A 144179-nucleotide genomic window follows, 5' to 3' on the forward strand; every position below is an offset into this window, starting at 1 on the left:
CCGCGCTTTGCCATGTCAACGGACATGTCACGACTGAAGTGTCGGCATGACACTGTAAAAAAAAAAAAAAACATTCCCGGCCGTAGACCTGCACTATGCGTTTGCAATCGCCCTTCCCGACCTCAAAGTCCAAAAAAACGCTACCAGAGCATCAAATCTCGTACCACCCGTCTCAGTAACAGTTTCTACCCCCCAGGCAGTCAGGCTGCTGAACAGCTGACCTTGAACTGTATTGCACTGTTTTGTCACTTCACTTGCATTGTATGTAAGACTGAGAGTGCTCTGAGCAAAATAATTGTCATTGTATTTATACTCTGTATCTATACACATGACAAATAAACCTGAAGTCCTCGACATCTTGTTGCGTTTCTTTGTAGTACAGAATCTACAGTAAATCTGCAGTTCAGGCCAGAGATGATGATGCTGTACAGTGTCCATGATCGCAAAAGTATTGCAATGCTGCCCATAAATAATCCCACCCACTCTGCACTAGAATTGCATTGAAATCTGATTTTTTTATTATTATTTTTTTTTTTGATCAAGCTTTTTATTTATTTTTTTGTTAAAAGAAAAGAAAGAAAAACCCCACCCTCCCACCCCACAGGTTGAACAGCAAAAAGGATACAAAATTACAATACATCAAAAATAATCATAATAGTAATAATAATAATAATAATAATAAATAAAGCGAGACAGGTACTTTACCATTGGAAAAATCTAATTAAAAAAGAGAGGTGTTGGCATGATTTAAGTTTTTCTAGTGCTGTGGATAAGACGTCAAGTGTGCTTTCTTGTGCCCCATTGGATGGAGCTATGGAGAGTTACAGAGATCATGTCCGTTAATGAGAGGATCCATTGTGAGATCTCAAGTTTATGGGGAGGTTTCCATCTTAGGACGAGCAGTTGTTTTGCAGCTGTCAGAAATTGACATTGAAATCTGATTTCATAGTTTGAACAGCCCTAACTTTAACACCATCCTATGATCCTACCACACTGGAAATACAACATGATACACACAAACGTGTGTTAAATGTCATTCATCCTTCCATTCCCACGACCATGTACAGAAACAAACATGATGGCATATTTTGGACATATAGTTAGAATGGTGATGAAATGAAACACGATGAATTCACTTTTAAGCTGTGATGATTATTAATCTGATTTAAACAAGTAATAATCGTTTGACAGTGGACTAATTCTAAAGCAGATGTTTGTTGTGGTTTATACGTTCCAGGTGTACGGAGGATGTTCCTAATTCTAAAGCAGATGTTTGTTGTTTGTTTACGTTCCAGGTGTACGGAGGATGTTCCTAATTCTAAAGCAGATGTTTGTTGTTTGTTTACGTTCCAGGTGTACGGAGGATGTTCCTAATTCTAAAGCAGATGTTTGTTGTTGTTTGTTTACGTTCCAGGTGTACGGAGGATGTTCCTAATTCTAAAGCAGATGTTTGTTGTTGTTTGTTTACGTTCCAGGTGTACGGAGGATGTTCCTAATTCTAAAGCAGATGTTTGTTGTTGTTTGTTTACGTTCCAGGTGTACGGAGGATGTTCCTAATTCTAAAGCAGATGTTTGTTGTTTGTTTACGTTCCAGGTGTACGGAGGATGTTCCGAGCCCCTGGGTGACGCAGAGGGACTGAGCTGACGGCATTCTGCCACATGTGGACTTATTGTTGTTATTATGAACGGATGGACCTTTTTATGGAGGTTTCTGCGTCCGGGGGCGTGACCTTCAACAGCTCTAGGCACTAGGTAGCAGCCAGACTAGATCTCCTGGCCCTATAGGCAGCAGCGGTACTAGATCTCTTGGCCCTATATGCAGCAGCCGTACTAGATCTCCTGGCCCTAGAAGATCTCCTGGCCCTAGGCAGCAGCCGTACTAGATCTCCTGGCGCTAGGCAGCCGCCGTACTAGATCTCTTGGCCCTATAGGCAGCAGCCAGACTAGATCTCCTGGCCCTATAGGCAGCAGCCAGACTAGATCTCTTGGCCCTATAGGCAGCAGCCGGACTAGATCTCCTGGCCCCACGTGGGTTATTAATCTATACAATGTCACGTTAAACGTAATTCGCCCACAGTTCATTTGACAGGGCATTCCAAGAGGAAAACGTTTTCCAGATCAGTGTCCCGATACCGTTAGGTGGCGAGAGATAGTTCTGAATTAATCGCCTCATTTCGTGCGACTATAATTAGCCTCCCCGCTCCGCGCAGCGCGGCGGTCCCTACATGACGTAGCGCGACGCAGCGCGCCGGTCATGTGACGACGCACCGACGATGCACGTTGCCGCACGGCCGCGCCGCCGCGTGTCGCGTGCCGTCGTCGTCGTTGTCTGTGTCGTAGTCCCGCCCCTCAGCGGGGGGGGCGTGGCGCCGCCGCCGCCCATCCACCACCACCACCACGCCAGCGCCGCCGCCGCCGCTGTGAGGAGCCAATCATGACGGAGTACTACGAGGAGGGCGGGCTGCTCTACGAGCAGTCGCCGCCCATGCACATCAAGGTGGAGTCGCCCGAGGGAGCGCTGGGAGGAGGGGGGCGCGGGGGGGGCGGGGCCGTGTCGGAGGACGGGTTCCCCCGCGAGGGGGACGAGGACTCCTCGGGCAGCTGTGAGCAGAACGGGGGGGGAGGAGGGGGGGGCATGGTGGGGGGGCTGCCCTTCAACGTGGTGGTGGTCCATCCCAACGTCCTGGGAACGCCGGGAATGTCCTCGGACGACCTGCTGACCCTGGAGCACAGTGAGTCTCTTGAATAGTTTTCACTTCGTTTTAGTCACATTTTAGTCGCCTGTCGAATGTTCTAGTGTTTAGTCTAGTTTTAGTCGACTAAATGTCATGAGATTTAATAGTCGACTAAATCTACAGTTGATTTAGTCGACTAAAATGTGTTTTGACAGGCCTTGATGTCGTTGTAATGACATATTTTACACTTTTGGCTGAAAATAGCAGATATACAATTGTATATCTGCTATTTTCAGCATGCAACCCAGCATAAAACTGGATCTCTTGTCCACTAGTCCCTTCCTAACATTTTAGTCTAGTTTTTATTTGTTGACGAAATTGTCAGTATATTTAGTCTTAGTTTTAGTCATCATAGATTCGTTTTTATTTAGTTTTAGTCAGTGAAAAAAGGTAGTCGACGAACATTTTTCGTCTTAGTTTTAGTCGACGAAAACAACACTGCAACGCACACCATGCACCATGCAAGCTCACGTTGTGAGCTTGTAGATTTAAGCAATAAGCCACGAGAGGTGTCAGGTTACCGGGTATTTTACACTGGCTGGGGGCGTAGGCTGCAGGCAGACCTGACGCGCAGCGGAGCGTCTTCTACCCCCCCAGCCAGTGTAAAATAATAACTGAGGCCTCGAGTGGCTTTTCTAAAACGGTTACAAACATATAGCAATATTAACCTAATAAAACGATTGAATTCACAAAAGTAGCTACGCTTTGCGCCACCAGAGCGAGCAGCCACATCACTTCCTTGTTTTGCTCGGCAAGTATAGCCCCAGTGATTGGGTTATCGGTGGAATTTACACCGGTCACGTGACGGTAACCAGCCAATCAGAATCAAGTATTGGGACAACCCGTTTTAGAACTGCTATTTTCAGCATGCAACCAAAGTGTAAAATGACTTATACTGGATCTCTTGTCCACTAGTTCCCTTTCTAACATTTTAGTCTATATAGTTTTTATTTGTTGACGAAATTGTCAGTATATTTTAGTCTTAGTTTTAGTCACCATAGCTTAGTTTTCATTTAGTCTTAGTTTTAGTCATCATAGCTTAGTTTTCATTTAGTCTTAGTTTTAGTCATCATAGCTTAGTTTTCATTTAGTCTTAGTTTTAGTCATCGTAGCTTAGTTTTCATTTAGTCTTAGTTTTAGTCATCGTAGCTTAGTTTTCATTTAGTCTTAGTTTTAGTCATCATAGCTTAGTTTTCATTTAGTCTTAGTTTTAGTCATCGTAGCTTAGTTTTCATTTAGTCTTAGTTTTAGTCATCATAGCTTAGTTTTCATTTAGTCTTAGTTTTAGTCATCGTAGCTTAGTTTTCATTTAGTCTTAGTTTTAGTCATCATAGCTTAGTTTTCATTTAGTCTTAGTTTTAGTCATCATAGCTTAGTTTTCATTTAGTCTTAGTTTTAGTCATCGTAGCTTAGTTTTCATTTAGTCTTAGTTTTAGTCACCATAGCTTAGTTTTCATTTAGTCTTAGTTTTAGTCACCATAGCTTAGTTTTCATTTAGTTTCCAACTTTCCATTAGGTGACAAAAGGTATAGTCGACGAAAATGTGTTTCGTCTTAGTTTTAGTCGAGGAAATCAACACTGCCCCGCCCCCAGTCCTTTTCTTTTCCGGTATCGGGTATTTTACACTGGCTGGGGGGTAGAAGACCCTCCGCTGCGCGCCTACGCCCCCAGCCAGTGTAAAATACCCGGTAACCTGACAAAAACGGCGTGTAATACCTCCTCCCTGCAGACAGGGGGATGTCTGCAGCGCTGGCCGCCGCCGCCGGCAGCGCGGCGAAGAGGAAGAGTCGTTTCAGCGGGGCGGAGCTGGAGGTTCTGGTGTCGGAGGTCACCCGCTGTGAGGGGGAGCTGTTCGGACCCGCCGGGCGTCTGCGGCGCCGCGAGAGAGAACGCATCTGGGCGGGAATCCTGGAGCGGGTCAACGCCGTGTCCAGGTTGGGAATCAATATTAACCCATTTTGGTGTTATAGCATCATGTTATGCTATAGCTGTTGAAAAATAGCAGATCTACAAGTACAAGCTCATAGCGCTCACAAGCTTGTAGGTCTGCTAAAAAAAATTTATCGAAGAGCGACTGACATAGAAGACATTTTTTAGAATCTGATCTCAGGTCAGAATTAAAACTGTCAGGATGTAGAAGACATTTTTAGAATCTGATCTCAGGTCAGAATGGGTTAACAGTTTCCCTGCAGTGATTAAACACATTCAGACCGTAGGACGTGTACACAGACTGTAGGACATGTACACAGACTGTAGGACATGTACACAGACTGTAGGACATGTACACAGACTGTAGGACATGTACACAGACTGTAGGACATGTACACAGACTGTAGGACGTGTACACAGACTGTAGGACATGTACACAGACTGTAGGACATGTACACAGACTGTAGGACATGTACACAGACTGTAGGACATGTACACAGACTGTAGGACATGTACACAGACTGTAGGACATGTACACAGACTGTAGGACGTGTACACAGACTGTAGGACGTGTACACAGACTGTAGGACGTGTACACAGACTGTAGGACGTGAACACAGACTGTAGGACATGTACACAGACTGTAGGACGTGTACACAGACTGTAGGACGTGTACACAGACCGTAGGACATGTACACAGACTGTAGGACATGTACACAGACTGTAGGACATGTACACAGACTGTAGGACGTGTACACAGACTGTAGGACATGTACACAGACTGTAGGACATGTACACAGACTGTAGGACGTGTACACAGACTGTAGGACATGTACACAGACTGTAGGACATGTACACAGACTGTAGGACATGTACACAGACTGTAGGACGTGTACACAGACCGTAGGACATGTACACAGACTGTAGGACGTGTACACAGACCGTAGGACATGTACACAGACTGTAGGACATGTACACAGACTGTAGGACATGTACACAGACTGTAGGACATGTACACAGACTGTAGGACATGTACACAGACTGTAGGACGTGTACACAGACCGTAGGACATGTACACAGACTGTAGGACGTGTACACAGACTGTAGGACATGTACACAGACTGTAGGACATGTACACAGACTGTAGGACATGTACACAGACTGTAGGACATGTACACAGACTGTAGGACATGTACACAGACTGTAGGACATGTACACAGACTGTAGGACATGTACACAGACTGTAGGGAGTGAACACAGACCGTAGGACGTGTACACAGACTGTAGGATGTGAACACAGACCGTAGGACATGTACACAGACTGTAGGACATGTACACAGACTGTAGGACGTGAACACAGACCGTAGGACATGTACACAGACTGTAGGACGTGTACACAGACTGTAGGACATGTACACAGACTGTAGGACATGTACACAGACTGTAGGACATGTACACAGACTGTAGGACATGTACACAGACTGTAGGACGTGTACACAGACCGTAGGACATGTACACAGACTGTAGGACATGTACACAGACTGTAGGACGTGTACACAGACTGTAGGACATGTACACAGACTGTAGGACATGTACACAGACTGTAGGACATGTACACAGACTGTAGGACGTGTACACAGACCGTAGGACATGTACACAGACTGTAGGACGTGTACACAGACCGTAGGACATGTACACAGACTGTAGGACGTGTACACAGACTGTAGGACGTGTACACAGACTGTAGGACATGTACACAGACTGTAGGACATGTACACAGACTGTAGGACATGTACACAGACTGTAGGACGTGTACACAGACCGTAGGACATGTACACAGACTGTAGGACATGTACACAGACTGTAGGACATGTACACAGACTGTAGGACATGTACACAGACTGTAGGACGTGAACACAGACCGTAGGACGTGTACACAGACTGTAGGACGTGTACACAGACTGTAGGACATGTACACAGACTGTAGGACATGTACACAGACCGTAGGACATGTACACAGACTGTAGGACATGTACACAGACTGTAGGACGTGTACACAGACTGTAGGACATGTACACAGACTGTAGGACATGTACACAGACTGTAGGACATGTACACAGACTGTAGGACATGTACACAGACTGTAGGACATGTACACAGACTGTAGGACATGTACACAGACTGTAGGACATGTACACAGACTGTAGGACATGTACACAGACTGTAGGACATGTACACAGACTGTAGGACATGTACACAGACTGTAGGACATGTACACAGACCGTAGGACATGTACACAGACCGTAGGACATGTACACAGACTGTAGGACATGTACACAGACCGTAGGACATGTACACAGACCGTAGGACATGTACACAGACTGTAGGACATGTACACAGACCGTAGGACATGTACACAGACCGTAGGACATGTACACAGACCGTAGGACATGTACACAGACCGTAGGACATGTACACAGACTGTAGGACATGTACACAGACTGTAGGACATGTACACAGACTGTAGGACATGTACACAGACTGTAGGACATGTACACAGACTGTAGGACATGTACACAGACCGTAGGACATGTACACAGACCGTAGGACATGTACACAGACTGTAGGACGTGAACACAGACCGTAGGACGTGTACACAGACTGTAGGATGTGAACACAGACCGTAGGACGTGTACAACTGTACACGCGTCATATCTAATCCAACCCATGGATCCAGTGGACGTGTACTAGGGCATTCACTTCTAGTCATTTTTACTAGTTTACTAGTTGCCTAGTTTACTAGTTGTTTAACTAGCTACTATGTAAAATAAAATAAAAAGCATTTTATTTAATTTTTTATATTTGTACATTTAAAAACTGTGTACATTGGTGACTATAACTATAATCTACCTGATCTAGAGGCCTACAAAATCGGGGAAAAATAATGTTTTTTTTTCCTTTTCTTCTTATCAACTAGTCAACTAGTACCAACAAAGCTCGACTAGTGGATTTACTAGTCGACTAGTTTAATGCCCTAACGTGTACACACGTCATAGCGCTTTTTATTGATATCAAACGAAAAAATACAAATTCAGATTATTTATTTTCCCCGCGTCTCCCCAGGGTTTCGGGTTGGGGTTAATAATGGTAACATGTCTGTCTCCTGTGGTCCTCCCCAGGGTTAGGGTTAATAATGGTAACATGTCTGTCTCCTGTGGTCCTCCCCAGGGTTAGGGTTAATAATGGTAACATGTCTGTCTCCTGTGGTCCTCCCCAGGGTTAGGGTTAATAATGGTAACATGTCTGTCTCCTGTGGTCCTCCCCAGGGTTAGGGTTAATAATGGTAACATATCTGTCTCCTGTGGTCCTCCCCAGGGTTAGGGTTAATAATGGTAACATATCTGTCTCCTGTGGTCCTCCCCAGGGTTAGGGTTAATAATGGTAACATGTCTGTCTCCTGTGGTCCTCCCCAGGGTTAGGGTTAATAATGGTAACATGTCTGTTTCCCTGCGTCTCCCCAGGGTTAAGGGTTAATAATGGTAACATGTCTGTCTCCTGTGGTCCTCCCCAGGGTTAGGGTTAATAATGGTAACATGTCTGTTTCCCTGCGTCTCCCCAGGGTTAGGGTTAGGGTTAATAATGGTAACATGTCTGTTCCCCTGCGTCTCCCCAGGGTTAGGGTTAAGGGTTAATAACGGTAACATGTCTGTTTCCCCTGCGTCTCCCCAGGGTTAGGGTTAAGGGTGAATAATGGTAACATGTCTGTTTCCCTGCGTCTCCCCAGGGTCAGGGTTAAGGGTTAATAATGGTATCATGTCTGTCTCCTGTGGTCCTCCCCAGGGTTAGGGTTAAGGGTTAATAATGGTAACATGTCTGTTTCCCTGCGTCTCCCCAGGGTTAGGGTTAAGGGTTAATAACGGTAACATGTCTGTTTCCCCTGCGTCTCCCCAGGGTTAGGGTTAAGGGTAAATAATGGTAACATGTCTGTTTCCCTGCGTCTCCCCAGGGTTAGGGTTAAGGGTTAATAACGGTAACATGTCTGTTTCCCTGCGTCTCCCCAGGGTTAGGGTTAAGGGTTAATAACGGTAACATGTCTGTTTCCCTGCGTCTCCCCAGGGTTAGGGTTAAGGGTTAATAATGGTAACATGTCTGTTTCCCTGCGTCTCCCCAGGGTTAAGGGTTAATAACGGTAACATGTCTGTTTCCCTGCGTCTCCCCAGGGTTAGGGTTAAGGGTTAATAATGGTAACATGTCTGTTTCCCTGCGTCTCCCCAGGGTTAGGGTTAAGGGTTAATAATGGTAACATGTCTGTTTCCCTGCGTCTCCCCAGGGTTAGGGTTAGGGTTAATAACGGTAACATGTCTGTCTCCTGTGGTCCTCCCCAGGGTTAGGGTTAATAATGGTAACATGTCTGTCTCCTGTGGTCCTCCCCAGGGTTAGGGTTAATAACGGTATCATGTCTGTCTCCTGTGGTCCTCCCCAGGGTTAGGGTTAATAACGGTATCATGTCTGTTTCCCCTGCGTCTCCCCAGGGTTAGGGTTAATAATGGTAACATGTCTGTCTCCTGTGGTCCTCCCCAGGGTTAGGGTTAATAACGGTAACATGTCTGTCTCCTGTGGTCCTCCCCAGGGTTAGGGTTAATAACGGTATCATGTCTGTCTCCTGTGGTCCTCCCCAGGGTTAGGGTTAATAATGGTAACATGTCTGTCTCCTGTGGTCCTCCCCAGGGTTAGGGTTAATAATGGTAACATGTCTGTTTCCCCTGCGTCTCCCCAGGGTTAAGGTTAAGGGTTAATAACGGTAACATGTCTGTTTCCCTGCGTCTCCCCAGAGTTAAGGGTTAATAATGGTAACATGTCTGTTTCCCTGCGTCTCCCCAGGGTTAGGGTTAAGGGTTAATAAAGGTAACATGTCTGTTTCCCCTGCGTCTCCCCAGGGTTAGGGTTAAGGGTTAATAACGGTAACATGTCTGTTTCCCTGCGTCTCCCCAGGGTTAGGGTTAAGGGTTAATAACGGTAACATGTCTGTTTCCCCTGCGTCTCCCCAGCGTTAGGGTTAAGGGTTAATAACGGTATCATGTCTGTTTCCCTGCGTCTCCCCAGGGTTAGGGTTAAGGGTTAATAACGGTAACATGTCTGTTTCCCCTGCGTCTCCCCAGCGTTAGGGTTAAGGGTTAATAACGGTATCATGTCTGTTTCCCTGCGTCTCCCCAGGGTTAGGGTTAAGGGTTAATAACGGTAACATGTCTGTTTCCCTGCGTCTCCCCAGGGTTAGGGTTAAGGGTTAATAATGGTAACATGTCTGTTTCCCTGCGTCTCCCCAGGGTTAGGGTTAAGGGTTAATAATGGTAACATGTCTGTTTCCCTGCGTCTCCCCAGGGTTAGGGTTAAGGGTTAATAACGGTAACATGTCTGTTTCCCCTGCGTCTCCCCAGGGTTAGGGTTAAGGGTTAATAATGGTAACATGTCTGTTTCCCCGCGTCTCCCCAGGGTTAGGGTTAAGGGTTAATAACGGTAACATGTCTGTTTCCCTGCGTCTCCCCAGGGTTAGGGTTAAGGGTTAATAATGGTAACATGTCTGTTTCCCCTGCGTCTCCCCAGGGTTAGGGTTAAGGGTTAATAATGGTAACATGTCTGTTTCCCTGTGTCTCCCCAGGGTTAGGGTTAAGGGTTAATAATGGTAACATGTCTGTTTCCCCTGCGTCTCCCCAGGGTTAGGGTTAAGGGTTAATAATGGTAACATGTCTGTTTCCCCTGCGTCTCCCCAGGGTTAGGGTTAAGGGTTAATAATGGTAACATGTCTGTTTCCCCTGCGTCTCCCCAGGGTTAGGGTTAAGGGTTAATAATGGTAACATGTCTGTTTCCCTGCGTCTCCCCAGGGTTAGGGTTAAGGGTTAATAATGGTAACATGTCTGTTTCCCCTGCGTCTCCCCAGGGTCAGGGTTAAGGGTTAATAACGGTAACATGTCTGTCTCCTGTGGTCCTCCCCAGGGTTAGGGTTAAGGGTTAATAATGGTAACATGTCTGTTTCCCTGCGTCTCCCCAGGGTTAGGGTTAAGGGTTAATAAAGGTAACATGTCTGTTTCCCCTGCGTCTCCCCAGGGTTAGGGTTAAGGGTTAATAACGGTAACATGTCTGTTTCCCTGCGTCTCCCCAGGGTTAGGGTTAAGGGTTAATAACGGTATCATGTCTGTTTCCCCTGCGTCTCCCCAGGGTTAGGGTTAAGGGTTAATAACGGTAACATGTCTGTTTCCCTGCGTCTCCCCAGGGTTAGGGTTAAGGGTTAATAATGGTAACATGTCTGTTTCCCTGCGTCTCCCCAGGGTTAGGGTTAAGGGTTAATAAAGGTAACATGTCTGTTTCCCTGCGTCTCCCCATGGTTAGGGTTAAGGGTTAATAATGGTAACATGTCTGTTTCCCTGCGTCTCCCCAGGGTTAGGGTTAAGGGTTAATAATGGTAACATGTCTGTTTCCCTGCGTCTCCCCAGGGTTAGGGTTAAGGGTTAATAACGGTAACATGTCCGTTTCCCCGCGTCTCCCCAGGGTTAGGGTTAAGGGTTAATAACGGTATCATGTCTGTTTCCCCTGCGTCTCCCCAGGGTTAGGGTTAAGGGTTAATAACGGTAACATGTCTGTTTCCCTGCGTCTCCCCAGGGTTAGGGTTAAGGGTTAATAATGGTAACATGTCTGTTTCCCCAGGGTTAGGGTTAAGTGTTAATAACGGTAACATGTCTGTTTCCCTGCGTCTCCCCAGGGTTAGGGTTAAGGGTTAATAACGGTAACATGTCTGTTTCCCCAGGGTTAGGGTTAAGGGTTAATAACGGTATCATGTCTGTTTCCCCAGGGTTAGGGTTAAGGGTTAATAACGGTATCATGTCTGTTTCCCTGCGTCTCCCCAGGGTTAGGGTTAAGGGTTAATAATGGTAACATGTCTGTTTCCCCTGCGTCTCCCCAGGGTTAGGGTTAAGGGTTAATAACGGTAACATGTCTGTTTCCCCTGCGTCTCCCCAGGGTTAGGGTTAAGGGTTAATAACGGTAACATGTCTGTTTCCCCGCGTCTCCCCAGGGTTAGGGTTAAGGGTTAATAATGGTAACATGTCTGTTTCCCCTGCGTCTCCCCAGGGTTAGGGTTAAGGGTTAATAACGGTAACATGTCTGTTTCCCTGCGTCTCCCCAGGGTTAGGGTTAAGGGTTAATAACGGTAACATGTCTGTTTCCCCGCGTCTCCCAGGGTTAGGGTTAAGGGTTAATAACGGTAACATGTCTGTTTCCCCTGCGTCTCCCCAGGGTTAGGGTTAAGGGTTAATAACGGTAACATGTCTGTTTCCCCGCGTCTCCCCAGGGTTAGGGTTAAGGGTTAATAACGGTAACATGTCTGTCTCCCTGCCTCTCCCCAGGGTTAGGGTTAAGGGTTAATAATGGTAACATGTCTGTTTCCCTGCGTCTCCCCAGGGTTAGGGTTAAGGGTTAATAACGGTAACATGTCTGTTTCCCCGCGTCTCCCCAGGGTTAGGGTTAAGGGTTAATAACGGTAACATGTCTGTTTCCCCGCGTCTCCCCAGGGTTAGGGTTAAGGGTTAATAACGGTAACATGTCTGTTTCCCCGCGTCTCCCCAGGGTTAGGGTTAAGGGTTAATAACGGTAACATGTCTGTTTCCCTGCGTCTCCCCAGGGTTAGGGTTAAGGGTTAATAACGGTAACATGTCTGTTTCCCCTGCGTCTCCCCAGGGTTAGGGTTAAGGGTTAATAATGGTAACATGTCTGTTTCCCTGCGTCTCCCCAGGGTTAGGGTTAAGGGTTAATAATGGTAACATGTCTGTTTCCCCTGCGTCTCCCCAGGGTTAGGGTTAAGGGTTAATAATGGTATCATGTCTGTTTCCCTGCGTCTCCCCAGGGTTAGGGTTAAGGGTTAATAACGGTAACATGTCTGTTTCCCCGTGTCTCCCCAGGGTTAGGGTTAAGGGTTAATAATGGTAACATGTCTGTTTCCCTGCGTCTCCCCAGGGTTAGGGTTAAGGGTTAATAATGGTAACATGTCTGTTTCCCTGCGTCTCCCCAGGGTTAGGGTTAAGGGTTAATAATGGTAACATGTCTGTTTCCCTGCATCTCCCCAGGGTTAAGGGTTAATAATGGTAACATGTCTGTTTCCCCGCGTCTCCCCAGGGTTAGGGTTAAGGGTTAATAACGGTAACATGTCTGTTTCCCTGCGTCTCCCCAGGGTTAAGGGTTAATAATGGTAACATGTCTGTTTCCCCACGTCTCCCCAGGGTTAGGGTTAAGGGTTAATAACGGTAACATGTCTGTTTCCCCGCGTCTCCCCAGGGTTAGGGTTAAGGGTTAATAACGGTAACATGTCTGTTTCCCTGCATCTCCCCAGGGTTAGGGTTAAGGGTTAATAACGGTAACATGTCTGTTTCCCTGCGTCTCCCCAGGGTTAGGGTTAAGGGTTAATAATGGTAACATGTCTGTTTCCCTGCGTCTCCCCAGGGTTAAGGGTTAATAATGGTAACATGTCTGTTTCCCTGCGTCTCCCCAGGGTTAGGGTTAAGGGTTAATAACGGTAACATGTCTGTTTCCCCTGCGTCTCCCCAGGGTTAGGGTTAAGGGTTAATAACGGTAACATGTCTGTTTCCCTGCGTCTCCCCAGGGTTAGGGTTAAGGGTTAATAACGGTAACATGTCTGTTTCCCCTGCGTCTCCCCAGGGTTAGGGTTAAGGGTTAATAATGGTAACATGTCTGTTTCCCTGCGTCTCCCCAGGGTTAGGGTTAAGGGTTAATAACGGTAACATGTCTGTTTCCCCGCGTCTCCCCAGGGTTAGGGTTAAGGGTTAATAACGGTAACATGTCTGTTTCCCCGCGTCTCCCCAGGGTTAGGGTTAAGGGTTAATAATGGTAACATGTCTGTTTCCCCTGCGTCTCCCCAGGGTTAGGGTTAGGGTTAATAACGGTAACATGTCTGTTTCCCTGCGTCTCCCCAGGGTTAGGGTTAAGGGTTAATAACGGTAACATGTCTGTTAACCCTGCGTCTCCCCAGGGTTAGGGTTAAGGGTTAATAACGGTAACATGTCTGTTTCCCCTGTGTCTCCCCAGGGTTAGTGTTAAGGGTTAATAATGGTAACATGTCTGTTTCCCTGCGTCTCCCCAGGGTTAGGGTAAGGGTTAATAATGGTAACATGTCTGTTTCCCTGCGTCTCCCCAGGGTTAAGGGTTAATAATGGTAACATGTCTGTTTCCCCGCGTCTCCCCAGGGTTAGGGTTAAGGGTTAATAACGGTAACATGTCTGTTTCCCTGCGTCTCCCCAGGGTTAAGGGTTAATAATGGTAACATGTCTGTTTCCCCGCGTCTCCCCAGGGTTAGGGTTAAGGGTTAATAACGGTAACATGTCTGTTTCCCCGCGTCTCCCCAGGGTTAGGGTTAAGGGTTAATAATGGTATCATGTCTGTTTCCCCGCGTCTCCCCAGGGTTAGGGTTAAGGGTTAATAACGGTAACATGTCTGTTTCCCCTGCGTCTCCCCAGGGTTAGGGTTAAGGGTTAATAACGGTAACATGTCTGTTTCCCTGCATCTCCCCAGGGTTAGGGTTAAGGGTTAATAACGGTAACATGTCTGTTTCCCTGCGTCTCCCCAGGGTTAGGGTTAAGGGTTAATAATGGTAACATGTCTGTTTCCCCGCGTCTCCCCAGGGTTAGGGTTAAGGGTTAATAATGGTAACATGTCTGTTTCCCCTGCGTCTCCCCAGGGTTAGGGTTAAGGGTTAATAACGGTAACATGTCTGTTTCCCTGCGTCTCCCCAGGGTAAGGGTTAATAACGGTAACATGTCTGTTTCCCCGCGTCTCCCCAGGGTTCCCCGCACGCTGCGCGAGGTGAAGAAGCGCTGGGACGACCTGAAGAGACGCAACGGCGGCCGTCTGGCGGACGCCCGCCACCGCACCTGTTACCTCCCGGCCAGCAGGGGGAGCTCCTCCATGCTGGGCCGGGCGTCGCAGGCCAGCCCCAGGAGGCTGCAGCAGGCCCACCGGAAGCAGAGCAGCAGAACGGCCAAGAGCAGCTACCCATGCTTCACCGACTCTGACCCAGGTACGACAACTTGGAGATCTGATATTTTTGAAAAATCGTTGAAAGTGTGGCGCAAATCTTTGAATGTATATATTCTTTCAGAAGTCTTTTTTTTTCATTTTGACGTCAGGTCTGAATAGGTTAAGATTCTCAGATTTAAAAAAAAAAAGGAAAAAAAGCCGGTTATCAACTAACTGGTTAATCGATCCATAAGGTTATCAAAACTATCATCAGTTTCCGTGCCGGGAATGGATTACTCCAGGTTATTGTCGCTGCCATATACGGCATACCCGCCTTTTGTTTTATGTGTTTAATCCGCCGTAATGTAATAAATAAATAGAAAATCCGAGTAGATGCATTTGTTTTGATGATGAAACCGGAAATCGTCACATGCTGTGGGCTGCTAGGGCTTCTGGGAAATTGAGGCCAATGCAAACGAATGGGGTTCAACGCCTCATGGAGGAGGCTCCTGTGCTGCGTCTTCCGGGTGTACCAAGATGGCGGGTGGTGCGATCGTTCATAACAAACGGAGGAAGCTTTTTTCGCTCGATTTTCGCGGATTAAAAGCCCAAATAATTCACCGTATGCTCTAAAGGTAATACAACAATCTCGGCAGTGAAGGGGGGTTGATTAAAATGCGGGTTAAGCGTATAAAACAGTCAAACTCAATGAATGCACTAATCGATAATTCCCATCCCTAGTATAAAGTGATCCAACCAGTGTTGTTTTTTACAGCAAATTTTCATTTTAGTTTTAGTCATAGTCTCTTGAATAGTTTTCATTTAGTTTTAGTCACATTTTAGTCACCTGGAATGTATTAGTGTTGGTCTAGTTTTAGTCGACTAAATGACAAGATTTTAGTCGACTAAATCTGCAGTTGATTTAGTCGACTAAAATGCATTTTGGCGGGCCTTGATGCCGTCGTAATGGCTGATTTTACACTTGCTGAAAATAGTCGATCTACAAGCTCACAACTCGTTGCGCTGCAATCAGGGGGGCAGTCAGCCAGATATTTCGTGAAGCCTCATTTGAAATCGGTAGTTCATATAATGGCCTGTTGTGGCGCTGGACTGGACCCAAAAAGCCCCATAGCTCCATAGAGGCCCATGTATTTTGGCCCAACTTCACCTAGACTGTATTACCTTAATAAACATGGTCATGAATACTTTCTTCTTCCAGTCACTAGTTTAAAGTCTCATTTCTAATGTCATAATATTCTTTTTGGAAAATTATGGTCCCATTAATTAAAAAAATGACCATAAAGAAAAAAAACCATCGCGTATGTTCTGAGGGGCGTGGCTACCATTACAGTCTATGATCGGGATTCCCCTCCCACTCGAGTCAAAATAAAAACCAACGGAGAAGAAGGGGGGAAGTCCCGCCTCGTTGTCTGGGCAGCCAATGACCAGCTGGTATACAAAACGGAGCCAGCCAATGGCCAGCTGGTACCAAAGATGGCGACTTACATCAGGAATTAGCATATTATTACAGGCTTCATTTTACGTTCATGTTAGACCCGGGGAACGCTTTGTCCATATTTTTTACAGTCTATGGCTGCAATGCGCTTTTCAGCATGCAACCAAGTGTAAAATGACTTATACTGGATCTCTTGTCCACTAGTCCCTTCCTAACATTTTAGTCTAGTTTATATTTCGTCAACGAAATTGTCAATATGTTTAGTCTTAGTTTTCATTTAGTTTCCATTTAGTTTTCGTGAATCGTCAGTGGAAAACGACGGTAGTCTTATTTTTAGTCGACAAAAACAACACTGGATCCAACAGATCTAAAAGACCAGTTGTTTTATGTTTGGTTGTGTGCAGGTGTGTCGCTCTCCCAAAATAGCCCATCTACAAGCTCACAATGTGTCGCGTTGTGAGCTTGCAGATCTGCTATTTTCGGGCATTTCAACGCCATCACGGCCCCGCCGAAATACATTTTAGTCGACTAAATAAACAGTATAATTAGTCGACTAAATAAACCAGACTAAAAACTAAAACATTTCAGACTAAAACACCACTAAATTGAACTGTATTCCAAAACGTCTACGTACTAAAAATCAACCGTGAAGTAAATCCAAAGCGATGCTTTTCGTTTCCTCTGCTGTCCAGCAGGTGTTAGCATTATGTTATGCTTTAGCTATTGAAAAATATCAGATCTACAAGCTCATAGCGCGCCACCGAGTGGCGTGCTATGAGCTTGTAGGTCTGCTATTTTTTTTTTAATCGAAGAACGACTGACATAGAATTGACATTTTTTTAATCTGATCTCAGGTCAGAATGAAAACTGTCAGGATGTAGAAGACATTTTTAGAATCTGATCACAGGTCAGAATGAAAACTGTCAGGATGTAGAAGAACATTTTTAGAATCTGATCTCAGGTCAGAATGAAAAACTGTCAGGATGTAGAAGAACATTTTTAGAATCTGATCTCAGGTCAGAATGGGTTGATTAAACTTCTCCTACAAAGAGGCCATTGTCTGGGCCTGTATCTCAAATAACTTATTTGATTAATGCATATAATTTTTGTTTAATGTCGTTTCCTCTGCTGTCCAGCAGGGGGAGGCGACGGCTCTGAGCGCGGCGACGCCCTAGAGAAGGACGAGGAGCACCCAGAGAGGGACCCCCACCGGGGGGGCGGGGACATGGGGGACCCCCCCGACTGCGAGGGGGGTCCCGACAGCATGGAGGACAAGCTGGGCCTGGGCCTGGGCCTGGGCCTGGGACCCCCGCCGCCCTCGGAGAGATGGCTGCCCCCCTCGCCCCTCTACAGTGCCCCCTTCTTCAACGGCAGCCCTCCGCCCAGGTCAGTGGGCGTCTCGTTATCGTTGATTGATTGATTGATTGATTGATTGATTGAATACTTTATTAATAATAATAATAATAATAAAACTTTATTTGTATAGCACCTTTCATGACATGAAATGCAGCTCAAAGTGCTTTACAGAACAATGGAGAATAAAAGAAAAGCAAGGCAACGACATAAAAAAACAAGCAGTAATGCAATACAGTGAGGACATGAATAACAAAAAATAAAAGATCAATTAAAGGCAATGTTGTAGAAGCTATTAACCCATTTTGACCTGGGAACGATTCTGCAAATGTCTTTCTAAATCCTGACTGTTTTCTTGAAAAAGCTGTGTTTCTATGTCAGTCTTTCTCAAACACTTTCATGTCACTTTTCACGATTCTTCAAAAATAGCAGACCTACAAGCTCATAGCGCGCCACTCGGTGGCGCGCTATGAGCTTGTAGATCTGCTATTTTTCAATAGCTAAAGCATAACGTAATGCTAACACCGAAAGGGGTTCCCGCCCAAAAGGGGTTAACCCATTTAGGCCTGACGTCGACCTTTTTTTCTGTGAAAAACCTCATATTGCTATATCAGTGGTTCTCAATATTTCATGTCAAGAACCCCAAAAATTATATGTATTTGGCCGCTGACCCCCATCTGAAAATATGTCATGCGATTTGAGCTAAAAACGCTCTGAAAGAATATATGAAGATGCGATTTCTGATCACATCGGATCGGATTGGGCCAACCCTAACGTTGTTCCCTCTCTTTTGCGGCGCCCGTGGCGTCGTCGGCAGCCCCCAGCCCTCTCTGGGGGCGGGGCAGGGCCCCCTGGAGGCTCCTCCCCCCGGAGGGGGGCGGGGCTCGTGGCTGGAGGAGGAGCTTCGGGTGCTGGGCGAGGCGGCGGTGCAGCTGGGCGACCGCGTGGAGAGCAGCCTGAGGGAGTTCGGAGACGGCTTCCGCCGCGACCTCCGCACGCTGGTGGCCTCGCAGGAGTCGCTGGCCGCCAGCCTGCAGCAAAACAACACGCTGCTGCAGAGGTAATGATACTAATACTACTGTTACTACCAGGCTGCAGCAAAACAACATGCTGCTGCAGAGGTAATGATACTAATGCTACTGTTACTACCAGCCTGCAGCAAAACAACGTGCTGCTGCAGAGGTAATGATACTAATACTACTGTTACTACCAGGCTGCAGCAAAACAACGTGCTGCTGCAGAGGTAATGATACTAATACTACTGTTACTACCAGCCTGCAGCACAACAACATGCTGCTGCAGAGGTAAGAATACTAATACTACTGTTACTACCAGGCTGCAGCAAAACAACATGCTGCTGCAGAGGTAATGATACTAATACTACTGTTACTACCAGGCTGCAGCAAAACAACATGCTGCTGCAGAGGTAATGATACTAATACTACTGTTACTACCAGGCTGCAGCACAACAACATGCTGCTGCAGAGGTAATGATACTAATACTACTGTTACTACCAGCCTGCAGCACAACAACATGCTGCTGCAGAGGTAATGATACTAATACTACTGTTACTACCAGGCTGCAGCAAAACAACGTGCTGCTGCAGAGGTAATGATACTAATACTACTGTTACTACCAGCCTGCAGCAAAACAACGTGCTGCTGCAGAGGTAAGGATACTAATACTACTGTTACTACCAGCCTGCAGCACAACAACATGCTGCTGCAGAGGTAATGATACTAATACTACTGTTACTACCAGCCTGCAGCAAAACAACGTGCTGCTGCAGAGGTAATGATACTAATACTACTGTTACTACCAGGCTGCAGCACAACAACATGCTGCTGCAGAGGTAAGGATACTAATACTACTGTTACTACCAGCCTGCAGCAAAACAACGTGCTGCTGCAGAGGTAAGAACAGTGTTGTTTTCGTCGACTAAAACTAAGACGAAAAATGTTCGTCGACTACCTATTTCCACTGACAAAAACAAATGGAAACTAAATTAAAACTAAGCTATGATGACTAAAACTAAGACTAAATATACTGACAATTTCCTCAACAAATAAAAACTAGACTAAAAATGTTAGTAAGGGACTAGTGGACAAGAGATCCAGTTTTATGCTGGGTTGCATGCTGAAAATAGCAGATCTACAATCTCACAACGCGTCGCAGTGAGATTGTAGATCTGCTATTTTCAACATGCAACCAAAGTGTACAATATGTCATTACAACGACATCAAGGCCTGTCAAAACACATTTTAGTCGACTAAATCACCTGTAGATTTAGTCGACTAAAATCTCATGACATTTAGTCAACTAAAACTAGACTAACACTAATACATTCCAGGCGACTAAAATGTGACTAAGACTAAGTGAAAACTATTCAAGAGACTATGACTAAAACTAAAATAGAAATTTGCTGCCAAAAACAACACTGGGTAAGAATAATAGTACTGCTAATACTACTGTTACTACCAGGCTGCAGCAAAACAACATGCTGCTGCAGAGGTAATGATACTAATACTACTGTTACTACCAGCCTGCAGCAAAACAACATGCTGCTGCAGAGGTAATGATACTAATACTACTGTTACTACCAGCCTGCAGCACAACAACATGCTGCTGCAGAGGTAATGATACTAATACTACTGTTACTACCAGCCTGCAGCAAAACAACATGCTGCTGCAGAGGTAATGATACTAATACTACTGTTACTACCAGGCTGCAGCACAACAACATGCTGCTGCAGAGGTAATGATACTAATACTACTGTTACTACCAGCCTGCAGCAAAACAACATGCTGCTGCAGAGGTAATGATACTAATGCTACTGTTACTACCAGGCTGCAGCAAAACAACATGCTGCTGCAGAGGTAATGATACTAATACTACTGTTACTACCAGGCTGCAGCACAACAACATGCTGCTGCAGAGGTAATGATACTAATGCTACTGTTACTACCAGGCTGCAGCACAACAACATGCTGCTGCAGAGGTAATGATACTAATGCTACTGTTACTACCAGCCTGCAGCACAACAACATGCTGCTGCAGAGGTAATGATACTAATGCTACTGTTACTACCAGGCTGCAGCAAAACAACGTGCTGCTGCAGAGGTAATGATACTAATACTACTGTTACTACCAGCCTGCAGCACAACAACATGCTGCTGCAGAGGTAATGATACTAATGCTACTGTTACTACCAGGCTGCAGCAAAACAACATGCTGCTGCAGAGGTAATGATACTAATGCTACTGTTACTACCAGCCTGCAGCAAAACAACATGCTGCTGCAGAGGTAATGATACTAATACTACTGTTACTACCAGCCTGCAGCAAAACAACATGCTGCTGCAGAGGTAATGATACTAATACTACTGTTACTACCAGCCTGCAGCACAACAACATGCTGCTGCAGAGGTAATGATACTAATACTACTGTTACTACCAGCCTGCAGCAAAACAACATGCTGCTGCAGAGGTAATGATACTAATACTACTGTTACTACCAGGCTGCAGCAAAACAACGTGCTGCTGCAGAGGTAAGAATACTAATGCTACTGTTACTACCAGCCTGCAGCACAACAACATGCTGCTGCAGAGGTAATGATACTAATGCTACTGTTACTACCAGCCTGCAGCAAAACAACATGCTGCTGCAGAGGTAATGATACTAATACTACTGTTACTACCAGCCTGCAGCAAAACAACGTGCTGCTGCAGAGGTAATGATACTAATACTACTGTTACTACCAGCCTGCAGCAAAACAACATGCTGCTGCAGAGGTAATGATACTAATACTACTGTTACTACCAGCCTGCAGCAAAACAACATGCTGCTGCAGAGGTAATGATACTAATACTACTGTTACTACCAGCCTGCAGCAAAACAACACGCTGCTGCAGAGGTAATGATACTAATACTACTGTTACTACCAGCCTGCAGCACAACAACATGCTGCTGCAGAGGTAATGATACTAATACTACTGTTACTACCAGCCTGCAGCAAAACAACATGCTGCTGCAGAGGTAATGATACTAATACTACTGTTACTACCAGCCTGCAGCAAAACAACACGCTGCTGCAGAGGTAATGATACTAATACTACTGTTACTACCAGCCTGCAGCACAACAACATGCTGCTGCAGAGGTAATGATACTAATACTACTGTTACTACCAGCCTGCAGCAAAACAACATGCTGCTGCAGAGGTAATGATACTAATACTACTGTTACTACCAGCCTGCAGCACAACAACATGCTGCTGCAGAGGTAATGATACTAATACTACTGTTACTACCAGCCTGCAGCAAAACAACATGCTGCTGCAGAGGTAATGATACTAATGCTACTGTTACTACCAGCCTGCAGCAAAACAACATGCTGCTGCAGAGGTAATGATACTAATACTACTGTTACTACCAGCCTGCAGCAAAACAACGTGCTGCTGCAGAGGTAATGATACTAATGCTACTGTTACTACCAGGCTGCAGCAAAACAACGTGCTGCTGCAGAGGTAAGAACAGTGTTGTTTTCGTCGACTAAAACTAAGACGAGAAATGTTCGTCCACTACCTATTTTCACTGACAAAAACAAATGGAAACTAAATTAAAACTAAGCTATGATGACTAAAACTAAGACTAAATATACTGACAATTTCCTCAACAAATAAAAACTAGACTAAAAATGTTAGTAAGGGACTAGTGGACAAGAGATCCAGTTTTATGCTGGGTTGCATGCTGAAAATAGCAGATCTACAATCTCACAACGCGTCGCAGTGAGATTGTAGATCTGCTATTTTCAACATGCAACCAAAGTGTACAATATGTCATTACAACGACATCAAGGCCTGTCAAAACACATTTTAGTCGACTAAATCACCTGTAGATTTAGTCGACTAAAATCTCATGACATTTAGTCGACTAAAACTAGACTAACACTAATACATTCCAGGTGACTAAAATGTGACTAAGACTAAGTGAAAACTATTCAAGAGACTATGACTAAAACTAAAATAGAAATTTGCTGCCAAAAACAACACTGGGTAAGAATAATAGTACTGCTAATACTACTGTTACTACCAGGCTGCAGCACAACAACATGCTGCTGCAGAGGTAATGATACTAATACTACTGTTACTACCAGGCTGCAGCAAAACAACATGCTGCTGCAGAGGTAATGATACTAATACTACTGTTACTACCAGCCTGCAGCACAACAACATGCTGCTGCAGAGGTAATGATACTAATACTACTGTTACTACCAGGCTGCAGCACAACAACATGCTGCTGCAGAGGTAATGATACTAATGCTACTGTTACTACCAGCCTGCAGCAAAACAACATGCTGCTGCAGAGGTAATGATACTAATACTACTGTTACTACCAGCCTGCAGCAAAACAACATGCTGCTGCAGAGGTAATGATACTAATACTACTGTTACTACCAGCCTGCAGCACAACAACATGCTGCTGCAGAGGTAATGATACTAATACTACTGTTACTACCAGCCTGCAGCAAAACAACATGCTGCTGCAGAGGTAATGATACTAATACTACTGTTACTACCAGCCTGCAGCACAACAACATGCTGCTGCAGAGGTAATGATACTAATACTACTGTTACTACCAGGCTGCAGCACAACAACATGCTGCTGCAGAGGTAATGATACTAATACTACTGTTACTACCAGGCTGCAGCACAACAACATGCTGCTGCAGAGGTAATGATACTAATACTACTGTTACTACCAGGCTGCAGCACAACAACATGCTGCTGCAGAGGTAATGATACTAATGCTACTGTTACTACCAGCCTGCAGCACAACAACATGCTGCTGCAGAGGTAATGATACTAATACTACTGTTACTACCAGGCTGCAGCACAACAACATGCTGCTGCAGAGGTAATGATACTAATACTACTGTTACTACCAGGCTGCAGCAAAACAACATGCTGCTGCAGAGGTAATGATACTAATACTACTGTTACTACCAGCCTGCAGCAAAACAACATGCTGCTGCAGAGGTAATGATACTAATACTACTGTTACTACCAGGCTGCAGCACAACAACATGCTGCTGCAGAGGTAATGATACTAATACTACTGTTACTACCAGGCTGCAGCAAAACAACATGCTTCTGCAGAGGTAATGATACTAATACTACTGTTACTACCAGCCTGCAGCAAAACAACGTGCTGCTGCAGAGGTAATGATACTAATACTACTGTTACTACCAGGCTGCAGCACAACAACATGCTGCTGCAGAGGTAATGATACTAATGCTACTGTTACTACCAGCCTGCAGCAAAACAACATGCTGCTGCAGAGGTAATGATACTAATACTACTGTTACTACCAGCCTGCAGCAAAACAACATGCTGCTGCAGAGGTAATGATACTAATACTACTGTTACTACCAGGCTGCAGCACAACAACATGCTGCTGCAGAGGTAATGATACTAATACTACTGTTACTACCAGGCTGCAGCACAACAACATGCTGCTGCAGAGGTAATGATACTAATGCTACTGTTACTACCAGCCTGCAGCACAACAACATGCTGCTGCAGAGGTAATGATACTAATACTACTGTTACTACCAGGCTGCAGCAAAACAACATGCTGCTGCAGAGGTAATGATACTAATACTACTGTTACTACCAGGCTGCAGCAAAACAACGTGCTGCTGCAGAGGTAATGATACTAATACTACTGTTACTACCAGGCTGCAGCACAACAACATGCTGCTGCAGAGGTAATGATACTAATACTACTGTTACTACCAGCCTGCAGCAAAACAACATGCTGCTGCAGAGGTAATGATACTAATACTACTGTTACTACCAGGCTGCAGCAAAACAACATGCTGCTGCAGAGGTAATGATACTAATACTACTGTTACTACCAGGCTGCAGCAAAACAACATGCTGCTGCAGAGGTAATGATACTAATACTACTGTTACTACCAGGCTGCAGCAAAACAACATGCTGCTGCAGAGGTAATGATACTAATACTACTGTTACTACCAGCCTGCAGCAAAACAACGTGCTGCTGCAGAGGTAATGATACTAATACTACTGTTACTACCAGGCTGCAGCACAACAACATGCTGCTGCAGAGGTAATGATACTAATGCTACTGTTACTACCAGCCTGCAGCAAAACAACATGCTGCTGCAGAGGTAATGATACTAATACTACTGTTACTACCAGCCTGCAGCAAAACAACATGCTGCTGCAGAGGTAATGATACTAATACTACTGTTACTACCAGCCTGCAGCAAAACAACATGCTGCTGCAGAGGTAATGATACTAATACTACTGTTACTACCAGGCTGCAGCACAACAACATGCTGCTGCAGAGGTAATGATACTAATACTACTGTTACTACCAGCCTGCAGCAAAACAACGTGCTGCTGCAGAGGTAATGATACTAATACTACTGTTACTACCAGGCTGCAGCACAACAACATGCTGCTGCAGAGGTAATGATACTAATGCTACTGTTACTACCAGCCTGCAGCAAAACAACATGCTGCTGCAGAGGTAATGATACTAATACTACTGTTACTACCAGCCTGCAGCACAACAACGTGCTGCTGCAGAGGTAATGATACTAATACTACTGTTACTACCAGCCTGCAGCAAAACAACATGCTGCTGCAGAGGTAATGATACTAATACTACTGTTACTACCAGCCTGCAGCACAACAACATGCTGCTGCAGAGGTAATGATACTAATACTACTGTTACTACCAGGCTGCAGCAAAACAACATGCTGCTGCAGAGGTAATGATACTAATACTACTGTTACTACCAGGCTGCAGCACAACAACATGCTGCTGCAGAGGTAATGATACTAATACTACTGTTACTACCAGGCTGCAGCACAACAACATGCTGCTGCAGAGGTAATGGTACTAATACTACTGTTACTACCAGGCTGCAGCAAAACAACATGCTGCTGCAGAGGTAATGATACTAATACTACTGTTACTACCAGCCTGCAGCACAACAACATGCTGCTGCAGAGGTAATGATACTAATACTACTGTTACTACCAGGCTGCAGCAAAACAACATGCTGCTGCAGAGGTAATGATACTAATACTACTGTTACTACCAGGCTGCAGCACAACAACATGCTGCTGCAGAGGTAATGATACTAATACTACTGTTACTACCAGGCTGCAGCACAACAACGTGCTGCTGCAGAGGTAATGATACTAATACTACTGTTACTACCAGCCTGCAGCACAACAACATGCTGCTGCAGAGGTAATGATACTAATACTACTGTTACTACCAGCCTGCAGCAAAACAACGTGCTGCTGCAGAGGTAATGATACTAATACTACTGTTACTACCAGCCTGCAGCACAACAACATGCTGCTGCAGAGGTAATGATACTAATACTACTGTTACTACCAGCCTGCAGCAAAACAACATGCTGCTGCAGAGGTAATGATACTAATACTACTGTTACTACCAGGCTGCAGCAAAACAACATGCTGCTGCAGAGGTAATGATACTAATACTACTGTTACTACCAGGCTGCAGCAAAACAACATGCTGCTGCAGAGGTAATGATACTAATACTACTGTTACTACCAGCCTGCAGCACAACAACATGCTGCTGCAGAGGTAATGATACTAATACTACTGTTACTACCAGGCTGCAGCAAAACAACATGCTGCTGCAGAGGTAATGATACTAATACTACTGTTACTACCAGGCTGCAGCACAACAACATGCTGCTGCAGAGGTAATGATACTAATACTACTGTTACTACCAGGCTGCAGCACAACAACATGCTGCTGCAGAGGTAATGATACTAATGCTACTGTTACTACCAGGCTGCAGCAAAACAACATGCTGCTGCAGAGGTAATGATACTAATGCTACTGTTACTACCAGGCTGCAGCACAACAACATGCTGCTGCAGAGGTAATGATACTAATGCTACTGTTACTACCAGCCTGCAGCACAACAACATGCTGCTGCAGAGGTAATGATACTAATACTACTGTTACTACCAGGCTGCAGCACAACAACATGCTGCTGCAGAGGTAATGATACTAATACTACTGTTACTACCAGCCTGCAGCACAACAACATGCTGCTGCAGAGGTAATGATACTAATACTACTGTTACTACCAGGCTGCAGCACAACAACATGCTGCTGCAGAGGTAATGATACTAATACTACTGTTACTACCAGGCTGCAGCAAAACAACATGCTGCTGCAGAGGTAATGATACTAATACTACTGTTACTACCAGCCTGCAGCAAAACAACATGCTGCTGCAGAGGTAATGATACTAATACTACTGTTACTACCAGCCTGCAGCAAAACAACATGCTGCTGCAGAGGTAATGATACTAATGCTACTGTTACTACCAGCCTGCAGCAAAACAACATGCTGCTGCAGAGGTAATGATACTAATACTACTGTTACTACCAGGCTGCAGCAAAACAACATGCTGCTGCAGAGGTAATGATACTAATACTACTGTTACTACCAGGCTGCAGCAAAACAACATGCTGCTGCAGAGGTAATGATACTAATGCTACTGTTACTACCAGCCTGCAGCAAAACAACATGCTGCTGCAGAGGTAATGATACTAATACTACTGTTACTACCAGGCTGCAGCAAAACAACGTGCTGCTGCAGAGGTAATGATACTAATACTACTGTTACTACCAGCCTGCAGCAAAACAACATGCTGCTGCAGAGGTAATGATACTAATACTACTGTTACTACCAGCCTGCAGCACAACAACATGCTGCTGCAGAGGTAATGATACTAATGCTACTGTTACTACCAGCCTGCAGCACAACAACATGCTGCTGCAGAGGTAATGATACTAATACTACTGTTACTACCAGGCTGCAGCACAACAACATGCTGCTGCAGAGGTAATGATACTAATACTACTGTTACTACCAGCCTGCAGCAAAACAACATGCTGCTGCAGAGGTAATGATACTAATACTACTGTTACTACCAGCCTGCAGCAAAACAACATGCTGCTGCAGAGGTAATGATACTAATGCTACTGTTACTACCAGGCTGCAGCAAAACAACATGCTGCTGCAGAGGTAATGATACTAATACTACTGTTACTACCAGCCTGCAGCAAAACAACATGCTGCTGCAGAGGTAATGATACTAATACTACTGTTACTACCAGCCTGCAGCACAACAACATGCTGCTGCAGAGGTAATGATACTAATGCTACTGTTACTACCAGCCTGCAGCAAAACAACATGCTGCTGCAGAGGTAATGATACTAATGCTACTGTTACTACCAGCCTGCAGCAAAACAACATGCTGCTGCAGAGGTAATGATACTAATACTACTGTTACTACCAGGCTGCAGCAAAACAACATGCTGCTGCAGAGGTAATGATACTAATACTACTGTTACTACCAGGCTGCAGCAAAACAACATGCTGCTGCAGAGGTAATGATACTAATGCTACTGTTACTACCAGCCTGCAGCAAAACAACATGCTGCTGCAGAGGTAATGATACTAATACTACTGTTACTACCAGGCTGCAGCAAAACAACGTGCTGCTGCAGAGGTAATGATACTAATACTACTGTTACTACCAGCCTGCAGCAAAACAACATGCTGCTGCAGAGGTAATGATACTAATACTACTGTTACTACCAGCCTGCAGCACAACAACATGCTGCTGCAGAGGTAATGATACTAATGCTACTGTTACTACCAGCCTGCAGCACAACAACATGCTGCTGCAGAGGTAATGATACTAATACTACTGTTACTACCAGGCTGCAGCACAACAACATGCTGCTGCAGAGGTAATGATACTAATACTACTGTTACTACCAGCCTGCAGCAAAACAACATGCTGCTGCAGAGGTAATGATACTAATACTACTGTTACTACCAGCCTGCAGCAAAACAACATGCTGCTGCAGAGGTAATGATACTAATGCTACTGTTACTACCAGGCTGCAGCAAAACAACATGCTGCTGCAGAGGTAATGATACTAATACTACTGTTACTACCAGGCTGCAGCAAAACAACATGCTGCTGCAGAGGTAATGATACTAATACTACTGTTACTACCAGGCTGCAGCACAACAACATGCTGCTGCAGAGGTAATGATACTAATACTACTGTTACTACCAGCCTGCAGCAAAACAACATGCTGCTGCAGAGGTAATGATACTAATGCTACTGTTACTACCAGGCTGCAGCAAAACAACATGCTGCTGCAGAGGTAATGATACTAATACTACTGTTACTACCAGCCTGCAGCAAAACAACATGCTGCTGCAGAGGTAATGATACTAATACTACTGTTACTACCAGACTGCAGCACAACAACATGCTGCTGCAGAGGTAATGATACTAATACTAATGTTACTACCAGCCTGCAGCACAACAACATGCTGCTGCAGAGGTAATGATACTAATACTACTGTTACTTAGCCTGACACTCAGCCTGAATTTTCATTTCGTTTCACTCCATTATTCAGTCTGAACGCCCTCCCTACTACAACCGTTTCTGGGATGGGCGTTGCCAAAGAGGCAGTCTTCGGTGATTGGTTCATACCAACCAATCAGAATAGTAGGAAAGCAGATGGCATTGTGTCAATCATGTGGCTATGGCTAACCCGTTTGCTAACCAAACAAACACAGCCAACGAGCGCTACTAGTATGTAAACAAAAGCGGTAAAATATGTCGGATGATGATGTTTATAAAACCTCTTCAAAGAAACTATTTATCATACGTCGATTTAATAGCCAGATTGATACGGCTGTGAGTTACCGCAGTGGGGGCAGCCATGTTTGTTTGTGTCTGGATGGCACTGTTGTTTGACGTCATCGAGTTGAAACGACGCTGATTCGTCGGTTGGATTTCCAACCGAGTCTGAGACCTCCTTCGGGAGCGTCACCAGACCCTAAATCGCCTGAACATCATTTTTTATTGTGGCTAGCGATTCAGGGGCTGGAGCCAGGCTAACTGTTACTACCAGCCTGCAGCAAAACAACGCGCTGCTGCAGAGGTAATGATACTACAGCGTTGGGCAACTTTGACGATGGAGAGGGGCCACTATATTTCCATGCTCACTCCAGAGGGGCCACAGTGCATGCATGCCGATCTGCAAGTTCAAAACGCGTCGCAATGCGACGCGTTTTGAACTTGTAGATCGGCTACTTTTTTAAATACATTTGAATTGAAATCCTAAATATTTTTTTTTGCTATTTTTAATTGGGATCCTGAAAAGTAATTTGAACTAAATACAAATATATTGGACATTAAAAAAAGACAATAACATTATTTGTAATACTACTCAGCAAGCTACTAATTTAGACCTCCAGACCTCCCAAAACAAACTGGTCAGGCTCCTCAGGCTCCTCACCCCCCCGAACCCAACTCACCCCTGCCCACTTTGACAGGCTGGAATGGCTTAGGGTCGACGACAGAGTACAGCATCTTGCAATGGGTCTGGTCCACAAGATTCGATACACCACCAAGATACCCATGTACCTGTCTAAATACTTCCTTAATGTAAACGAAGTCCACACCCACAACACCAGAGGGAGTGCAACAAACCATGTACAACCCAGATTCGGCACAAACAAGGGACTAAATTATTTTCGCTCCTATGCCACCAAAATGTGGAACGCCCTACCAACAGTCATTAAGACATGTGAATCCCTTGACTCCTTCAAAACCGCTCTCAAAGGGCACCTACGGATGGCTGCAATTCGAAACTGGCCTCTGTAAAATCTGAATCCCCCCACCCCCCCCCCCCATTTTCCCTCACTGTATATTGTATCTTTTCCCTTTTTTGCTTCCCATATGATGAATTCCTGTTCTGTACTTTAGCTACATAGAAATGTCTATTTGTATGTCTCTAAATGTCTGTATGTCTTTAAATGTTTTGATGAATTGAACAATGTGGACCCTGTTGTAAACAAGTGTAATGCTTAATTGGGTCGTCCACTCACAGTTGACAGTCTTTGTATTGAGTTTGTGCTTAAAATGTACTGTAAATTCTACAAACTGTTAATAAATATTTCAATCAATCAATCAATAGACTGTAAGTAATTAAAGCGGGTCATGTTTGGATGTTTGGAATTGTAAACAGCTGAAACCAATAACATATCAGTGTTCCGAAATTAATCTGAGGGCCACATTATGTGAAGGTGGGGGCCGCATGTGGCCCCCGGGGGCCGCCAGTTGCCCATGTATGGATATTCCTACAACCAGACTCAAAACCAAGGGTGACCGACCGTGCATTTGAAGTTTTCTGACCTGAGATCAGAGGTTTCCACTGGACACACACTGGTCTGATTAACCCATTCTGACCTGAGATCGGATTCATACGAGGTTTCCACTGGACACACACTGGTCTGATTAACCCATTCTGACCTGAGATCAGATTCTAAAGATGTCAGTCGTTCTTCGATTCTTCAAAAATAGCAGACCTACAAGCTCATATGAGCTTGTAGGTCTGCTATTTTTGAGTGGTGCAACCACTCCTACAACCAGCTTGCAATGTCCTCGTACGTGTTTGTGTGTCTGTGTGTGTGTCTGTGTGTGTGTCTGTCTCGTACTTGTTTGTGTGTGTGAGCATGAGTATGTGACTTAATAATAGCAGTAGGGGGCGCCAGAAACAGTGAGAGGGGTAGTGACTCTAATGAGAGAGAGTGAGAGAGGTAGTGACTCTAATGAGAGAGAGAGATAGAGAGAGAGAGAGAGAGGGGGGGGGGGGGGGGGGGGGGGAATTGCACCACTCAGTTCACACGTGTGTGATTTTTCAATAGCTAAAGCATAACATGATGCCGACACCAAAATGGGTTCCCGTTCAGAATGGGTTTTAAGAAATTGTTAAAAACGTATTTATTTTTCGTCAGCACTTTATTTTATGATTTATTTTTTACTTGATTTATTTGCATCTCAATGTTTTACCTTTTATTGTTTTTTTTGTTTCATGCCCTTGTTTTAAAGGAGAATTCCATGTTAGAATGCTTTCTTATCTTTCTTACCTTTCTTTGTAGTTGTTACGTCCCCACCAAAGAGGTCCAGGTGTTATTTTGTGCAAAAACTCCTTATTGGCTATTTTCCCTACCATAAGCCCTCAATGAATTGCATTGCATTGAATGGGAATTGAATGGGGCTATGGGGTGTTATGCTAGTTCGCTTATTTCCATCGAAAGAAGTAGTAAAGTGTGCCGCTTGGGTTATTATTTACATTATGAAGAGAGGATACATACAAAGAAATTATAATTTTGAGCGATGGAAATAAGCGAATTAGCACAACACCCCATAGCCCCATTCAATTCCCATTCAATTCAATGCAATTCATTTAGGGCTTATGGTAGGGGAAATAGCCAATAAGGAGCTTTTGCACAAAATAACACCTGGACCTCTTTGGTGGGGACGTAACGACTACAAAGAAAGGTAAGAAAGCCTTCTAGTGTGGAATTCTCCTTTAACATGATTGTTTTTACCTTGTTGTACAGCACTTTGTAACATTGTTTCGAAAGGTGCTCTATACATAAAATGTACTTACTTACTTACTTACTTACTACTACTAGTACTAGTAATACTAATACTACTGCTACTTCCAGCCTGCAGCAAAACAACGTGCTGCTGCAGAGGTAACTAGAACTGCACTCTGTCGAGTGCGTACTTGCTTCTTGCGCACTAGTAGGCCATGGCCTACTAGTGCGCAAGCAGAGCGCGCAAGTACTTTCGACCGTTACAAACTGTCAAATCTCAGTTTCTCTGTGAAGGAACGTTTGAAATGTTGAATTACTAGGTTTAACTATTTGCTACCTACCTACTTTATGCATGTACAAAAAGTAGTATTATTAAGTATGGTACAAGTTTCTATCTATAAAAGAAATACAGTTTTATCGATTTAGAACTATTCTGGATCCCTTTTTATTGTCTCAAAGAAAAATAAGTCATCGATATCCGATGAAAATATTAAGTGCCAGATTACATTACATGTACTGTATACACAGGAGCATTACCTTTGATCCTCCCGACACTAAAACATGTCATTATGTCACCATCGAAAACCAATTACACCCTGGCATTGGTTCCTTTAATCCACATCTTTATTACGTCATCATTGAGAGCTAGTTATACCAGTTAGTTCTACCAGTGCCGGGTGGATTAACCCATTCTGACCTGAGATCAGATTCTAAAAATGTCTTCTACATCCTGACAGTTTTCCATTCTGACCTGAGATCAGATTCTAAAAAATGTCTTCTACATCCTGACAGTTTTCCATTCTGACCCGAGATCAGATTAAAAAAAATGTCTTCTACATCCTGACAGTTTTCCATTCTGACCTGAGATCAGATTCTAAAAAGTGTCTTCTACGTCAGTCGCTCTTCGATTTTTCAAAAACAGCGGACCTACAAGCTTGTAGATCTGCTATTTTTCAATATCTAAAGCATAACACAATGCTAACAACCAAAAGGGGTTCCCGCCCAGAATGGGTTAAAGGAACTGCCTCTATGTATACAGTATGTAATTTGTAAGTTGATTAGCGGTATACTGTAGTTATACTTTGCGCCGTATGCACCGTCCCAACATATTCGATAAAAACAACACCGTGTGAATTAATGTTATTCTCCTCTCTCCCCCCACCCCCCCCCCCCCTCCCAAAGGCTTCTGGGAGTTCTGGAAGCGCAGCAACAACAACAACAACAACAACAACAGCCGCCACCACACCACCGCCAACACGTCCCGCCGCCGCCGCCGCCGCCGCAACAGGCTCCTCCTCCCACCCCGCTGCAGCTCCAGCTCCAGCCCACGGACCTACAACCGACCAATGAGCAGCCGTTGGAGACGCAGCAGCAGGGGGCGCTGCAACAACTCCCGCGGCGCTCCAATAACCCGTCGGTCGGTACCGCCACGTCTTCGCCACCCCCGGAGGAGGAGCCCGCCGAGACGACGCACGATAACGGCACTTCCTCTTTCCGCCCCGATCCTCCTCCTCCTCCTCCTCCGCTCCCCGCCACCCCCGCTGTCCCCCCTGGGGGGGGCGCCGTCGCCACGGCGAACGGACCGCTGCAGCGGCCGCGGAGAGGCAGAACTGTGGACCACAGGAGACGGAGGAGGCGCTGAGGAAGAGGAGGAGGAGGAGGAAGAAGGAGGCCATGATGATGATGATGAAGGCCTCCTCCGCGCGGTCTCTATGACTGTCAGAAGAAGAACCGCCACCACCGTGATATAAAACTATAATAATAAAACAGCTAGACCGACAAGCCCACGACGTGGTGTTCGTGTTCGCCGCGTCGTCCTAAGGGCTTGTATGTCGGGTGTCGTCCTCCTGAGGGCTTGTAGGTCTGGTGTCCTCCTGAGGGCTTGTATGTCTGGTGTCCTCCTGAGGGCTTGTAGGTCTGGTGTCCTCCTGAGGGCTTGTATGTCTGGTGTCCTCCTCCTGAGGGCTTGTAGGTCTGGTGTCCTCCTGAGGGCTTGTATGTCTGGTGTCCTGAGGGCGAGCGCAATGTCGCAAAACAAACAAAAGTACGATTCAGACTTTCCGTGTGAAACGCGGACCCGGTTATACTCGACGCATGCACGCACGCACGCACACACACACAGTCACACACACAGTCACACACTCACGCACGCACACACAGTCACACACAGTCACACACGCACACGCACACACACACGCACGCACACACACAGGGTCGAGCATTGTTGAACTTGCTGTCAAAACGTCTTGCTTGAAATCATGTTCTTCTTTCCTTTGTTTTTTGTTTTTCTATTGACGCTGTTGTAAACGACATGTTGTGAATAACATGTTGTAAATGACATGTTGTAAACGACATGTTGTAAACGACATGTTGTAAATAACATGTTGTAAATAACATGTTGTGAATAACATGTTGTGAATAACATGTTGTAAATGACATGTTGTAAATAACATGTTGTAAATAACATGTTGTAAATAACATGTTGTGAATAACATGTTGTGAATAACATGTTGTGAATAACATGTTGTGAATAACATGTTGTAAACGACATGTAAATAACATGTTGTAAATAACATGTTGTAAATGACATGTTGTAAATAACATGTTGTAAATAACATGTTGTAAATAACATGTTGTGAATAACATGTTGTGAATAACATGTTGTAGATAACATGTTGTAAACGACATGTAAATAACATGTTGTAAATAACATGCTACAAACTGAGATTTAGTCTTAATCTTGCCTTACCCCTTATCCCTAAACGTATAGCCATGTTTTAAGAAACTAACATTGTTAAATAGTTCAAATAGCCGATCTTAACAAAAGCTCACAACATATCCATGTGGATCAGCAAGTTGGAACTATTTCAAAATGTGTTTTAGAATAGTCACATCCTGCTGCCTGGGTGGAACTATTTCTAAATGTGTTATAGAATAGTCACATCCTGCTGCCTGGGTGGAACTATTTCTAAATGTGTTATAGAATAGCCACATCCTGCTGCCTGGGTGGAACTATTTCAAAATGTGTTATAGAATAGTCACATCCTGATGCCTGGGTGGAACTATTTCTAAATGTGTTATAGAATAGTCACATCCTGCTGCCTGGGTGGAACTATTTCTAAATGTGTTATAGAATAGTCACATCCTGCTGCCTGGGTGGAACTATTTCTAAATGTGTTATAGAATAGTCACATCCTGCTGCCTGGGTGGAACTATTTCTAAATGTGTTATAGAATAGTCACATCCTGCTGCCTGGGTGGAACTATTTCTAAATGTGTTATAGAATGGTCACATCCTCCTGCCTGGGTGGAACTATTTCAAAATGTGTTATAGAATGGTCACATCCTCCTGCCTGGGTGGCGTTTGTACGTTTTTTTCCCCCACATTCTGAAATCCCACCCACTTTTCTTCGTTGTATCGCTTATCGTCAAATAAGAACTGTGTTCCAGAAATAAACAAAATGATCATCCCGGCAGCCTCGACTTCATTTGGACATGAAGAATCAACTGACTGTGTGTGAGGCGCCCGTCTGCTGTCTATGCCACCGCCTAGGGCCTAGGGCCTAGGGCCTAGGGCAGGGTTCCCCAATAGGCGGCCCGCGGGCCATTTGCGGCCCACAGAGCGACCCCTTGTGGCCCATGAAAGAATTTAAAAAAAAGGGGTTTTTAAGGGTCCCAGATATAAATGGCATTAAATGGGGGTCAGTAGCCTATGCATGTCAAACTGGGCATCCTTTTCAAATGGGGTCTTGCCCTGAAAATGAATTTTCAGGGCAAGACCTCGACCTCGCGCGTGCCGACTCGGCCCCCAGCCTGGTACGCTAGTCAAAATATGGCCCTTGAGGAAAATTAATTGGGGAACCCTGGCCTAGGGCCTAGGGCCTAGGGCCCAAGGAGAGTTGCTAGAGCCCCCCCCCCCCCCCCTCCAAAAAAAGTCCTCAAAGCCACGCATCCATCAAGCTTTGAACTGAGGAGATTGCACTTTCCGTTCCAGAGATAATGTCCAAAACATCTTGAAAACGGCCACTTTGGCTTTCATTGATTTTGGCCATTATCGCTGTTTTTTCTTTAACCCATTCTGACCTGAGATCAGATTCATACGAGGTTTCCACTGGACACAAACACTGGTCTGATTAATAACACACTAAACACACAGGCTAGGAGGGTTAGTTGGTGACACAGAGTATAAAGTTCACTTTGGCCTGACTGGGAGAAATCACTGATTGTACTATATATATAACAATGTCGGCGGATTTTGTTAATTTTCGCCAGAAAACGGACGATACAGAGACACCTCCCCCACGACAATACCGCCGCCGAGGCAGTTTATTTTTGGACCACGATGCTCATTATGAGACTATTATTCTAAGATGTTGTTCTCCATAGAGGAAGCAGGTGAGAGGAACCCTGGGGATGAGCGAGTGACATCACAGGGGAGAGGAACCCGGCGGATGAGCGAGGGGAGAGGAACCAGGGGAGAAGAACCCTGGGGATGAGCGAGTGACATCACAGGGGAGAGGAACCCGGCGGATGAGCGAGTGACATCACAGGGGAGAGGAACCCGGCGGATGAGCGAGGGGAGAGGAACCAGGGGAGAAGAACCCTGGGGATGAGCGAGTGACATCACAGGGGAGAGGAACCCGGCGGATGAGCGAGGGGAGAGGAACCAGGGGAGAAGAACCCAGGGGATGAGCGAGTGACATCACAGGGGAGAGGAACCCTGGGGATGAGCGAGGGGAGAGGAACCAGGGGAGAAGAACCCGGGGATGAGCGAGTGACATCACAGGGGAGAGGAACCCTGGGGATGAGCGAGGGGAGAGGAACCAGGGGAGAAGAACCCGGGGATGAGCGAGTGACATCAGGACTACCAGAGGACTTTGACCTTTCAACCTTTTGGCTGATCACGCACATCATGAACCGCATCATCAGACTTAGCATGGAATAAAACCACATGAACCTTGTTCTGGGAAGGTCATTAATGAGTCTACAAAGACCTTGTTCTGGGAAGGTCATTAATCACCCCCCCCCCCCCCACACACGCACACACACACACACACACCCACAGTACTTTAAAAACATAAAACAATCAGCTCTTGGACAAGGAAAACTCAAAGTAAAGAAAGAAAATCAACTAAGTGCTCATGGAGGTGCAGAAAGGGGACTAAAATGCAGACGAAAAGTCACACAAAAGAAGTTAAAAGAAATGAGGAGATGGTGGATATAAAATCAAGGTACTTTATTAACCCATTCTGACCTGAGATCAGATTCATACGAGGTTTCCACTGGACACACACTGGTCTGATGAACCCATTCTGACCTGAGATCAGATTCATACGAGGTTTCCACTGGACACACACTGGTCTGATGAACCCATTCTGACCTGAGATCAGATTCATACGAGGTTTCCACTGGACACACACTGGTCTGATGAACCCATTCTGACCTGAGATCAGATTCTAAAAATGTCAGTCGCTCTTCGATTTTTCAAAAAATAGCAGACCTACAAGCTCGTATCGCGCCACTCGGTGGCGCGATATGAGCTTGTAGATCTGCTATTTTTAAATAGCTAAAGCATAACATGATGCTGACACCAAAATGGATGCCCGGTCAGAATGGGTTAAACCTCTACAAATGTCTTTTCTGAAAACCCTATGTTTCTACTTTCTATGTCAGTTGGTGCTCAACCCTTTCCATGTCGAGGAGCCCCAGAATTATCTGTATTTGGCTGCCGACCCCCGTCTGAAAATATGTAGTTCCAGCCAAGCTATGAGCTTGTAGATCTGCTATTTTTCAATAGCTAAATTATACAATAATGCTTAAAACACCAAAAGGGGTTCCCGGCCCAGAATGGGTTAATAAAGTTAAAACCTCGTATGAATCTGATCTCAGGTCAGAATGGGTTAAAATACCAAAAGGGGTTCCCGGCCCAGAATGGGTTAATAAAGTTAAAACGCCAACAACATGTTTCGACTCACAAAGCCGAGTCTTGGTCACAAAGAGAGGAAATGTCCGCCCACGGTGTGACGCTCTCTCCCGTTGCGGGTTTATTCTGGGTTTTAAGCATTATTGTATACTTTAGCTATTGAAAAATAGCAGATCTACAAGCTCAGATCTACAAGCTCATATCGCGCCACTCGGTGGCGCGATATGAGCTTGTAGATCTGCTATTTTTAAATAGCTAAAGCATAATATGATGCTGACACCAAAATGGGTGCCCGGTCAGAATGGGTCAACGCCACAGACCTTATTTTATAGCCCTTCGCTAAGTCCCTCCCCAACCCGTCCTTGTCCAATAGGCACGTTGGACCCGTAGAGATGCATGTTAGACATGACGGGATTTCTCCATTTAAAAGAATCGATCGTTTCAATTAGCAAGAGCATCAAAATGTCCTCTAAATCTAGTCGCCCTGCAGGCCTGCACAGTATAGGCTAAATGCACTCGACAAATTTGCATGACGTTATTTAAATAAACTAGAAATACGAGGGAGAAATCGACTTTTAACGACATGAAAACCACGAGTTTTCATGTTCAACAACACAGCCATGACGTTAAGCTGTGTGTGTTCAACAACACAGACATGACGTTAAGCTGTGTGTGTTCAACAACACAGCCATGACGTTAAGCTGTGTGTGTGTTCAACAACACAGCCATGACGTTTAGCTGTGTGTGTGTGTTCAACAACACAGCCATGACGTTTAGCTGTGTGTGTGTGTTCAACAACACAGCCATGACGTTAAGCCGTGTGTGTTCAACAACACAGCCATGACGTTAAGCTGTGTGTGTGTGTTCAACAACACAGCCATGACGTTAAGCTGTGTGTGTGTTCAACAACACAGCCATGACGTTAAGCTGTGTGTGTGTGTTCAACAACACAGCCATGACGTTAAGCTGTGTGTGTGTTCAACAACACAGCCATGACGTTAAGCTGTGTGTGTGTGTTCAACAACACAGCCATGACGTTAAGCTGTGTGTGTTCAACAACACAGCCATGACGTTAAGCTGTGTGTGTTCAACAACACAGCCATGACGTTAAGCCGTGTGTGTGTGTTCAACAACACAGCCATGACGTTAAGCTGTGTGTGTGTGTGTTCAACAACACAGCCATGACGTTAAGCTGTGTGTGTTCAACAACACAGCCATGACGTTAAGCTGTGTGTGTTCAACAACACAGCCATGACGTTAAGCTGTGTGTGTGTTCAACAACACAGCCATGACGTTAAGCCGTGTATGTGTTCAACAACACAGCCATGACGTTAAGCTGTGTGTGTTCAACAACACAGCCATGACGTTAAGCTGTGTGTGTTCAACAACACAGCCATGACGTTAAGCTGTGTGTGTTCAACAACACAGCCATGACGTTAAGCTGTGTGTGTTCAACAACACAGCCATGACGTTAAGCTGTGTGTGTTCAACAACACAGCCATGACGTTAAGCTGTGTGTGTTCAACAACACAGCCATGACGTTAAGCTGTGTGTGTGTTCAACAACACAGCCATGACGTTAAGCTGTGTGTGTTCAACAACACAGCCATGACGTTAAGCTGTGTGTGTTCAACAACACAGCCATGACGTTAAGCTGTGTGTGTTCAACAACACAGCCATGACGTTAAGCTGTGTGTGTTCAACAACACAGCCATGACGTTAAGCTGTGTGTGTGTTCAACAACACAGCCATGACGTTAAGCTGTGTGTGTTCAACAACACAGCCATGACGTTAAGCTGTGTGTGTTCAACAACACAGCCATGACGTTAAGCTGTGTGTGTTCAACAACACAGCCATGACGTTAAGCTGTGTGTGTGTTCAACAACACAGCCATGACGTTAAGCTGTTTGTGTGTGTTCAACAACACAGCCATGACGTTAAGCTGTGTGTGTTCAACAACACAGCCATGACGTTAAGCTGTGTGTGTGTTCAACAACACAGCCATGACGTTAAGCCGTGTGTGTGTGTTCAACAACACAGCCATGACGTTAAGCTGTGTGTGTGTTCAACAACACAGCCATGACGTTAAGCTGTGTGTGTTCAACAACACATCCATGACGTTAAGCTGTGTGTGTTCAACAACACATCCATGACGTTAAGATGTGTGTGTGTTCAACAACACATCCATGACGTTAAGCCGTGTGTGTGTTCAACAACACAGCCATGACGTTAAGCTGTGTGTGTGTTCAACAACACAGCCATGACGTTAAGCTGTGTGTGTCTTCAACAACACAGCCATGACGTTAAGCTGTGTGTGTGTTCAACAACACAGCCATGACGTTAAGATGTGTGTGTGTTCAACAACACAGCCATGACGTTAAGCTGTGTGTGTGTTCAACAACACAGCCATGACGTTAAGCTGTGTGTGTGTTCAACAACACAGCCATGTCGTTAAGCCATGTGTGTGTTCAACAACACAGCCATGACGTTAAGCCATGTGTGTGTTCAACAACACAGCCATGACATTAAGCTGTGTGTGTGTTCAACAGCACAGCCATGACGTTAAGCCATGTATGTGTTTCAACAGCACAGCCATGCAGCATAACATTGACGGCTATGAGGTGGCGAAAGCTTGACCTGCATAGCAGCAACAGTTGCTAAACTATTTGGATTGGCATTGATTGGACAATCGCTTATAGGGTGGGGTTTAGCGAAGGGCTAATTGGGGGTCCACCGTCCCAAATATACCCCCCCCCCCCCCCCCCCCCCCCTTACAGGTCTGTAACTCTGAGAGTGTACAAATGGAGCCTTACAGGTCTGTAACTCTGAGAGTGTAACAAATGGAGCCTTACAGGTCTGTAACTCTGAGAGTGTACAAATGGACCCTTACAGGTCTGTAGCTCTGAGAGTGTAACAAATGGAACCAGTGGTATTAATTCCATAGCAGAGGTGAAGTCCACATAACAGCTTTCACTGACAAAAAACGACAACAAAGAAATGGGTTCCAGATTCCTCAACGTTGGGTCGGGTTCCTCCGGATCCCGACCACAGTGGAAAGTTCTGAACACTCTGAGTTGTATCTGTGTTGAATAAAGCAGTGGTTTTCAACCCAGTTCAAATCCAGGTCCAATTATTTATTCAGCATTTGAGCATATTTAACCTCTCAGACCCAATTCATGTTTTCTTGTCATTGGATAAAGACTTTGTCCACAATTCCATGCTGTATTGATGTTAATTGGTACCAATAGAAGGTATGCGCACACATCGAGTGGCAAAGCAACATACAAAGTGAGTTTAACGTTGTGTAATGCAATCAGACAGCTCTTCTCTGTGTGGATGCATTGGGCTGTCAAGGCCAGAAAGTAGTTCTTTCGTTGACTAATACTATGACAAAAAATGTTCGTCAACTACCTTTTTTCACTGACGAAAGATCATTGAGCCTTAAGACTACTAAATATATTGACAATTTTGTCAACAAATAAAAACTAGACTAAAATGTTAGGAAGGAACTATAGTGGACAAGAGATCCAGTGATTTTACATTTGGTTGCATGCTGAAAATAGCAGATCTACAAGCTCACAAGGCGCCACGCCGCAACACGTGAGCTATATTCGGCAGGTGTAAAATCAGTTATGACGGCATCGATCCCCGCCAAAATGATATAAATATATATTATATAAATAATGATATGACTGATACCGTTCCATTCAAACTCTAGACGGGCCTGTTAACTGATACCTGTCCATTTAAACTCTAGACAGGCCTTTTGACTGATATACCAGTCCATTCAAACTCTAGACGGGCCTTTTGACTGATACCGGTCCATTTAAACTCTAGACAGGCCTTTTGACTGATATACCGGTCCATTCAAACTCTTGACGGGCCCGCTCCAAAGTTATTAGTGCAGCCCATCAGCCGGCGAAAACTAGAGTTCTCAACAGGCCTGAAAATGAAGGCCCGGCCCTACCTGGGCCCTCATCAAACACTGTACACAACAAGACATTGTTTTATTTTAAAAAACAGTTATAGGCGATCTTTCATTCTGTGAATATATGGTTGGTGTCCTTGAAGGCTGGTATTAACTGCAACTTTTTTTCTTTCTTTTTTCAAAGATACATGTTTTGCTTTTGTGCCTTTTATTGATGGTTACAGTGAAGACGGACGGGAAAGCCTTTTATTGATGGTTACAGTGAAGACGGACAGGAAAGCCTTTTATTGATGGTTACAGTGAAGACGGACAGGAAAGCCTTTTATTGATGGTTACAGTGACGACGGACAGGAAAGCCTTTTTTTTTTTTTTTTAAGATATTTTGTTGCGGCTTACGCCTTTTATTGATTTTTTGAAGGGACAGACAGTAGGCTGACAGGAAACGGGAGAGAGATGGGGGGGATGACATGCAGTAAAGGCCGTGTCAGGCTCGGGAGTCGAACCCGCGGCACACTGCGACTGGATTACCAGTCAGGTGCCCAGACCGTTACGCCACGGCCTGGGCCGACAGGAAAGCCTTTTATTGATGGTTACAGTGAAGACGGACAGGAAAGCCTTTTATTGTTGGTTACAGTGAAGACGGACGGGAAAGCCTTTTATTGATGGTTACAGTGAAGACGGACAGGAAAGCCTTTTATTGATGGTTACAGTGAAGACGGACAGGAAAGCCTTTTATTGATGGTTACAGTGAAGACGGACAGGAAGGCCTTTTATTGATGGTTACAGTGAAGACGGACGGGAAAGCCTTTTATTGATGGTTACAGTGAAGACGGACAGGAAAGCCTTTTATTGATGGTTACAGTGAAGACGGACAGGAAAGCCTTTTATTGATGGTTACAGTGAAGACGGACAGGAAGGCCTTTTATTGATGGTTACAGTGAAGACGGACAGGAAAGCCTTTTATTGATGGTTACAGTGAAGACGGACGGGAAAGCCTTTTATTGATGGTTACAGTGAAGACGGACAGGAAAGCCTTTTATTGTTGGTTACAGTGAAGACGGACAGGAAAGCCTTTTATTGATGGTTACAGTGAAGACGGACAGGAAAGCCTTTTATTGATGGTTACCGTGAAGACGGACAGGAAAGCCTTTTATTGATGGTTACAGGAAGGCCTTTTATTGATGGTTATTACAGTGAAGACGGACAGGAAAGCCTTTTATTGATGGTTACAGTGAAGACAACAGGAAAGCCTTTTATTGATGGTTACAGTGACGACGGACAGGAAAGCCTTTTATTGATGGTTACAGTGAAGACGGACAGGAAAGCCTTTTATTGATGGTTACAGTGAAGACAACAGGAAAGCCTTTTATTGATGGTTACAGTGACGACGGACAGGAAAGCCTTTTATTGATGGTTACAGTGAAGACGGACAGGAAAGCCTTTTATTGATGGTTACAGTGAAGACGGACAGGAAAGCCTTTTATTGATGGTTATTACAGTGAAGACAACAGGAAAGCCTTTTATTGATGGTTACAGTGACGACGGACAGGAAAGCCTTTTATTGATGGTTACAGTGAAGACAACAGGAAAGCCTTTTATTGATGGTTACAGTGAAGACGGACAGGAAAGCCTTTTATTGATGGTTACAGTGAAGACGGACAGGAAAGCCTTTTATTGATGGTTACAGTGAAGACGGACAGGAAAGCCTTTTATTGATGGTTACAGTGAAGACGGACAGGAAAGCCTTTTATTGATGGTTACAGTGAAGACGGACAGGAAAGCCTTTTATTGATGGTTACAGTGAAGACGGACAGGAAAGCCTTTTATTGATGGTTACAGTGAAGACGGACGGGAAAGCGCTAGAGAGAGAGAGAGAGAGAGAGAGAGAGAGAGACATGCATCAATAAAGGTCGTCATGAGCGGGACTCAAACCTATGTGGCATGCTCCTGGACCGCTAGGCCAGCGGGCGCCCCGAAATCTATAAAAAAAAAAACAATTCTCTTACAAAGATCCTGTATTTTCGTCCCTTTTTCTCCACACACGTACGCTCTGCTGTTTGCGTCACGATTCAAATTGTGATTTAACGAATATCGATTTTAATCGATTTCATGATATTTATCTTCGTGAACGAACACTCTACAGTATATAGCAGTGTTTACCATCACAACACAGAGCTTTTAAGTTTTTTATCAAAAAATGATCACTTTTAGTTTGTGCAGTTGATAAAAGAATAATCCATGAAAGGTAGGGTTATTGCGAACGCAGTGAGCCACTTACTATGACAGCAAGGGCTGAATGTCTGTGTGTGTGTGTGTGTGTCACGCTGTTACACCACCCGCCCGCCACCAGAGGGCGCAGCTGTAGCACACACAAACACACAGGGCGCAGCTGTAGCACACACACACACACACAACCACACACACACGAGCTGCGTTCGCTTTCCCGCGTTTGCGCGTCTTACTTGTGTATAATACTAATGTATAAATGCAATGTATAAATGCATGCAGTGCACATGTGTACATACTGTACTATAGAGCAGGGCTGGGAAACGTTGACGATGGCGAGGGCCGATATACAGTATTTCCACACTCACTCCAGAGGGCTACAGTGCAATGAGTGCTTATTACTGTGTAAATGTGTCCAAAATGAAAATCGATTTGTATAATTCAATATTAACGATTAATCGATTCATCGTTTTTTGGGGGGGGGGGGGCCTCATAAAGTCTCCTATGAATTATGTAACTGATTATCATGACGTGATCTCATGAATATACTGCTTGTATCACAAAAGCGGAAACACAACTGTTTGTGAATCAAAGATGCGATTATTTATAATCCATTTCTAAAGGAAGTTCTGGGCTGGAACTGGAAGAGAGGTCATCAGGTGGTCCCCGACCTTCTATACTTAACTTCTTTAAAGCCCTATCGATGTCGATCTGATTATGTTGGGCTTGCACATATGCACACATGGCATCAATGCATGGTGTTGTGTTGTGTGTAAATAAATACATAAATAAATAAATAAATGTTCTGCCAAAGCTTTCTACAAGCTCACAACGCGCGCTGTGAGCTTGTAGATCTGCTGAATATTAATATTTCTACATTTTAAATTGCTCATTAATGTGGAGTGAGTGGCTTCTTCTTTTGGCCTTTTGTTTTCACAGAAGAAAAAGCTGATCGCTTATTTCTCTCACAAAACCTGGCAACACTGGTCACTGGACAGATGGGGGTTGGTTGAAAGCAGCCGCCACTCAGACGTACTGGCCGGGGTTTGACCGTACTGACCAATCACAGCGGGGTTTGACCATATACTGGCCAATCACAGCGGGGTTTGACCCCACATGTTTTCCTCCGATGTGATTGATTGATTGATTGATTGATTGCCTACATCCAAACGAAAGTACAGGTCAATACAAAAACTGTTACTCTGGACACACCATGATTAAGCATTACACTTGTTTATAACAGGGTCCACCATGTTCAATTCATCAGAACATTTAGAGACAGTGTACTTAATAACAGTGCCACTTGGTGGTGAACAAACGCTATAACACTATTTTCGTGCTCGGACGGACACAGCCAGGGACACACATATAGCTGTCTATAGACCGATTCCGTAGCGGTCTCATGGTCGCAGCCTACGTATTTCCTGTAGGCGGACTCGACGTAGCTGCGGGGGTAAAACCCTCACCAGGCGCACCTCTTCCACTACAGTGAACGGCAGAGTGACTGATGTTAGTTTGCCTCAAACTTTACTCCTTTACCTGCTTTTTTACTAACACTAACATTACAAAGATGCCCAGAACATCGAGATGAACCTGTGTAGTTTATGGCTGCTCCAACAGTAGTGGCAACATAAAAATAAAATAAAAACGGAATGTCTAATATCCACCGCGGTGGCGGAGACCAGAGCCATTGAGCAATGGTAGTGGAAGAGGTGCGCCTGGTGAGGGTTTTACCCCCGCAGCTACGTCGAGTCCGCCTACAGGAAATACGTAGGCTGCGACCATGAAACCGGTACGGAATCGGTCTATAGGTTGCACCACTCAAAAACAAGCCTAAAAAACAAGTACAGTCAAAAAATATGCTGTGGACCCCCATACATACATACGTAACATATATACCCGATTTGCGTTGTTAAAATGTTAAAAAAAAGATTCCATATTTGTCACTTTTTTCCGAGATTATTAATTATGATTTCCCCCCAAGATTGCGTTGCCATTTTCTAATAGCCCAGTAGCGATCAGTGGAACGCCCTACCAACAGTCATTAAGACATGTGAATCCCTTGACTCCTTCAAAACCGCTCTCAAAGGGCACTTACGAACGGCTGCAATTCGAAACTGACCCCCGTAAAATCGGAATCCCCCCCCCCCCCTTTTCCCCCCTCACTGTATAAGTTTCTTTTCCCTTTTTGCTTCCTTTATGATGAATTCCTGTTCTGTTCTGTAACTACATAGAAGTGTCTATTTGTACGTCTCTAAATGTTTTGATGAATTGAACATGGTGGACCCTGTTGTAAACAAGTGTAATGCTTAATTGGGTCGTCCACTCACAGTTAACAGTCTTTGTATTGAGTTTGTGCTTGAAATGTACTGTAATTCATTCTGCAAACTGTTAATAAATATTTCAATCAATCAATAAGCCTAAAAAACAAGTACAGTCAAAAAATATGCTGTGGACCCCCATACATACATACCCGATTTGCGTTGTTAAAATGTTAAAAAAAAAAAGATTCCACATTTGTCACTTTTTTCCGAGATTATTAGATTATATTATGATTTCCTGCCAAGATTGCGTTGCCATTTTCTAATAGCCCAGTGGTCGCTTCTTCTGTGCTTGTTTTAACAGACCTGGTTTGCTTGTTTCTGTCACAATGTGGCAACACTAAACTTGACTGAAGGAGCGGGGTGGTTGTCTCTCTGCTCTGTAAACAACATGGCCGCCGCCGCTGCTGTAGAGTGGTCAGAGAGACCGCGACGCTCCCCTCCTCCTGCCCCGGAGGGAGAGCCACCGGGGCCGGGGGACGCAGACCCACCGGGGCCGGGAGACCCAGACCCACCGGGGGAGGAAGACAAAGACCCACCGCCGGGGGAAGGAGCCCCGCCGCGGGGAGCAGCAGAGCCAGGGAACCGCGACATGATGTTCTTTATAGGAGCACCAGAAGCAGCAGCAGAATGCACTGGACCCGGTGGTGGTGGTGGTGGTGGTGCTCCGCCGCCGCCGCGGGGCTCCCTGCCCCAGCAGCCCGGCGCAGGGAGCCTCTCCGCCGGCGTGGAGGAGCCAATGAGCACCGTGGAGCGGGAGGTGGAGGCTGCTGGAGGTGGTGCTCCTGCAGCAGCAGCCCAGCGTGATGCACCGGAGGACGGCGATCGGGACCAGCAGGCCTCACCGCCGCCGACCCCCGGAGGAGGGGCTCCCCGGACCGGGGACCACCACCAGGCCCGTGGCCGGGGACCACCAGACCACCAGGCCGAGCTGTCCTCTCCCTCCTCGGGAGCCGAGGAGGAGGAGGAGCCCGCAGATGGAAGTCCTGCGATGGACACAGGTGTGTGTGTGTGTGTGTGCGAGAGAGAGAGAGAGAGAGAGAGAGACAGAGACTGTGTGTGTGTGTGTGTGTGTGTGTGTGTGAGAGAGAGAGAGTGAGAGAGTGAGTGAGTGAGTGAGTGAGTGAGTGAGTGAGTGAGTGAGTGAGTGAGTGAGTGAGTGAGTGAGTGAGTGAGTGAGAGAGAGAGAGAGAGAGAGAGAGAGAGAGAGAGAGAGGAGAGAGAGAGAGAGAGAGAGAGAGAGAGAGAGAGAGAGAGAGAGAGAGAGAGAGAGAGAGAGAGAGAGAGAGAGAGAGAGAGAGAGAGAGAGAGAGAGAGAGAGAGAGAGAGAGAGAGAGAGAGAGAGAGAGAGAGTGCCCGCGCTAATGTTGGATTGTTGTGATTGCTGCTGCTGGTGGATAGCATTAGAAGCTAATGGTGTGTGTGTGTGTGTGTTGTTTAACTGTGAAAGTGTACAAATGGAGCATGTGTTTCAATGTGTACTCTGAAGTCAAGACTAGAGACACTAACTCAATTCAGTTCAAAGGAAAAGTCATGGGGAAACAACATACATTTACATTGCCAAAGCAAGTGTCAACATAATAAACACAGTTGAAAAGTATACTGTATATATACAGTTGGAAGGGCTACAGCATTGTGTCAACGGAGCTATATGTCACAATCTGTGTGGTTATGATGGTGATATACTTGGTATAAAGCTTTTTTTTTTAAAGAGAGAGAAAATAGCAGCAATTCTTTGCAGTCACTTTGGGACAAATAGCAGCATTTTTCCCTCAAGATTATTTGTTTATTGTTTATTGTTTATAAGGATCCCCATTAGCTTTTGCCTTGACAAAAGCTAGTCTTCCTGGGGTCCGACACAGACAAACATTTAACATTTAACAAAGGCAATACATACAATTGTTTACAAACACTAACTCAAAATAAAACATAGTAAAATAAAATATAAAATAAGAAAATAAAAAAACATAGAAAAACATAGCAAAAAAATCACTTTCAACACATTATACATATGAATTATTATTTCCCCAGGGTTACTGCAGTATGGTTTACATAAGGTGTTCTTTTAACTTGATTTTAAAGATGCATTTTGTATTTGTATTGGTTATACACTTTGGTAGTGCATTCCAACCTATTACTGCTCTGTAGATAATAGAAGATTTAAGAATATTTGTTCTTGGTTTAGGTGCCACCCTTTGAATAGTATACATAAAAGAAAACCCTCAGATTTGACATGTGTTTAAAGATGGCAGCTCTGTTTACATTAGCCCCATATGTGCCCTCTCCCTACGCTCATTCTGTAGCTCCGAGATGAGGTCACAGGATGGGCCCCTCCCACCGCGTTTCAGAAACGGCGCAAGTTTCCGAAAACATAGTCTCTTATCCTTACCAGACCATTAATCCAAAACGTGTACGGCCGATCCTTTTTTACACTAATTCAAACCTAGGATCGGCCCAGAAAATCCAACTCGCCGTTTGAACTGAGCCTTTACGTCCCGTCTTTAGTCAGTCGCTTCCATGTTTATCAAGGAAGTGTGCGTGTGCGCGTGCATGTCGAGTGAACTGAAGTCAGTTGGACATTTTCGACCAGGGGAGGCGCCGGGGAGGCGCTAAAGCTTTTCAACTTCCTTGATAAACATGGAAGCGACTGACAAAAGACGGGACGTAAAGGCTCAGTTCAAATGGCGAGTTGGATTTTCTGTGCCGATCCTAAGTTTGAATTAGTGTAAACCTGGATCGGCACTACACGTTTTGGATTAATGGTGTGGTAAGGATAGGAGACCATGTTTTAGGAAACTTGCGCCGTTTCTGAAACGCGGGTGGGAGGGGCCCATCCTGTGACCTCATCTCGGAGCTACAGAATGAGCGTAGGGAGAGGGCACATATGGGGCTATGTTTACATGTGCAATATGGTTAATAGCACTGCGGTCTACTATTTACTGTACAAATAGTAGTCCTTAGGGTGGTTGTATTCCATTGACTAGCCTTCTTTGATCTCAGCAGTTCACACATCTTGAGCTGCTGTGTTTTGCACATTGTTGTATTTAATTTCTCCCAATAGGTATGGGAGTTATTTTTGTTATTGGTCATAGTTTCAAAAACTCACTTTGGGCGTGTGTGTGTAATCTGTGGGAAGTTTGTGTCTCTGATGTCTTGGTATAGTGGGGCAGGTTGTTAGAAAGCGTAGCTCTGTTTCCACCACATTTTGTGCATAGTCTTGTCTTCAATTCAATTTAGTCGCAATTTGCAACACTAGATTTTTTTAAATAATGGGATGATGATCTAGTTGCAATACCCTTCATTGACAGCCCATTGATCCAAATCGAATTTCCGATCTGCTTGTATTAAAACAACGTTAAACTCCCAAACATTACAGCGCAAGCTTGAATTTGTCCTCTTTCAATCTGCCAAACGTTTCTTTCATAAAAATCCACCGCATACATATTATGAGCTATACTTTCTGCTAAAGACATTCCGTGCTGTGATATTGTTTTTCTGTCAGTGTTGGAATTTGGAAGCACTCTTTATTAACGGGTCACGCTGCTGCCTCCTGCATTATGTGCAAATAAACACGTTGCAGATTGAAGGAGGATAATTCAAGTTTGGAGAAAAGTACTGCCGTAGCAGACAGACACCCCGCAGCACTCCAGGTTCAAACTAAATCCTTCTAGGTGCAACTTAAGGCTCGAAGATATAAGTTGAGGTGAAGAAAATGCCAGCAGACATTGTATGTCCTTTTTTATGAATGAATGAAATATTTATTTTCGTGTCATGCCACTTTGGCCCATCCCATATGGGATTATATAATAATAAAACTTTATTTGTATAGCACCTTTCATGACATGAAATGCAGCTCAAAGTGCTTTACAGAGCAATGGAGAAAAAAAAAAGAAAAGCAAGGCAACGACATTAAAAAACAAGCAGTAATGCAATACAGTGAGGACATGAAAAATAAAAAATACAAGATCAATGAAAAGCAAGAGTGTAGAAGTGGGTCTTGAGCTGAGCCTTAAAAATGTCTACAGAGGCTGCCTGACGAAGGTACAGTGGGAGTTTGTTCCATGCCGTCGGCCCCTAGAAGCAAAAAGCTTCTTCCCCGTATTTTTTTGTTGCAATTTCTTTAGGCAAAGCGAGCAGGCCAGCAGTGGAATATGGAATATGACACATTGAATATGACACATTTCACAGAGTACATTGAATACAACTGACACTACAGTCCTTCCTATTTGTACATTATTCGAACGAAAAAAGAAAAGAAAACGAAAATAAACATAACAAGGCCATTTTACATGTAAATGGCCCTCCTCCTCATTGACCAGCCTTTTCAAGGAATGAGGCAAAATGAAAAGGTGTACTTTTGAAACTGAAACTGAATGAAAAACGTGCGTGTTTCGGCCTGTATGGCCTTCCTCAGCATACAGGAAGGCCATACAGGCCGAAACGCGTACGTTTTTCATTCTCGGAGGTAAATAAAATCATGTAAAAGGACATACAATGAGACAGTGCTGATAATTCAAGCTTGCCCTACAGCTGCAATGTTGGTGAGTTTAACGTTGTTTAATACAAGCAGGTAGGAAATTTGATTTGGATCAAAGGTGGGTGTTGCAACTCTAGATTCATCCCTGATTATACAAAAACCTTCAATTTGTAGTGGGGTCAAGGAGTCTGTACCTAGTCAAGGCTTTCCTAACTCTGTGTGTGTGTGTGTGTGTGTGTGTGTGTGTGTGTGTGTGTGTGTGTGTGTGTGTGTGTGTGTGTGTGTGTGTGTGTGTGTGTGTGTGTGTGTGTGTGTGTGTGTGTGTGTGTGTGTGTGTGTGTGTGTGTGTGTGTGTGTGTGTGTGTGTGTGTGTGTGTGTGTGTGTGTGTGTGTGTGTGTGTGTGTGTGTGTGTGTGTGTGTGTGTGTGTGTGTGTGTGTGTGTGTGTGTGTGTGTGTGTGTGCGCGCGCGCGCGCTAGTGCGTGCGCGCGCGCGAGCGCGTGCGTGCGTGCGTGCGTGCGCGCTGCGCGCGCGTGCGTGCGTGCCTCCAGAAGCAGAACAAACATGCAGTTTCTTTGGGAGACGTTTCCAGAATGAGAAAGAAAGAAAAAACATCTCTCGTAACATACTGATGCTGCTGGGGAAGAAACCTGGTAATTATTAATGTAGTTATTACAGTATGTATTATTAATATGATAACTGGTGTTCCAATGATCCTATCCATCCTTGTTACTCCCAGAGAGAACGAACCTCAACATTTTAGCCTCTGCTATCTCCAGCTCTGCTTCCTTGTCTTTTCCCCAGAATTATATGTAATTGCCCCCCCCCCCCCCATCTGAAAATATGCCCCCCCCCCCCCGGAAGCAAAGATTTGAGTTAAAAACGTTTGCTCTGAAAGAATATCTATTCAAACATTTGAGTTAAAAACGTTCGCTCTGAAAGAATATATATTCAAAGATTTGAGTTAAAAACGTTCGCTCTGAAGGAATATATATTCAAAGATTTGAGTTAAAAACGTTCGCTCTGAAAGAATATATATTCAAAGATTTGAGTTAAAAACGTTCGCTCTGAAAGAATATATATTCAAAGATTTGAGTTAAAAACGTTCGCTCTGAAAGAATATATATTCAAAGATTTGAGTTAAAAACGTTCGCTCTGAAAGAATATATATTCAAACATTTGCACCACATTTTCATGATTTTTCAAAAGTAGCAGACCTACAAGGGAGTGGAGTGGTTGCACCGCTCAAAAATGAACACTGCTCCAGACTGCAGCGGTGATGTGCTTACAACACCATTTTTTTCTTTTTTTTTTATCCCACGATTTTGTAACCCATTTTTCACCCCTGTGTCAATCATCTAATGTGATCCTGGGCTCTACACACCCTCCGCCAACCTAGTCCCCATATATGGGGGACAAGGGGAGAGCAACCTAGTCCCCATATATGGGGGACAAGGGGAGAGCAACCTAGTCCCCATATATGGGGGACATGGGGAGACCAAACTAGTCCCTATATATGGGGGACAAGGGGAGAGCAACCTAGTCCCCATATATGGGGGACAAGGGGAGAGCAACCTAGTCCCCATATATGGGGGACAAGGGGAGAGCAACCTAGTCCCCATATATGGGGGACATGGGGAGACCAAACTAGTCCCCATATATGGGGGACATGGGGAGACCAAACTAGTCCCTATATATGGGGGACAAGGGGAGAGCAACCTAGTCCCCATATATGGGGGACAAGGGGAGACCAACCTAGTCCCCATATATGGGGGACAAGGGGAGAGCAACCTAGTCCCCATATATGGGGGACAAGGGGAGAGCAACGGACTTGAACTCATGCTTCCTTCATGCCTGAGTGTCCAAGTTGCTCCTTTACACCTGACAGGGGGGAGTTTCCCTGGTTGGACGTGTGGAAGGAACACGTTATTCCAACCAGTTCCTTTCCCCTCCATCAGGCGCCCCGGCTGGCCAGGGGGAGGCAGTTTAGAGACCAGTTCCTTTCCCCTCCACCAGGCGCCCCGGCTGGCCAGGGGGAGGCAGTATAGAGACCAGTTCCTTTCCCCTCCACCAGGCGCCCCAGCTGGCCAGGGGGAGGCAGTTTTTACAACACCTTTTTAAATGTTTTAAATTCCCCCAGAATGCAGCAGTGACGTGGGCGAACGAGAAGCGCCACAGACGGACGCACTGATAGAGGATATATCCGATGAAGACGCAGACTCCGCCCACAAACACGACCCCGCCTCTGACGCAGAGAAAGGTGCACCGATGTTCTTATTGACGCAAACATAAACGCACTTATACATGATATCTGTCAAAAGGATACATCATCGCAATACAGTGCATGCATGTGAATTATTTCTGTATTGTTCAAGACGCAGACGAGCGAGGCCATGTTATGTGCATGGTGTTGGTCCACTGACAGTGAAAACGTAATGGTTTCAACACAGACATCTTTTTAGAGTACATAATTGTGTTTCATGTTTTATATAATTACAAAGGACCTGAAAACGTGCCCACACGTCTTCGGCCTCCTACGGGTGTAATTATGTAATTACGTGTCGATTGATCTCGTTGAAACATGTGTCGTTTTTAAAGATGTGTTGGTTGATCTCGTGGTCGTTTTTAAAGATGTGTTGGTTGTTCTCGTGGCCGTTTTTAAAGATGTGTTGGTTGTTCTCGCGGTCGTTCAAAAACAGGTGCCGCTGAGGACGGCGAGGACGACGAGCGGAACGGTGAAGGAGTCGGCGGGAAGCGACCGCCGCCCGAGCCGCCCGGCGGCGCGGAGAAACGCCTCGTTAAAGACGACGACGCCGCCGCCGCCGTCGGCCAACCGGAAGAAGAAGCCGAAGAAGACGACGACGACGTTGGCGAAGAAGCCCCGCCCGCCCCGGCACCGCCGCCGTCCCACGCGGACAAAATGGCCGACGACAACAAAGACAAAGACAAAGACGCGGCCCGCGGCCCGGGAGGCGTGGCGGTCGACGGAGCGCCAGCGACGACGACGACGGAGGAAATGGAAACCGCGGACAACAACAACGGCGGTGACGAGGAAGAAGAGGCGGAAGGCGTCGGAGAGGAGGGGGAGGGGGAGGGGGGGACGGCGGCGGTCGTGAAGCGGCGGCGGCGGAGCCTCCAGTGCGAGGAGTGCGGCCTGATGTTCTCGCGGCGCGAGATGTACAACCTCCACCGCTACTCGCACACGCACCACGACGGCCTGGACCCGCTGACCTGCCGCGAGTGCGGCCAGACCTTCCAGCAGCGCAGCGGGCTGGTCAAGCACCGCAGCCAGCACCGCCAGGAGAGAGAGGTCAGGGTGACTTTTTTGATTGATTGAAATATGTATTAACCCATTGACGCCTGGTGCAACGTATACGTTGTTCTACCCTTGATGCCGGCACGCTCTCTGTGTCTCATCAGCTATTGCTATACATGTAGCAACATAACTATTTAAAAAAATCATCAGAATTTGAAGGTTTTCAGAAACCTTAGGTCAGGCCCTAGAAGGCGTTCCCAGATTCGGCCTCAGGCATCAATGGGCTAACAGTTTGCAGAATTACAGTACATTTCAAGCACAAACTCAATACAAAGACTGTTAACTGTGCAGTGGACGACCCAATTAAGCATTACACTTGTTTACAAGAGGGTCCACCATGTTCAATTCATCAAAACATTTAGAGACGTACAAATAGACACTTCTATATAAAGAACAGAACAGGAATTCATCATAAAGGAAGCAAAAAGGGAAAAGAAACATATACAGTGAGGGGAAAGGGGGGGGGGGGGTCAGATTTTACGGGGGCCAGACCACTAAGGGATAGTTTCATTATAGTTTTAGTATTGGCCCCAGTGCCCCTGCATGGGAACTACTTGATATTCCCCAAAACCAGAGCAGAACTCCCACCATGGGACTCAGTATTTCATACAGCTTTATGTCCAAAAATCACTTCATAATCTCAGTTGGTTTCAGTTAAGTTGTGTTATTGTTAAACACAATAACAGTTTCAGTTAGTTATTGTTTTTTGTCTTTTTATAATAGTTTTTTATTTTGTTCAGTTAACGAAAATGATTTAGTTATTTTTATTAACTCTCGTCACGTTGCAGGAGAGGGAGGAGCAACGCAGTGGCCACGCCCACGCCAAACACCGCAGCGAGCAGCGCGAGGTAGGGCGCCGTCACTGTTACACCATTAACACATTCTGACCTGAGATCAGATTCATACGAGGTTTCCACTGACACACACTGGTCTGCATTAAATGGCTTCCAACACAAAAACTAAACATTGTATCAACTCCGTTGATTTTTTCCCTGGAAGCAGACAAGTCAAGCTTTCTCTGAAGGTCTTTCGTTGTCACACAGTCACAACAGAGAATTTTCAATAAATCATTCAAAAACGCAGTTCTCCCATAGATAATTCTAACAACTATATTGATTTGACTTGAAACACATTCACCACAGCACCCCCTTTTGGTGTTTTAAGCATTTTGTTATACTGTTGAAAAATAGCAGATCCGCTATTTTCTTTTTTTAAATCGTGCAAATCTTTGAATTTATATTTTCTCAGAGCGAATGTTTTTAACTCAAATCTTTGCTTCTGGGGGGGGGGGGGGGGGGGGTCCCTGGAACAACATATTTTCAGATGGGGGTCGGCGGCCAATTACATATATTTTTGGGGGGTCCTTGAAATGAAATAGTTTAAGAACCACTGACATACTGTAGAAACATAGGTTTCTGTTAAGATTTAGAAGCCTTTCAAAGTCACGTCAAAGTCAAAGTCGTACGATTTGTCACACAGGTTTTACCGCAGTGGAATTTGTTCTCCACATTTGACCCATCTGTTGAAGCGGTGAGCTGCAGCCGTGCCGCGCTCGGGAATCATTTGATTAGTAGATTTGACCCCCCCCAAACCAACCCTTTGATGCTGAGTGCCAAGCAGGAAGGCATTGGGTCACATTTTTACAGTCTTTGGGATCGGTCGGGGATCGAACCCCTGACCTCCCAGTTTCAGGGCGGACACTCTAACCACAAGGCCTCTGAGCTGGTGTTTTATCGGTCCTAGGTAGGGATGCCAGAAAGTGACCATCAGCCAAATCGAATAATCGACAGCTCTGCCGATTAATAATCGATGAATTGAACCCCCCTCCCCCCCACCATTATATGTTGAGTGCATGCTTTGATGGTTACAGTTTTATAATCAGTTTTGATGAGTAAACCTTTGTGGAGATCTTCTCAGTTCTCATTGTATGCTAGTTACTGCCATTCAGGATGGAAAATTTGGGATTTGGGGAGAAGTAGTTTCATAAGAGGCTGGTATGAAGTACTTGATATAAAGAGAACATGTTCAGTTCACTAGTCTACACTCTACTCTACAACTGCCTTCATTTCATCTGATTGTCTGTCTGGCAGGCACTTAACAACTGATGAAGGTACATGTTCGATATATCATGCAGCCTTACGATTATGAAATATTATAATCGATTTCGGAGACTCCGACGATTAATCGGAAAATCGATTAATCGGTGGCATCCAGGTCTAAATAGGTTCATTGCGAATAGAGCATTATACGGCGATAATAACTGTGACACCCCCCCCCCCCTCCCCTCCCCCCCCACCAGGAGAGCGAGCCGCAGCAGCATCAGATCCTGACTCCTCCTCCTCCTCCCGGCGGCGGCAGAGAGGCGACCCTCCGACCCTGCCTGACGTTGTCCTTCAAGTGCTCGGCGTGCGAGAAGTTCTTCCCCACGGTGGAGAGGCTGCGCTCACACAGCTGCGGCGCGGCGGCCTGCGGCGCCCGGGAGACGCCCTACCGCTGTCCGCTGTGCCGCCAGGAGTTCGGCGTCCGGAGCTCGTTGACCAAACACATGCAGGTAAGGCCAGGGGTCAGGGTTGATTTCGTCGACTAAAAACTAAGACGAAAAATGTTTTAGTCGACTACCCCTTTTCCACTGACGAAAACTAAATGGAAACTAAGCTATGGTGACTACAACTAAGATTACACATAGGCCTATATCCACTATAAATCATTTTACAATTAGTTGCATGCTGAAAATAGCCAATCTACAAGCCCACAACGCGTCGCAGCGTTGTGTAAAGCGCCTTGGATAAAGGCGCTATATAAACGCACCATTTACCATTTAAGGTTATCAATGAAAGAAGTGATGGATCATTATCCCTGCCCCTCTGCCTCTGCAGGGCCACTCACTGGAGTCTGTGTTGTCGTGCCAGGAATGCCACCAGGCGTTCTCTGACGGCGCCGCGCTGCGGCAGCATCAACGCTGCCACGCCGCGCTCAAGCCCTACGAGTGCCCCGACTGTGGCACCGCCTTCAGGTCAGTTCACTTACAGAGAGACCCTACGAGTGCCCCGACTGTGGCACCGCCTTCAGGTCAGTTCACTTACAGAGAAACCCTACGAGTGCCCCGACTGTGGCACCGCCTTCAGGTGAGTTCACTTACAGAGAAACCCTACGAGTGCCCCGACTGTGGCACCGCCTTCAGGTCAGTTCACTTACAGAGAAACCCTACGAGTGCCCCGACTGTGGCACCGCCTTCAGGTCAGTTCACTTACAGAGAGACCCTACGAGTGCCCCGACTGTGGCACCGCCTTCAGGTCAGTTCACTTACAGAGAAACCCTACGAGTGCCCCGACTGTGGCACCGCCTTCAGGTCAGTTCACTTACAGAGAGAAGCCCTACGAGTGCCCCGACTGTGGCACCGCCTTCAGGTCAGTTCACTTACAGAGAAACCCTACGAGTGCCCCGACTGTGGCACCGCCTTCAGGTCAGTTCACTTACAGAGAGACCCTACGAGTGCCCCGACTGTGGCACCGCCTTCAGGTCAGTTCACTTACAGAGAGCACGTTTCACACCACAAGAGGGCGCTTCAATGTGCTTCAATGAAATACAGCACGGAGTTGCACCACTCACTTCACACGGGTGTGATTTTTTCTCTCAGAGCCAAATATTGTTCTCCTCTACATTTATTTGAAAACGTTTGTTACTAGTTACTAGTTTAAATTTTTTCGATTAGTCCCACTTCAACCCTACATTTGTTACTAGTTACTTAGCCTCGGTACCAGGCTTTCATTTTTGTTGGTGCAAAAATGTAAAGCCTGGAGGAACGCATTGGCCGCTCTGGTCTAAAAGTGGGAGGAGTCAACCCTTTCGGGTGGGCGTCGCTCCAAATGATGTGACGTAGCGCTGCACTATAGGGGGGGAGAGGAGGGGCCGGGGGTGACGGACAGATCGATGAGATCCAATCAGGGCGTGCGCAAATCTGAGCCGTGACCCGCCCCTCTAGACCAGAAACCTATCACGTTAGCTCAGGCTACTAGTTTACTTTGTAGATTTTAATTTGGATTAGACCCACTTCAACCCTATGCCCAATTTCGGCCATTTGCAAATAGGCAGATCAACAAGCTCACAATGTGTCGCAACGCAACACATTGTGAGCTTGTAGATCAGCTATTTTGTACTCATTTTGAACTTGTGAAATGGTTTCATTCCCGCAATACGAGTACACATTGACGCCGATACATTTGTACTTTTACTTGAGAGTACATTTTGGAATACAGGACTTTTACTACATCTACGTTGCAGACAGTATTGATAGAAGTGAAACATTTAGAGTTATTTGTACTTGTTGGGTCAGGTATTACTCTCTCATGGAGGTATTTGTACTCAGGTATTACTCTTTATCTATTGTGTTGCTGTTCTGTACTGTGATATGGATTCCCCTGAGTCTGCAATAAAGAATCAATCAATCTCTCATGGAGGTATTTGTACTCAGGTATTACTCCCTCATGGAGGTATTTGTACTCAGGTATTACTCTCTCATGGAGGTATTTGTACTCAGGTATTACTCTCTCATGGAGGAATTTGTACTCAGGTATTACTCTCTCATGGAGGACCACCGCCGCCGTCAGCACTGGGAGAAGAACGGACGACCTCATCGCTGCACCACGTGTGGAAAGGCCTTCAAGTACCTCAGCCTGCTGCAGCAGCACCAGGTCAGTACAGAACCAACGGGTCAGTACAGAACCACTGACCACCAGGTCAGTACAGAACCACTGACCACCAGGTCAGTACAGAACCACTGACCACCAGGTCAGTACAGAACCACTGACCACCAGGTCAGTACAGAACCTACAGAACCGGGTCAGTACAGAACCTACAGAACCGGGTCAGTACAGAACCACTGACCACCAGGTCAGTACAGAACCACTGACCACCAGGTCAGTACAGAACCACTGACCACCAGGTCAGTACAGAACCACTGACCACCAGGTCAGTACAGAACCACTGACCACCAGGTCAGTACAGAACCACTGACCACCAGGTCAGTACAGAACCACTGACCACCAGGTCAGTACAGAACCACTGACCACCAGGTCAGTACAGAACCACTGACCACCAGGTCAGTACAGAACCACTGACCACCAGGTCAGTACAGAACCACTGACCACCAGGTCAGTACAGAACCACTGACCACCAGGTCAGTACAGAACCTACAGAACCAGGTCAGTACAGAACCACTGACCACCAGGTCAGTACAGAACCAACGGGTCAGTACAGAACCACTGACCACCAGGTCAGTACAGAACCACTGACCACCAGGTCAGTACAGAACCTACAGAACCAGGTCAGTACAGAACCACTGACCACCAGGTCAGTACAGAACCACTGACCACCAGGTCAGTACAGAACCACTGACCACCAGGTCAGTACAGAACCACTGACCACCAGGTCAGTACAGAACCACTGACCACCAGGTCAGTACAGAACCACTGACCACCAGGTCAGTACAGAACCACTGACCACCAGGTCAGTACCAGGGGGGCAGTCAGACAGATATTTAACCAGGGGGGCAGTCAGACAGATATTTAACCAGGGAGGCAGTCAGACAGATATTTAACCAGGGGGGCAGTCAGACAGATATTTAACCAGGGAGGCAGTCAGACAGATATTTAACCAGGGGGGCAGTCAGACAGATATTTAACCAGGGGGGCAGTCAGACAGATATTTAACCAGGGGGGCAGTCAGACAGATATTTAACCAGGGAGGCAGTCAGACAGATATTTAACCAGGGGGGCAGTCAGACAGATATTTAACCAGGGGGGCAGTCAGACAGATATTTAACCAGGGGGGGCAGTCAGACAGATATTTAACCAGGGGGGCAGTCAGACAGATATTTAACCAGGGGGGCAATCAGACAGATATTTAACCAGGGGGGCAGTCAGACAGATATTTAACCAGGGGGGCAGTCAGACAGATATTTAACCAGGGGGGCAGTCAGACAGATATTTAACCAGGGGGGCAGTCAGACAGATATTTAACCAGGGGGGGCAGTCAGACAGATATTTAACCAGGGGGGCAGTCAGACAGATATTTAACCAGGGGGGCAGTCAGACAGATATTTAACCAGGGGGGCAGTCAGACAGATATTTAACCAGGGGGGCAGTCAGACAGATATTTAACCAGGGGGGCAGTCAGACAGATATTTAACCAGGGGGGCAGTCAGACAGATATTTAACCAGGGGGGCAGTCAGACAGATATTTAACCAGGGGGGCAGTCAGACAGATATTTAACCAGGGGGGCAGTCAGACAGATATTTAACCAGGGGGGCAGTCAGACAGATATTTAACCAGGGGGGCAGTCAGACAGATATTTAACCAGGGGGGCAGTCAGACAGATATTTAACCAGGGGGGCAGTCAGACAGATATTTAACCAGGGGGGCAGTCAGACAGATATTTAACCAGGGGGGCAGTCAGACAGATATTTAACCAGGGGGGGCAGTCAGACAGATATTTAACCAGGGGGGCAGTCAGACAGATATTTAACCAGGGGGGGCAGTCAGACAGATATTTAACCAGGGGGGCAGTCAGACAGATATTTAACCAGGGGGGCAGTCAGACAGATATTTAACCAGGGGGGCAGTCAGACAGATATTTAACCAGGGGGGCAGTCAGACAGATATTTAACCAGGGGGGCAGTCAGACAGATATTTAACCAGGGGGGCAGTCAGACAGATATTTAACCAGGGGGGCAGTCAGACAGATATTTAACCAGGGGGGCAGTCAGACAGATATTTAACCAGGGGGGCAGTCAGACAGATATTTAACCAGGGGGGCAGTCAGACAGATATTTAACCAGGGGGGCAGTCAGACAGATATTTAACCAGGGGGGCAGTCAGACAGATATTTAACCAGGGGGGCAGTCAGACAGATATTTAACCAGGGGGGCAGTCAGACAGATATTTAACCAGGGGGGCAGTCAGACAGATATTTAACCAGGGGGGCAGTCAGACAGATATTTAACCAGGGGGGCAGTCAGACAGATATTTAACCAGGGGGGGCAGTCAGACAGATATTTAACCAGGGGGACAGTCAGACAGATATTTAACCAGGGGGGCAGTCAGACAGATATTTAACCAGGGGGGCAGTCAGACAGATATTTAACCAGGGGGGCAGTCAGACAGATATTTAACCAGGGGGGCAGTCAGACAGATATTTAACCAGGGGGGCAGTCAGACAGATATTTAACCAGGGGGGCAGTCAGACAGATATTTAACCAGGGCGGCAGTCAGACAGATATTTCGTGAAGCCACTAAGGAAATCGGGATTTCCTGAAAGTTCATATAATGGTCTGTTGTGGCGCTGTCATTGGGCCCAAAAAAACCCATATCTCCATAGAGATCCATGTATTTGGGCCCAACTTCACCTAGACTGTATTACCTTAATAAACATGGTCATGAATACTTTCTGCTTCCAGTCACTAGTTTAAAGTCTCATTTCTAATGTCATAATATTATTTTTGGAAAATAATTTATTAAAAGAAATGACCATAAAGTCGCGTATGTTCTGAGGGGCGTGACTACCGTTACAGTCTATGATCGGGAGCCACCCCCCCGTTCAGTCAAAATAAAAACCAACGAAGAGTAAGGGGAGGGAAGTCCCGCCTCGTTGTCTGGGCCAGCCAATGGCCAGCTGGGCCCAAACGGAGCCAGCCAATGGGCCAGCTGGGCCCAAACGGATCTAGAAAGATGGCGACTTACAGTGCAAGGAATTACAGGCTTCATTTTACGTCCATGTTAGACCCGGGGAACGCTTTGTCTTTTTACAGTCTATGGTCGGTACAGAACCAGGTCGTTTGTAGACGTTTGTAGAATCTGGTCTCGGGTCTAACGACTGAATCCCCCCCCCTCCCCCCTCTCTCTCTCTCCAGTACCTCCACACGGGTCAGAAGCCCTTCCGCTGCCCCGACTGCGGCAGAACCTTCGCCTTCGCCCAGAACATGAAGGCCCACTGTCGTCAGCACCGTCTGCACGGCCCCGTGCTGCCCCCCTCCTCCTCCTCCTCCAGGAGGCAGCAGGCGGCGGCGCAGACCGTAGCCGCCGCCCACCACCACCACGGCGACGCCCTCTACGCCAGAGGCCCGCCGGGCGGCAAGGAGAACGCCGGCGGCCTGCAGAGCCTCGTCGCCGCCCAGACGCCGCCGGCGCCGCCGCCCAGACGCTCCTACAGCTGCCCCCTCTGTCCCCAGGTGTGAATTGAATATTAACCCATTCTGACCTGAGATCAGATTCATACGAGGTTTTCACTGGACACACATTGGTCTGATTGACCCATTCTGACCTGAGATCAGATTCTAAAAAATGTCAGTCGTTCTTCGATTTTTCTAAAATAGCAGACCTACAAGCTCGTAGCGCGCCACTCGGTGGCGCGCTATGAGCTTGTAGATCTGCTATTTTTAAATAGCTAAAGCATAACATGATGCTAACACCAAAATGGGTTCCCGCTCAGAATGGGTTAAAGGTTTTATGACATTCATTCTCATTTCTTTTTCTTTTTCTTTTTTCTTTTAGGTTTTATGACCTCAATTACACCCAAAAAAACCTGAACTTTGAACATTCAGTGGATTTTCTGTGGTCTAAAGTTTTCTTTGGGGTTTTTTGGGCCTTTTGAGCCACAATGAAAACAGGCAACACAGTGAAAACAGTGACATCTGCTGGCAAATCCCATTGACATATATGGGATTTGCAGTAAGTGATGTCACTTACTGCCGGCAAATCAGAGCACCTGTTTGATCCAGAAAACCCCAGATCACAGAAAATCGACTGAATGTTAAAAGTTTATGTTTTTTGGGTGCAATTGAGATTAGAAAACCTAAAAAAAAACAAGAACAATTCCAAAACCTTTTTTTAAATGTCACAATCCCTTTAAATTGAATACTTTATTGAAAAATATATTTTCAAAAGGTCAGGGCTTGTTTCCATTGTGGTCCTCTTGGGGGAAAGGGGAAGGGGATCAACAGACAATAACGGTACAATACCGCAAAAAAACAAACATAAAACATAAAACACAAAAAAACAGGACAAAATTCATATAAACTGACTTTTTTTTCCCCTTTTTTCATTTGTGCCATTTATCTATTCTACACTATAAAAGTCAGTATACTAAAATAAAAATGAGGACATGTTTTTGGCCAACCATCTTTTTATTGTGGATTTAAGGAACTGATCACCTTGAGGCTGAAAGGCAAGACATTCCACTGAACTGCTGCCGAGTACAGGAATTAGGCCTGTCAAAAAAAATCGATTTGAGTTAGAATCGCGATTCTAATGCCGTCCGATTCAGAATCGATTCTCATTTTCCAAAAATCGTTGTTTTTTTTGTTTGTTTTTTCTTGCACAAATGTACCTGTGCATGCAATGCATTATGGCCTGAGTTTCTGCATAGTGCATTTACTACCAGCTAAGCTAAGCCTGCCAATTGTATTTATTTTACACCTGTTTTAATACTAATGTATTGTTCTGGTATTGAGTGAGAAGAGATTTTGTAACTTTTGTACTGGTTCAAATTTGTGCAAGCTAAATAAATGAGACATGTTCTTACTCTTGGATTGAACCTTTGTGTGTTTAAATCATTCAGTTGATAAAACCTTTACAATTATACAAGCTTTTTACTAAATGTACTCTGCTTTCATGCCAGAAGACTGGAGTAGATCATGCTAAAATTCAATTTAATTGTTTTTAATAAAATAAAATAAAACTGCTTTAGAATCGGAAAAAATCTTTTTTGAATCGAGAATCGGAAAAATCGAAAAGATGGTTTTTGAATCGAATCGTCACCCCAAGAATCGAATGGAATGGAATGGAATCGTGGGACCTAAAGATCCCTAACAGGAATGATGTTTTTTCTCCCATATTTCCATAGGTGTGCCACTCCCCCGCCGACCTCAGGGGTCACATGCAGATCCACGAGGCGGAGTTCGAGACCCTGGACAACGCGGTCCTGGGCAAGGAGACGGCGATGGCGGCGGCGGCCGCGACGACATCCGCGGCGGCGTCCGCGACATCCGCGGCGACGTCCGCGTCCACGCATCCCGACAGCGAGAGCCTGCAGCGGCGTCTGCACTGGGAGGAGGGGCACACCTGCCCGCACTGCCCCAGGTACTTAACAAAGCCCTGTGTATCCGATCTAGCATATAGCATTATTCACCTCTGACAAAATAATGTCTTAAAGGTTTTATGACATTCATTTTCATTTATTTTTCTTTTTCTTTTTTCTTTTAGGTTTTATGACCTCAATTACACCCAAAAAACCTGAACTTTGAACATTCAGTGGATTTTCTGTGGTCTGAAGTTTTCTTTGGGGTTTTTTGGGCCTTTTGAGCTACAATGAAAACAGGCAACACAGTGAAACAGTGACATCTGCTGGCAAATCCCATTGACATATATGGGTTTTGCAGTAAGTGATGTCACTGCCGGCAAATCAGAGCACCTGTTTGAGCCAGAAAACCCCAGATCACAGAAAATCTACTGAATGTTAAAAGTTCATGTTTTTTGGGTGCAATTGAGATTAGAAAACCTAAAAAAAACAAGAACAATTCCAAAACCTTTTTTTTAATGTAACAATCCCTTTAACAAAGCCCTGTGTATCCGATCTGATGCTGCTCAGCCTCTACACGGAGAGTACATCCTTCTCCCATCCGGCCGTCGCTTGCGAGCCTCTTATTGGGCCACAAAAAAACAGGCACAAACATTCCTTTGTCCCTGTCTCTCTATTCACACACTGAATGCTGCCGTGGGTATAGATCGAGGATATAACCTTATGATGAGCACTTTCACTTTTTTTTTTTTTTTTAAGATATTTTTTTGTGGCTTACGCCTTTATTGATTTTTTTTAAGGGATAGAAAGTAGGCTGACAGGAAACGGGAGAGAGATGGGGGGATGACATGCGGTAAAGGCCGTGTCGGGTCCGGGAGTCGAACCCGCGGCACACCGCGACTGGATCACCAGTCCGGTGCCCAGACCGTTACGCTACGGCCTGGGCCAGCACTTTCACTTTTTACTGTATTATCTGGTGCCTAATGTCTATGCACACGCACTTTTATGACCTATCGCATAGCACTTTAAACGCCTGCACTGTAATGGTCGTGTGCACCTTTGTACTCTGGTATCCGCTGTGTGAACTGTTTGTTTGTTTGTACTGTTTCATTCATTGTTTAATTAATTATCAGACCAGTGTGAGTCCAGCGGAAACCTCGTATGAATCTGATCTCAGGTCAGAATGGGTTAATGGTTGTGTGCACCTTTGTACTCTGGTATTTTCTTTGTACTGTTTCATTCATTGTTTAATGTACTGTCTATGCTGCAACCCGATTTGCCCTTCGTCGGGGACACTAAATAAAGTTGAACCTTGAACCTTTGAACCCCCAGCACCTTCCGGGACGAGCCCATGCTGTTCGGCCACCTCCTGAGGGCGCACAACTCGTCGGCGCACTACATGAAGCAGATGCGTCTCCCGGCGCGGTGCGGCAGGCCGGGCCCGGGGGGCGGGGCCGACGGCGGCGCCGGCGCCGCCCCCCTCCCCCTCCTCCCCCACACCAAGCTGGTCACCCTGAGCAGCGCGGCCGGCGCGGTGAAGGGGAAGTGGCGGCCCGACGCCGCCAGCAGCAGAACCTACACGTGTCCCGAGTGCGGAAAGACCTTCCGCCATCGCTCCGTGCTGGAGCTGCACATGCGCATCCACTCCAAGGTAACGAGGCGTGTGTGTGTGTGTGTGTGTGTGTGTGTGTGTGTGTGTGTGTGTGTGTGTGTGTGTGTGTGCTTTCCACAATCACAGTAATCCTTATTCCTTAATCATATTCCATCATATTCAATTGCTTTTTGGAGAGAACGGAGACGGTCTCCAGTCACTTTAGACTCAAGCACTGCAGAGGGGGGGGGAGGCGTCTGTGTGTGTGGGGGGGGGGATGTGTGAGGGGGGGGGGGGGGGGGTGTGGGGAGGGGGGTGCCTGTGTCAAGCTGATGGCAATTTTGTTCCTGCGTTCATTTTTTGGTTTATGACAAGAATTTCCCTTTCATCTGCTTATCAAATAGTCGATCCATAACTCATTCTGACCTGAGATCAGATTCTGAATAGCAGACCTACAAGCTCGTAGCGCGCCACTCGGTGGCGCGCTATGAGCTTGTAGATCTGCTATTTTTCAATAGCTAAAGCATAACATGATGGTAACACCAAAATGGGTTCCCGTTCAGAATGGGATAAGGTTATCATAAACTATCAATGAATGAATGAATGAATGAATGAATGGGCAATTTGCAGGACAAGCTGTACCGCTGCGAAGAGTTAATTTATATAAACCCATTTAGGCCATATTTGGCCGTCTCCATATATGGAGATCACGACACTGACCTCATCAAAACCCTGGATATATAGCCATACATGGAGAGGACTTGGATCTGCATAATATGGAGCCGGCCAGCAACTCTACATCAGACCTCAAACCCTTAGGTCTCCATATATGGAGCTTCTGACCTTCCATCTGACATTCCATATGTTGATCCTTCCCCATCCATCCTTCCTCTTTTGATGTCTCCCTTTTGACTGATACCTGTCCGTTTAACCCATCTTGGGCGGGAACCCCTTTTGCTGTTAGCATTATGCTATGCTTTAGCTATTGAAAAATAGCAGATCTACAAGCTCGTAGAGCTTGTAGGTCTGCTATTTTTGTATAATCGAAGATGCATGCCGTAGTTTGCTACCAAACAGACATTTGCAGCACAAGGGCTGCCAAAGTAGGCTATCTTTTGTTGTTTTTCTTGTTTTATAACCCGCATTTTAATCAAATATTCTACGCTGCCGAGATTGTTTTATTACCTTTTAGAGCATACGCTGAATTATTTGGGCTTTTGATCCGGCGAAAAAAGGTTCCTCGGTTTGTTATGAACCGATCGCACCACCCGCCATCTTGGTGCGCCGCGAGACGGCCCCCACAAGACCCGCCTCCATGAGGCGTTGTACCCCGTCCATTTGCATTGGCCTCAATTTCCCAGAAGCCCTAGCAGCAGCCCACACAGCATGTGTTGATTTCCCGGTTTCGTTGTCATAACATGAAGGTCTCACTACCAGCTCCGCGGCAAAGGCGGAGTTTCTTTTTAATTATTACAATACAGCGGATTAAACACATAAAACAAAAGGCGGGGATGTGTCGTAGTAGGCGCCATCGAACCCTGGATTAAACAATTAATCATGAAAAAATGGCACAAGTTTATTCTACTCAGTCTGTGTCTCATAGGAGGGCTGTGGGCTGTTTAGAAACCGTCTTCCAGTGACATCATCATTAGGCAGATTTTTTTTTTTAACAAGATTCTTTAACAAAAATATTTAGATTTTCATTATCGTGAGAACATTTTCACATTGCAACTTTTCAGGACTAGAAAGCCTGCCGTTTCTATTAGCTTGTATTCCCCATCGATGCTGTCACTGGAAGACGGTTTCTCTGAACCGTGAACCTGAAGCGGTTTCTGAAGGTTGAAAAAGTGGTGAAGTGGTCCTTTAACTGACTGGATCCTTTGCAGGACAAACCGTACCGCTGCAAAGAGTGCGGGAAGAGCTTCCGCTTCAGCAGCTACCTGCAGCAGCACCTCATCATACACACGGGGGAGAAACCCTACAAATGTCCCGACTGCGGCAAGGACTTCGCCTTCCTGCAGAACATGAGGACGCACCAGAAGCTGCACCTGGAGAAACCCTACCGCTGCACCAGCTGCCGCAAGGTTCACCTCAATGCGTCTTAAAGGGGGCGGTTTCTCGTAGGATGGGGCCTGTGGGCAGTTCAGAACCCGCCTGTGGGCAGTACAGAACCCGGTCAGTTCAGAACCCGCCTGTGGGCAGTTCAGAACCCGCCTGTGGGCAGTACAGAACCCGGTCAGTTCAGAACCCGCCTGTGGGCAGTTCAGAACCCGCCTGTGGGCAGTTCAGAACCCGGTCAGTTCAGAACCCGCCTGTGGGCAGTTCAGAACCCGCCTGTGGGCAGTTCAGAACCCGCCTGTGGGCAGTTCAGAACCCGCCTGTGGGCAGTTCAGAACCCGGTCAGTTCAGAACCCACCTGTGGGCAGTTCAGAACCCGCCTGTGGGCAGTTCAGAACCCGCCTGTGGGCAGTTCAGAACCCGCCTGTGGGCAGTACAGAACCCGGTCAGTTCAGAACCCGCCTGTGGGCAGTTCAGAACCCGCCTGTGGGCAGTTCAGAACCCGCCTGTGGGCAGTTCAGAACCCGCCTGTGGGCAGTTCAGAACCCGGTCAGTTCAGAACCCGCCTGTGGGCAGTTCAGAACCCGCCTGTGGGCAGTTCAGAAACCGCCTGTGGGCAGTTCAGAACCCGCCTGTGGGCAGTTCAGAACCCGCCTGTGGGCAGTTCAGAACCCGCCTGTGGTCAGTTCAGAAACCGCCTGTGGGCAGTTCAGAACCCGCCTGTGGGCAGTTCAGAACCCGCCTGTGGGCAGTTCAGAACCCGCCTGTGGGCAGTTCAGAACCCGCCTGTGGGCAGTTCAGAACCCGCCTGTGGGCAGTTCAGAAACCGCCTGTGGGCAGTTCAGAAACCGCCTGTGGGCAGTTCAGAACCCGGTCAGTTCAGAACCCGCCTGTGGGCAGTTCAGAACCCGCCTGTGGGCAGTTCAGAACCCGCCTGTGGTCAGTTCAGAACCCGTTCCCCCACTGACGATCATCGATGGGTTATCCCAGCTAATAGAAGCTGAACGGTTGCAATACGATAATGGACGCCATCGTTCTCACGATAATAAAAAAACTTGTTTTCTTTCTATATACAGCTTTTTGCCTTAACTCGTGTCTCATTTGCCATTGACAATGAAAGGAGAATTTACGTCGTATATTAGGGCATTAAGCAACTAGTCGACTAGTTTACTAGTCCAGTAAATCCACTAGTCTACCTTGTTGGTACTAGTTAATGTTGCGCAACATTGCACTGCTCACTTCACAGGGGTGTGATTTTCATTATTATTACAGTAGAAGTATTTTTCTTATGAAAGCAGAGAGTCTTCTGTTTCATACGGTATATAGTATGTACATTTCGCTATAGGCCTTATTTTGTGAATAATAGTTCTTCTGGTCCATGCATTTTCTGAAATCCTCTCTGGTGGGCGCAAGCTGCATTCAATAGCCAATTACTGACAAACTATACATGGGACCATGTGTATTTGTTTTCCTCCTAAAAGTAGACATTCAGGGCTTTCATTCAGTGTGTAGTATGTATATGATATTATTTGTGTTCATTTTTATATCTGTCTGTCAATGTCTGTCAACTTCAACCTTCCATATCTCTGCTGTTTTTTCAAAAGAGCAGCGTGCAGTGAAAAGCAGGTTTTAGAAAAAGGTCAATATCTCCAGAATGGAAGATGGTAGAATCATAATTTTTTTTTTAAATTGAAGTGGACTAGTTTGGCTTCCTTTTGATTTATGCGGTGTGATTCTCGCTATAAGAGGCCCCTCGCTGTGGGCCCCGAAAAAGTTCAGAAGTCCCAATGTTAATCGCTCAGCACCACCAAGCCTGAGCAAATAGAAAACTCTAGCAATCAATGTGTTAAAAATAGCAGATCTACAAGCTCATATCGCGCCACCGAGTGGCGCGATACGAGCTTGTAGGTCTGCCATTTTTTTTTAATCGAAGAGCGACTGACATTTCTAGAATCTGATCTCAGGTCAGAATGGGTTAATCAGACCAGTGTGTGTCCGGCAGAAAACCTCGTATGAATCTGATCTCAGGTCAGAATGGGTTAAACACCTCCCTAATGATGATGTCACTGGAAGCCGGGTCTCTGAACTGCCCACAGCCCTCCTATGAGACACAGACTGAGTAGAAAATAATTGTGCCATTTTTATAATGAACATTAGTGAGGACCAATTATATGAAGATAGGTTGAAAAATGGTGAAGTGGTCCTTTAACTTGCACCCCCCCCCCCCTACCTCCATGACTTCCTGCAACTGCTGCACAATTCATAAAAAATTTAATATATAAAAAAAAAGATTGCAATCTAGATTCAGACACTTCTACATTTGAGGAAGACTAGTTAGCTGTCCAATTCATTTGAGTTACTCTTATGCTTTTGCTACAAGAGAGAGACTTTTAAGAGAGGTTTAAGTTAAAGGACAACTTTAGTTTTTTCCAAGCAAGGTTCATGTTTTAGGATGTCATTAGAGAAACTAAAAGGTAAGTGTTCATTTTCTTTCATTTGCTGCTTTCTTTTGTTTTGGGTATTTTAGCAGTTTTTGACAGGGGGGGGCGGGGGCATTCGAGCATGGGGCTAAGTATGTATTTCTTTTACAAAGTATTATGGCGATTTATATTTGTATTATTTACTATAGTCCTAATAAACCCCAAGAAATTACATCTGACCACATTAGATAACAGGATCTATTGAATGTGTCAAACTGACATATTGAGCCTATACACACAGTATAAGCCTTCCCCCAGTAGGTAGATCACATTCAGTAGATCCTGTGATCTTCTGTGTCCAGATGTAATTTCCTGGGGTATATTAGGACTATAGTAAATAATACAAAAATAAATCACCATAAAATGCTGTAAAAAAATACATATTTAGCCCCATGCTCGAATGCCCCCGCCCCCCTGTCAAAAACGGCTAAAATCCCTAAAACGAAAGAAAGCATCAAATGAAAGAAAAATGAACACTCATCTTTTACTTTCTCTAATAACAACCTAAAACATGAACCTTGGTTGAAAAAAAACTAAAGTTGTCCTTTAAGCACTTTGATGTTGTCTGTTTAAAGCCACAGTAGTTATGGCTCAAAGGTGCCACATTTTTTAATGTAGTAATTAATGTTCAGCAACTACAGACTATAAAGACAATAAATACTTTTCATGGAGAAAAAGAAAAACGAGAATCGTGATCTCAATTCTTGAGGAGGAAAAAATCGAGATTCACATTTGAGCAGGTATGGTGCAGCACTCCTGCCTGCCCAGATATGTTCCAAACTGCCCCCCCCCCCTCCACTGCTGGCCTGCCAGTGTTGTTTTCGTCGACTAAAACTAAGATGAAAAATGTTCGTCGACTACCTTTTTCCACTGACGAAAACTAAATGGAAACTATGCTATGGTGACTAAAACTAAGACTAAATATATTGACAATTTCGTCAACAAATAAAAACTAGACTAAAATGTTAGGAAGGGACTAGTGGGACAAGATATCCAGTATAAGTAATTTTACACTTAGTTGCATGCTGAAAATAGCCGATCTACAAGCTCACAACGCATCGTAGATCGGCTATTTTCAAGTGTAAAAACAGTCATTACGACGGCATCAAGGCCCGCCAAAATACATTTTAGTCGACTAAATCACCTGTAGATTTAGTCGACTACAATCTCATGACATTTAGTCGACTAAAACTAGACTAACAATAAAACATTCCGGGTGACTAAAATGTGACTAAAACTAAATGAAAACTATTCAAAAGACAAAGACTAAAACTAAAATAGAAATTTGATGCCAAAAACAACACTGCTGGCCTGCTCCATGTGCCTAAAACAAATGGCAACTTAAGACACACGGCGATGCAGCTTTCTGCTTCTAGGGGCTGACGGCGTGGAAGTGGAACAAACTCCCACTGTACCTTCGACAGGCAGCCTGTCTACATTTTTTAACCCATTCTGGGCAGGAAGTGGAACCCCTTTTAGTGGTTTAACCATTATGTTATGTTATGTTGATCTAGAGCAGACGTAGAATACGCACATCGACAGGCTGGGTGCTGGGCTAAAAGAAACTTAAGTGAATTGGATGGAGCCCGCACACCATAGGTACTAGCAAGACGTTCTTTATTTAAATAAAGAACGTCTTGCTAGTACCTATGGTGTGCGGGCTCCATCCAATTCACTTATGTTATGTTGATCTACAAGCTCATAGCGTGGCACAGAGTGCCGCGCTATGAGCTTGTAGATCTGCTATGTTTTTTAAATCGTGAAAATGTGGCACAAATCTTTGAATATACAGTCAGTCCGGAAAGTATTCAGAACGCTTCACTTTTCCCACATTCTTTTATGTTACAGCCCTATTGATAATAGGAATAAATTCATTTTTTCCTCAGAATTCTACACAAAACACCCCATAATGACAACATGAAAGAAGTTTTGATGCGACTTTTGTAAATTTATTAAAAATAAAAATAACAAGAAATCATATGAGCATAAGTATTCATAACGTTTGCTTAATACTTTGTAGAAGCTCCTCTGGCAGCAATTACAGCCTCAAGTCTTTTTGAATAGGTTGCTACAAGTTTGGCACACCTATTCTTGGGCAGTTTGGCCCATTCTTCCTTACAGACCCTCTCAAGCTCCATCAGGTTGGATGGGGAGCGTCGGTGTACAGCCATTTTCAGATCTCTCCAGAGATGTTCGATGGGATTCAGGTCTGGGCTCTGACTGGGCCACTCAAGGACATTGACATGGTTGTTCTGAAACCACTCCTTTGATATTTTGGCTGTGTGCTTTGGGTCGTTGTCCTGCTGAAAGATGAAGCGTCGTCCTAGTCTGAGGTCAACAGCACTCTGGAACAGGTTTTCATCCAAGATGTCTCTGTACATGGCTGCATTCATCTTTCCCTCAATCCTGACTAGTCGCCCAGGTCCTGCTGATGAAAAACACCCCCACAGCATGATGCTGCCACCACCATGCTTCACTGTAGGGATGGTGTTCTCCAGGTGATGAGCGGTGCCTGGTCTCCTCCAAACACGACGCATGGAATTAATGCCAAATAGTTCAATCTTTGTCTCATCAGACCAGAGGATTTTTTTTCTCATGGTCTGAGAGTCCTCCAGGTGCCTTTTGGCAAACTCCAGTCGGGCTGCCATGTGCTTTTTAGTAAGGAGGGGCTTGCGCCTGGCCACTCTACCATACAAGCCTGATTGGTGGATTGCTGCAGAGATGGTTGTCCTTCTTGAAGTTTCTCCTCTCTCCACAGAGGAACGCTGGAGCTCTGACAGAGTGACCGTCGGGTCCTTGGTCACCTCTCTGACTAAGGCCCTTCTCCCCCGATTGCTCAGCTTAGGCGGGCGGCCAGCTCTAGGGAGATTCCTGGTGGTTCCAAACTTCTTCCATTTAAGGATGATGCAGGCCACAGTGCTCACTGGGACCTTCAAAGCAGCAGAAAGTTTTCTGTACCCTTCCCCAGATTTGTGCCTCGAAACAATCCTGTTTCGGAGGTCTGAAGACAATTCTTTTGACTTCATGTTTGGTTTGTGTTGCAACATGCACTGCCAACTGTGAGAGCTTATATAGACAGGTGTGTGTCTTTCCAAATCAAGTCCAATCAACTGAATTCACCAGGTGGACTCCGATTAAGCTGTAGAAACAACTTGAGAGAGATCAGTGGAAACAGAATGAACCAGAGCTCAATTTTGAGCTTCATGGCAAACGTTCTGAATACTTATGCACAGGTGATATTTCTAGTTTTTTATTTTTTATAAATTTACAAAAATCATAACAAAACTTCTTTCATGTTGTCATTATGGGGTATTTTGTGTAGAATTCTGAGAAAAAAAATGAATTTATTCCTATTATCAATAGGGCTGTAACATAAAATAATGTGGGAAAAGTGAAGCGTTCTGAATACTTTCCGGACTGACTGTATACTTTCAGAGCGAAGGTTTTTAACTCAAAGCTTTGCTTCTGGAGGGGGGGTCCCTGGAACAACATATTTTCAGATGGGGGTCGGCGGCCAATCGCATATATTTTTGGGGGTCCTTGACATGAAAATGTTTGATAACGACTGACATACTGTAGAAACGGATTTAGAAGACATTTGTATAATCGTCCTCAGGTCTAAATGGGTTTACCCATTCTGAACGGGAACCCCTTTTGGTGTTAGCATCATGTCATGCTTTAGCTATTGAAAAATAGCAAATCTACAAGCTCATAGCTACGAGCTTGTAGGTCTGCTATTTTTGAAAAATCAAAGAGCGACTGACATAGAAGATTTTTTTTTAGAATCTGATCTCAGGTCAGAATGAAAACTGTCAGGATGTTGAAGACATTTTTAGAATCTGATCTCAGGTCAGAATGGAAAACTGTCAGGATGTAGAAGACATTTTTAGAATCTGATCTCAGGTCAGAATGGAAAACTCAGGATGTAGAAGACATTTTTAGAATCTGATCTCAGGTCAGAATGGAAAACTGTCAGGATGTAGAAGACATTTTTAGAATCTGATCTCAGGTCAGAATGGAAAACTGTCAGGATGTAGAAGACATTTTTAGAATCTGATCTCAGGTCAGAATGGGTTAAACCGTTAAAGTAAAGACCTACGTCTGCTCTTTTAAAATCCTCCGTTATTCATGATGATTCACTGGATTGCCTTTTTCTCTGCTATTATTATTTAGATTTACGCCTTTTGCCTTTTTTCCCTTCATCGCTCTGTAATGCATTTCCTGTCGTAGGGATGCACCGACGTCTCCACGACACATTATCGGGTATTTGACCGATATTTACCGTCGACCGTTAAAGGAGAATTCCATACTGAAAGGTTTTCTTACCTTTCTTTGTAGTCGTTACGTCCCCACCAAAGAGGTCCAGGTGTTATTTTGTGCAAAAGCAGCTCCTTATTGGCTATTTCCCCTACCATAAGCTCTAAATGAATTGAATGGGAATTGAATGGGGCTATGGGGTGTTGTGCTAATTCACTTATTTCCATCGCTCAAAATTGTAAATAATATCCCAAGCGGCACACTTTACTACTTATTTCGATGGAAATAAGCGAATTAGCACAACACCCCATAGCCCCATTCAATTCCCATTCAATTCAATGCAATTCCTTTAGGGCTAATGGTAGGGGAAATAGCCAATAAGGAGCTTTTTCACACAAAAAAACACCTGGACCTCTTTGGTGGGGACGTAACGACTACAAAGAAAGGTAAGAAAGCCTTCTAGCATGGAAATTCTCCTTTAACGGTCAATATCGGTATCGGCAAATGAAACTGACGTTATCCGATATTTATCTGCTGTTGATAAGCATATATATATATATATATATATATTGCGTTGCTGGTGTGTTGGTGATCTGAAGCCTCTACCGAGCTGTCGACGTATTTCTCGTATTGAAGATGTATTTGTTTCCCCGGCAGAAGAGTGGGAAATAAAAACTAACAGAAACTAAACTAAACAGTATCGGTGTAAGATTGTTATTTTAACCCATTTTGGGGCGGGAACCCCTTTTGGTGTTTTAACCCATTCTGACCTGAGATCAGATTCATACGAGGTTTTCCACTGGACACACACTGGTCTGATGAACCCATTCTGACCTGAGATCAGATTCTAGAAATGTCAGTCGCTCTTCGATTTTTCAAAAATAGCAGACCTACAAGCTCGTATCGCGCCACTCGGTGGCGCGATACGAGCTTGTAGATCTGCTATTTTTCAATAGCTAAAGCACGGCATGATGCTAACACCAAAATGGGTGCCCGGTCAGAATGGGTTAAACATTATCTCATAATTTAGCTATTGAAAAATAGCAGATCTACAAGCTCGTAAGCGCGCCACCGAGTGGCGCGCTTACGAGCTTGTAGGTCTGCTGTTATTGAAAAATCGTAAAAACATGTGGTGCAAATCTTTGAATATAATTATATACTTTCAAAGTGAATGTTTTTAACTCGGGTCTAAATGGGTTTTAAACGTCGCTATTGGCCAATAATTCCTATATCGGTGCACCCTCCTACTGCTATACAAAACAATTAAACAAAATGATATTAACCCATTCTGAACGGGAACCCATTTTGGTGTCAGCATCATGTCATGCTTTAGCTATTGAAAAATAGCAGATCTACAAGCTCGTAGCGCGCCACCGAATGGCGCGCCACGAGCTTGTAGGTCTGCTATTTTTTGAAAAAATCGAAGAACGACTGACATTTTTTAGAATCTGATCTCAGGTCAGAATGGGGTTAATCAGACCAGTGTGTGTGTGTCCAGTGGAAACCTCGTATGAATCTGATCTCAGGTCAGAATGGGATAATAATAATAATAAATATATTTATTTTTCCCCATGAAGGGCTACACTGACGAGGAGCAGCTGCGGCAGCACATGCTGTCCCACACGGGGGAGAAGCCCCACCGCTGTCACCTGTGCGACAAGAGCTTCGCGCTGGCCTACCTGCTGCGCGACCACATGAACACGCACACGGGCGAGCGGCCGCACCGCTGCCCCGACTGCCACAAGTCCTTCTCCTGGTTCACCAGCCTGCTCGTGCACCAGAAGATCCACACGCGCAAGCAGCGCCAAGGCTACGGTACGCTAGTTTCTTTTTTTTTTTAGATATTTCTTTTGCGGCTTTAACGCCTTTTATTGGTTTTTTGAAGGGACAGACAGACAGTAGGCTGACGGGAAACGGGAGAGAGAGCTGGGGGGGGGGGGGGATGACATGCAGTAAAGGCCGTGTCGGGCTCGGGAGTCGAACCCGCGGCACACTGCGCCTGGATTACCAGTCGGGTGCCCAGACGGTTATTACGCCACCGCCTGGGTACGGTACGCTGTTATAGGACCACACGCGCAAAAGCAGCGCCAAGGCTACGGTACGCTGTTATAGGAGGAGCGGTACCGTTTCCAGAAACGCTACTTCGGGTCGGGGGCACTTGTTTCCTAAACAAGTGCTGGGTCGGGACACATTTGTGGGTCACAGACCGATTCTTGTGTGTCATGACTCGAGTAAAAATCCCATTAATTTTCCTAGATTAAAAAAATATATATAAATATTTAAAAAAATTAATAAACGTTATCAGAACAGGGATGCTGGGGATTAGACAAAAGTGAATTTTTTTTGTACTTTTAAAGCATGTTTCGATCATCGCGAAATATTTTTTTGCCACGATAATCGTGACTCCGGGGTAGACCAGCCATCATCAGACATCAAGTATTTATTTAAAGACGTTTACAACAAACACAATGTTTTGGGCCGAACAAAGAATTTGAAAAACACAACACAAAAACACAACACAAAAAGCCTTTTTCCTTCTTCTTTCTAATTATTATTACTCGAGTTGTGTCTTTAAAATAAATACTTTTTGAAAAGTCTATGAGGAAAACGGACGGGGAATTCCTTTCCGGGTCTGGAAAGGGGGCGGGACTGAAAGGGGGCGGGACTGAAAGGGGGCGGGACTGCCACGCTCTATAAATGCGGCCGTTAATCCATTTTGTGGCAATCCAGCCCGTCGTGGGCCTTAGGAAATATATATATATATATTCTTTTTTATTAGTTAAAGTACTGGTTTTACCAGTTGTATTGATTTTATTTCTGTTATTGCAGAGATTGTTTTTTATTTGCTCTATTTTCATGTCTTTAACCCATTCTGAACGGGCACCCATTTTGGTGTTAGCATCATGTTATGCTTTAGCTATTGAAAAATAGCAGATCTACAAGCTCGTAGCGCGCCACCGAGTGGCGCGCTACGAGCTTGTAGATCTGCTATTTTTGAAAAATCGAAGAACGACTGACATTTTTTAGAATCTGATCTCAGGTCAGAATGGGTTAATCAGACCAGTGTGTGTCCCAGTGGAAACCTCGTATGAATCTGATCCCAGGTCAGAATGGGTTAATAAGTTTAATACTTCACTTCACCCTACTCCTTTTCGGACATTGTTGGGAGTATTTTCTTTTTGTTTCAGTGTTTTAATGTATTTGATTTCAAATAATTCATTCATTAATTTCTGTGTAATCTTCCCGTGGTCCCGTGGTAGGTCCATACGGGTCGTATTCGTCCGGCCTGCGGATGAGAGGCCGCGGGGGGGGCAGCCCGGGGGGGAGGAGGGGCCCGGGCCGCCCGCCGCTGTCCGAGTGGTCCGGGTCAGCGGGACCCCAAGGCTCCGCGGGAGGAGAGGTCCTCGTCCCACAGCCGCCGCCGCCGTTCCAGCTGCCCTCGCTGAGGGATCATGACGGTAATTCTGACACAATAAGAATAATAATAATAATAATATATATATTTTTTTTTTAAGATATTTTTTTTGCGGCTTACGCCTTTTATTGATTTTTGAAGGGACAGACAGTAGGCTGACAGGAAACGGGAGAGAGATGGGGGGATGACATGCAGTAAAGGCCGTGTCGGGTCCGGGAGTCGAACCCGCGGCACACTGCGACTGGATTACCAGTCCGGTGCCCAGACCGTTACGCTACGGCCTGGGCCTTAATAATAATTCTGAAGGTAGGCCTGGCGCTAATTCTGACACAATAATAATAATAATAATAATTCTGAAGGCGCTAATTCTGACACCAGAATCGTCTAATCGCAATTATGTCGAAACATTTTCAAACTAAAAGCTGAAAATAGAGGGTATGCGTGTGACATCATCATCCTACCAGGACGTTATGCGGGAACGCCTACTGAGTGGCAAAGAACTACTTCCTGGCCTCGACAGCCCAGACATCCACAATAGACTGTAAAGAATATGGACAAAGCGTTCCCCGGGTCTAACATGAACGTAAAATGAAGCCTGTCAGTCCTTGTATTGTGAATCGCCATCTTTCTAGATCCGTTTTTTGGGCCCAGCTGGCCATTGGCTGGCCCAGACAACGAGGCGGGACTTCCCCCCCCTTCTTCTCCGTTGGTTTTTATTTTGACTCGAGTGGGAGGGGAATCCCGATCATAGACTGTAACGGTAGCCACGCCCCTCAGAACATACTCGACTTTATGGTCATTTCTTTTAATAAATTATTTTCCAAAAAGAATATTATGACATTAAAAATGAGACTTTAAACTAGTGACTGGAAGCAGAAAGTATTCATGACCATGTTTATTAAGGTAATACAGTCTAGGTGAAGTTGGGCCCAAATACATGGACTTCTATGGGGCTATGGGTTTTTTGGGCCCAATGACAGCGCCACAACAGGCCATTATATGTGGCTTCACAAAATATCTGTCTGTCTGTCTTGTATCCAATGAGAAAAGTCCTATCTGATTGACAGTCCATACATCCAACAGAAAAGTCCTATCTGATTGACAGTCCATACATCCAACAGAAAAGTCCTATCTGATTGACAGCCCATACATCCACACAGAAAAGTCCTATCTGATTGACAGCCCATACATCCACACAGAAAAGTCCTATCTGATTGACAGCCCATACATCCACACAGAAAAGTCCTATCTGATTGACAGCCCATACATCCACACAGAAAAGTCCTATCTGATTGACAGCCCATACATCCACACAGAAAAGTCCTATCTGATTGACAGCCCCATACATCCACACAGTAAAGTCCTATCTGATTGACAGCCCATACATCCACACAGAAAAGTCCTATCTGATTGACAGCCCATACATCCACACAGAAAAGTCCTATCTGATTGACAGCCCATACATCCACACAGAAAGGTCCTATCTGATTGACTCAGATGCATGCACATACCCTGAGTCCATAGCAGATCTACAAGCTTACAATGCGTGATGCATTGTAAGCTTGTAGATCATCTATTTCCGCTAATTTATAACGTATACAAATAATGAACAAGTCAGTCATTTCTTCGTTATTAGTCAATTATCTGCTCTGCCCTGTGGCTTTTTTGATTACCAGGCAAACGTATGTGTAAATGTATTCTTTATTCATATGATCAACAATAAATTGTTGATGTTTGTGTGACAACTAACCGTCATCTTCACATCTGTAATGGTGACAGGCCGTCACGAGTGGCAGAACCAGCAGCATCCATCCATGTTCCCGCCGGGTCAGGCCGTGTTCTCCCCGGGTCAGATGGAGCCAGCCATGTTCCCCCCGGCGCCGGTCCAGTGGAAGGTGATTTGGTTTGGATTTGATTTGATTTGATTTGATTTGATTTAGCACAGTATATAAATAAATCAATACAAAGGAAAACCGCTAAATATATGAAATGTTCTTCTATAACATATGTGGGCACATGTGGCCCCCACCATCACTTAAAGGAGTGAGAGAGTGTGGAACTATAGTGGCCATCTGGAGTGAGATAGTGTGGAACTATAGTGGTCCTCTGGAGTGAGTGAGTGTGGAACTATAGTGGCCCTCTGGAGTGAGTGAGTGTGGAACTATAGTGGCCCTCTGGAGTGAGTGTGGAACTATAGTGGCCCTCTGGAGTGAGAGAGTGAGTGAGTGTGGAACTATAGTGGCCCTCTGGAGTGAGTGTGGAACTATAGTGGCCCTCTGGAGTGAGAGAGTGAGTGAGTGTGGAACTATAGTGGCCCTCTGGAGTGAGTGAGTGAGTGTGGAACTATAGTGGCCCTCTGGAGTGAGTGAGTGAGTGAGTGTGGAACTATAGTGGCCCTCTGGAGTGAGTGAGTGAGTGAGTGAGTGTGGAACTATAGTGGCCCTCTGGAGTGAGTGAGTGAGTGAGTGAGTGTGGAACTATAGTGGCCCTCTGGAGTGAGTGAGTGAGTGTGGAACTATAGTGGCCCTCTGGAGTGAGTGAGTGAGTGAGTGTGGAACTATAGTGGCCCTCTGGAGTGAGTGAGTGTGGAACTATAGTGGCCCTCTGGAGTGAGTGAGAGAGTGAGTGTGGAACTATAGTGTCCCTCTCCACTCTCAAAGGTGAGGAAGTGATGACAGAACTTTCTCAACAGAGTCAAACCAACGCAGCGGCGCCCTCCGGTGGCCCTCTGGAGCCACCGCAGCATCAGAGGAGAGCAGACTGGATGACCCACCCTGACCACAGTCTGGAGGACACACACACTAAAGACAACGCTACAGGTGTGTAGCAATACCACGCACACACACACACACACACACACACACACACACACACACACACACACACACACACACACACACACACACACACACACACATACACATTCCCCCCCTTTTCCCCCTCACTGTATATGTTTCTTTTCCCTTTTTGCTTCCTTTATGATGAATTCCTGTTCTGTTCTTTAACTACATAGAAGTGTCTATTTGTTCGTCTCTAAATGTTTTGATGAATTGAACATGGTGGACCCTGTTGTAAACAAGTGTAATGCTTAATTGGGTCGTCCACTCACAGTTAACAGTCTTTGTATTGAGTTTGTGCTTGAGATGTGTACTGTAATTCTGTCATTCTTTCAATCAATCAATCAAAAACGCTAAAGACAATGCTACAGGTGTGTAGCAATAACACATACACACACACACACACACACACACACACACACACACACACACACACACACACTCTTTTCGATGGTGTTACTATATTATTATAACGCTCTTAAAGGACCACTTCACCACTTTTCAACCTACACAATTCTTTCATGATTATTAGTGAGTACCTATTATATGAAGATAGGTTGAAAAGTGGTGAAGTGGTCCTTTAAGTACATTTTTAATTCCCTGACTTTCACTCTGTAACCAAGAGTACTTTATTCCCCCCCCCCCCCCCGCCACTAACATGTCCCCGCCCCCTCCAGGTGCGCTGAAGAGACGCAGCCCCTCCCCCCCTCCTCCTCCTCCTCCTCCCCCTCCTCCGGTGAGCGACGCTCCCGCCTCCCCGCCACCGCACGACTTCCCCGCCTCCCCGCCCTACATGGACGGAGGAGGAGGAGGGGGAGGGGGGGCGGCGCTCTGGAGCCTCAGACCCGCCCACATGGCGCCCGGCGGCCAGGACCTTCACCTCCCCAACCGGTCGAGCGCCGCGGCCGCGTCGGCGCCCAAGCAGCCCACAAGCTCCTCCTCCTCCTCCTCCTCGTCCTCCGCTGGCCCTCAGAAGGACGACGGCGGCGGCGGCGGCGGCGCTTTGGGCGACCTGAGGAAGCCTCAGACGGTACCGCCGGCCGACAAGCCGCCGTGGAACGGGTTGGAGCCGCAGAAACCCGACCCGGCCGTCGCCTCGTCCTCGTCTGCTCCGGCAGCGCAGCTAGATCAAAGCGGTTCGGCCGCCGAGCCCCCTCCTCCTCCTCCTCCCCCTCCCCCTCCTCCTCCAGGATTGGTCGCCACCTCCAGCCACCCGCCGGCGTGGGACTTCCGTTCCGTTCCGACGACGCTGGCGGGGCTCGGCGCTCCGGACTTCCGGCCTCCTCCTCCTCCTCCGGGCTGGATCAGCACCGCTCCGACGGTGCCGTTCTCCGTCCAGTACGACCTGCAGCCGCCGCGCTTCCCCGGCGTAGGAGGAGGAGCCGGCGCCGTGTGGGGGTTCCAGGCGGCGGCGCCGAGGCCCCCCCTCCCCCATCAGAGCCTCACGGTGGCGGAGCAGCTTCAGCACCAGCGCCAGGTGCTCCAACCGATGGTAACGGGCGCTCCGATCCTCCTCAACCAGCCGTCTCCCTTCTTCTCGCATTCGCTCGCTCCGCCGCTGCCCCCTCCTCCTCCTCCTCTCGCTGCTTTGCCTGGCTCCTCCTCCTCTTCCTCCTCCTCCTCCTCCTCTTCGCACCCTCTTCATCCTGTGGCGGTCGGCGGCGGCGGGGCTCTGGTGCGACACCCACACGCAAATATATTTTTCGCACCGCAGGCGATCCACATGCACCCCGGCCCCCCCCACCACCTCCACCACCTCCACCACCACCAGACCCTGTCCCTAGGAGGAGGAGGGGGAGGAGGAGGAGGGGGGGTCCGGCTGCCCTTCGCCCCCGAGCGGCTGCTCCAGTGCATGATCTGCGGCGGCTCGCTGCCCAGCGAGCTGGACCTACAGGTCCACTACCTTCACCACGCCCAGGGGAAGATCTGACCTCTACCGTCACCACGCCCAGGGGAAGATCTGACCTCTACCGTCACCACGCCCAGGGGAAGATCTGACCTCTACCGTCACCACGCCCAGGGGAAGATCTGACCTCTTCTGTCACCACGCCCAGGGGAAGATCTGACCTCTACCGTCACCACGCCCAGGGGAAGATCTGACCTCTACTGTCACCACGCCCAGGGGAAGATCTGACCTCTACTGTCACCACGCCCAGGGGAAGATCTGACCTCTTCTGTCACCACGCCCAGGGGAAGATCTGACCTCTTCTGTCACCACGCCCAGGGGAAGATCTGACCTCCCACCTCCAGGCAAGGAAGCTCTGAGAAGTAAGTGAAGTGGTCACGTGACTGGACTGCGCCATGACACTTTCATGGACACTTTCATGGGAGCCAAACTACCCGGAAGTTTGGCAGAATGCATTGGAGTCAATGAGAGCTCAGTAACCAGCTCATGAACAAACATTATTTATGAACAATTGAGACCTTTTGTAAAGTAATCACTTCTGGAAAATAACAGAAGACATGTAACACATTATTGTCTGCTGTGTTGTTATTCGATGTGTACACTGTGTAATTTTTATAGAGGTACGGTATCTCTATAAAATTATAGATACCATAAAGTACAAGTATTAAGGCCGTGCCATATTGAGAGAATAACCATCTATTTTGCACCATTTAGAGTAAAATAGTATCGCGAGACTTCCCACCGTTTCTTGTCTGGCAGCCAAATATCGCGATACTTCGTAGCCAGAAACGATACCTGCTGCTGTTTAGATCCTCAGATAAAATTATATACTGTGCACTCGAAAAGTAAGTGATTAGAAAACAACCTGTGATATGTCTTCTGTTATTTTCCAGAAGTGATTACTTTACAAAAGGTCTCAATTGTTCATGAATGTTTGTTATGAGCTGCTCCAGCCCGGCTCCATTCACTGCCATGTATTCTTTGCACTTCCTGTGTGAGTTTGGCTCCCATGAAAGTGTCCATGAAAGTGTGATGGCGCAGCCCAGGCACGTGACCACTTCCCTTCCTTCTCAGAGCTTCCTTGCCTCCAGGTGCGCCTTCCTCTCCTCTCCTCTCCTCTCCTCTCCTCTCCTCTCCTCTCCTCTCCTCTCCTCTCCTCTCCTCTCCTCTCCTCTCCTCTCCTCTCCTCTCCTCTCCTCTCCTCTCCTCTCCTCTCCTGCCCTCTCCTCTCCTCTCCTGTGTGACCAAGACGAGTTCATCCAAACGGTTCTCTGTTTTCAGCGTCATCTTGTTTGGATGTGTTTTCTCTTCATGTACAGAATCAGTATATTATGTGTTCCTTCCTACAGTTCCCATAGGCTGAATGTGTGCTGTCTCTGTGTTAAAGAGTTTTCTGTTCCCATAGGCTGAATGTGTGCTGTCTCTGTGTTAAAGAGTATTTTGTTCCCATAGGCTGAATGTGACTTTTCTGTTCCCATAGGCTGAATGTGTGCTGTCTCTGTGTTAAAGAGTTTTCTGTTCACATAGGCTGCATGTGTGCTGTCTCTGTGTTCAAGAGTTTTCTGTTCCCATAGGCTGCATGTGTGCTGTCTCTGTGTTAAAGAGTTTTCTGTTCACATAGGCTGCATGTGTGCTGTCTCTGTGTTCAAGAGTTTTCTGTTCCCATAGGCTGCATGTGTGCTGTCTCTGTGTTAAAGACTTTTCTGTTCCCATAGGCTGAATGTGTGCTGTCTCTGTGTTAAAGAGTTTTCTGCGTTTCAAAATGTCGGGTCCTGTTGTCGTATACCACAGAAGACACGCTTGTCAAAAGAATGGATTTTGTAATAAATGACACTTTTATTTAGTTTTTAGTTTTGTCCTTACTCTAGTAATAAACAAACTATTAAGGCCGTGCCATATTGAGAATAACCATCTATTTTGCACCATTTAGAGTAAAATAAACTCATTACCAGCAATGTGTGCCTGCTAGCGAGGTTCATGCACACGTTGCGGGTTTCAAATGGAATCCTTGTGTCGTTATTGTCGTGTTCTGTGTGTGTGTGTGTGTAGGCCTACCGGACAGGTGAAGGGATACAGGGTGTTATTGTCATGTTCTGTGTGCGTGTAGGCCTACCGGGCAGGTGAAGGGATACAGCGTGTTATTGTCATGTTCTGTGTGCGTGTAGGCCTACCGGACAGGTGAAGGGATACAGGGTGTTATTGTCATGTTCTGTGTGCGAGTAGGCCTACCGGGCAGGTGAAGGGATACAGCGTGTTATTGTCATGTTCTGTGTGCGAGTAGGCCTACCGGGCAGGTGAAGGGATACAGCGTGTTATTGTCATGTTCTGTGTGCGTGTAGGCCTACCGGACAGGTGAAGGGATACAGCGTGTTATTGTCATGTTCTGTGTGCGTGTAGGCCTACCGGACAGGTGAAGGGATACAGGGTGTTATTGTCATGTTCTGTGTGCGTGTAGGTCTACCGGGCAGGTGAAGGGATACAGCGTGTTATTGTCATGTTCTGTGTGCGAGTAGGCCTACCGGGCAGGTGAAGGGATACAGCGTGTTATTGTCATGTTCTGTGTGCGTGTAGGCCTACCGGACAGGTGAAGGGATACAGGGTGTTATTGTCATGTTCTGTGTGCGTGTAGGTCTACCGGGCAGGTGAAGGGATACAGCGTGTTATTGTCATGTTCTGTGTGCGAGTAGGCCTACCGGGCAGGTGAAGGGATGATGATATGATATAATACTTTATTGTCAGTTCACACTGTAATTTGTCTTGCGACACAGCAGCCAAGTATGCAGAAACACATATACAAAACACAAAGAACAAGACAATTTACATACATAAAGACATGAGCAATATCCACCGCTTAGATTACCCTGTGGCTACTACAACTCCTGATTAAGCCTCAAGGTCGACTGGTGGACAAAGGACCTCTTTAGTCTGACCTTATTGTATGCTGGTACACCATATCTCCTTCCTGAAGGTAGCAGGATACAGGGGGTTTGGCAATGTTGGCTATAGAGCACCGAAGTCTGACGTCAATATCGGTAGAGGACACAAATCCACAGGTTCATGTACTTTTTATTTGCATTATAATCCCCATAGGGGTGATTTTAGATCGCCTCATAGGAACTGTGTTTGAAAAATGTATCATATATGAGTGACTGACTGTTGCAAACGATACAGAGACACCTCCCTGACAATATAACGATACAGAGACACCTCCCTGACAATATAACGATACAGAGACACCTCCCTGACAATATAACGATACAGAGACACCTCCCTGACAATATAACGATACAGAGACACCTCCCTGACAATAACGCAGAGACAGCTTGTTTATTTTTGGACCACAAGCTTATAGTAGACAATATTAAGATCACCCCATGTTATTCTCCATAGAGAAATTACTTCCGCGAACCAGGGGAATGGTCGGGATGAGCGAGTTACGTCAGGACTTCGGTGCGCTATAGCGGGTATGCACCTGGTATCATCATACCCGGAGGTTATGTGGGAAATGACTACATTCTGGCCTTGACAGCCCCATACTGTACATCCACACAGAAAACTCCTATCTGGTTGCATTAAACGACGTTAAACTAATTTTGCCACTTGTTTTATGCCATTTTCCCAACATTTTGCACAATGCGCTAAAAGTAAATAAAGTATAGATGATTTGAACATCACGAGGCCCACATTCCCTCCTTGTGTCTTGTTTATGACCATAATGGCTGGTCTTTGTAGAAACAGGTTTTATAGAAAAATACTTAACCTACTTTGGACCGTTTTTCAGGCCAAAAGACCCCCTAGCTGAGAGACATGAAGCATCATATATTATACAACATTATATTGAAATTTAACCCAAGCAGGACGGGAACCCCTTTTGGTGTTTTAACCATTATGCTATACTTTAGCTATTAGAAAAATAGCTACCATGAGCTTTGTAGATCTGCTAATTTTGAAAAGTCTTGAAAATGTGGCACAGATCTTTGAATATATATATGCTTTCAGAGCAAACGTTTTTAACTAAAATCTTTGCTTTTGGGGGGGGGGTCCCTGGAACAACATTTTCAGATGGGGGTCGGCGGCCAAATACAGATCATTCTGGGGGTCCTTGACCTGGAAAAGTTTAAGCACCACTGACATAGAAAGTAGAAACATAGGTTTTTCAGAAAACTCAGTCGTACCGAAAATGGGTTAAACTTTTTCATACATGGCTTCATAGACTTGTCAGTGTATGTTGTTGTGTGTTTTCAGGTCAACAAACAGGAGAAGGTGATAAAGGTGATATAAAACATATAGAAGATAAAGAAAAAGTCCACACACTCATAGCCACGATGCAAAGATATGTATTTAAAGAGAGGAAACCAACGTTTTGACCTCATACGGTCGTCTATAGAAGATGGTGGTCACCTTCTCACCTAAAACTGGAGTATGAATAGGCCTGTGTCTCCCTCCCATTTGGTTCCATTTGCAGTAGGGATGCACCGATCCGGCTTTTTGGCATTCGATACCGATTTGGATACATGGGGGTCCAGTATCTGCCGATACAGAGTACCGATCCGATACCCCCCACAAAGAAACGTAATAACCTATTAAGCTGTATGCCTCACTGTGTGGAGTCTGGAATCATTATTTTGTGTAAGGCAACATCAAGGCTTGACTTAAACATTACTTTCCCAACTTTGTAAAACAAAATGTAACAAACACAGATATAAATGCACTGAATTATTTATTAAATAACTGCAACAATTAGACCAGGTTAATGTGTGCGCAGGCTAGCCTGGCTGCATTCCACAGTAATACTACACTGCTGTGTCACAGAGGAGGTAGAGTTGTTTTCATACTGTAATTACACATAATTATCGGATCGGATCGGATAATGTATCGGCCACCGATCCGATACCCGATCTAGAATTTTAGCCTGGATCGGCGCCGATCTCCTATACGAGTATCGGATCGGTGCATCCCTAATTTGCAGTGCACACACTCGGGGTTAAATTAACTCGTTTTCTTTGCTGTAGATTTTGCGTCGCATGGCGTCCGTGGCCTGATGGATATTCTACCACAGGTCGTTTCGAGGAAGCAATCTGATTGGTTGAAACAGCCTTCTAGCCGTGGGTTAAACCAGCACCATTCACCACCCAATCAAAACAAAGAATTCAGCTGCTCTGTTCTCCCAGAGCGCTAGCAAACTCGGTGGCTAGGCTAGCTAGTTTCTTGGGACATTTGTGGTCGCTCTTCAGTGATGCTTGCGGAACTCGACTTCGTCTCGTTCCTGACCGCATCGCTGTCGTGGCAATAATCACGTTAACCCCTTAACACCCTCTCGTGTAATATTGCTTAATTAAACTGCATGGGGGTCTTTGAAATGAAAAGGATTTGAGAATCTTTGTCTTAAATAAATCACTCTTTGGGACAGGCTGCCCACATTTCAAAACGTATCGATCATGTAAATGAAACTCATTTGTGTCATTTGTGTTGTCTTAATTTCTTCCAGAATTGCTAAAGACAGTTTTTGCGTGCAACGTTTCCCTTCTCTGCAATAAATATGTCATCGTGTTCATTTGCGGAGCTCCTTAGGAGGATGTTATTGGGCATTTTGGCTAGAATTATTAGCCCTATTATATATTGGAATATATATTTTACTGTTTATATATGAAAATAAAATAAAAGAAAGACGTGTCCTTCCCTGGTCGGTGTCTTACCATCCAGATGTGTCCTATACCTCTGTCCATTGGTTTAGCACGGAAAAGGATTGTCCAGATGTTTGACTCATTAAAAAGCTGCCATTTGATTATGCGACAGCGTCTCGTTACTTGTACATTTACAGTGCCTACAGTATATGTCTACAGCTTCTTCGCTTGGAAAGTAGCCAGGTGCTTCGTTCGTGCATCTGGTTAGGATGCCTCTCGAGCGTCTCCCTATAGGGAGGTCCTCGTCGATGCACGTCCCACTGAGAGGAGACCCCGGGGCAGACCAAGGACCACGTCCCACTGGGAGGAGACCCCGGGGCAGACCAAAGACCACGTCCCACTGGGAGGAGACCCCCGGGGCAGACCAAGGACCACGTCCCACTGGGAGGAGACCCCGGGGCAGACCAAGGACCACGTCCCACTGGGAGGAGACCCCGGGGCAGACCAAAGACCACGTCCCACTGGGAGGAGACCCCCGGGGAAGACCAAGGACCACGTCCCACTGGGAGGAGACCCCGGGGCAGACCAAGGACCACGTCCCACTGGGAGGAGACCCCCGGGGCAGACCGAGGACCACGTCCCACTGGGAGGAGACCCCGGGGAAGACCAAGGACCACGCCCCACTGGGAGGAGACCCCGGGGCAGACCAGGGATGAGTTGGAGGGTTTATATCTCCAATGTCTGCCGGGGAAGCCTCGGGATCCCCCAGGATGAAGTCACTAATGTGGCTCTGGAGAGGGAAGTCTGGAGCACTCTGGTGGAGCTGTTACCCCCGCGACCCGACTACGGATAAGCGGTTGAAGATGGCTGGATGTCTACTAGTTGTCTACAGCTGTGCTTCTCAAGCCAAGGACCCCCAAATGTATATATATATTTTACAGCGACCCCCATATAAAATGGTTTGTGCCAGGGACCTCCAGAAGAAAAGATTTGAATTACATTTTTCGAAATTATCCAAAATTTTCAAATTCGTTATTAAATATTTTCAAAAGATTGCTGATATACAAGCTCATGCTGTGAGCTTGTACAGTATATCTGCTTAAGTTTGTATTACTTTTCAAAGTGACAAAAACAGAAAACGGACCAACATATAAATGGATAAGATTATTATCCATTTATCCCCAAGGACCGAGAACCCCCAGGGTCCCCACTTTGAGAACCAGCTGGTCTACTACAGACTCCATATTTTAATGTGCATTTGTGTATATATGTACACTACATAATGTGGATGATAGGCTATTCACTTTTATTATTGGACACTGTAAAGTGTACATAATATTACCTGGGTTCCAATTAAGTGCTATTTACTTTGTCATGTTCTGTGCATTTTTTTTGTATTTGGTAAGTTGTACAATAGGCCTACTTATTGAATACTTAGTTAATGGAGTAAATTGTAAATACTTATAGTCAATGGAGTGAAATTTGCTATTCAAGCAAGAAGATAGATTCTTTGCCGGTGTAAAGACAGCAGATACTTTACCTCCAGATGTTTCTGTTATTGCCTATAACAGTCAGTGGCGTGCACAGACATTTAGAGGGGCAGGTGCTCAAGTGAAAAAAAGGGCACCTTGTGCAGCACATTTTGGGGCGGGAACCCATTTTGGTGCTTTAGCTATTGAAAAATAGCAGATCTACAAGCTCGTAGCGCGCCACCGAGTGGCGCGCTACGAGCTTGTAGGTCTGCTATTTATTTATTTTATCGAAGAACCACTGACATAGAAACATAGCTAGATTGTGTGGGGGACTAAATAATATAGTAGAAGCGTTTTTTATCAAGATTTGATCAATGTCACCGCATGGTCCACACTCCACACACTACAAATTAAGAAAAAAAAAATATATATATATATATATTGCCAAAAAGGGCAGGGGGTTCTCTAGCACCCCCTAGTGTCTATCTGTGCACGCCACTGATAACAGTGGTTCTCAAGCGGTTGTCCTAGGCTGGAGGGGGTTCCACGTGGTCCCTAAACTAAATGATGTGGAGAGTTGAGTAATCAAATGGACCCTTATAGATCATACAGGTCCATTTTACACTCAAGAGTTAAAGTATTGTTAAACATAGATCGGGTCTGAGAGGCTAAATATGGGAGCGTACTCAAGTTCCCTCATATATGTTCCCTCACCTCATCCAAAGACGACCCTCAACCTGATTACAATAAGTGTAATAGTGTAATAAGGGCAATAGTGTAGTGTAATAAGTGTTAGCCTACTTGTGAAGTGTAATAGGGTACTAATAGTGTAATAAGTATAATTGTGCAATAAGTGTGGCTCAAATGCTGAATAAATAATGGACCTTGTTATGAAAAAGGTTGAACACCACATGGCTTATGAGTTATGGCTGAATTACTGCATGCAGATGTAATCAGGGGTGAAGGATATGCAGCTAAATATAATATAATTACTGCATGCAGATGGAATCAGGGGTGAAGGATATGCAGCTAAATATAATATAATTACTGCATGCAGATGGAATCAGGGGTGAAGGATATGCAGCTAATATAATGATATAATTACTGCATGCAGATGGAATCAGGGGTGAAGGATATGCAGCTAAATATAATATAATTACTGCATGCAGATGGAATCAGGGGTGAAGGATATGCAGCTAATATAATGATATAATTACTGCATGCAGATGGAATCAGGGGTGAAGGATATGCAGCTAAATATAATATAATTACTGCATGCAGATGGAATCAGGGGTGAAGGATATGCAGCTAAATATAATAATATAATTACTGCATGCAGATGGAATCAGGGGTGAAGGATATGCAGCTAAATATAATAATATAATTACTGCATGAAGATGGAATCAGGGGTGAAGGATATGCAGCTAATATAATATATAATTACTGCATGCAGATGGAATCAGGGGTGAAGGATATGCAGCTAATATAATATATAATTACTGCATGCAGATGGAATCAGGGGTGAAGGATATGCAGCTAATATAATATATAATTACTGCATGAAGATGGAATCAGGGGTGAAGGATATGCAGCTAAATATAATGATATAATTACTGCATGAAGATGGAATCAGGGGTGAAGGATATGCAGCTAATATAATATATAATTACTGCATGAAGATGGAATCAGGGGTGGAAGGATTTGCAGCTAAATATAATATATAATTACTGCATGAAGATGGAATCAGGGGTGAAGGATATGCAGCTAATATAATAATATAATTACTGCATGCAGATGGAATCAGGGGTGAAGGATATGCAGCTAATATGATAATATAATTACTGCATGAAGATGGAATCAGGGGTGAAGGATATGCAGCTAATATAATAATATCATTACTGCATGCAGATGGAATCAGGGGTGAAGGATATGCAGCTAATATAATATATAATTACTGCATGCAGATGGAATCAGGGGTGGAAGGATTTGCAGCTAAATATAATAATATAATTACTGCATGCAGATGGAATCAGGGGTGAAGGATATGCAGCTAATATAATATATAATTACTGCATGAAGATGGAATCAGGGGTGGAAGGATATGCAGCTAATATAATGATACTAGGCTAAAGTAAGAGTATTAGAATGAATATTTGGTTTAATTTTCGTGTAGGCAGACAATGTAATGTATGTAATGTTATATTTTGCAAGGACAAATAAAAACACATGTATATTGAACTAAAACATAATACTCACATTCGACATCTTTCAAAGTGCACATCAATTTAAGTGAATAAAAACATAAGCAGTTGTGTAGGCCAGTATTGTGTTTATTTAAGCTGACTCCCTTTTCCCAAAAACAACAGAACACATCTACAAAAAGCCTGATATCTTTGGGACTTTTTATTTATTTAAATTCCATTTCTGCTAAGCAACAAGCTATATGTGCTTAGCTGGTTTCTATTTATATTATAATACATTTGCGCGACTCTAAAGACGAGTCACTCTGCAGGTTCCTATTCAGCACAACCGGTATAAAGGACGCCCACCGCATCCGGTCATTTACACGTACACAATTTACTGTCATTTTCATATCCGCTCTGCACCTGATATACGCAAAGCACAGCGAATTGGATTCCCCAGTGTAGAGACGGCGCAGGCGCACAAACACCGCCTACAGTTCTGTATGTATTAGTGTTGCCATGTCTGCTTATTATAAGTGACCTTGGGATTCTTTTTTCTATAAAGTTGCTTGTTTCTAAAGTGTAGTCGCTTATTTGGGCTTGTTTCACAATCCAAATAAACCTGTGATTCCATTGTCCAAGGACCCTACAACATATATTATTATTATTAATAATAATAATAATAGTGTATTTTTCCAAGGACCCTACAACATATAATAATATTATTATTATTAATAATAATAATAGTGTATTTTTCCAAGGAACCTACAACATATAATAATAATAATAGTGTATTTTTCTAAGGACCCTACAACATATAATAATAATAATAATAATAATTATTATTATTATTATTATTATTATTAAGAACCCTACAACAAGCCTAACATATTTTGTGCCAGGTACCAGATTTGTGTTGTTAAAAAAATGTCAAAAAGATTCCACATTTGTCACATTTTTCCCCTTCCCCCCTGGGAACACTTTTTATTGTTTATTAAAAATTGTATTAGCAGATCTACAAGCGTCGCAAATATAGCCCCTAGTCTAGTGGGCTTCTTTTCATAGACCTGGTTGCTTGTTTCCCTTCCAAAACCTGGCAACACTGATGTATGTGTGTGAGTGAGCATGCTAGCAGTGTTTAGCTTTTCTTATTAGCCAAACAACGTTGTTGTTTATGTGGAGAAGATAACAACAGTACAGGGTCTATTTTTTTATCTGTTAATAATGACGCCCTGACTGTAGTAGACCAAAATACAGTCAACATTTATCCCTGTTATCATAGGCGAAATAGACAAAGTAACGTTACATTTAGAGTAAATGTAGCAGCATTTAGGTAACGTGCTGTTTTTTTTTACTTTCATGTCAAAGTATAACGCCAGTCAGTCAGAGCCACGCGATGGACGAATTCCACCCCGTGGTGGTCGTTAACATGGTGGGGGAAGACGAAGAAGGAGACGAAAATAACCCCGTTGACGGTGCGTATGTATGCATGGGACTTTTGATGAGAAGCAGACGTTGAATTGATAACAGTGTGCCATCAAACCACACGCATTGGTTTTGTATTTATAAATAAAAGCAGCAATGTGCTCAGAGTAGACTGCTTCCTTCTGTGTTTAGGTTCACTTAGCTTCTTCCCACTTTGCATATCCGGTCAATGGTAGGAGCTTTCAGCGGATACGGAAATGGTTCCTGTGGTGTGTGCGTCTTGAACTGACCGGATACGGTTTAGCAGTAGGCGGGGGTCTAGACCGGATGTCACCGGTTAGGAGTGGAATGGATACCAGGGCTTTAGAACTATTGGTATTTGGTACTGCGGATAAAAGATTAAAAAAATATATATCCTACTCATCCACCCACTTTAATACATATTACAATTTAAAACTCATAATCTAGATTTATGTTGTTTTGGAACTATACTTTCTTAAACTTTTGAGCGAAAATCCAATTAGCAGAAATGTTAATTGGGGATGCGCAATTATAAATTGCATCCATGCATGGATGGATGGATGAGGCTGATTTGGCAGGTCTTGTCTTTTCTTCCAATCATGTCTAGTGATTGATTGATTGAATTTTTTATTTCACAGTATGCACATTATTTGCAAAAGAAACATTGACCAAAAAGGTGTAGGCTGAAGCCTAAGCTTATAGTGTCTACCCTTCTAACAGATAAATGGCTTTCATAGGTAAAATAATACAACAAAACAAACAGAAGGGGAAAAAACAAACAAGAAAACAAAACAAAAACAAACAACATAACATAAAACAAAAACAAAGACAGACAGGACAATACAGTTAACAGGAACAAGACAACAAAAGAACAAAAACAACAAAACAAAACGAGAAAACAAAACATCGTATCAATTGTAAGAGGGGGCTTTCCAGTCGAATTAATCCCATCAATCACTCCAATCTTGAATGATTGATTTGGTATGTCCATATTTTCTTGCAAAGTGCTTCTTTCTTGTTGTTGATGTGTGTATTTTATTTACTTTTTATTGTTGTACCCAATTATTTTATATACCCAATTACTACAAAATACAGACCCCCCAATCTGAAATGGGACAGACTTTCAAAAATGGCAGAACTACATGGGGCTGTCAACCAGATAGGACTTTTCTGTTTGGATGTATTCAATTCAATTCAATAATTTATTTGCCATGTCAACAAGTTGATAGGAATTTGTCTTGGTTCATACTCAACATATACAGACAACCATAGATACACAAACAAGAAGGACAGTACAATACAAAACAAAAACCAGCAGCATAGGAAATTACATTCAGTTTCTTTAAAGTGCTATATGTATATACTATGAGTTCAGATGTCTAATGGCTACGGGGTAAGTGCTATCCCTGAAGCGACATGTTGAGCTCTGGATACTTCTATATCTCCTGCCTGATGGGAGGAGATTAAAGAGGTGATGTGCAGGATGGGAGTTGTCTGCAATTATTTTATTTGCCTTCCTAATTATTCTGGTGGAATAGAGTGAGGAAAGTGTAGGGAGGCTGCATCCTATGTTTTTTGATGCGTGACGTATTACTCTTTCAAGCTTTAATTTGTCTTGAGAGGTTGTGTGACCAAACCAGACCAGCATGGAGAAGGTGAGAACACATTCAATAGTGGCCCTATCCACACTTTTCCTGGGCTGTGTGTGCTCCACTTCCTGTCGATTTCATTGGATATCATTGGTCATCTGACCAGTTTCATTGGATTTCATTGGATCGAATCGACAGGAAGTAGAGCACACACAGCCCAGGAAAAGTGTGGATAGAAGTGAGTCATGGCTGCTTGGCTGACTTTGAACTTCTTAAGCTGCCGCAGGAAATAGAGACGCTGGTGTGATTTGTTTATTATGAGACTGGTGTTAAGATCCCATGATAAGGATTCATGGATGGTGGTCCCTAGGAACCGGAAGGAGGAAACTCTTTCTACCTCTTCCCCATTGATGAAGAGGGGGGGGGGGGGGGGGGACTCGATTTATTTTTCCTAAAATCTATGAACATGTCTTTGGTTTTAGAGATGTTTAGAATCAAGTTGTAACTCTCACACCATCTCACCAGCTCCTCTACTGCTCTGCGGTAGTCGGTTTCAACCTCGTTGGTAATAAGACCTACTAAAGATGTGTCATCAGCAAACTTATACATCATAACTGTACTAAAGTGAGATTGACAGAAATTAGTTGCGAACGCAGTGAGCCACTTACTATGACAGCAAGGGCTGAATGTCTGTGTGTGTGTGTGTCTGTGTGTCTGTGTGTGTGTCTGTGTGTTTGTCCCGCTGTTACACCACCCGCCCGCCACCAGAGGGCGCAGCTGTAGCACACACACACACACACACACACAGGGCGCAGCTGTAGCGCACACACACACACACACACACACACACACACACGAGCTGCGTTCGCTTCCCGCGTTTGCGCGTCTTACTTGTGTATAATGAGTAGAGAAGTGGAGAAAGGACGCACCCCTGTGTTTAGGAGCCTCGACAGCGAGACGAGATCACCTATTTTGACCACCTGTTTCCTGTTACATAGAAAGTTAAAGATCCATTTACATAGATGTGTACTGACACCTAGTATGTATGGGGCTGTCAATCAGATAGGACCTTTCTGTGTGGATGTATGGGGCTGTCAATCAGATAGGACTTTACTGTGTGGATGTATGGGGCTGTCAATCAGATAGGACCTTTCTGTGTGGATGTATGGGGCTGTCAATCAGATAGGACCTTTCTGTGTGGATGTATGGGGCTGTCAATCAGATAAGGACTTTTCTGTGTGGATGTATGGGGCTGTCAATCAGATAGGACTTTACTGTGTGGATGTATGGGGCTGTCAATCAGATAGGACTTTACTGTGTGGATGTATGGGGCTGTCAATCAGATAGGACTTTACTGTGTGGATGTATGGGGCTGTCAATCAGATAGGACTTTTATGTGTGGATGTATGGGGCTGTCAATCAGATAGGACTTTACTGTGTGGATGTATGGGGCTGTCAATCAGATAGGACTTTTCTGTGTGGATGTATGGGGCTGTCAATCAGATAGGACTTTTCTGTGTGGATGTATGGGGCTGTCAATCAGATAGGACTTTTCTGTGTGGATGTATGGGGCTGTCAATCAGATAGGACTTTTCTGTGTGGATGTATGGGGCTGTCAATCAGATAGGACTTTTCTGTGTGGATGTATGGGGCTGTCAATCAGATAGGACTTCTCTGTGTGGATGTATGGGGCTGTCAATCAGATAGGACTTTTCTGTGTGGATGTATGGGGCTGTCAATCAGATAGGACTTTTCTGTGTGGATGTATGGGGCTGTCAATCAGATAGGACTTTACTGTGTGGATGTATGGGGCTGTCAATCAGATAGGACTTTTCTCTGTGTGGATGTATGGGGCTGTCAATCAGATAGGACTTTTATGTGTGGATGTATGGGGCTGTCAATCAGATAGGACTTTTCTGTGTGGATGTATGGGGCTGTCAATCAGATAGGACTTTTCTGTGTGGATGTATGGGGCTGTCAATCAGATAGGACTTTACTGTGTGGATGTATGGGGCTGTCAATCAGATAGGACTTTACTGTGTGGATGTATGGGGCTGTCAATCAGATAGGACTTCTCTGTGTGGATGTATGGGGCTGTCAATCAGATAGGACTTTTCTGTGTGGATGTATGGGGCTGTCAATCAGATAGGACTTTTCTGTGTGGATGTATGGGGCTGTCAATCAGATAGGACTTCTCTGTGTGGATGTATGGGGCTGTCAATCAGATAGGACTTTTCTGTGTGGATGTATGGGGCTGTCAATCAGATAGGACTTTTCTGTGTGGATGTATGGGGCTGTCAATCAGATAGGACTTTACTGTGTGGATGTATGGGGCTGTCAATCAGATAGGACTTTTATGTGTGGATGTATGGGGCTGTCAATCAGATAGGACTTTTCTGTGTGGATGTATGGGGCTGTCAATCAGATAGGACTTTACTGTGTGGATGTATGGGGCTGTCAATCAGATAGGACTTTACTGTGTGGATGTATGGGGCTGTCAATCAGATAGGACTTTTCTGTGTGGATGTATGGGGCTGTCAATCAGATAGGACTTCTCTGTGTGGATGTATGGGGCTGTCAATCAGATAGGACTTTTCTGTGTGGATGTATGGGGCTGTCAATCAGATAGGACTTTTCTGTGTGGATGTATGGGGCTGTCAATCAGATAGGACTTTACTGTGTGGATGTATGGGGCTGTCAATCAGATAGGACTTTTATGTGTGGATGTATGGGGCTGTCAATCAGATAGGACTTTTCTGTGTGGATGTATGGGGCTGTCAATCAGATAGGACTTTACTGTGTGGATGTATGGGGCTGTCAATCAGATAGGACTTTACTGTGTGGATGTATGGGGCTGTCAATCAGATAGGACTTTTATGTGTGGATGTATGGGGCTGTCAATCAGATAGGACTTTACTGTGTGGATGTATGGGGCTGTCAATCAGATAGGACTTTTCTGTGTGGATGTATGGGGCTGTCAATCAGATAGGACTTTTCTGTGTGGATGTATGGGGCTGTCAATCAGATAGGACTTTTCTGTGTGGATGTATGGGGCTGTCAATCAGATAGGACTTTTCTGTGTGGATGTATGGGGCTGTCAATCAGATAGGACTTTTCTGTGTGGATGTATGGGGCTGTCAATCAGATAGGACTTTTCTGTGTGGATGTATGGGGCTGTCAATCAGATAGGACTTTACTGTGTGGATGTATGGGGCTGTCAATCAGATAGGACTTTACTGTGTGGATGTATGGGGCTGTCAATCAGATAGGACTTTACTGTGTGGATGTATGGGGCTGTCAATCAGATAGGACTTTACTGTGTGGATGTATGGGGCTGTCAATCAGATAGGACTTTACTGTGTGGATGTATGGGGCTGTCAATCAGATAGGACTTTACTGTGTGGATGTATGGGGCTGTCAAACAGATAGGACTTTTCTGTGTGGATGTATGGGGCTGTCAATCAGATAGGACTTTTCTGTGTGGATGTATGGGGCTGTCAATCAGATAGGACCTTTCTGTGTGGATGTATGGGGCTGTCAATCAGATAGGACTTTTCTGTGTGGATGTATGTGGCTGTCAATCAGATAGGACCTTTCTGTGTGGATGTATGGGGCTGTCAATCAGATAGGACTTTACTGTGTGGATGTATGGGGCTGTCAATCAGATAGGACTTTTCTGTGTGGATGTATGGGCTGTCAATCAGATAGGACTTTACTGTGTGGATGTATGGGCTGTCAATCAGATAGGACTTTTCTGTGTGGATGTATGGGGCTGTCAATCAGATAGGACTTTTCTGTGTGGATGTATGGGGCTGTCAATCAGATAGGACTTTTCTGTGTGGATGTATGGGGCTGTCAATCAGATAGGACTTTACTGTGTGGATGTATGGGGCTGTCAATCAGATAGGACTTTTCTGTGTGGATGTATGGGGCTGTCAATCAGATAGGACTTTACTGTGTGGATGTATGGGGCTGTCAATCAGATAGGACTTTACTGTGTGGATGTATGGGGCTGTCAATCAGATAGGACTTTTCTGTGTGGATGTATGGGGCTGTCAATCAGATAGGACTTTTCTGTGTGGATGTATGGGGCTGTCAATCAGATAGGACTTTTCTGTGTGGATGTATGGGGCTGTCAATCAGATAGGACTTTTCTGTGTGGATGTATGGGGCTGTCAATCAGATAGGACTTTTCTGTGTGGATGTATGGGGCTGTCAATCAGATAGGACTTTTCTGTGTGGATGTATGGGGCTGTCAATCAGATAGGACCTTTCTGTGTGGATGTATGGGGCTGTCAATCAGATAGGACTTTACTGTGTGGATGTATGGGCTGTCAATCAGATAGGACTTTTCTGTGTGGATGTATGGGGCTGTCAATCAGATAGGACTTTTCTGTGTGGATGTATGGGGCTGTCAATCAGATAGGACTTTTCTGTGTGGATGTATGGGGCTGTCAATCAGATAGGACTTTACTGTGTGGATGTATGGGGCTGTCAATCAGATAGGACTTTACTGTGTGGATGTATGGGGCTGTCAATCAGATAGGACTTTTATGTGTGGATGTATGGGGCTGTCAATCAGATAGGACTTTACTGTGTGGATGTATGGGGCTGTCAATCAGATAGGACTTTTCTGTGTGGATGTATGGGGCTGTCAATCAGATAGGACTTTTCTGTGTGGATGTATGGGGCTGTCAATCAGATAGGACTTTTCTGTGTGGATGTATGGGGCTGTCAATCAGATAGGACTTTTCTGTGTGGATGTATGGGGCTGTCAATCAGATAGGACTTTACTGTGTGGATGTATGGGGCTTTCTATCAGATAGGACTTTTCTGTGTGGATGTATGGGGCTGTCAATCAGATAGGACTTCTCTGTGTGGATGTATGGGGCTGTCAATCAGATAGGACTTTTCTGTGTGGATGTATGGGGCTGTCAATCAGATAGGACTTTTCTGTGTGGATGTATGGGGCTGTCAATCAGATAGGACTTCTCTGTGTGGATGTATGGGGCTGTCAATCAGATAGGACTTTTCTGTGTGGATGTATGGGGCTGTCAATCAGATAGGACTTTTCTGTGTGGATGTATGGGGCTGTCAATCAGATAGGACTTTACTGTGTGGATGTATGGGGCTGTCAATCAGATAGGACTTTTCTGTGTGGATGTATGGGGCTGTCAATCAGATAGGACTTTACTGTGTGGATGTATGGGGCTGTCAATCAGATAGGACTTTACTGTGTGGATGTATGGGGCTGTCAATCAGATAGGACTTTTCTGTGTGGATGTATGGGGCTGTCAATCAGATAGGACTTTTCTGTGTGGATGTATGGGGCTGTCAATCAGATAGGACCTTTCTGTGTGGATGTATGGGGCTGTCAATCAGATAGGACTTTTCTGTGTGGATGTATGGGGCTGTCAATCAGATAGGACTTTACTGTGTGGATGTATGGGGCTGTCAATCAGATAGGACTTTAATGTGTGGATGTATGGGGCTGTCAATCAGATAGGACTTTACTGTGTGGATGTATGGGGCTGTCAATCAGATAGGACTTTACTGTGTGGATGTATGGGGCTGTCAAACAGATAGGACTTTTCTGTGTGGATGTATGGGGCTGTCAATCAGATAGGACTTTTCTGTGTGGATGTATGGGGCTGTCAATCAGATAGGACCTTTCTGTGTGGATGTATGGGGCTGTCAATCAGATAGGACTTTTCTGTGTGGATGTATGGGGCTGTCAATCAGATAGGACTTTACTGTGTGGATGTATGGGGCTGTCAATCAGATAGGACTTTAATGTGTGGATGTATGGGGCTGTCAATCAGATAGGACTTTAATGTGTGGATGTATGGGGCTGTCAATCAGATAGGACTTTTCTGTGTGGATGTATGGGGCTGTCAATCAGATAGGACTTTTCTGTGTGGATGTATGGGCTTAAAATGTCTTAAAAGTATTTTACCAAGACCCTCAAAAGTACACTCCGAAGTGCACACAATATCCTTTTTATTTAATTTATGAGCAGTGCCTATCCACTCCAATGTGCGTTTACTCTACGTCTGTATGCATGTATGTCTGTCTGTTTGGGGTACGGGCAGCTACAATACCACTGGGTGACCTAAAGTGGCGCTGTTGAGCAGCCTAAAAGGTCCATTCACACTGAGCACTATATAACTGCAGCCAGCCAGTGGCCAGTGGTGTTTCTGAGCAGCTTGCACCGCTCAGTTCAGGTCAAACCCATTCTGACCTGAGATCAGATTCTAAAAATGTCTTCTACATCCTGACAGTTTTCTGAAAAAGCTATGTTTCTATGTCAGTGGTTCTTCAAATTTTCAAAAATAGCAGACCTAGAAGCTTGTAGCGCGCCTCTGTGCCACTCGGTGGCGCGCTACAAGCTTCTAGGTCTGCTATTTTTCAATAGCTAAAGCCTAACATAATGATAACACCAAAAGGGTTTCCCACCCAGAATGGGTTAAGTTCACACGGTTGTGGTTTTTATTTCTGAGATATAAATGTAATAAGTACCAGTTATACACAGGTCTGTAATAAAGTAATGTTCTGGTGAAAACAGGGAGGGGAAGTGGGAACACAGGCTAGTTGAAAACAGAGAAACACACCTTGCCCCAAACTGTGTTCTCACCATGACCGCCATGTCATGATAACTGGTCTCTCTAACATTCACGAGGTCAGATATGAGGCCAAAGGCTAACGCAATAACACAGACTGTGGCTCAGGAGGTAGAGCAGGTCGTCCAATGATCCGTGGGTCGGCGGTTCGAATCCCGGCTCCTCCTCCTCCTGTCTACATGTCGAAGTGTCCTTGGGCAAAGACGCTGAACCCCAAATTGCTCCCGATGTGCTGGTTGGTATACCTTGCATGGCTTCCGTCCGCAATCGGTGTATGAATGTGTGTGAATGGGTCAATGTGCATTCACCCAATCTATGTAAAGCGCCTTGGATAAATGCGCTATATAAATGCACCATTTACCATTTACCAGACATCACGAGGAATTATTCCGCCACAGTTTTTGCTTTGAAAACGGAAATCTCTCATCCTTTCTCTGTCCCAGCAACAACACACACTTGCGGGATCTAGCACCAGTAACCATAGGATGTTTGTATAGCAGAGTGCCTCACAGCCTCGGCCTGATGGCCTCAAATGTCTAATATCCCCCCAGAGCCTATAGATAGAGCACCGAAGTCCTGACGTAACTCGCTCATCCCTTCGTTTCCCCTGGTTCTAAAGTCCTGACGTAACTCGCTCATCCCTTCCATTCCCCTGGTTCTAAAGTCCTGACGTAACTCGCTCATCCCTTCGATTCCCCTGGTTCTAAAGTCCTGACGTAACTCGCTCATCCCTTCGATTCCCCTGGTTCATGGAAGTAATTTCTCTATGGAGAATAACATGGGGTGATGTTAATATCGTCTACTATAAGCGTTGTGGTCCAAAAATAAACAAGCTGTCTCGCCGTTATTGTCAGGGAGGTGTCTCTGTATCGTTTGCAACAGTCAGTCACTCATATATGATACAGTCTGCTTCTAGTGAAAATCTAACTAATTCAGCAGCAGTAACATTAGCGTTTTCTCTCAGTCAGTTGATTCTTCATATCCATATGAGTGAAACGGCCGGGATGACATGTTTATTTTTCACTAACACTTATATGAGTTATGAGGCGATCTAAAATCCCCCTATGGGGATTATAATGCAAATAAAAAGTACATGAACCTGTGGAATTGCGCCCTCTACCGATATTGACGTCAGACTTCGGTGCTCTGTTGACAATTGCCTTTAAGATTCCCGGGAATTCCACGTTCACGAGATTTGCCGTTTGAAGGCGGTGCCTACTTAGGAGAACATTATTTTGTAGGATTTGTTACCATGTCGCTTTTAGTGGCTCCAATCGGGATGGACCATCTTCCTAAATGAACAGTCATTGACAGTCAGTAAGCAGTAAAGCACTTCTTTGGTGGTTGTATGTATTGTCTCATCATCATCATCATCATCATCATCCTGGCCTGACCTGCTCAACCACATCAACCCTGGCTGGGGTGTTTGTTCTGGGCTCGTCATAATGGACCAACAACATTCTGTGAAACATTTAGCAAAACATTCGATGTGTTGTGTGATCTTTGTAGAGTGGCTATTTTCACAGCAGAGATTGATCAACTGCTATTTTTAAAACATGTTTGGTTCGCCTGTGCACAGCAGAGAGATAACACACTTAGGGCCGATTCATACTCTTATTTTACCACTGTTTCTCGGCGCTGTAGTGCCGAAATGATTTCGGCTCGTCAGAAATCAAATGACGTCACATTGTAGGCTCTACAGAGCCAAATGACGTCACATTGTAGGCTCTACAGAGCCAAATGACGTCACATTGTAGGCTCTACAGAGCCAAATGACGTCACATTGTAGGCTCTACAGAGCCAAATGACGTCACATTGTAGGCTCTACAGAGCCAAATGACGTCACATTGTAGGCTCTACAGAGCCAAATGACGTCACATTTTAGGCTCTACAGAGCCAAATGACGTCACATTGTAGGCTCTACAGAGCCAAATGACGTCACATTTGTAGGCTCTACAGAGGCAAATGACGTCACATTGTAGGTTCTACAGAGCCAAATTACGTCACATTTGTAGGCTCTACAGAGGCAAATGACGTCACATTGTAGGCTCTACAGAGCCAAATGACGTCACATTGTAGTCTCTACAGAGGCAAATGACGTCACATTGTAGGCTCTACAGAGCCAAATTACGTCACATTTGTAGGCTCTACAGAGGCAAATGACGTCACATTGTAGGCTCTACAGAGCCAAATTACGTCACATTGTAGGCTCTACAGAGGCAAATGACGTCACATTGTAGGCTCTACAGAGGCAAATGACGTCACATTGTAGGCTCTACAGAGCCAAATGACGTCACATTGTAGGCTCTACAGAGCCAAATTACGTCACATTTGTAGGCTCTACAGAGGCAAATGACGTCACATTGTAGGCTGTACAGAGGCAAATGACGTCACATTGTAGTCTCTACAGAGGCAAATGACGTCATATTGTAGGCTCTACAGAGCCAAATGACGTCACATTGTAGGCTCTACAGAGGCAAATGACGTCACATTGTAGGCTCTACAGAGCCAAATTACGTCACATTGTAGGCTCTACAGAGGCAAATGACGTCACATTGTAGGCTCTACAGAGCCAAATGACGTCACATTGTAGGCTCTACAGAGGCAAATGACGTCACATTGTAGGCTCTACAGAGCCAAATGACGTCACATTGTAGGCTCTACAGAGCCAAATTACGTCACATTTGTAGGCTCTACAGAGGCAAATTACGTCACATTGTAGGCTCTACAGAGGCAAATGACGTCACATTGTAGGCTCTACAGCGCCGAACCGACTTTTATTCGGCTCTAAAATAGGAGTATGAATCGGCCCTTACTCCTTACAGGTACAAACTAAAAAACTGACTGAGTTAACATTCACAATTCACATTGTATTTGTTGTGTTTGTTGACATCTCCAGAGTTCTGCAGTCCCACAATGAAGGAGAGATAATCTCATCTCTCACTAGTCCACTTCGATGACTATAATGCCAGTCTAGCCTTAACGGTGTAGTGAAACGGAAATGGTGGGCATTTTATTTTGAAGTTTAGGCTTGAAACACTGGCTCTGACGTTTCGGAAACCAATCAGAGCGTCGCATCCCTCCAGGCTATGGGTCCTATTCGTCCGTCTCATGCACAGTGGTTTGTTTACAAAGTGACAGAGAGACGGCAGGAAAGCCAGGGGATTCTTTTCTAACCTGTACACAACCTATAGCCTATGGGCCAATCTACCCAATTGGTTCAAAGTTGGAAATTGTGTGAAATTTGTATGCTATTTTGGAAAATCCTTTACCATATTCATGTTGCAGCAGTTCCAAGGGACACATTTAGTAAAGGCACACTCAATTACCATATTGTATTTTAATAATTTATTGGAATATCAAATTAGACTTTTACCTTCGAATAAAGATACTTTTTTCTTTTCTAAATTCCCCTGTACAGACCATTTTTTAAAATATATGTAGGTGGTGCCACAATTAAATACATTTAAATTGATATGTTAACACATTTCTTTATGTTGAATTATTGAGAGTAATCAAAATCTAAACCCAATATTCTTTGTAAAATGTATAAAGTTGATTACCGGTATATTGATTTCAGCATTATTTGTAGTTGACATTACACATACACCTAACCAATCATGATATTGGTTGATAACTCACTATCTTTGTTTTAGCCAAAACAACCAAGGTTTTCGGTAGTGACCACTTAACTATTTTGCTAAATATTAACTCATAAGATGCTTTACATTTGCTCAAGCTACTACTAAACTACTAGAATTAAGTACATTAAAAAGCATAAACATCCATTTTGTCACTTGTTTCGGTAGTGACTGTTTCGGTAGTAACAAATTTATCTATTTTTTTTTTCTTTTTTTTGGGGGGTTTTTCTTCAACATAACATAACATGACATGGTGCTTGAACCAGAAAGTTATCTATGGGGCTTTTTCGGGTTTGTCAGTGAATTGGGGAAACCTGTTACGCACAAAACTACGGATTTGTAGGTGGCGAAATCATTTTTGTCTGGGGAGATCGAACACATTTGAAAGCTCTTGGAACGAGCCAAAACGTTATCAATGTATAAATCGTTGAATTGTTTGATTCCCAGATTGGCCCATACGGCAAATGCAAATTTTATCTAGTTTTTAGCTTAACTCTACAATGCTAGGCAAAACATGGCTAAGAAAAACAGCTTTGAAATGATGTACATAGAAACATCACATTTAGCAGAAAAAAGGAAATAGTTTATAATTTATGTAGTGGTAGTGACTATCCTTTAAACCACACACTGATCTTCAGACTTTGGAAGACATTAATTATTAAAGACTGAAGTAAACTAGCTCATTTGGCCGTGATGAACATGAAGTATTTTATTTTCATTTTTAATATATAATGTTTTATTGGGTTTTTTCCATAAAAAAAAAAATACAAGACATACAAACAATTTACAATTTTACAATTTAGGCATTTAGCAGACGCTCTTAATCCAGAGCGACTTACATTTAAGCAAGAACAAAGCATGGGAATACATCACATAAAAAGCATTTATCATGAAACATGCGTAAGCTAAGAAAGTAACAGTGGAATATTTATATAGTGAAACTATACATACACTATACATATAAACTATACATCTTTACTACTATGCTATATATGTGTACTATGGCGTGCTATGACTACATACAATACAATTACAGTGCTGTCTACATAACATGCTATAAGAAGAACATAGTACACAAAAACAACATGAACATGAAGTCTATGTCACTTCTTGGTGAAGAGTGTTTTCTCTGGGCTCTGGGCGTTACTAATTGATTGAACGGAGAACTCCGCCCTTGACGCTCAGGGTGTTAATTTGTGTTCTCTCTATTTCTTTTAGGGGAGGGGCCTGTCCTCTCTTCAGGGGAGGGGCCTGTCCTCTCCCAGGATGGCGGAGACGCTTCCAGCGACGAGTCGGCCTACGTTGAGAATCGCCCTCAGCCCACCCAAGAAGACCACTCCACAGGAGACCCCCAACCACACAGCCAAGACCCCCAACCACACAACCAAGACCACCAACCACACAGCCAAGACCCCCAACCACACAACCAAGACCCCCAACCACACAACCAAGACCCCCAACCACACAGCCAAGACCCCCAACCACACAGCCAAGACCACCAACCACACAACCAAGACCACCAACGACACAGCCAAGACCCCCAACCACACAACCAAGACCCCCAACCACACAACCAAGACCCCCAACCACACAGCCAAGACCCCCAACCACACAGCCAAGACCCCCAACCACACAACCAAGACCCCCAACCACACAACCAAGACCCCCAACCACACAGCCAAGACCCCCAACCACACAACCAAGACCCCCAAACACACAACCAAGACCCCCAACCACACAACCAAGACCCCCAACCACACAACCAAGACCCCCAGCCGGACAGTTCACCTTTTCCAGAGATCCGCGGTCCCGAATCGGGCGACCTGAGCGCGCCGGCCGGCAGGAAGACGACCAAATGCACCTACGAGTGTCCAGACTGCGGGAAAACGTACGGCCAGCTGGGCTACCTGCTGAACCACCAGCGGGTCCACCGGCAGGCCTCCAAGTCTCTGGACCTGGAGCTGGAGCAGCTGAAGAAGAAGTCGTTCCGCTGCGAGACGTGCGGACGGAGCTACTCGCGGGCCTCCGCGCTGGACGCCCACCGCCGCTGTCACGAGGGGAAGCTGATCAAGGGGAAACTGAGCCGCTCGCGCAACGACGGCAAGCGAGCGCGAGACGCCGCCGCCGCCGCCGCCCACACCGAGGGGTCTGCAGTCGGAGACGATGTCGGAGACGCCGAAGGGGACGAGGGTGCAGGACACGCTGATCTCACTGAGGGGCGTGTAGAGGACATGGGTGCAGGGGACAATGTCCTCACTGTAGGGGCGCCGGCAGGAGACAATATCCTCTCTGGACGGCCTGTAGTGGCCCAGAGTGCAGGGGACACCGCCCACACCGAGGGCCCCAAAAGGCCCGAGAGTGCAGCAGAGACTGTTCCTGCCGCGGGGGACAAGGGCGCCGCGGGGGACGGTGCGCTTCACACCGAGAACGGTCCAAATCGGACGGCCGCCGCCGCCGCCGCGCCCAGCGACGACTCTTTCGAGTGCACCTGTGGCAAATCGTTTCCCGCCCTGTCCCGCCTGAAGACGCACCAGCGCTTCAGCCGCAACGTGCGGTGCAGCCCGGAGCAGCCCAAAGCCACGCCCAAGAAGGCCTTCCAGTGCACCGAGTGCAGCAAGACCTTCGGCGGCCACATCGCCCTCGTCAACCACCAGCGCTGGCACGCCAAGCGCTCGGCCAACGTGGACAAGAGGTTCCCGTGCGAGGAGTGCGGAAAGGTCTTCATGACGCTGACCTTCTACTACAAGCACCAGCGCTTGGCCCACAGCGAGGACACGGCGGCCAAGTCCTTCCTCAACCAGGTGTGCCAGCTGCAGAAGAAGGCCTTCGAGTGTCCCGACTGTGGGCTGAGGTTCTCCAGGGCGTCGGCGCTTCAGTCCCACCGGCTCCATCACACCGACGTGTTCAGGGGCGACGAGAAGGAGCCGCCTCCTCTTCCGGCACGTCCTGTAGTCCCGGAGAAGCCCTCGCAGCACGGCAAGGAGGAGGCGGCGCAGCGCGTGTTGGCGCTCGTAGACGACACGCAGGCCACCTTGCACACGGTCACGCAGGCCGCCTTGCACCCCGCCACAACCGAGGAAGACTCCGGCGTCTTTGTCAATGTCGAAGGAGACGAGGGGGAGGAAGACGACTCCGAGGAGGGTTACGAAACGGCGGATTTTCACGTGGAGGTGATCAGCGCGAGCGAATCCGAAGAGGAGAACGAGGTGCAAGACCTGAACCCTGATCTGGAGCTGCTGTGCGAGTCCGACCAGGAGAACAACGCGGTCTCTGTGAGCACGTTGGTCGCCAAGCCGGGACGAGTGGATCTGAACATTGTGCAGATAGACTTTGAGGCGGCCAGTGATGACCGGGCGGCGAGGCCGGAATCAGAAATGACAAAGGTTGAGCGTAAAGCGTCTCAGCATCAGCAGGACCGGTCCACTCATCAGCAGGACGGGTCCACTCATCAGCAGGACGCGTCCACTCATCAGCAGGACGGGTCCACTCACCAGCAGGACCGGTTCCACTGTCCAGAGTGTCCCCGCTGGTTCTGCAGCCCGTCGTCGCTGCGCGTCCACAGGCTCTGGCACGGTGTCCTCAAGAACAAGCTGTCTCGACGCGACCCGGGGAAACCCAAGAAGGTCTACGCGTGCGACACGTGCGGCCACGAGACCTTCAACCGCGTCACGCACTGCAATCACATTCTGAAGCACAAGTACCTCAAACAAGCCGCCGGGCTTCGGCCGAACGACCTGAGGTGCGACGAATGCGGGAAAGAGTTCTCGCGCGTGTCCGCGCTGATCTCTCACCAGATGCAGCATGCTAAAAGGAAGCCGTACTCGTGCCCGGACTGCATGACCTCTTACTCTAGCGCGAGCGGCTTGTTTGACCACAAGAAACGCTGCCCCGCTCAAAACCCTGCCGACGAGGACGGTCCGGCGACTAAGAAAGCGTTCAATCCGACGAAGACTCTCCTCGGTCCAAAGATTTATCACTGCGAACAGTGCAGGAAGGGCTTCTGGTCCCTGGGAGCGTACTCGCACCACAAGCAGAGTCCGAACCAGTGCGCCGACCTGAGGCAAAGGAACGGCCCCAACCCCGTCGTCAACGGACACTCGCGCTCCTCCCACGGCGGCCGCAAGGTGGCGTGTCCCGTGTGCGGCAGGAAGTTCCGGCACCAGGGCATCATGAAGTCGCACATGCGCAAGCACGAGGACGGGAACCACACGTGCGAGCTGTGCGGCCGCGCCTTCCGCCTCCTCTCCAGCCTGCTGCGGCACGGCGTGGTGCACCGGGCCCACCAGGTGGCGCTGCCGCCCCCCAGCAAGTCCTTCCAGCATCAGGTGGAGCAGGTGCAGAAGAACACGTACGGCTGCCCCGACTGCGGCAAGCTGTTCTCGCGGGCCAAGGCCCTGCAGTTCCACATGAGGAGCCACGGCTACGAGAGCGGCTACTCCCCGTCCTCGCCCGCCCGGCCCTCCTCTGTCGCCGCCCTGGAGGCGCTGCAGTGTCCCACGTGCCTCGCCCACTTCGACAGGAAGTCCTCCTTGCGGGCCCACCGGAAACTGTGCGTCAAGCGAGAAAAGGACGCTCCTCCGGCCGATGGCGGCGGAGGCGCGGCGACGCCCGCTGAAAGCGCGCTCGCGGCCGAAATCAAGACGGAACCGCAGACGACATCGTCGTCGTCGGGCGCCTCGGAGAACGCCAGCGGCGGCGCGACGAGGTTACAGTACAAGTGCAAAGAGTGTCCGAAGAGCTTCCCGGTGGCCGGAGCGCTGAACTTCCACAAGAGAATCCATCGGCAAGGTCACAGCTCCAAGGTCAAAGCGAAACTGGCCCTGTCCGCGGTGTTGTTCAACAAGAAGTCGACGACGCACGGAGACGACACCGTGGGGTCGTTCCTGTGCTCAGAGTGCGGCCGACGATTCACCACCAACTCGGCCCTCGGAACGCATAAGCGTTGGCACGCAGACAAGAAATTCGCCATTTCCCTGGTAAAAGGAGGCGACTGGAAATGCGACACGAACCCGACGGCGGCGAGCGACGTGCCGTACCGGTGTCAGAACTGTGGCAAGGGCTTTTTCTACCTGTGCGTTTTCCGCCGTCACCAGATCTTCTGCGCCCCGCCGCCGCCGGGTCAGGCCGAAGCTGGCGAGACGCGGCCCGCGCCAGGCGAGAGTGCGGCGGGTGCAGAACTGCCATGTCCGGAATGCGACAAAACCTTTGTGCTCGATTCGTTGCTAGCCGTTCACTACGAGAGCGAGCACTGCGCCACTTTGAAATCTGCAGATCCTCCCGGAGGACCCTCGCCGCTCACCTCGGCTGACCAGGCCCCGGAGCAGCCCGGTGCCACCGACGCCACCCCCAGTGACCCTGAACCCGCCCCGTTGATCGTAAGAGGCAGGGTTCAGTGTCCTCTTTGTCGCATGACGTTTGCGAAGGTCAGAGGCCTGCGTGCCCACCATTGGCAGGCTCATGCCACGCACGCAAAGGACAATTCCAAATCTCCCGTTGCTGCCGCAGACAACTTGGCCACGAGTGGCCATGAAGCCAAACCCACCCAAAGCCTTACCGTCGCAAACGACGGCGTCACCGCGGTGGTCAAACGCAAAAGGAGGAGGAAGAGGATCGGGAGCAAGTCGAACACCCGCGGGGCATTCCCCTGCCCGCGCTGCGGGAAGAAGTACAGCTCGCCCGGGGCCCTCCACAACCACAGAAAGACATGCCTCGAGGTTAAGCAAGAGCCCACGCCGCACCAGGAGCCCGTCCCACACCGGGCGGTGACTCCGAAGCGGGGGTCTCTTCACAACAAGCAGGGGCCGAGTCCAAAGCGCCGCCAGCAGGAGCCCCCGGCCGTGAAGCAGGAGCCGCTGGCGGTAAAGCAGGAGCCGCCGCCGCCGCGAGAGACTCGGCTCCCCGAAGCGGCGGCCGAGGTGGCGCGGCGCGCGTCGCCCGGCGGCCGCGTGTCCGAGCACCACGCGGTCAAATACCTCTTCAAGTGCAGCAAGTGCGGCAAAGCCTTCCAGACGGAGGAGCAGCTGGGAGCGCACCGGACGGCGGGGCGCAGCCGGCCGTACTGCTGCGCCCTGTGCTGCGGCGGCTACTGGACGGAGACGCAGCTGCAGCAGCACCTGGCGTGGCACGACGAGGTGCGTCGCCGGCTGCCCATCGAGCTCCGCTACCGGCTCAGCGCCGCCGCCGTCGTCGCCCCCTCCTCCAGGCCTCCCAAGTCCGGTCCGGACCCGAAGGACAACTCCCCCGAGCCCGACCCGCAGACCACCACCACCGGCGCCGCCGCCAACGCCAGCCACAAGTGCCAGCACTGCGGGAAGTCTTTCCTGTCGCCGACCGCGCTGGCGAAACACGAGGCTCAGCACGGCCCCCCGGGCGACCTGGACGCGGACACGTACACGTGCCCGTACTGCCCGAGGGCCTTCAGCGACGTCCAGGCCCTCATCGACCACCACCAGAAATGCATGGGCGAGTTCACGGGGCGGCAGCCCCCCGCCACCCCGCCGCCGGCCACCACCGAGCACGCCGGCGGAGACCTCAGCTGTCTGGAATGTGGAGTGTCTTTCAGTCTGGAGGCCGAGTTGCACCAGCACTACATGGAACATGCTCGCGGGTCATGCTAGCGCTACGTGGAACATGCTCGCGGGTCATGCTAGCACTACATGGAACATGCTCGCGGATCATGCTAGCGCTACGTGGAACATGCTCGCGGATCATGCTAGCACTACATGGAACATGCTCGCGGATCATGCTAACACTACATGGATGGTACATGCTAGCACTACGTGGAACATGCTCGCGGGTCATGCTAGCGCTACATGGAACATGCTCGCGGGTCATGCTAGCGCTACATGGAACATGCTCGCGGATCATGCTAGCGCTACATGGAACATGCTCGCGGATCATGCTAGCACTACATGGAACATGCTCGCGTATCATGCTAGCACTACGTTTAACATGCTCGCGGATCATGCTAGCGCTACGTGGAACATGCTCGCGGATCATGCTAGCACTACATGGAACATGCTCGCGGATCATGCTAACACTACATGGATGGAACATGCTAGCGCTACGTGAAACATGCTCGCGGATCATGCGAGTCATAGCCTAGGACTGACTGAACACGACTGCAGTAGATTGTGGAGGTTACGCGGTAGTCTTTCTACCTCAGAAGAAGAAAATGCAGATGGACTTGAGACTGATGGAACCATTTTGCTCTGTTATTCTCTTAACAGAAATGCTGTAAAAAAAAAAAGAAGAAAAAAAATCTAGTGTTCTTATTCTCAGGTTGTTCTTCACACTGGACTTCATTGCTAGAATAATGTGTATAAACTCGAGAGTGTATCGTTTTATGAGAATGAATGTCCGTCGTAACAATCTACTGGGGAGAGAGAAAAAAATACAAGTTGCCTTTTTCTGCACAGACTGAGGTCTGGCGTAGCCGGGCGATACGAGCTCTACGATAAGAGCTCTGCGATAAGGACTGCGATAAGAGCTCTGCGATAAGGACGATAAGAGCTCTGCGACTACTGATACGTCGGAGGAAATCTATATTATTGAAAGGCTCTATTACGGCAAATCACTGACGAACCTAAACCCACAGTCCTGATCCCGTCACCATGTGTTTTGTTGTTGTTTTTTTACCTTTTCATTGGTTCTGCATTGCTGTTGTTTTCCCCACATTATTTCCTTATTTTTGTTCTGCACAGTTTTAGTCTTACGCCAGGGCTCCACTGGGCACGTCTGCGTCGCGTCTCCGTCAGCGTCGGGAATGTTCCCTTTTAATCAATGGAGGGTGGCTCCACTGCCCGCGTTGCGTTGCGTTGTGCTGCGTTCGGTGACTCAAAAATTGCCCCGGTTCGTTTTTTGACGCACGCACGCGTTGACAGCAACATAAAAGAATGTTGCTGACGCGCAGTTTTCAAAGGCCCACGGTGGAGCACCTCTAGCGTGACGTTGACGTTGTCATGACACAAGCAGGACGCGACGGAGACGCGACGCGCCCAGTGGAGCCCTGGCGTTATTCGTTGCCTTTAATATCTCTGCTCGTCTCGCTACGCCAGACTATACGCTATTCTCTGGACCAGTGGTTCCCAAACCCTTTTTTCGTTTCAAGGACCCCCGCGTTGACATTTATTAGCCCGTGGATGGACCCCCCATTTGAAAAGACATGCCAGGGACCCCCCATAAGAGAATATTATTACGGCTCTATAGCAGCTGTTCAACGCATTTTGACCTGGGAACGATTCTATAAATGTTCTTCTACATCCTGACGGTTTTCTGAAAAAGCTATGTTTCTATGTCAGTCGCTCTTCGGTTTTTCAAAAAATAGCAGACCTACAAGCTCATATCGCGCCACTCGGTGGCGCGATATGAGCTTGTAGATCTGCTATTTTTCAATAGCTAAAGCATAACGTAATGCTTACACCAAAAGGGGTTCCTGCCCAAAATTGATTAATTTCAAGGACCCCCAGTTTGACATGCGTTTACAAGTCTACGGACCCCCCGTTTAATGCCATTTCTATCTCTGAGACCCCCGTTTATATTGCAAAATCAATGTTAATTTAACTCTTGAGAGTGTACTAATGGAACCAAGTGGGTCCATTTGGTTCCATTTGTACACTCCCGAGTTTCAGACCCAACAGGGTCCATTTGGTTCCAAACTATCATTTAGCCACGGACCCCCTGGGACTCCCTCAATGGCCCCCTGGGGGCCACCTTGGGAACCACTGTTCTGGACTATATCGTTCCCTCAAGTTAATTACGGTAAACTTGTCCCGGTTTGAGTATGTTTGCAAACTATGTTCAGTTGCTCAATGGTGTTGATTTGAAACCCCCATCCCCCCCCCATATCAAACATACATAATGTATGTATGTACGTGTAGGGCTGGGCTAACCTCGCCTCACCAGGCTTTCCAGCACCTCAGAGGAAAGCCTGGTCTCTGTTTCAAAAGTCCGTACGATCCTGTCGGGAGCGGATGATGTGGTTACGTCATGTTGTAGTATTGTTTTGTAGTCATCAGGATGATATGGTTACGTCATGTTGTAGTCATTGTTTTGTAGTCCACAGACAGACAGGAACAACAGGCGGCGCGGCAACTTCCTTTCCCCTCTCAATAAAAGCTCTCGTAGCCTGTAGCTTTTATTGAGAGGGAAAAGGAAGTTGCCGCCAGCCTGTTGTTCCTTTCTGTCGACTACAAAACAATACTACAACATGACGTAACCATATATCATCCTGATGACTACAAAACAATACTACAACATGACGTAACCATATATCATCCTGATGACTACAAAACAATACTACAACATGACGTAACCATATATCATCCTGATGACTACAAAACAATGACTACAACATGACGTAACCATATATCATCCTGATGACTACAAAACAATGACTACAACATGACGTAACCATATCATCCGCTCCCGCCCCGGATCATATACCGAAATGAAATGGTGCCCAGGCTAGGGCTGGGCCATGTGGACAAAATCATACTGTTGGCCAAATACCTCAATATAAATTTTGTGACGATACCCCCCCCCCACACACACACACACACACACACACACACACAAAAGCTCACACAGCACCATGATGTGATGTGTTTGTTGTAGATCGACTATTTTCTAAATGTTTAAAAGTATAAAAATGAGCCCCAGTTTGACATGCATTAGTCTACAGTCCCCCCCCCCCTCCCCCCCAAATTTAATGCCATTTCTATCTATTTGGGAACCACTGTTTATTATAATATTCATCTATTGCTCAGCCCTATCCTATTCCCATCATATATTTAACATCTCAGTTCTAATTGAAAAGCCTCTTGCATACCCAGTTAACCCATTCTGACCTGAGATCAGATTCATACGAGGTTTCCACTGGTCACACACTGGTTCTGATTAACCCATTCTGACCCGAGATCAGATTCTAAAAAATGTCAGTCGTTCTTCGATTTTTCAAAAAATAGCAGACCTACAAGCTCGTAGCGCGCCACTCGGTGGCGCGCTATGAGCTTGTAGATCTGCTATTTTTCAATAGCTAAAGCATGACATGATGCTGACACCAAAATGGGTGCCCGTTCATCAGAATGGGTTAATTATTCCTCTTCTGCTACTTGAACGATGTTCTGTTGTACAGAAACCAGGAGGGGGGGGGGGGGACGAATCAATTAGTACAATTTAATCAACGTGAACCTGATTGATTTATTTGTGAGATTATTAACTGCACCGATATTGGCCTGTTACAGTATGTAGATCTGCATAATGTTTCTTTATAACCCAATGGGTTTCCATTGGGAAATGATTCACCACTAAACCATGACGTTTATCTGTGTAATGTAATTAGCTTTTCCACATGTTATTGAGGGATATTTCACTTTCACAAATAAAAATAAACATTGAAAACACGTCCCGCCTCGCACATTAGAACCCAGCAGAACCAAGGACGGGGGTTTTAAAGGACCACTTCACCACTTTTCAACCTATCTTCATATAATAGGTCCTCACTAATAATCATGAAAAGATGGCGCAATTCTTTTTTCTACTCAGTCTGTGTCTCATAGGAGGGCTGTGGGCAGTTCAGAAACCGTCCTCCAGTGACATCATCGATGGGGAATACAAGCTAATAGAAACTGCAGGCTTTCTAGTCCTGAAAAGTTCCAATGTGAAAATGGAAGCCGTCGTTCTCACGATAATGAAAATCTAAACATTTTTGTAAAAAGAAACTTGTTTAAAAAAAGAATCTGCCTAATGATGTCACTGGAGGACGGTTTCTAAACTGCCCAAAGCCCTCCTATGAGAGACAGACCGAGTAGAAAGAAATCGTGCCATTTTATCACGATTATTAGTGAGGACCTATTATATGAAGATAGGTTGAAAAGTGGTGAAGTGGTCCTTTAAGATACATCTTTAAAAGGGAGTTTGACGTTAACGACCATGGACGTGAAATATCCCTTAAGTTCCCCCCATTTTGTGGAAAGCATTAACTGCAGCAGTTCAGTACATGTGAACGTTCTGTTCTCGTGGGCTAACTGTTAGGTGTTGTATTGGCTTAGTAAAGCTAACATTAACTAGGTTAAAGACAGTTTTAGTACTATTTAAATGTACGCACATCGTTGTTTCCAAGCTAATACCTTGAAGCATTACTGTATGTAAGTGGTAGATTTCACAATGAAGGAACAATTGGATAAAAGTGCTTGAACATTAAATTGAAGTTGACGTGTACATTGTACTGCGTTGTGTGTCTCCGTCCTACAAGTATGCGTTTTGATCATAGACTGTAAAAAATATGGACAAAGCGTTCCCCGGGTCTAACATGAACGTAAAATGAAGCCTGTAATAATATGCTAATTCCTGATGTAAGTCGCCATCTTTGGTACCAGCTGGCCATTGGCTGGCTCCGTTTTGTATACCAGCTGGTCATTGGCTGCCCAGACAACGAGGCGGGACTTCCCCCCTTCTTCTCCGTTGGTTTTTATTTTGACTCGAGTGGGAGGGGAATCCCGATCATAGACTGTAATGGTAGCCACGCCCCTCAGAACATACGCGATGTTTTTTTTTCTTTATGGTCATTTTTTTAATTAATGGGACCATAATTTTCCAAAAAGAATATTATGACATTAGAAAAGAGACTTTAAACTAGTGACTGGAAGAAGAAAGTATTCATGACCATGTTTATTAAGGTAATACAGTCTAGGTGAAGTTGGGCCAAAATACATGGGCCTCTATGGAGCTATGGGGCTTTTTGGGGTCCGGTCCAGCGCCACAACAGGCCATTATATGAACTACCGATTTCAAATGAGGCTTCACGAAATATCTGGCTGACTGCCCCCCTGGTTAAATATCTGGCTGACTGCCCCCCTGGTTAAATATCTGGCTGACTGCCCCCCTGGTTAAATATCTGGCTGACTGCCCCCCTGGTTAAATATCTGGCTGACTGCCCCCCTGGTTAAATATCTGGCTGACTGCCCCCCTGGTTAAATATCTGGCTGACTGCCCCCCTGGTTAAATATCTGGCTGACTGCCCCCCTGGTTAAATATCTGGCTGACTGCCCCCCTGGTTAAATATCTGGCTGACTGCCCCCCTGGTTAAATATCTGGCTGACTGCCCCCCTGGTTAAATATCTGGCTGACTGCCCCCCTGGTTAAATATCTGGCTGACTGCCCCCCTGGTTAAATATCTGGCTGACTGCCCCCCTGGTTTTGATGCATGTGTGATTGGATTCACCGGTTATTTGTAGTATCTTGTGCCGTTTAAAAAATAATTCCATGCTAGAAGGCTTTCTTACCTTTATTTGTAGTTGTTACGTCCCCACCAAAGAGGTCCAGGTGTTATTTGTAGTTGTTACGTCCCCACCAAAGAGGTCCAGGTGTTATTTGTAGTTGTTACGTCCCCACCAAAGAGGTCCAGGTGTTATTTGTAGTTGTTACGTCCCCACCGAAGAGGTCCAGGTGTTATTTGTAGTTGTTACGTCCCCACCAAAGAGGTCCAGGTGTTATTTGTAGTTGTTACGTCCCCACCAAAGAGGTCCAGGTGTTATTTGTAGTTGTTACGTCCCCACCAAAGAGGTCCAGGTGTTATTTGTAGTTGTTACGTCCCTACCAAAGAGGTCCAGGTGTTATTTGTAGTTGTTACGTCCCCACCAAAGAGGTCCAGGTGTTATTTGTAGTTGTTACGTCCCTACCAAAGAGGTCCAGGTGTTATTTGTAGTTGTTACGTCCCCACCAAAGAGGTCCAGGTGTTATTTGTAGTTGTTACGTCCCCACCAAAGAGGTCCAGGTGTTATTTGTAGTTGTTACGTCCCCACCAAAGAGGTCCAGGTGTTATTTGTAGTTGTTACGTCCCCACCAAAGGGGTCCAGGTGTTATTTTGTGCAAACGTGCATTATTGGTAATTCGCTTATTTCCATCTAAATAAGTAGTAAAGTGTGCCACTTGGGATACTATTTACATTATGAAGAGAGGATATAGGCTACAGTATATAAAACAAATAGATTTTTGAGCGATGGAAATAAACGAATTAGCACAACACCCCGATGCCCAATTCAATTCAATGCAATTCAATTCAATTCATTGAGGGCTTATATTAGGGGAAATAGCCAATACTGCGAATAACACCTGGACCTCTTTGGTGGGGACGTAACAACTACAAATAACACCTGGACCTCTTTGGTGGGGACGCAACAACTACAAATAACACCTGGACCTCTTTGGTGGGGACGCAACAACTACAAATAACACCTGGACCTCTTTGGTGGGGACGTAACAACTACAAATAACACCTGGACCTCTTCGGTGGGGACGCAACAACTACAAATAACACCTGGACCTCTTTGGTGGGGACGCAACAACTACAAATAACACCTGGACCTCTTCGGTGGGGACGTAACAACTACAAATAACACCTGGACCTCTTCGGTGGGGACGTAACAACTACAAATAACACCTGGACCTCTTTGGTGGGGACGTAACAACTACAAATAACACCTGGACCTCTTCGGTGGGGACGTAACAACTACAAATAACACCTGGACCTCTTCGGTGGGGACGTAACAACTACAAATAACACCTGGACCTCTTTGGTGGGGACGTAACAACTACAAATAACACCTGGACCTCTTCGGTGGGGACGTAACGACTACAAATAACACCTGGACCTCTTCGGTGGGGACGTAACAACTACAAATAACACCTGGACCTCTTTGGTGGGGACGTAACAACTACAAATAACACCTGGACCTCTTCGGTGGGGACGTAACGACTACAAATAACACCTGGACCTCTTTGGTGGGGACGTAACAACTACAAATAACACCTGGACCTCTTCGGTGGGGACGTAACAACTACAAATAACACCTGGACCTCTTCGGTGGGGACGTAACAACTACAAATAACACCTGGACCTCTTCGGTGGGGACGTAACAACTGCAAATGAAGGTAATAATGGCCTGCTAAACATTTTTGTAAAAAAAAGATCTTAACGATGATGTCACTGGTGGACGGGTTTCTGAACTGCCCACAGCCACAGACTGAGAAGAAAAAAATAGTGCCATTTTATCATTATTAGTGAGGACCTACTATATGAAGATAGGTTGAAAAGTTGTGAAATGGTCCTTTAAAGGGAAAAAGAAAGTGAGTGAAATTAAATGACATGCATGGACAGAGCGGTGTCGCCACCTACAGGTTGGTTTTTGTCATCTCAGCAAGTGGATTCATTGATTGATTGAAATACTTAATATAATAGCTATTAATAGCTAGTATTAACATGTTTTGACAGCGACTATTTTATATATAGCTCAAGTTCTGCATGTTCATTGCGAACGCATAAATGAACACTCCACCGTAGCCCGTAGGACTTGCATGAAATGGCTAAAATGTTATTTAACCCATTCTGACCTGAGATCAGATTCATACGAGGTTTCCACATGGACACACACTGGTCTGATTAACCCATTCTGACCTGAGATCAGATTCTAGAAATGTCAGTCGCTCTTCGATTTTTCAAAAATAGCTAAAGCATGACATGATGCCGACACCAAAATGGGTGCCCGGTCAGAATGTTATTTAAATAGCATGTTATTTAAATAGCATGTTATGTAGACCAGAGAGGAGAGAGAAATGCCTAAATTGTAAATAGGATTTAATTCCTCCTTTTTTAGGAGTAATTAAGACCACTTTCTTAACCACATGAATCCTCCTAGCGTCCCTATTCTGAATCATGTCATGATGGTTAAGCATGTGTTAAAAACAAGCAACGGACATTCTGTGCAAATAACTAGATCTACAAGCTTACAATGCGTCAAATCACTTGGAAATCATTTAGAACTCTGCGACTCCTGAAGGTGATCATCGGGGATGACCCTCCTGTCTGGAGATCCGTGTTTTAAAACGGGAGTTGCTGGGTCGTGCTTTCCCTTCCCTTCATTTAACGGGGTTCCCATTTGGTCATGGAATTCCTGGAAGATATTTTGAAATTCAATTTCCAGGCGTGGAAATTGGTTTGGAATTAACTGAATGTTTTTGGAAAATGTTAGATTATAATCCGTTTTTTTGGCTATTGATTTTGTTCATGAAAACAGTCTCAAAATATGTCTAGCATTACATGAAATACGTGTGGCCTAATGTGTATGTATAGGTGTAAGAAATAATAGATCTACAAGCTAACAACACAGTGCACTGTGATGCGTTGTGACACCTTTGCTGGAGTCTGCCTATATGGGGCAATGATTGCACACATAAAAGTTTAGATTTGATATGCTCTTTTTTTCCATACCACGTCAGATCAGACTCATGTATTGTTTTCTTCTTTTATATCCTTGTTCATGAATCACCTGAGTTTAGTTTTGTTTTGCAGACCTCCCAGCACAGCCACGTTCAGTGGTGTGCACAGATAGACACTAGGGGGTGCTAGAGAACCCCCTGCCCTTTTGGCAATGTGCTCAAAAAAAGAAAAGAAAAAAAAATGTTTTATTTTTTTCCCCTAATTTGTAGTGTGTGGACCATGCGGTGACATTGATCAAATCTTGATAAAAAATGCTTCTATATTATTTAGGCCCCCCACAATCTAAAGCTATGTTTCTATGTCAGTGGTTCTTCGATTAAAGAAAAATAGCAGACCTACAAGCTCGTAGCGCGCCACCTTGTGGCGCGCTAAGAGCTTGTAGGTCTGGTATTTTTCAATAGCTAAAGCACCAAAATGGGTTCCCGCCCCAAAATGCGCTGCACAAGGTGCCCTTTTTTTCACTTGAGCACCTGCCCCTCTAAATGTCTGTGCACGCCACTGTTCCCCGACAAAGACCACAGAGGACAGCAGAGACGAGGCCTGCTGGAGGGGTCTCCCTGTGGGTAAGGGGGAGAGGACAGCAGAGACGAGGCCTGATGGAGGGGTCTCCCTGGGTAAGGGGGAGAGGACAGCAGAGACAGGGCCTGCTGGAGGGGTCTCCCTGTGGGTAAGGGGGAGAGGACAGCAGAGACGGGGCCTGCTGGAGGGGTCTCCCTGGGTAAGGGGGAGAGGACAGCAGAGACAGGGCCTGCTGGAGGGGTCTCCCTGGGTAAGGGGGAGAGGACAGCAGAGACGGGGCCTGATGGAGGGGTCTCCCTGGGTAAGGGGGAGAGGACAGCAGAGACAGGGCCTGCTGGAGGGGTCTCCCTGGGTAAGGGGGAGAGGACAGCAGAGACGAGGCCTGCTGGAGGGGTCTCCCTGGGTAAGGGGGAGAGGACAGCAGAGACGAGGCCTGCTGGAGGGGTCTCCCTGTGGGTAAGGGGGAGAGGACAGCAGAGACAGGGCCTGCTGGAGGGGTCTCCCTGGGGGTAAGGGGGAGAGGACAGCAGAGACAGGGCCTGCTGGAGGGGTCTCCCTGGGTAAGGGGGAGAGGACAGCAGAGACAGGGCCTGCTGGAGGGGTCTCCCTGGGGGTAAGGGGGAGAGGACAGCAGAGACGAGGCCTGCTGGAGGGGTCTCCCTGTGGGGGAGAGGACAGCAGAGACAGGGCCTGCTGGAGGGGTCTCCCTGTGGGGGAGAGGACAGCAGAGACGAGGCCTGCTGGAGGGGTCTCCCTGGGTAAGGGGGAGAGGACAGCAGAGACAGGGCCTGCTGGAGGGGTCTCCCTGTGGGGGAGAGGACAGCAGAGACGAGGCCTGCTGGAGGGGTCTCCCTGGGTAAGGGGGAGAGGACAGCAGAGACAGGGCCTGCTGGAGGGGTCTCCCTGGGTAAGGGGGAGAGGACAGCAGAGACGAGGCCTGCTGGAGGGGTCTCCCTGGGTAAGGGGGAGAGGACAGCAGAGACAGGGCCTGCTGGAGGGGTCTCCCTGTGGGTAAGGGCGCCCAGCCCAGACCCTCCATCATCAGCTCGGGTATGGCTTTGCAAACCGTCCGTTTAGCACAGAAATCTTATGGAAGTTAGTCCTGTAATAATTATGAGGAGTTTGCATGTTCTCCCCGTGTCCCCTAGGGTAGGTACCCTCACAAAAACATGCAGTAATCCTGGTCTCTAAACTGCCTCCCCCTGGCCAGCCGGGGCGCCTGATGGAGGGGAAAGGAACTGGTTGGAATAACGTGTTCCTTCCACGCGCTACGTCCAACCAGGGAAACTGGAAGCATGAGTTCAAGTCCGTTGCTCTCCCCTTGTCCCCCATATATGGGGACTAGGTTGCTCTCCCCTTGTCCCCCATATATGGGGACTAGGTTGGTCTCCCCTTGTCCCCCATATATGGGGACTAGGTTGGTCTCCCCTTGTCCCCCATATATGGGGACTAGGTTGGTGGAGGGTGTGTAGAGCCCAGGATCACATTAGATGATTGACACAGGGGTGAAAAATGGGTTACAAAATCGTGGGATAAAAGAATATATTTATAAAAATATAATGGTTGGGCGTAGTAAAGGTGTGTGTGATTTATCAAATGACTTTTGGGCCATCAGGTCTTCCAGAAGAACGTGAGGTGAACCAGTGCAGAGCGGGAGATGTCTTCTAATCAGGCCACTCTCGTAACTCCAGCTACGCCAGCCAGCACAGCAGAATATCAGGTAGAAACCCCACTGAGTCCATACAGCCAGCACAGCAGAATATCAGGTAGAAACCACACTGAGTCTATACAGCCAGCACAGCAGAATATCAGGTAGAAACCCACACTGAGTCTATACAGCCAGCACAGCAGAATATCAGGTAGAAACCACACTGAGTCTATACAGCCAGCACAGCAGAATATCAGGTAGAAACCACACTGAGTCTATACAGCCAGCACAGCAGAATATCAGGTAGAAACCACACTGAGTCCATACAGCCAGCACAGCAGAATATCAGGTAGAAACCACACTGAGTCTATACAGCCAGCACAGCAGAATATCAGGTAGAAACCACACTGAGTCCATACAGCCAGCACAGCAGAATATCAGGTAGAAACCACACTGAGTCCATACAGCCAGCACAGCAGAATATCAGGTAGAAACCCCACACTGAGTCTATACAGCCAGCACAGCAGAATATCAGGTAGAAACCACACTGAGTCCATACAGCCAGCACAGCAGAATATCAGGTAGAAACCACACTGAGTCTATACAGCCAGCACAGCAGAATATCAGGTAGAAACCACACTGAGTCTATACAGCCAGCACAGCAGAATATCAGGTAGAAACCACACTGAGTCCATACAGCCAGCACAGCAGAATATCAGGTAGAAACCACACTGAGTCCATACAGCCAGCACAGCAGAATATCAGGTAGAAACCACACTGAGTCCATACAGCCAGCACAGCAGAATATCAGGTAGAAACCCCACACTGAGTCTATACAGCCAGCACAGCAGAATATCAGGTAGAAACCACACTGAGTCCATACAGCCAGCACAGCAGAATATCAGGTAGAAACCACACTGAGTCTATACAGCCAGCACAGCAGAATATCAGGTAGAAACCACACTGAGTCTATACAGCCAGCACAGCAGAATATCAGGTAGAAACCACACTGAGTCCATACAGCCAGCACAGCAGAATATCAGGTAGAAACCACACTGAGTCTATACAGCCAGCACAGCAGAATATCAGGTAGAAACCACACTGAGTCCATACAGCCAGCACAGCAGAATATCAGGTAGAAACCACACTGAGTCTATACAGCCAGCACAGCAGAATATCAGGTAGAAACCACACTGAGTCTATACAGCCAGCACAGCAGAATATCAGGTAGAAACCACACTGAGTCCATACAGCCAGCACAGCAGAATATCAGGTAGAAACCACACTGAGTCCATACAGCCAGCACAGCAGAATATCAGGTAGAAACCACACTGAGTCTATACAGCCAGCACAGCAGAATATCAGGTAGAAACCACACTGAGTCTATACAGCCAGCACAGCAGAATATCAGGTAGAAACCACACTGAGTCCATACAGCCAGCACAGCAGAATATCAGGTAGAAATTACCCACACTGAGGCCATACTTTATGTCTGCCTTTTTTTGTAATACAATTTCCAAATGAAGACGACGTTTCTGAATGTTGGATCATGATTGCTGGTATTGGCAATAATTACTTAATTACAATGCTAAAGGAAAGGGGCGTGCAAAGTAAAAAATGCTTTTGTCATCTGTGACAAAAGCACATTATTAATCAGACCAGTGTGTTGTCCAGTGGAAACCTTGTATGAATCTGATCTCAGGTCAGAATGGGTTAATCAGACCAGTGTGTGTCCAGTGGAAACCTCGTATGAATCTGATCTCAGGTCAGAATGGGTTAATCAGACCAGTGTGTGTCCAGTGGAAACCTCGTATGAATCTGATCTCAGGTCAGAATGGGTTAATCAGACCAGTGTGTGTCCAGTGGAAACCTCGTATGAATCTGATCTCAGGTCAGAATGGGTTTTAATGTCCTTCTGCTTTATTTTATTTTATTGTTATTTCTCTTCAAAAAGAGCTGTGTAACATGTGGGTTGTGAGCAGTGCCAGTTCTAGGCGTTTAGTGGCCCTACGCATAATGTAATGTGCTCCCCCCCCCCCACTAGCCCATGAGCACTATACCCCCCTCGGGTCCAGAAAAATCTGTAAATTTGACATGAAAAAGCTTCAATCTGGTGCACTTTGAGATCAAAATGAAGAAGCTAGATCTATAAAGAACTACACACGTCACATTAGATTATCATCATCTTTACTGTGCTATTGACTGAAATCAACTTCACCTGTGGCCTGTGGGCCACACAGGTGTATTGAATAATGCAATTTGCAACTTGCATTCAACTGCATGTAGCGATATTATCAACTCTGTTGTGTCTTAAGTGTCAATGAGATGTATAAGTAGTTTTTGGACAGGGCAGAGGTGGGAAACTTTGACGATGGAGACTCAGAGAGAGAGAGAGAGGGCAACTATATTCCACACTCACTCCACAGGGCCACAATGCATACAGTAAAAAATTGCTGATCTACAAGCTCAAAATGCGACACGTTTTGATCTGCTATTTTTGCTCTTTTTTTAAATTGTAATTCTGAATTATTCTTTAGCTATTTCTGAATTGAAATCTTGAAAAGTAAAAATGTTTTATTTAATTTCAAATACATTTGTATGTTCTTACTTCTTATGTTAAATGTAACGGTCAGTAATGTAATTACTGACTGTTGGTTTAAATTAGTTTCCTTGTTGGTTTATTTTGTTCAGTAGGGAAAGAGACGTCATTGTGAAGTGTACTGTTTGCCTGTGATTTCGTCAATTACAACTTTTGAGTGACCCTACATAAAGTGTTCAGAGAAAACCCTACGATCAGCTGATTTATTCCTTAGTTAATAATTTCCCTTGCTGTGAAGAGGGCGATTGTTACACATGTTCTATATATGGAAACATGAAATAGCTTAAAAACTGGAGTTACAGTAAACAGTTGCTGCTTGTCTTGGCCTTTGACAATCATATAAACCTTATAGAATAGTGTTATATGTCTGTGCCCCTTTTAAACGTTTGTACTGGTTTGTTAACCTACAAATATTGTTTTTTATTAGTTTATTCCCTATGGCCTCTGGTACAAAAGCCCCGTGACATCCAGCTGTCTTTTTGTCTTGACATACTGTATGCCGGAGTCCTGTCTGTCTGTCTGTCTGTCTGTCTGTCTGTCTGTCTGTCTGTCTGTCTGTCTGTCTGTCTGTCTGTCTGTCTGTCTGTCTGTCTGTCTGTCTGTCTGTCTGTCTGTCTGTCTGTCTGTCTGTCTGTCTGTCTGTCTGTCTGTCTGAATGTCAAGTATCACTTGTGTGTGTGTGGTGGGGGGTGGGGGGGTTAACATGTCATCATTCTTTAAGTAGCATGTGACATATGAAACTAGGGTGTTTTCATGATTCTGAATCCATTCCAAGCCTTAGTTTTGCACAAAAAACACCCCTTGGGCTAAATTAGGCCATATCCACTTGACCAAATGAGCTGACCTCATCACGGCGATGGCCGTTTTCCTCCCAACGAGTGTTTTTATTTCCCAGATTTTCACAGATTTCTCTTCCTAATAGGGAGGAGTTTCACTCAGAACGGGTTGTTCTGGTTGTCATTGTTCTGCCTACCAGTAGGCTAGTAGGCTATATGTTCCAGCCTCACTGGAGACATAGACCATTGTAGACATAAAATTAAATATCAATATAAATTGTGGAACGGTCATCATATATACGCTTATACAGTATACTTTAGTTGAAACATAGGTGTGTCTTTTCCTACTCATTTGGTGAAAACATCAGGTAACTCAGAGGAGGTCAATGTCCATGAGCCAGAGGTATTCCCTTTTGTTTGTTTATTGTTTATTCAACTTTCAGCATGATCACAGGTTTTAATAAAACACAGAGGTGCCATTAAAAACACTGAATCATTTCGCCCATCACAAATATAAAAACTAAAATGCAATAGCCTATCTAAAAATCCAAATGGTGTAAAACTCAAATCTAAATTACACTATCATTTAAAAGTCTGCATAATGTATATATATGGGATTGGCGATTATCTCTCAGTTCTGCATGATGGGGTCAGTTTGATTTGAACAGCTTCCTGGAGAAACATTATGATATAAAATACTTTTTTTATGAAACAAAATGAAAGAAAAAATAAACAAGACAAAAAAGAGAGAGAAATCCCTTAACCCTCCCACCCATACTGCTCAGTGACACTGCATACTATAATAAGATGATAGAAAGCTCATGGAAAACATCTGAAAAGAAAATGGCGTACAGTCAACCATATCAATGGTATCCTGTCTATTAATCGTTTCTACTCAGGTAATGGACAAGGGGCAGCCAAACCTTATCAAACTGGCTCTCCCTGTTTCTCAGGAAATACCTTTATTCTCTCAAGATGAAGTGTAGGCCTACTAGTCATTTCATTTAACCAGTGCTTGAATGCAGGAGCCTCCTCCTTCTTCCAGTGTGTCAGAATTAGTTTTTTCGCTGTAATCAGACCATATGAGAAGAGTTGTTTCTGTGCTCTCGTCAACATAGGCATGGAGTCTGACAAACCCAGAATTATTAGTACAGGATCGGGGTCAATATGAATACTCAAAATATCAGAGAGCGTCTCAAATATCTCAATCCAATATCTTTGTATCCGAGGGCAAAGGGTGAAGCTATACAGTATGAAGAAGATTTGCATCTATTGTATTACATTTGTCACAATGCGAAGAAATATCTGGGTATATGTTATGTCATTTTAATTTGGAATAATGGAGTCTATGTATGACTCGAAACTGGATAAGGCAATGTCTGGAATTGATAGAGCACGCATTAATTTCTTCAAGGCTGTCTTCCCAGAGCTCGTCTGAAATTTAAGTCCCCTAACCTCCCACGAGGCAGCACACCTAAACCTAACCGTAACCCATGTCTAACCAATGCTATGTCTAACCAAAGTATGCCTCCCGGTGTGGGTAGGTAGGTTTGCCACTTGAAATGATTCATAAAGATGTGACACCCTCACGTCTGGTACTGTATTATTAAGAAGGAACCTATCTAGGGATGAAGGTGTAGCAGCTCTCTCAAAAGTGGGAGAAAAGTTACGGATGTAGTTCCTAACCTGTAGAAACCTAAAAAAGTTACTCCTAGGGAGTCTATATTTTTCCTGCAGTTGAGCAAATGAGGCAAAAGTTCCACCCATATATAAGTCTCCAATTGTGCGTATACCCAAACCCTTCCACTGTGCAAACGTATCATCCAGTTGGGATGGTAGAAATGAGGGGTTATCAGCTATAGGGAGCAGAAAAGATAGTGAGTTATGTTTTGATTTGTTTCCAGATTCTTATCATACTGTGAATAACAAGGGATCCATTGTAAATGGATTTATCTAATTTCACGGGGGATATACTCTGATGTTTCTTAACGGTCGGCTAACCAGTTAGCTGGTTTACCCCCGACATCCCTAGTATCTATGTTGGAGAGCTCCCCAGTATCTCCGGCCATTAACACCTGAATGCATAGCCAAACCAACCAGAATCTCAACTGAGAATACAGTTTCTGTTTCAACCTCTGTGTATAAAAGAGACACAACTTGACCTCACAGGCACTCACTCCAAACCTGTCACCGTGCACCGAGCCTCACAGACCTCACAGGAACTCCAAACCTGTCACCGTGCACTGAGCCACTGCAGACCTCACAGACCTCACAGGAACTCCAAACCTGTCACCATGCACTGAGCCACTGCAGACCTCACAGACCTCCCAGACAGAACAACAGCAGGTAAGCCCCTTGATGCCCTTTTAGCAGTGGTGGAAAGTACTTTTACTTAAGTACTGTATTTGGGTACAATTTTGAGGTATTTGTACTTCACCTGAGTATTTCCAATTTCCAATACTTTTACTTCTACTGTACCTTTACTCCACTATAATTATTTGAAAACTTGAGTTACTAGTTACTTTGGAGAATTTCATTAGAATACAAAAAGCCTACATTAACCACTTCAACCATATACATTTGAAAATAGATTGTGTACACATATTGAACATTCTGCACAATGAGTATAGAGCCTACTTTTACTTTTTACATTTTGATGCCGATACTTTTGTACTCAAGTACATTTTCAATTCCGTACTTTTACTTGTAACGGAGTAGTTCTAAATTGCAGTATTGGTAGTTTTACTTGAGTAAAAACAATTGAGTACATGTTCCACCACTTCCTTTTAGTGACCGTTGTTTAATGCAATCATATTGGACTTTTCTGTTAGGATGCATATGCCAGAAAGTAGTTTTTATTTTCTGTTAGGATACATATTGGGCTGTCGATGCCAGAAACTGATGTTATAAATGTTTAGTATGGGTCCCCAGCATGTAGAAACTGATGTTATAAATGTTTAGTATGGGTCCCCAGCATGTAGAAACTGATGTTATAAATGTTTAGTATGGGTCCCCAGCATGTAGAAACTGATGTTATAAATGTTTAGTATGGGTCCCCAGCATGTAGAAACTGTCAGATGCTAACTTGCATATGTTGAGCAATTTTCATAATTGGCATAATATGTGACCAACACCAATTACAACCTATAGAAGGCAAAATATTCAAAATTTCATCATGCTATATGTATCATGTGACATGTCAAACTAGGGGGTTTTCATGAAGCTGAATCCATTCCAAGCATTAGTTTTGCAAAAAAAAAGAAAAAAACACTATTGTGCTAAAAACGGATGATGTCAGCATATTTGGGTTAGGATTAGTGGGCATGGCCGTTTTAAGCCAAATGAGTGTTTTTTTTTGCTAAACTAATGCTTGGAATGGATTCAGCATCATGAAAAACCCCTAGTTTGACACATCACATGCTAGATAAAGCATAATAACATTTTGAATATTTTGCCTTCTATAGGTTGTTAATGGTATTGGTGTTGGTCACATATTATGCCAATTATGAAAATTGCTCAACATATGCAAGTTAGCATCCGGCAGTTTCTACATGCTGGGGACCCATACTAAACATTTATAACATCAGTTTCTACATGCTGGGGACCCATACTAAACATTTATAACATCAGTTTCTACATGCTGGGGACCCATACTAAACATTTATAACATCAGTTTCTACATGCTGGGGACCCATAGGCTACTAAACATTTATAACATCAGTTTCTACATGCTGGGGACCCATACTAAACATTTATAACATCAGTTTCTACATGCTGGGGACCCATACTAAACATTTATAACATCAGTTTCTACATGCTGGGGACCCATACTAAACATTTATAACAGGGGTCCTCAACTAGAAATGATGAAGGTCCACAAATATCTTTTTGAATAAGACCGAGGTCCGGTCCCATGTGCGGCGTCCATCGGAGAGCGGGGCTCTATGCCCGTTTAGTATGGTCAAGCCAAGCTTATACAAATCAGATCGCCTTCCACCCAACCAATAATGGGGTGCAGAGTGCAGGCCCGGAGTGGAACTCCAAATCAGGCCGGGAGTTATACGCCCTGGCAGGCCACACTGCACGCGCATAGCGCGCGCCAGAATTTTGGGGGCCCTTGGGGGACAGCAATTGCAGCAATTTCACATGAGAAATGTACCATCTGATGTTATTTATATGGCACCATGGGCGACCAGGCCTTCTGCCACACAGACCCATGTCTGTGGAACTCTCTCCCTGCTCACCTGAGAGCTCCACAGCCCCATGTCTGTGGAACTCTCTCCCTGCTCACCTGAGAGCTCCACAGCCCCATGTCTGTGGAACTCTCTCCCTGCTCACCTGAGAGCTCCACAGTCCACTGACTCTTTTAAGAATGAACTTAAAGGGACACTTCACCCTTTTTGCAAAAAAATATATGTTAATGACGTTTAGAAGCTTTAGAACACTTTCCTGGGGGTCTTTATGTATGTAATCTGTGGTTTTAGATATTTTAGATTGTAGCAGTGAGCCCAGTGTCTCTGATGTCATGGACACTTGTCTCACTTCCTTTCTGGACTACATGTTGTCTCAGTAAGACAGCTCTCCCCCTATCCACAAGGAGGAACAGTTTACCAAAGAATGGTGGGAATTGTAGTCCAGGAAGGTAGTGAGACCAGTGTCCATGACATCAGAGACACGGTGCTCACTGCTACAATCTAGAATAAACCACATATTACACACATAAAGACCCCCAGGAACGTGTTCTAAAGATTCTAAATGTCATTAACATATATTTTTTTGCAAAAAGGGTGAAGTGTCCCTTTAAGACCCACCTTTTTAAGAAAGCTTTTCCCTAAACATGTTTGACTGATTATGATGTTGCTTACGCTTCTTTTATTGTATTTTATTGTATTTATTTTGCCATGCTTTTAACCTTTTAAAAGCACTTTGAGATTCGTAAGAATGTAAAGCGCTTTATAAATGAAATGCATTATTATTATTATTATTATTATTATAAGTAGTAATAGTAGTAGTAGTAGGCTGCGAGGCTACACTTCCCAGCCTCGCTGTGGAGACATATATACCATTATAGATATACAATAATTAAATAAACACTGTATAGTTTTTATTAAGGAATATAATATGCCTTTTGTTTTCTTTCTGTATATCAGCAAATTGTAGATTTTTTGTGTTAGACATTATTGAGGGAAATTAAGATTCTCAGATAAGAAAATAAAACAAAAAATCCATCTTCAACCACTTATCTGTAGTCGGGTCGCAGGGGCAGATAAGGTTATCAATTATCAATGAATCGATAATTTGCATCCCTAAATAACAGTGATGATTGTACCCTACAGGTTAATCTATAGTTACAGTAACAGTGATGACTGTACCCTACAGGGTAATCTATAGTTACAGTAACAGTGATGACTGTACCCTACAGGGTAATCTATAGTTACAGTAACAGTGATGACTGTACCCTACAGGGTAATCTATAGTTACAGTAACAGTGATGACTGTACCCTACAGGGTAATCTATAGTTACAGTAACAGTGATGACTGTACCCTACAGGGTAATCTATAGTTACAGTAACAGTGATGACTGTACCCTACAGGGTAATCTATAGTTACAGTAACAGTGATGACTGTACCCTACAGGGTAATCTATAGTTACAGTAACAGTGATGACTGTACCCTACAGGGTAATCTATAGTTACAGTAACAGTGATAATTGTACCATACAGGTTACTCTATAGTTACAGTAACAGTGATGATTGTATCTTGCAGGTTCTTCTGTTCTGGTTCCACTCTGTGGCATCAATCAGAGCCACAATGGACCAATCAGCATCAGCATCAGCACCAGGTCCACAAACCACGGTACTGTTGTTTACTAATGCATTCACAGCTTTAACGTGTCTACAGTCACACTGAATGTTTCCACATTGACCCATGTTATAGATATGTATTTATGGGTCACTCTGTAGCCAGTATCATGTTACAGTATCATGTTACAGTATCATGTTATAGTATCATGTTACAGTATCATGTTACAGTATCATGTTATAGATATGTATTTATGGGTCATTCTGTGGCCAGTATCATGTTACAGTATCATGTTATAGATATGTATTTATGGGTCACTCTGTAGCCAGTATCATGTTATAGATATTTATTTATGGGTCACTCTGTAGCCAGTATCATGTTATAGTATCATGTTACAGTATCATGTTATAGATATGTATTTATGGGTCACTCTGTAGCCAGTATCATGTTATAGTATCATGTTACAGTATCATGTTATAGTATCATGTTACAGTATCATGTTATAGATATTTATTTATGGGTCACTCTGTAGCCAGTATCATGTTATAGTATCATGTTATAGTATCATGTTATAGATGTATTTATGTGTCATTCTGTAGCCAGTATCATGTTACAGTATCATGTTATAGATATGTATTTATGGGTCATTCTGTAGCCAGTATCATGTAATAAATGATGCGTTCAATATCACTCAGGCTTGTTATGATTGAAATAACACGACTGTATCCAACAGGTTGCTGGTAAGGACTTGACTTCAGCCAAATCCAGAAAAGGTGATTATTTTATTTTATTTTTGTAGTTTGTGTTTGAGGTATAACCAGCAATATCTTATTACAAAAGTATAAATGTACCAGATGTTACATTACTATGTACGTGGGGCATATAGAGATGTACCAGATGAATGTACCAGATGTTACATTACTATGTACGTGGGGCATATAGAGATGCATAGAGCTTTGTTTTTCATTCATAGGATTCTCTTATTTCAACCACTCTTTCGTCCCCCCCTCTCTCCCCCCCGCAAAACAGCACATTTTGTGATGCAGCACAAGGCCAAGTTGATCCAAAATGTGTTCCCAGTCATGGCTGTAGTAGACAGTCTAGGAGACAGCTGGGTCCACCCTGAGAGCTACAGCCAGATTTATGCCGAGAAGACAACCATGGAACAAATGAGGACTCTGTTCACATCAACACTAGTCCCAGGAGGAACCAACGCCCGGGCAGCATTTTATGATGCCCTCATGGAACACCAACCCCGCCTGCTGGAGGAGCTTGGTAAGAGCAGAAGTACATTCATTCATTCATGCGTTTTTGTTCATTTATTTATTTAATTGAGGAGCGGCAGTGGTTCAGGGGTAGAGTGGCCACTTGGGAACCGGAAGGTTGCCAGTTCGATCCCGGGCTGCCCGAGAGTCATAGTGTTGAACTGTCCTTGAGCAAGACGCTAAACCGCTAATTGCTCCTAATTGCATGGTTTCCTCCACCATAGTGCATGTGTGCGTGCGTGCTATGTAAAGTCTATGTAAATCTGTATGAATGTGTGTGAATGAATGTAATGCACAGTCTATGTAAAGCTGTGTGAATGTGTGTGAATGAATGTAGTGCACAGTTTATGTAAATCTGTATGAATGTGTGTGAATGAATGTAGTGCACAGTCTATGTAAAGCTGTATGAATGTGTGTGAATGAATGTAGTGCACAGTCTATGTAAATCTGTATGAATGTGTGTGAATGGCTGAATGTAATACACATCTATCGTCTATGTAAAAGGCCTTGGATAAAGGCACTATATAAATGCAGCAGTTCCCATTGACCATGTCCACTCACACACTTCATTATAGTTACCATTGACCATGTCCACTCACACACTTCATTATCCTCTCCTTACAGGAGCAGGAGCTGAACTTCCATCACAAGACTCGACCAACAAGCGTGAGTCATGAAACAATCTGGACGGAGCCTTTTGTAAATTAGTTAAATAGTCAGGAAAAAGGAAACGGCGCTGGCAGTGGTTGGATTATTTAAGTGTTTACCCCAGCAGTAAATGAGTTAAGATGTTATCATCATAATGCCACAGCCAACAAATTGTTTTAAAATGTGCAACAATCATGTAGTATTGTAATTGTGCCCCTCTCTCTCTCTCTCTCTCTCTCTCTCTCTCTCTCTCTCTCTCTCTCTCTCTCTCTCTCTCTCTCTCTCTCTCTCTCTCTCTCTCTCTCTCTCACTCACACTAATAAGTTCAGCTTCTTATAACTGACAATTGTATTGTGCAGCTCCTTTAGTGCCCCCTGCTGGAGCCATTAATGAAGCACATGGTGGAAGCACATTGGTTGCTCCTGCTTTATCTGGATGTAACATCGGTGGTTCAGTCAACATCACTGTCACCACTACTACACAGCAAGGTACACTGTAAAATATACTACTGTATTACTACACAGCAAGGTACACTGTAAAATATACTACTGTATTACTGCACAGCAAGGTACACTGTAAAATATACTACTGTATTACTACACAGCAAGGTACACTGTAAAATATACTACTGTATTACTACACAGCAAGGTACACTGTAAAATATACTACTGTACTACTGCACACAAAGGTACACTGTAACACACTACTGTACTACTACACAGAAAGGTACACACTGTACACAGTGGCCTAACATCGAGGTGATAGGCCCCGGTGCAAATCATTTAGTTTGGCACTGTGTGCACGAACACACACACTGTGACACATGTGTGAGCGCGCACATAGCCTACATGTACGTATCACGGGACAGAGGAGCGTGTTTCAGCATGATCGGCTACTTTAAGTTTGAAAACAAAAAAAGAAGAAAAGAAAACATTGTCCCATCTCAGGCATTAAATTAATATTTGATGTCAGCCTATTCTCAAACTATGCCTGAACTAATCCTAAACATGACTAACTCCCCTCATTAGGGGAGTTAGAAACTTTGGACATTTAAGAATACTTTACACTTTCGAGGGTGAGTTGGAAAAGGGGTGAGCAATCCAGTTACAGACTGTACACTACTGGACTGTTTACCAGGCTGATGTGGCACTTCTACTGGCAATCTATAAATGTCATTTTAGTTAGATAATGACAATAGAATCATTACATGCTACGTTGACAATAGAATCATTACATGCTGTATAATGACAATAGAATCATTACATGCTGTATAATGACAATAGAATCATTACATGCTGTATAATGACAATAGAATCATTACATGCGCTGTATAATGACAATAGAATCATTACATGCTACGTTGACAATAGAATCATTACATGCTGTATAATGACAATAGACAACATTGCATAAGTAAATATTGTGTCCACTCACAGAGCTCACTTCATCATCTTCCTCTCCTTATGCAGGAGCTGAACCTCCATCACAAGACTCCACCGGCGAGTGCAACAAGGGTGAGTCATGAAACAATCTGGACGGAGCCTTTTTTATGAAAGAGATGAAAATAAAATAAAATAGAATGTCTTAGATCAGCTTTGCATCTTAAAATCCAGTAGTGCACCTGCCCCATGCACAGTAGACAGCACCAAGGGTCACCAGATGCCCCCCTTTGCATCTTAAAATCCAGTAGTGCACCTGTCCCATGCACAGTAGACAGCACATATAGGGTCACCAGATGCCCCCCTTTGCATCTTAAAATCCAGTAGTGCACCTGCCCCATGCACAGTAAACAGCACCTAGGGTCACCAGATGCCCCCCTTTGCATCTTAAAATCCAGTAGTGCACCTGTCCCATGCACAGTAGACATCACCTAGGGTCACCAGATGCCCCCCATTGCATCTTAAAATCCAGTAGTGCACCTGCCCCATGCACAGTAGACAGCACCTAGGGTCACCAGATGCCCCCCTTTGCATCTTAAAATCCAGCAGTGCACCTGTCCCATGCACAGTAGACAGCACCTAGGGTCACCAGATGCCCCCCTTTGCATCTTAAAATCCAGTAGTGCACCTGTCCCATGCACAGTAGACAGCACCAAGGGTCACCAGATGCCCCCCTTTGCATCTTAAAATCCAGTAGTGCACCTGCCCCATGCACAGTAGACAGCACCTAGGATCACCAGATGCCCCCCTTTGCATCTTAAAATCCAGTAGTGCACCTGCCCCATGCACAGTAGACAGCACCTAGGGTCACCAGATGCCCCCCTTTGTGAGGGACAGTCCCTCATTTCCAAAACCTTCCGGGCGTCCCACAAATTGAGACCCCGTCCGTCCCACATTGTGACTGGCAGGCATGGCGTCGGTGTTCAAATGCCCTAATAGTTGGTGTTCTGTTGTAAAGGTCTCTCATTGTCTCTTTTCCTGCTAGATGTGTTTTTAAGCCTGTTAACTCCTAGGCTACATAAGTTGGCCATACCACCCATGACCAAAATTAGTATTTTAAAACAAAATGTGAGACGCCAGAGGGGGTTTAATAACAATATGATAGGCAATATTAGGCCCATTAACACATCATGGCATTTAAACAGAGGGGGTTTAATAACAATATGATAGGCAATATTAGGCCCATTAACACATCATGGCATTTAAACAGAGGGGGTTTAATAACAATATGATAGGCAATAATTTAGGCCCATTAACACATCATGGCATTTAAACAGAGGGGGTTTAATAACAATATGATAGGCAATATTAGGCCCATTATCACATCATGGCATTTAAATATCAACTTAAGAAGTAAGACAAGCCCGTCCCCCCGTCCCATTTGTCCCACACAGGCGATAATTCTGTCCCTCAAATGAACAGTTTGGGTCTGGTCACCCTAAAGCCCAAACCACACCAAAGGGTCAGCCTGTCAGCCAGCCTGTCAGACAGCCTGTCAGCCTGTCAGCCTGTGTAAAGAGAACCCTCCCTATGATTGGCCACCATTGAAATATTATCTGTATAATATTTTGAACAGCATTTCATGCATTTTGGAACGTCTGGTATACCACCCAATAAACACATTAATTCAATTAATTAAACACATTAATCTAGTCTAATCTATATTTTAGTCATGTTTAGCTTGTCATCGTGACTTCGTCATGATAAATTGGCTTTTAACGTTAACGAAAACAACACCGATATGAGGACCACGTTCTATAACATACACTTAATGATGTCATCTTGTCTTTGGTCCTTTAGAAACTCTTGCTCTGTGTCGACAAAAGTTCAAGTCTAATCTGAAGATTAGACTTAAACATGGAGAAAACAGACATGTGGTTGATCTCTACACAGAGGTCTACATCACAGTGGGAGGCAGTGGACAGGTCAATAAAGAACATGAGATCAAGCAGATTGAGTTGGCGTACAGGAAAACAACCGGACCAGAAACGCCAATCAACATGGACGACATAGTGGAACCTTTACACATCAAAACAGCGATGATGACGGGAGTGGCCGGCATTGGTAAATCAGTACTAGCTCAGAAGTTCGCTCTGAACTGGGCAGAAGACAAAGTCAACCCGCATATCGACTTTGTGTTTCCATTCACTTTCCGAGAGTTGAATTTGGAGATGATGGAGAAGAAAGAGTACAGCATGGAGGGACTTCTTCATCACTTTTTTAGTGAAACCAAGGAGATAAATATCTGCACCTTCGAACAGTGCAAGATTGTGTTCATCTTTGATGGATTGGATGAATGTAGGCCACCTCTATGTTTCCTGGAAACTGTGACATGGACTGATCCGATGAAGCCAACCACAGTGCACGTGCTCCTGACAAACCTCATCAGGGGAAACTTGCTTCCAAATGCTAAATTCTGGATAACCTCACGACCTGCAGCCGCCGACCAGATCCCTCTTGACAGGGTTGACAGGGTGACAGAGGTGAGAGGGTTCAAAGACCCCCAGAAGAAGGAATACTTCTTCAAGAGATTCACTGATGAGCAGCTGGCCAGTACAATCTACTCACACGTCCAGAGATCCCGAAGCATCCACATCATGTGTCACATCCCGATCTGCTGTTGGATCACTTCTAACGTTATGGAAGAAATTTTGAAGACAGATAAGGAAGGAGTGCTGCCAAAGACCCAGACCACCATGTACCTCCACTTCATGCTGAATCACTCCATACTCCGTACAGATGATGGCCGGCCCCTTCAGTTTCTGGGGAGACTGGCTTTTGATCAGCTGAAGAAAGGAATCCTGATCTTCTATGAAGGAGACCTGAAAGCATCTGGCATGGATATCAGAGATGCAGCAAAGTACTCAGAAGTGTTCACACAGTTATTTGGAGAGATACGTGGAGTGTACAAGAAAAAGATGTACTGCTTTGTCCATCTGAGTGTTCAGGAGTTTCTGGCTGCCCTCCACGTCCTCACCACTTTCATCAACACTGGTGACAACCTACTCTCAACCTCCAAGATGCCCAAGTCATTTGGACGGAATTTCAAATCCAAGATTCATCACCTCTACAAAAGTGCTGTAAACAAGGCCTTACAGAGTCCAAACGGACACCTGGACTTGTTCCTGCGTTTCCTGCTGGGCCTCTCGTTGGAGACCAATCAGCAACTCCTAGAAACGCCGCTGATACAGAAAGGAAAAAGCTTCCAGACCAATCATAAAACCATCAAATACATCAAGGAGAAGATCAGAGAGAATCCATCTCCAGAGAGAAGCATCAATCTGTTCCACTGTCTGAATGAGCTGAATGATCATTCTCTGGAGGAGGACATCCAACAGTACCTGACGTCAGGACGTCTCTCCACAGACAAGATCTCTCCTGCTCAGTGGTCAGCTCTGGTTTTCGTGTTGCTGTCTTCAGAAAAGGAGCTGGACGTGTTTGACCTGAAGAAATACTCTGCTTCAGAGGAGGCTCTTCTGGGGCTGCTGCCCGTGCTCCAAGCCTCCAATAAAGCTCTGTAGGTTCACTGATAACTGTATACATTTCATATATTAAATTATCTTTATTTAACAGAAAATCTAATAGAGAAATGCTTTATGTTTCTTCAGGCTGAGTGGCTGTAACCTGTCAGAGAGTTGCTGTAAGGAGTTATCGTCAGCTCTCAGCTCCAGCTCTAGTTTGAGAGAAGTTGACCTGACCAATAATGACCTTCAGGACTCTGGAGTCCACCTTCTGGCTGAGGGACTGGGGAGTCCACACTGCATGTTGGAGACTCTCAAGTCAGTATAACTTTGCGTTTAAATGAAACCTAATACATTTCTAATATGCCATATTGTCGGGTCCCTTTTCATTCAGTTTCGTTCCAATGTCATTGGCACTACTCATTCAATGGAGTTTTGCATTGATAAGACACTTCTGGACTTTGGTTAAGTTCTCCTCATAATATCCTGCAGTTACCATTTTGTCACAAGCCAGAAATGTATATTAATGTGTATAAAAAATAAGAAAGAAAGAACAGAAAATCTAATAAAGAAATGCTTTATGTTTCTTCAGGCTGAGTGGCTGTAACCTGTCAGTGAGATGCTGTAAGGAGTTATCGTCAGCTCTCAGCTCCAGCTCTAGTTTGAGAGAAGTTGACCTGACCAATAATGACCTTCAGGACTCTGGAGTCCACCTTCTGGCTGAGGGACTGGGGAGCATGTTGGAGACTCTCAAGTCAGTATAACTTTGCGTTTAAATAAAACCTAATACATTTCTAATATGCCATATTGTCGGGTCCCTTTTCGTTCAGTTTCGTTCCAATGTCATTGGCACTACTCATTCAATGGAGTTTTGCATTGATAAGACACTTCTGGACTTTGGTTAAGTTCTCCTCATAATATCCTGCAGTTACCATTTTGTCACAAGCCAGAAATGTATATTAATGTGTATAAAAAATAAGAAAGAAAGAATGAAAGAAAGAAAGAAAGAAAGAACAGAAAATCTAATAGAGAAATGCTTTATGTTTCTTCAGGCTGAGTGGCTGTAACCTGTCAGAGAGTTGCTGTAAGGAGTTATCGTCAGTCTTTAGCTCCAGCTCTAGTTTGAGAGAAGTTGACCTGAGCAATAATGACCTTCAGGACTCTGGAGTCCACCTTCTGGCTGAGGGACTGGGGAGTCCACACTGCATGTTGGAGACTCTCAAGTGAGTATAACTGTGTTTAAATATAACCTAATACGTTTATAAATTCAATGGAACAGAATGTAACATTTTTAAACTTCTCACTGTGTGTGTGTGTGTGTGTGTGTGTGTGTGTGTGTGTGTGTGTGTGTGTGTGTGTGTGTGTGTGTGTGTGTGTGTGTGTGTGTGTGTGTGTGTGTGTGTGTGTGTGCGTGTGTGTAGTTTGTCAGGATGTCTGGTCACAGAGAAAGGCTGTTCTTCTCTGACCTCAGCTCTGCGCTCCAACCCTTCCCATTTGAGAGAGTTGGACTTGACCTTCAATCATCCAGGAGAATCAGGCGAAGCGATGCTCACTGCTGTTGTGACGGATCCACGCTGTAAACTAGACACTCTTAGGTATGAGAGACTTGGTGTGTGTATGTGTGTGTGTGGCTGGGGGGGGGGGGGGGACCATCCCTACACTTTGCTCACGCCTAAAACCATTTTGGGGCAAAAATATGTTTTTTTGACTACTTTTTTTCATCTACTTTTATGGATACAATTAAGCATTGTAAAGCCTGTTTCTAAATAGGCTTATAGACATCTGCATGTTTTATAGTGTGTGTCTGCATGCATGCAAATGTGCGCGCACGTGCGATTGTGCACGCGCACGTGTCTTATGGGCGTCCCCCCACTTCTAAAAGTAGCACTACGACACTGGTGTGAGACAAAGACCAACACAACATTTTGTCAGAACAATGTTCTCAATCATACTGTGATTTTCTGTATTGTTTATTGTTTAATGGTGTAAAATCATTATCAAAGATTAATTATCACAAATGTATCCATCAGTCACTAGGTGCGTTTCCATGAAGCCGTTCTTTTGCGCATTAAGGCTCTTGCGCAAAATCTACTGGATGGAAACACATCAAAATGCGAATAAGTCTCCATTTTTCGCAAAAACACTTTTTCGCTTGGAGGTGGCGGATTTAGGCTTTTTCGACCTCATGCCCCCTTCTATGCATGAGGAGTCCAAGCTGTTTCTTTTTTGTTTTCCCGGCCGGACGTAGTGCGTGGAAGGAACACGTTATTCCGACCAGTTCCTTTCCCCTCCATCAGGCGCCCGGACTGGCCAGGGGGAGGCAGTTTAGAGACCAGGATTACTGCATGTTTTTTGTGAGGGTACCTACACTAGGGGACCCTAGGGGAAAAAAATGCAAATCCCTGTGGTCCTTTAAAGCAGGCCTGAAAATCCACCTTTCAGCATGCCAAAGGGAGAGGGAATGATTACCCCCCTCCCCTCCCCCCTAAGTCTAGTGACTTGACTACCCCCACCTCCTTATAACTCCCTTCTTTCTTCCCCACCTGTACATATTTCGGCGATCCCATTGGACGTGTGTTTGACTGTACCCTGTACTGATTACATTTCTGACAATAATGTATTCAAATCAAATCAATCATTGTATACATTATCATAGATAATCAGGTGTGACTTTGTCTCTCCTCTCTCCAGTGTGGAACACGGTGACGTGAACTGGCTGACACCAGGTTTGAAGAAGAGCATGATGAGTAAGATTCTATTCTGTTTTATTCATTCAATCAAAGCATCACATTTAAAACAGGGGTTCTCAACCTGGGGGTCGCGACCCCTCGGAGGGCCGCCAGGAATGTGTAAAAAAACTAAATATTGCAACTGAATGGCTGGAAAGTAGAAATCAAGAGTTTAAGAGCCGTAGTGTGCATAAACGTTGAGGGTTTCCCAGCCAAAACATTAGAGAAACACAGATTCAGATGAGCAGCTCATATCCACATCAGCATGTGACATTATTAACTCATTCACATCCTACTGTGAATGAAGATGATAATAGCCATAACACTGTAGACCATACATGGGCCGCGGGCCACATGCGGCACCCACCATCAGTTAATGCGGCTCGCAGGTTGATATCTGCGGGACGCAGATATTAATACTGATATTAAAATTGTCTTTTTTATGTCAAATGAATTTATATTTAGTTCATTAAAGTTAACATAACTATATAACTGAATGCATTTGAAATTAAATAAATGTGTTACTTTTCAGGATTCCAATTCAAAAATAGCAAAAGAATATCCAGGATTTCAGTTCAAATATAGCAAAAATAGCTGATCTACAAGCTCAAAACGTGTCGCAGTGCGGCGCATTTTGAGCTTGTAGATCGTCTATTTTTTGTGGAAATATAGTGGCCCTCGCTATCGTCAAAGTTGCCCAGCCCTGGTGTAGACTAATACAGTATGTGACATTATTAACTCATTCACATCCTTCTATGAATAAAGATGATAACCATAACGTGTAGACTAATACAGTATGTGATATTAACACAAACATGCCTCCAATCACAATTTAATGTAGTCATTTATCAGACGCTCTTAATCCAGAGTGATTTACAGTAAGCAAGAACAACACATGGTAATACATCAAATACATAGAAATAGACATCAAGAATCAAACGTAAGCTAAGAACCTAACATCCGTCTAACAGTGGAATATCTATATAATGAAACTATACGATACACTATAGAGTGCTATTCTATGTCTACATAAAATGCTATCTAAATGACATGAGTTGATCCTTTGCATACGCCTGTAAGGTTGTCCAGGCTAGGGCAAGTGCTACGGACACCTGTGGAAACTAATCACAAGACTGACTGTCATCAAGTCACCATATAACCGTCTGTCATGGGCATGATGTGCCCTCTAGCTGTCAACTGTGGGCATTGCAGTCCATCTGTTTCCATTCAAAGCAGAGGATGGTTTGAAACAAACACGTTGTGAGCTGTGTGTGACCTTTATTTGATAGATACAGTAGAGATTAACAGGAATGTAGGCCTATTCAAAAGACTGACTAAAACTAAATTACAATGTAGGCCTATTCAAAAGACTGACAACACTATAGCCTCATTAGTTTTTCTATTTTTCTCTCAGTAGGCCTAAGCATTGCCTATTTGTCAGAGGTGAGATTGAACGAGTTCAGAAAAGAATAGCTAAAATTGCATATCTACAATCTATTATGACACATTGTTGGCTATTTTTGCATTGCGACACATTGTTGGCAATGTTTTCTAGATAAAGACAAAGATTATTTTGTTAGTTTTAGTTTACTATAAAAACCTTGGTCAAAATAGCAGTTAATTTGTTTCATCCATTTTCTTTATGTATTTGTTTTATTTATTTAATTTAGTTAGTTAGTTGTACATACATTTACATTTGTTTTAGTCCGTCCGTCCGTCCGTCCGTCCGTCCGTCCGTCCGTCCGTCCGTCAGTCAGTCAGTCAGTCAGTCAGTCAGTCAGTCAGTCAGTCAGTCAGTCAGCCAGTCAGCCAGTCAGTCAGTCAGTCAGTCAGTCAGTCAGTCAGCCAGCCAGCCAGCCAGCCAGCCAGTCAGTCAGTCAGCGAGCTTGTAGGTCGGCTATTTTCAGCATGCAACCAAGTGTAAAATCAGTCATTACGACGCCAAAATACATTTTAGTCGACTAAATCAACTGTAGAGTTAGTCGACTAAAATCGTATGATATTTAGTTGACTAAAAGTTAAAACTAGACTAACACCAACATTTCAGGTGACTAAAATGTGACTTAAACTAAATATTTATTTATACAAAAGACTAAATCTAAATTTGCTGTCAAAATCAACACTATAGCCTCATTAGTTTTTCTCTTTCAGTTAATTAAATATTTTCCCAATTCTAGTTTTTTAGATTCGGTAATAACATTTATTTTATTTTTCACAGTGTTCAGTTCAGTTCAGTTCAGTTTTATTTTGGTCAAAAAGCAAAGACATTACATTACATGTATTATTATTATTTATTTATTTTTGAGACCAAAAGGGTTTAGGCTGAAGCCAATGGCTTATTGTGCCTATCCGGGGCAACAAAAACACGAAAAACAAAACAAGACAAAAAAACAAACAACCAAACACCAAAGAGAACACAAGGAAAAGTAAAACACAGAGAAGACAGATTTGATCCCACAGAATCCAGAGTCGCACATGAGAAGAATGTTATATATATGATATAGTTATTATATTACTTTGTCATACTAATATGATTTAGTAAAAATACTAGGTTTATAATGTTCTATACTTATCTATAATTTTAGATTTACACATTATTTTAAATGTATTAATTGAGCCGCACTTTT

At 45.2% G+C, this 144179-nt stretch overlaps 5 protein-coding genes across 6 annotated transcripts in view; all 5 read left to right on the top strand.

Annotated features, from left to right (window-relative positions):
• Positions 1-2434: 2434 nt before the first annotated feature.
• On the top strand, positions 2435-33745 carry LOC310855580 (uncharacterized protein; the record flags this gene model as incomplete). Of its 2 annotated transcripts, none has more annotated exons than XM_083760645.1 (6): positions 2435-2732; positions 4465-4669; positions 14507-14742; positions 17274-17523; positions 18308-18550; positions 33193-33745. In XM_083760645.1, 6 exons carry the CDS (start codon positions 2435-2437, stop codon positions 33650-33652), a joined length of 1692 nt encoding a protein of 563 aa, XP_083616771.1. In that variant the 3' UTR covers positions 33653-33745. The 2 variants fall into 2 exon arrangements, with proteins under 2 accessions (XP_083616771.1, XP_083616772.1); XM_083760646.1 differs by having other exon boundaries at positions 17277-17523.
• Positions 33746-46797: 13052 nt separating this feature from the next.
• LOC310856076 (uncharacterized protein) lies at positions 46798-84993 on the top strand (the record flags this gene model as incomplete). The annotated part of the gene is made up of 17 exons (XM_083761293.1): positions 46798-47407; positions 51434-51535; positions 53023-53142; positions 53582-54192; positions 54987-55046; positions 56498-56749; positions 57075-57211; positions 58769-58889; positions 62106-62423; positions 64097-64332; positions 65603-65921; positions 67748-67945; positions 76234-76471; positions 77917-78114; positions 79851-79966; positions 80764-80890; positions 81586-84993. The coding sequence occupies 17 exons, from the start codon at positions 46798-46800 to the stop codon at positions 82836-82838; spliced, it is 5016 nt and encodes a 1671-aa protein (XP_083617419.1). The 3' UTR covers positions 82839-84993.
• An 8496-nt stretch (positions 84994-93489) lies between these two features.
• LOC310856077 (uncharacterized protein) lies at positions 93490-113056 on the top strand (the record flags this gene model as incomplete). The annotated part of the gene is made up of 2 exons (XM_083761294.1): positions 93490-93568; positions 106608-113056. 2 exons carry the CDS (start codon positions 93490-93492, stop codon positions 112004-112006), a joined length of 5478 nt encoding a protein of 1825 aa, XP_083617420.1. The 3' UTR covers positions 112007-113056.
• Positions 113057-133092: 20036 nt separating this feature from the next.
• Positions 133093-144179, top strand: part of LOC310856078 (NACHT, LRR and PYD domains-containing protein 3-like) — a gene marked incomplete at both ends in the record, with an annotated part of 13044 nt that continues 1957 nt past the window's right edge. Inside the window, 9 exons of the mRNA XM_083761295.1 lie at positions 133093-133285; positions 134283-134411; positions 135360-135437; positions 137163-138879; positions 138971-139141; positions 139416-139577; positions 139876-140046; positions 140245-140418; positions 141515-141570. Coding sequence (XP_083617421.1) covers positions 133093-133285; positions 134283-134411; positions 135360-135437; positions 137163-138879; positions 138971-139141; positions 139416-139577; positions 139876-140046; positions 140245-140418; positions 141515-141570 — 2851 coding nt within the window. The remainder of the gene's footprint in view (positions 133286-134282; positions 134412-135359; positions 135438-137162; positions 138880-138970; positions 139142-139415; positions 139578-139875; positions 140047-140244; positions 140419-141514; positions 141571-144179) is intronic.
• Positions 143405-144179, top strand: part of znf576.2 (zinc finger protein 576, tandem duplicate 2) — a 104702-nt gene continuing 103927 nt past the window's right edge. Inside the window, exon 1 of the mRNA XM_083760824.1 lies at positions 143405-143420. The gene's annotated coding sequence lies outside the window, so the exon portion shown is untranslated. The remainder of the gene's footprint in view (positions 143421-144179) is intronic.

The sequence above is a fragment of the Protomyctophum parallelum genome (genome assembly GCF_964188405.1).
Source record: "Protomyctophum parallelum genome assembly, chromosome: 3".
Lineage (NCBI taxonomy): Eukaryota > Metazoa > Chordata > Actinopteri > Myctophiformes > Myctophidae > Protomyctophum > Protomyctophum parallelum.